The following is a 121,896-nucleotide window of genomic DNA, read 5'->3' as shown; positions in this document are numbered from 1 at the left end:
TACTTGTATCCACTTTGATTCCCCTGTAATGTTAAGTTATCTGCTGCACTAATACAAGCAATGAAGTCTTAGTGGGTTTTTTTGCAATGAAAATGTATGAAATGAAAATCTGGCTTCAAGATAAAAGGTGAGCTTTAGCTGCTTAATTAGTTTTTATGGTTGCGTGGCCTTGCTGGTGTTGTTTGCATTGATCCTGAATTCTATTTGTTGCTGCAGAGAAAAGTTGTTCATGAAACTCTGTCACTAAATTCTGCTGTCTACCAAAATATCTGTATTCACAGCTGAAAATGAGTGAGCATGGTGATTAAATTGTGACGATTTACTCGAAATGGGGTGAAGCTGATTGTATTTCTCTCCCCACGTGAACCATACTTTGTAAATCCTTTTTTGTGTGTTGTAGAAAAGTGCAACATAAGAATGTAAAAACCATCTTTCCTACTACACACTTAAAAACTTATTGTATGAATTCAGCTCTGTTTTTAACATATCTGTTTCACTCTGTCCCACTTTGTTGGAAACCAGCTGCAAAACGTTTCCCTTCTTGTCCTATCGCTTGTCTCTGTGGTAAGTAATTTTTTTGTTTGTCGTGTTTCTCTGCAGCACCGTGATGTGAAAGGTCAGTAAGATCAGCCGGTAATAAAGTGGTTACATGGCACCACCATGTGGTCATTCACACACCTAAGTTCTCTCACATGCAGACAGCAGCGACACATCGAGTTCCTGAGAGTTTCTATGTGGATCTCGCTTTGTGTGTATTCCATCTGCACTTGGAAGTTAAAGCGCTGCTTTGTATTCTGCGTGATTTGCTGAATCCTCTGAAAAAAGCGGATGGATGACCGATCGGACGATTAACTCTGCAGCATTTCTTCAGTCAACATAGCAGAGTTGCAGAGACTGTTTGGAAGACTGTTGTTTCATTTTTTCATTTTTTTTAAAAGTGTACTGAACCTATAATAGTATGTCTTCGTGTGCAGTTTATTTTCCTTAATGAGACACATGCTGAGCTACAGTCAAGGTCATAAAAATATAAAGACTTGCTTTGATACTGTAATAGGATCAGCACCCCTCGCACTCCTACACACATCATCCTTCATTACTAGCTCAGAGCAGGATTACCTGTGGGTGATGTTTGTTTGCTGTACGTGCTGATTAGTTACACTGTGTTCTCTTCTAATACACACACAGTTTTAATGTTTGATCATTTCCAATGAGTGCCTGTGAGACGATTATTTTATTTGTCAAAATATAAAGTAAAACTTAAAAAAAAAAAAAAAAACTATAACCATGAAAAACAGTTGAGTGCATATTGCCACAGTGTTTGATGTAATCAATAAAGGCAGTCGAAAATTTAACACAAAACGTGGATATTTCTAGTAAATTAAAATAAATCTTTCAGCTCTTGCCACATGTTTTGCTTTTACCCATAATTCCACTATCACTTCCCTGCATGCCCGCCTCCCTCCCATCCCTGTCATGTGAATCCTCTTAGAGGTGGATTATTGGACTAAGATGTCCACATCGGGGAGGAAAGCGAGGAAAAGGAGGTGCGAAGGCGAGAGATGGAGAGTGAGAGAAGCAGCATGAAGCACGTAGAGTGAGAGGAAGAGGCAAAAAGGAAAAAAAGAAGGAGGAGAAGAAAATGGAAAGGACCCCCTGGCCCAATGCAAGCCAGGAATGGGGTAGAAGACGGTGTGTAGCTGGAGTAAGTACACCTACTTTTCCACAGGTGCTACAGTTTGTTTGTTTTTTCAGATCTTTCCTCTTTTCATAGTATATGTCTATAAAACAGCAGATAACTTTATGAGTATGATAATTCAGGCCCTTAATACGGTTGTAAAGTGATAAACTAAGACCTCTGGCTCATGCTTGTGTTTGTGTGTCAGAGAAAACATGTCTTTGCGAGCTTAAAGTGTCTTGATGGCTTCATGAATTATATTATTTTCTCACAGAATGATGATGTGCTTGTTTCCTTTATTTCCCTCCTCGCAGACAGAGCCTGCAGACCCTCACACGGTGAAACACACACTCCGGAAGACCCATGCCCGCTCTTGCTGACAAGGCAGGGACAGACTAACCCGTGGCAGCAATGTCACTCCTGTCCTTAACTGCCCTTCCCGGCTGGAACATGTGCTCTGCTCTTTATATCCTCATTGTGTTGCTCCCAGAGGCCAAAGCAGACGGCCTGAATGCTACCATTATCCGCAATGGTGGGGGCTCCCAGTGTGGCGAGTACACAAACCAGGTGATTACTGTAACCATCTTGAACACATGCCAAAGTGATGCCTTATTGCCGCTAACAGCTTGCTGCTTTTACGCCAGAGATCCATCAGCTCAGTGATGGAGCTTTCCATCTGAGCAGAATAATGTTTCCCATCCAAGTACACATGCAGTGCATAAAAAAGCTGTTTCATAAAGGTAGAGCACACTGTCATAAGGAGTGGACTGAGGCGTACAATGCACTAAGATGAGTAGACACCTATTTGAAAACTGTATGTGTTCAGTCAATTCAGTCTCAAATTTAGAGGGGAAATCAGAGAATTTTAAAACTTCCACAAGTGAGGAAAAGTGAAAACTTGATACAAATCTGAGATTATGTGGAAAAGCATCCCCCCCCCCCCTCAGAAAAAAAAATCCAACAAACTGAAATGCAGCGATAAAAAAGACAACATTTTTCTTTGACATAACCAGACATGATGTTTCAGCTGTCTAAACCTGTCCTCGACAGTTGATGGAGAATGGGATGTGTCGCCTGGTGGCCACACTGCCTCAGCTGGACGAGCGGAGATGCCCCGATATGTTTCGCTGCACGGACGAGGTTTCGTATTGGCTGCACGAGAATGAGGAGAGGAAGCAGCAGATCGAGGCACTGAAAGAGACCATCTCTGAGCTGCAGGAGGAGCTGAGGAACCATCGGCACCGCATCAAAGTGCTCGAGCTGCAGGTGCAATTTCCATGTTTGTACTTAAGCAGGTGGGAGGAGCGGGGATGCTAGACTTAGCAGACCTGAGTCAGCCATCAGCAGCAATCCTTTCACCTCTGATTACTTTCTTTAGTCTAAGCAGAGAATGTTGTGACAGGGAGCTCTTTTATACAGACTTTACCTGTAGCAGCTCACTTTTTTTGGGGGGGGGGGATTTATCGGTTCTGTGTGTAGTATTAAATATAATCACATTTGTTCAAATAAACCTTGATTGTAGTTTGATTTGAAATAAACATATGCTTCATATACTGTGTCCACCTAGAAACGTGCAGCAGTTCTTTACTCTTATTTGGTGCTTGGTCATCAAGCTGGCTTCTCTCCCAGCATGTCCTTGACCTTAGGCACTAACAGGATTAGCGTCCTACTCTGCCCTGCGTTGCCTCACTGTAAGCTTAAACAGAGACATTCAGCTAGTTTGGTCGGTGGCCACAGTTGAAATGGCTTGTGTGTTGCACAGAAGCACGGGACAGGGGAGAGGGCTCCAGGGGTTGTGGTAATGGGAGTTATTGGTGATGTGTCCGAGCTCCGAATAGATTAAGCTGGTTTTAAGTCTGGACTTGCACCACTTGTTTCCTGTGTGATGTGTAATATGATAATGAAAATTCAGGAATGATGGACAAAAAAAGTGAACAAATCAAAGAATCACATGATGATTCTTTTTTGACTTCTCTCAGTTGCCGCATGCGCTTTCATTCACGTGTGAGTCTGTGTGTCTACTTCTATGTCAGGCTGAAGAGAGGCTCCACTTGAACGCCTCTTTGGAACAGCGTTTTCATGAGTTGGAGCTCCACTATGCCGAAGCCACGACCCTGCTGCACTTACAGGGGACTCTGATCCTAGACCTTCAGGTTATTACTGTTTAGAGGCATTTTCCTAGAGTTTCTGTGTGTGTGTGTGTGTGTGTGTGTGTGTGTGTGTGTGTGTGTGTGTGTGTGTGTGTGTGTGTGTGTGTGTGTGTGTGTGTGTGTGCGCGCTAAATGGTAATATAAGAAGTTTTTGATTGTTGTTTTCTGTTTGTCTTGATGTTTAGAACCAACTCCATAATCTAACACTTCTGGTGGATAAAGTAAAAAGAAGCCCGGGTTGTTCGATTAACATTGTCCGACCCAATCCTCTCATAAATGCTAAAGATGCCCTGCATCCAGGTATGTGTTCATGCGATTATGTCCCAGCAGAGGGTGCCAAATACCACTTGTGTTGATTTTCTCCTGCACTCTTCCCTCAGAGATTCAGCATGTGAGGAACTGTCCTATAGATTGCACCTCTGTCTATTATAACGGCGTGAGGAGATCTGGTCTTTACACTGTGGTGCCATCACTGGCAGGGATGCCTGTAGAAGTCTATTGTGACATGGACACAGATGGTGAGTCATGTACAAGCAGGCCTAATTAAAGAGAACCGACTGTGCTAATTTTCAACGCCATATTATTATTCCAGGACTCTATTATAGTAGCACTGCATTAGTCACAGTCTTATACGTGTCCTTGCTGAAGCCCTCAGTTCATTGTCTGTCTAAAACTGCCTGTTTTACCCCCACTTCGCCCTCTCTTTAAGCCAGCTTTCTTCTGATTTGCTGCCCCTTGAAACATGAGATTTGAACAGTAGTTCTGTGGTTACAGTCAGAGCTGTGAGCCTGAAATGACCATATCAGCATATCCCCTCTTACTGACATCATACAAAGCAAAGAGTAGGAAAAAAAAGGACTAAAACAGAGTATTCAGGGGCATCTAAAGCCTGAGTTTTTGGCTCACAGACATTACTTGCACACACACACTCATTACTTGAAACTTTGTTGACACTGTTGCAGGAAGACTTCTTCTTCACACTCGATGTAGTGTTGACATGACACCATGACATATTCACAAAAAGACGGGTTAGCAGTTCCTGTATTTCAGCGGAAGGGCCAGAGTTAAAATATGCAGCACCATTTATAATAGCTACTCAGCTTCAGTGTCAGACTACTGAGTACTGTATACCTGACCTATAGTCATCAGCTGAGCAGACAACAACCTATCAAACATGGAACAGACGTCCCAGTTTTGCTTTTGTCTCAGGTGGTGGCTGGACTGTGATTCAGCGGAGATTTGATGGCTCATTGAGCTTTGACCGCAACTGGAGGGACTACAGAGATGGATTTGGCGACCTGCACTCAGAGTTCTGGCTAGGCAATGACCACATACATGATCTGAGTACCCAGGGACACTACAGCCTCCGCATTGACCTGGAGGACTGGAGCAACAAGCACAAACATGCCCTCTACCAGAGCTTCAGGTTAGTGTCATGGACACAAGCAGATGACAAAATCTTCTGACATGCACTGGGCAGACTATTGCAAAACATGCACAACCAACTGTAAATCCAACATAACTTCTTGCAGTGTGGAAGATGAGGAGCATCAGTACCGTCTCCATGTGTCAGGCTTCAGTGGCACGGTGCAGGACTCTTTCGGTTGGTACCATGACAAGCAGGGCTTCAGCACGCCAGACAGTGGCAACATCTGCGCTGAGATCTCACACGGCGGTTGGTGGTACAACCAGTGCTTCTACGCCAACCTTAATGGAGTCTATTACAGGGTAAGGATACATGGATTACCCCGTACTTTACATTTTTAAAGACACGAGTATTCACCTCTTCTTTATCATGCAGGGAGGCCATTACACCCCCAAAGGACGAGGGCCTCTAGGTCCTGATGGAATCGTTTGGCACTCCTGGAAAGACTCTGATTATTATTCCCTACGCAAAGTCAGCATGATGATACGACCCCGCAACTTCCAAAGCCGTTCATCACCCTGATCCATTTTCACCATAACAGTGGTGAGGATACAGGAACTGGGCTTCCTCGCAGCAATAGTAGGGATGTGGCATTTTCTTATATGCAAAGGAAACATTTTTTGTATGGAGCAGACCTACTGAGTAACCTCTGGAAAAGGAATGTCCTGTTTTCAAATCTTAAGCGACTGCAACAGATATTCATATTATATTGTGTGAATATAACCTTCATCCTGCTCACTGTTTTTTTTTTTTCATGGTAAGTGAATTCATTGTTTTATACTTGTTTTTGTACCTTAGTTTGATACTGTTGACATTTGAAATACCAGCCAAAAACGTATTTGTATGAGAGAAATGGCCCATAGTTTTTTTTAGCCACCGAGTGGAGGCAGTTTGCAGCTGGCAAGAATCATGTGACACAGTTTGCTGAATGCTCTGCGCTTATTGCATATTTATAATCACTCTGTTGCCAGTTTTATTCTTTTGATGCTCCTCTAGTATTTTAATCAAATGTGCAAATGTATTTGAAATAAAAAGGGTTTAATATTACTACACAAAATCAGGCCATAAGCTCACTTAATTATATTAGAACTAATGACCCATACTTGATATTTGATACGTGATACTGTCTCAGAGTATTGGGTCAGACAAAGATGATGTGCTATCTGAGAACTGCATGTACATAAACATAAATGTATGACTTGTGCAATAAACACTATATGTACACATAAAATATGGCATAAAGAACATGTTTCACGTACAGAAAGCTAGAAGTATCGGATCCTCTCTCCTCAAGATCTTGTCTGTAATGTGTTATAAGCAAATCACAGCATGTATAACACATTTATAAGGCTTTGCAAAACCATCCTAAGTGTTTATAATCATGCATGACAACTTTTACCAAGGTTTTAATCATGGCCCAACTATGGGTCGTAATATATTAGAAGTTTAGAATGTGCTATACCTTCATGCCAAACGTTTTGCACAGCATGTCACTGCCATAGTGTTAAATAAACACAGAACTGCTCTAACATATTCTGAAATCTGTTTCTAAAATTGTAATTTTAAAATTACACTATATGCACTTAACAGTTATCAATAACACAATTATGAATATTTACATTTTTTTTTAGAGCCAGCAAATACAGCTACACACATGCCAAAAAAAAAAAAAAAAAGGCAATGTCATTGTGTTGGTTTTCAAATACACGTCACAGAAATGTGGCACAATAAAATCGATCTATGGTCATGGTGCCAGAGAGACGTAGCACTGGGCAGCAAGTATGAGTGTGCAGTAGATGGAGCAGGAAGGAAGCTCATGTGAGCAGGAAATTACATTAGAAATCACTCTTACTTCAAACAGTTGGCACTTTAAAGAATTACGCACTAGTTGTACACCACTTTACACACCTTAAAAGTTATGCATAATTATAAACATCTTTTTTATAAAGCCCTTTGAATGTCCCAAAAATGCATTATAACCATGGTATTATGGTATTCACACATCAGCCATTCTCTGACGTCCACAAAATGTTAGTTTCTAACACTGTATTGATTTAAAACTGGGCTATGCCAATACAGCTGATATTTTGTTAAGGTGCAACACAAACCTGCCCCAAAAAGCCTCAGGATTGCAATATATTCAGTCCAAACTCCTGCAAAAACTGGAAAATAAAAATTCTGTAAGGCTTCTATATGGTCTTGTGAAGCAATAAACAAACTAAAGCTCATGCACTTAAAAATATGTGACAAAACTGAGAGTGCTGGGTTATTCCATTTGATAAGATCTCCACATATAGCCACTGTGGCCTACATGTACAACTGCACCTGATGGCAGTGAGAGTGGAGGGTAAAAAAGCCTCTTTCACTTCCTCCACTACAAGAACGCACAAAATGCACTCTTCACACAAGCTGCCAGCTCATTCCCATTCCTGTCCGTGTCTACACACGAAACTGCTGAAGGGAATAAAGGCTTTACTGTGAGGAAATCTGGGTGTGTAGTGTGCTGTACACTCCGAGTTATACAGACAACAAACTGAGGTCTCTTTCAAAATACACGGACGCGCACATGCGCACACACAAAAATAAATAAATGAAATCCCAATGAGTACAAATCATTGTTTAATAAATCAAATTGTATTTTCCTCTTTAAATGACAACGTATTGTAAATACTTCTATACATAATATATCAATTACAAGAAACCCCTGATAGGTTCAATAGAATATATATTTTCTAACAAAGAGTGAACAAGATTAGCGACTGATTGAAAACTGGGCGGTGATAAGAAAAAAAAAAAAAAGAACACACATGATATAATCCATGGCTTTTCCAAACTCCTCTTATAGTACAAATTCTTGCAGCTGACTTTGCTGTTGCACCTTTATATCAAACACAATAACTGAGTTGGACAAATATATTCTTCAGAAGGGGGACAGGAAACCAGTCTGGCAGGGAGAGAAACTAAAAATCACTGGATTGTAACGTGCTTTTAATAAAAGAATCCCCCAAAAAACATGACTTATTCCAGATTCTACAAACTGCCGTGTGAACCTATGTAAACTTGGGTGTGTTAACCAAGATTACCATTTCTATTTTTCCCTCAAAGGGCAAGACAGGAAGAAGGTGGAGCTTCCTGTTCGCCTTTGAGGAAGAGCAAATGAAGGGGAGTTGGGAGCTGCGAGTGGTGGACGCACACAAGGAGGACACAGTGCTTCTGTTAACTCTTCCAAGATTTAGATCCTTAAAGTAATGCTTCTTTCAATAGTGGTAATTATTTTTAACATGAATACTACATATGGTGAAAAAAAAAAAAAAAAAAAAAAAAAAAAGATTCAAATGAACCTACAGTAAAGCTTGAATATATTATCAAAGATATATTTAGAACTTTCCTGGCTGTCCTTATTGGCAGAGCGGAGTATAGCTTTGGTATTTCGCATCTACTGTATGCCCACATTTATAAACCTTTTCATCATTACCTTGGAACAAGAATTAAAAGCTGCAGAGCATTACTTTGAAACAGGTGGTTATAATGTTTGAAGCTGTATAAAAAAAAAAAAAGCCTATCACGTTAGAGAATTGCTGGGATTTGACTTCATGCCCATTTTTTTTTTTCCTTTCTGTTACCAGCTGTGGACTTTGAACAGAAGATAAGGTTTATATAAATGATTTGTCATATTCAGCTGTTATTCTCAAAGCATTTTCAGATGTTGCTCATGCTCTTTAACCTCTGAAAGTAGTGGAAACCACAAGCAGGGACTCTTGGCAAGAGCTGTAAAAGAGGAGATGAGGTAAGAGAAATACAGAAGTGAAATTTAAATTAAAGGGGAGGGGGGGGGAAAAACTGCAAAATAAGCAAAATTATTTGGGATCTTGAGCTGGTTTAAATCTTCTTGTCTTTTACGGCAAGACAGCCAGCGGCCGCTTTCACATCGTAGTGAACTGACTGTGCGCTTGTCTCAGCTTCGCAGCGATCTGGGGGAACAGAGGAAGACAAACGGGCATGAATACAGAAGCTGAGAGTGGTCACGCGATGATTTCATCTCATTGCTATCTAAGCACCATGCAACCGCTTCCCAGGTAATACGGTGGTGAAAAGGACAAACCGTTTCAGACTCAAATTTACTGAGAGAAATGGTGTATAAAAATGTTGTTACCGTCTCGTAAAACTTGACTTGCTCCTCCAGGTACAACTGCATGACCCTGTTGTAGTCATAGATACGGTTGCTATGGAAGTGGTTCATCTCAGCTGCAGCACAAACCAAGAGAAACCATGGCCATCAGACATCATGCAGTGATAAAGCACATTACTTCGAGATCTCTGACAGAGGGGTACCTTGTAATGCATAGGACATGGTGCTGGCACGTTTAGCCATGGTGCCTTTTTCCTGATGGGTAATTTTACTGGCTGCCACCAGCTTGTCGCCCTCCTTCACTTTGTCTATGGCTGCCTGTGGGGATCAAAAATAAATATGTAACACTTTAGTTAGACTAAGGAGGCCAATACATAAATAAATACTTGTAAATGCTCATTTTATCTAGTAAAGGGACGGTTCACGTTAAAAAAAACAAATATATATGTTTTTCCTCTGCTCTGCTATTTATCCTATCATAGATTGTTTCAGTGTTTCCCAGTTTTGGGGATATCCAAAATAACTGAGAAAATGCTTGCATTATAGCACGGAGTGCTGACATGGTCATAGGTGCTGACCTGTAACTGTATACATTTTTATGAGGTATCCCTAGGTAGGTAGGAAGGTTGAAAGTGTATGTGTTAGTCAGAAGATACTGGTATGAGAAAATAAGATCATCATATACTGTGGCACGCCCAGCACCTCTATTCCCATCGGCTGCCTCATCCCAGGCAAATGACCCCATTCCAGGTTAGTTAACATTTCTGCTGATAGGAAATTTTCTCATTTCCTGTAGCATGGGTGCTCGTGTACCTTATGGACTCCAATGGTATCTGGAAAACATCCAAGTAGTCCTTTATATTCATTGTTGGTCTCCATGAGAAAGTGGAGGTCCTTCTTGGGCTGATAGAATAAAAACAGACACAAACATTAAGAGGTAAATGTAAAGTAAAAAGGTGAGTCTCTTCGGTACCTAAAAATAGAAGAAGAAAAAAAAAAAAAAAACAGCAGGAAGGAATGCAAGAGCCTGATAAGATAAAATACAATAAAGCCATAATTCACTGTACAGCAGTACTACGTATAAAAACACCATGAATTCAGAAGAACATCCAGTAGGTAGACACACTGGGAAGACATGGCACAGAAATAAAACACCAACATAATAGAAGATAGCACAAAATATTTTAGGGTCGAATTATCATTTACATTTTTTGCTTATCATTGACCTTACAGGAAAACGCTGTTTGCAGCATTTGTGGAAAACATCAGATAAATTTGAGGCTTTAATGCCCTGAGATGAATCCATCTAGGCACGGTCTAAACTGTAACACAGGGTTCACTCAACTAGAACCAGAATTCTACCAAATCTCTAATGAAGACTGCCTGGAGTAGAACAAGCTTACCAGACAAATCCTTCATCTGGAAGCTGCTGGGACATCAAAAAGGCCAAGAATGGACTTTATTACATTGCACACTCATCAGGCAATACAGTCACTAAAAAGCCACAATGATATACGAGGTCAAAACAACACTGAGGAAGCACTAGAAGTAAGTTTGTCATAAGTGTCTTCCTGCACAGATAGAAACTCACGAGCAGGACACTGGGTTAAAGAGGTCATTAACAAGGACGTAAACACTCAGGAAATGGTCAGACATTGACACATGCGGTGAACAGAGACAGTGACCACAGAAAGCTGCTGTTGATAAAAGTGTTTTTAAAAAAAAAGGCATTTGAAGTCACCAGCGATAGCACACGCACTGCCCCACCCCCGCCTCTTTATGGTCTGTGTGTGTCCAGACACGATCATAGTAAGACATCTCTTACTTTAAATATTATATATTTAATATTATGTTATTTCACAACACTGGTCAAAGAACTTACCTGCTCTGCAACCAGCTGAGCTATCTCTTCGTATGTCTTCCCCGCTGCTGTCATGGCGTCCGTCAGGGTTGCCTCACCTGTAACAGAAACGCTGTTAAAACACATCATGTTTCTCAGCAGCATCTTTCTACCACTTTGTTTCTAAACCAATTCCCACACAACAAATGACTGCATGGCTCTGATTATTACAGGCGCTGAATACAGCAGATATCTCCACTTGTGTGAACACACAGAACTGTTTGCACCTGGGAAAATGCCTCAGGCACTCCAAATAACATGTGACGCCAAATCGATATTTGTACTCCGTACCTTGGTATCCGCTGCTGGTGAAGACAGAGGAAAGGTTTTGGAAGGCTTTGCCGATTCTCTGGTACTCTTTGGGCAAAGCTGTGGAAAAACAAAAGAACAGAGTAACAAGGAATTTTTTTTCCTCAATCTTTCTAAGTTGACAAAATAATCAGAATAATGAACCTTTAATGTAAACAGTAATTAGAGCACAGAGCAAAGGCGTGGCCTGTGTGTGCTAAACACTTATTTAGCCTGAGTGCAGTGTGAACATACGGCCTGTGCATCTCTTCCAGTGTTCATGACCCACTGTGAGGACTTCCTTCACTCCGTCATCCATGGCTTTGGTAAACCTGCTGAACTGCTCACATTTCTGTTCTCTGTGAATGAGAAACACCACTGGCATGAATTACGTAACACAATACTACAAACAAGTAATTTCAATACTTTTTGGTGCTACGGTTTTCTCTTTGGAAATCTTCATGTAACTCACACTTCCAGCAGGTCCAGGTCTGGAGCTTCAGGCTCCATCGTGGAGAAAATCATCACTCCCACTGTTTCATCCTTCTCTGCTTTTCTCTTCCCCATCTTCCAATCCTGTACCAATCAATCATTTTAATTAAACAATAAACAACTAATGCCACTAAATAAGCCCCAACCCTAAATTATCAGTAATAAATGATCTTAGTTCTGGTCTGTGCAGCAGGTGCCAGAGAGAAGCTAGAATTAATATCCTGTGGTTGTTTGCTGCTTTGCAGCTTATAGTCGTGTCTGTACAGCTTCACCAAACATTAGAGTTGTAAATTTAGTGTCGAGGCAAACATGAAATATGGCATCAATTTCCTCTTCCACTCTTTAGTTAGTGCCCAATAACAGACTGACACCCTGACAACATGCAATGGCCTGTCACATCATAAAATCATTAATGTAAGACTGACTTCAGCGGTAAAAGCTGGGAGTTTTAACTCTTCAGCCGTGCAGAACACACTCTAAGGCTTGAATTATACTTCTGTGTCAAGTCTTTGCGGGGCCTATGTACAGTATCAGTCAAAAGTTTAGACACACTGGTACTGTACATAACTGGAAATCCCCTCAGAAGCCTACACATAAACACAATCCCTTCAGGCTGCGTCGACCGCAGGTGGGTTCAGAGGGGATTTCCAGTTACGTACATCGGTCCAGGAAAGCCCTGACACAAAAACACAATTTAAGCCTAAGACCTTAAAAGACATGAAAGTGGAGGAATCACAGTTTACCTTCTCATCCTTGTAGGTGACAAAAAGCTGAAATACTTCACTGCTGGAAACGACAGGGTGCCTGCACATCCTGATCATCCAACCCTGTAACCGCTCCATACGCATCTTAATAAACTCTTCCTCAAAACGGCCTTTTAAAAGAAGATTGATACATTTGTAACATACCGTCCCCTCCATTCATTGGGTGGTGTGAGAGTCAGGAACTTACCTGTAACCTGCTTGTCTGGTAAAGAAGGGATGGGGATGGCTGACCCAAATTTTTCCAGAAGTCTTTCATACAACCAATCAAAGTGCTTATATCTGTGATTGACCGGTCGGTTTGTGTTCTGCAAGCCAAAAATAAACGGGGGGAGAAAAAAAAAAAAAAACACAGACATTGTAAGCCATGTAAACTGGAAGCAAACACTTCACATTACTTGGGAAAAAAAAATTACAGCTTCCATTAAAGGAAATAAAGATATTCATTTCAAATGTCTTTCTTCCATTTATTTGGTTTTGGCCTGTGTCCAAACACTAGCTTAGCACATTTAGTTAATTTGTCAGTCTGAAAAAGCTCCTGGATACTTACACTGGGTGTGATTTGGTACTCAATGTAGCTCTTGAGGCCATACATCTTTGAGCCTTTTTTAGGATCAGCTACAACACAGTCAAGCTGGGTTTCTGGGTAAGACCACACTGGACCAACTTCTCCCATCTGAGCATGAAGCAAAGGTTTAGAACCCTACTGCTCTTCATTTTAAGCCACACAAAAATGTGTCAAGCTGCAAAAGGATGCTATAATACCACTACATATAAAGGGAAATATTCTGAGGCTTTTAAACATGACTGATGATTACTGTGCAATAACTTAATTAGATGCACTATAATGTCGTGACAGCACTGATAAAACACATGAAAAACATCAACATATTTTTAAATTTTTTTTACAAACTTCTAAAGACAACCTACATAAATTGGTAGCCTCTCTTTGCTCTTTACAAGCTGCTTGCAAAGGAGGTAGAGCTCTGGACCTGACTTGGAGAACCCAGGGAACCTGATCAAAGACACAGGACAAAGTTTCCTGATTAATCTTCTTTGGAGAAATTATTTCACAAAATGCTGCCATCATTAGAACAAGGCAACTGTTAGTAACTCTGTGTTGCCATAATTTAACTTTATTTACAGTCAAAGCCTGAACACACTTTAGCTAAAGTACATTCTACTGTTCAAACTCTGTAACAATGCTGTACTTTTGCAGTTTTTTTTCATTGTACTTTTCAGATACACTGAACAGCTTAAAACGTAATCTGTGTTTGCCAAATATTTAACCTGCGACTGCATTATTTTACATTAAAATCTGATTTGTAGCCTCATGCATTACTACTACTTATTAACGCTTACTTGTTGAGGGAGATTTTCATTGAAGTTGCATGTGATCCACCTCTTTGTGTTACTCCACTGTCTCCGCCTTCTTCACCAGTGGATTTCATGTCATCCCATTCATCGTCCCACTCATCATCCTCTGCCCCTGAGGTCACATTCATGCACACAGAGTTCTTAATTTTTAATCACATGTACAAAAAATAAAATAGTTCACTGCAGGTGTACAGAGTGCATTATATATTTTACTAGATTTAAAGCCATTTCCTACTAAAAGAGTTGTGTGAACATTCACAGCTTAATGCTCTACTAAACTTTACTCTGTAGCTGTAAATATAAGATAAGAGATTTTTCTTGAGATAATGGATTCAGTTGCTTGAGCTTGAGAGCAAGCAGCACACATCTATTCAGAAGCAATGCAAATACCTCGCTCTCACGCTCAAAGATTTTAAGCATCACTGCTCTCACATGAAATCAAATGCCAAGCAAAAATTTGTCAAGTACATTTCCTTTGTTAAAATACTGCATGCATACTGAAACAGACATTTTTTTTTTCAAAAACTGCACACTTTACTTCAAAGCAGGCTTCAAAGCGCACTGATATAGTTCAAAGCAAAGAGGCTGGGTGATTTGTCAGGATTTATTACAGCCAGACCCTTAAAGTCCAAATCGGGCCTCAAACAATAAGAGAAAACATTTCCACATATACGTATAGTTGGACGGGTGCAACTGAGACTGGCATTGAAAATATCATTAAGCCATGAAACAAATCACTCTGGAGAAAACGGCAAAGAGAATTTGCCTAACTTCAAAATAAACTGCAACGGTTCCTATACTACTCACATTTTCCCCCTTTTGGTACATAATTTATGTGCTTTTTGTTTCAGATCAGGTAGTTGACAAGTGTGTGTATGCATGTCTGTTTATTGCTGATAATGCCATAGGTGCACCCCCCCCCACCAGCAAGCACAACAAGACAGACTCACACCCAATACTACTCCCAACTCTGCAAGGCACTAAAACTAGAAGCAAAAGTATGCAAACATATTAAATTCTATACAGTTTTATGGCAACCAGATCACCATCAAAGTCATTTTATTGTTCTCTCTAGAACAGCAAAATGAAACAACACTATGAAAGACACAAAGCACATGTGCTAAATTTAAATAGGTGTTAAGCCACAGCCAGTTTCCAAGGTAAATACCCACACTTTTCTTTGTAAACTTATGTATACTTTACCCATAAAGCATAAAGATACACAATTAAGAACAGCAAAGGGAGCCCTGATAAAAGTTTTGTTTGTGTACTGTAAGTTGAGCAGCATTTTAAATTTCATCTCAGTATAACAACACGTAAATGCACTCACCACATAAAGCCTATACAACTAACAGAAAACAATCTCTCTAGTTACTGATTTCTATCTATGCAGGCCAAGCAAATATTAATTTACAAAGTTAATATTGTGTTAATCTCAAACTGTACACACATGCTTTAAAAAAAAAATATGTAAGTCAAGTTTCATTCTTCATATGTACTTATTGGTAGTCCACACAAAAATGAGAAACAGGCTTCCAATAGACATTAAATGGGATACCTGTGTAATCAATAAGGTAAGGATATGGGTAGATGCCTTTAGCAAGAGAGAAACAAAAGAGTCTGTTAATTTTCCCTGGACAATTTTCCCTGTGTACTTTTTTCCTTTTTTTTTTAAACAAGAGAAAGCAAAGAATTTAAAAAACAGATCGAGTAATTTGTCTTTCTGAGTCATGAGTGAGACACAATTTTCCACAGTCGAGCAAAAACAGAACCATGATCCGACTGTTCTGTCTCTGCACCGGAGCAAAACACATCTAGGAGTTACAGTCACTCCAAATCTGTGAAGATCTGAATGATGCAGTATTTTCAAATAATACAGTATGTAGAGTTCAAGATTACAGGGTTTACTGTACATATCATGCATTTCTGTTAATACTGGAGTTAACATGAAGGACAGGAGACAGTACTCCGTCCTGTATATATATAAAAAAAAAAAAATCCTTTTTATATTGTTCTATGATGTAAACACCCTCCTGATGTTGCTTGATGATGGCAAAATTCTAATCACAATTTGAGATTTTAAGTGATTTTGCTTCCATAACATCACCTCATGAATGAAAAAAGCAAAACACTGGATATCAAGCACAAATCAAAAACTGACAAACTCTCAGTTCATCTCTGGTCTTATCATAGAGTCAAAGCTGTTCTTTACTTGTCATTCAAACACTTTTCACCAAATGTCTGCAGAGCTCAAACTTTCATACAGGTTCACTAAAAAACACCAAATGCTGTTTGATGTAGCAACCTTCATCATGTCAAACAATTATGACTGCAACAAGACAACCTGCCTGACTAACACGAGTTTGGCTGTTTGATGGATTGAGCTGACACCTGCAGGGAGACTCTGAAGTCACTCGTGTTTGTAGAACTACTCGCTCCCCTACAGCCATGCATACAGTACATCTTATATATAAGACCAGTTTAAAGAAGCAAAGAGTAAGCTAAATTCTTTCATGGGAAACTGTGATGACACCAAGAGCCGAACAACATTGCGTGTTCTTCCTTCTCCTGCAGCCACATTGAGACACTAACAAATACTGTGAAAATGAAGCTGAAGCACTTTAGAATGACAGAAACACACCAGTGTGTAAGAACAAAAGAGAAAAAGAAAAACCTTAAATTTAAAACTGTCACAAGATATTGTTTTTTATTCTTATAGTACTGGTATATATTATGTTTCTAACATTAGGACAACCAATGCTGCTATTTTATTATTTTTTTACCTGGGCCTTGATAAGCCTGAGGGTGACCCTGTGACACAGAGGCCCAGGGGTCAGCAGCGCTCTTCCCAGTCTGGGTGCCCTCTGGATTAGATGCCCAGTTGTTAGTGGAACCCCCCGATGGGTCTGCGTTCCACACTGACCAGGGATCATTACCATTAGTAGCCTGCAAGAGAGAAAGAGAGCCTGAGAGGAATGGAAGACAGGCCACAATAACAGATCAAAAGTGAGAGCGAGTGGAAGAGAAGGTACAGAGTGGAGTCCAGTCCTGTTTGGAGTCTGTTTAATGAGAAGTTGACAGTAGTTTTAAAACAACATCCTTTTCCAAACATGTGATGCGGACCGGGCCTCTTTGAGGAAACCTGCCGATAACTCAACCTGGCAGTGACTGTGCAGTGCCTAAATGCTGCTGTACACAGGGGTTAACTGGAAAGATCAAAATATACCAAAGAATCTGGAATAAAAGGCACATGCTTACATACAAAAAATGGCCATTTGTTTATACATACTATTATTGCTTTTCTAGCATTTTTAAAAAATGCTTAAAATGCAGCATACCATGCTTGCAAGGCAGGCATACACACAACTTTAACAACTTGAAGGCATGCAAAACAGTGTGCGTGTGTGTGTGTGTCTTCTGTAGGTTAAAATTTGCTTAATGCTAATCAAACCTCTACACCCCCGAGCTACACAAACATGAAATTAGTAAAATCACCAAATAAAGTGAACAGGTAGTGTCAAAGCAAACTGCTCAAATGACATTAACAAACAAGTGCACTGAGGAATAACTCTTTTAATTTAGCAGCTCTTATACTGTACATTACAGAGCAGCACTTAAAGTGATTACTTATATTTACAAGACTTTGATCATGATTTAAGTAAAAGCATGTGCTCTGGCCTAATGATTTGTCAGTGTGATTAGTAAAATATAAGTGAGGATCATGAACTCTTTTACCACTGATTCATACTGTTCCAAAAAAATAAATAAATAAAAAAAAAAGAAAGAAAAAGGCTTGTGTGGGAGCTGATTGGTGTAATGTGTAAGCATCTTATTGTCTTGTGTTGAAGTGCGAGGTGAATGGAGAAGATGAGATCATGCTTTCTGCAGGCAGTGGGGGGGGGGGGGGGGGTAGCAGGGGAATTTGCCAAAGCAGACCAATCAGGGAGAAGGATTGCTTTGGGCAGAGAATGAGGACATGAGGGCTTGGGTTCATGCCTTTAGGCCACGCCCACCACCCCACGTAACGATTACCTCATCGGGGGACGAAAGGTAGGGGGAAACTGGGGTGTCGGGGGTTTCCGGCTGGGGACTCAAGCCCCCAGCATCCACCTTGAGGGAGGGGGGAGAAAAAGGTGACATCACCACAAAGTGCCAGAAGTGACAATATACACTGAACAGGGACGGTGTTAAAGTGATGTAGATGTGTCAGAGGAAGGATAGCTGACACATTTCCTGCTTCAACTTACTCGCTGAGCCACAACTTTTTTTTTTACTTATCCAGCACTATGCTCACTATTGTGGAACTTCCTGCCTGCTAACTGAAAATTCTGCTGGACTAAAAACCATGTCATTTAAAAATGACATGACAAAGTTGAATATCTCCGCCACCAGTTGGTCTCACTTCTGCATCTATGGGTTTAACAGGGTCCATAAACGTCAGTATATTTTGGCCATCACTTACTTCTGCTTTTTGTCTAGGTTTTTTTGTAGCATAACCCCATCACAGACATTTATGAGTGGGACAACAACAGCACACCAGGTGCGCTGATCTATATTTTTCACACATACTTTCACAGCGTTGCACTGGGCTTGTGAAACTGAGAAGACAAGCTGTATCTTGACTAGTTGCGTGCGTTACCTGGTTTTGTGCAGGTGTTGTTGCAGGGGCATATGCATCAAAGAAGGACAGGTCTGGAGATGCAACATTTCCTAAACTTGGAGTAGGTGCTGCAGTTGATGGGAATGCAGAAAATTGCTGACCCAACTACAAATGAAAAGAAAAGACAAATAAAGAAACAGAAAAATTCCCATTAGGTGAACAATTCCAGACATTCCAGTGAGCTAATGGCTTTTAAAGGTACATTCTTATGTGCTAATATGACACTCTCATTTTTCATTCTCTGGCTTTAATTTTCTCAATTTATCCAAAAATGTGACAGCAGTAGCTGGTGGTTTCAGTACACATGCTTTACCACTTTGACCACCAGACCTGATCCAGTTTTTTTATTTCAGCACCCTGTTGTTTTTGCAGAGTGCTGCGAAATTACATGAGAAACAAACTGAGTTCTGGTGTTTTTCATGAGGCATTGCATAAGCTACAAGTGCAATTGTCATCTGTGGATTTTTATGATTTGGACGCAGAATCAAAACAGTCTGGAGGTAACTCAAGGTCAGACAAACATGCGCACGTCCAAAGTTTGCAAAGTTAAGCAGATGTTTAATATCAATCTCTCTCTCTCTCTCTCACTAACTCTCTCTCTCTCACTAACTCGCTCTCTTCTTCTCATACTCGCTCTATCTAACTAACTCGCGCTCGCGCGCGGCGCGAACGCGCGCGCGCGCCGCTTCGCGCCAGCGATAAACGCGCCGCTCGCGGGCGCGCTCGAGCACACTAACGCCGGCGCGCGCAACGCGCGCGGCCAAGAACGCGCGGCGCGCGCGCGCGCGGCACGAAACTCTCTCTCTCTCACTAACTCTGTCTCTCTCTCTCAACTAACTCTCTCTCTCTCTCTTCTCTCTCTCTCTCTCTCACAATAACTCTCTCTATCTCTCTCTCTATATCACTCTCTCTCTCTATCTTCTCTCTCTCTCACACTAACTCTCTCTCTTCTCTTCTCTCACTCTCTCTCTCTCTCTCTCTCACTAACTCACTCTCTCTCTCACTAACTCACTCTCTCTCTCTCACTAACTCACTCTTCTCTCTCACTAACTCACTGTCTCTCACTAACTCTGTCTCTCACTAACTCTCTCTCTCTTCCACTAACTCACTCTCTCTCTCTCTCTCGCTCTCTCTAACTCTCTCTCTCACTAACTCTCTCTCTCTCTCACTAACTCCATCTCTATCTCAACTCTACACTCACTCACTAACTCTCTCTCTCTCTCTCACTCACACTCACTCACTAAACTCTCTCTCTCTCTCACTCACTCTCTCTCTCTCTCTCTCTCTCTCTCTCTCTCTCACTCTCTCTCTCTCTCTCTCTCACTCTCTCTCACTCACTCGCTCGCTCTCTCTCACTCACTCACTCGCTCGCTCGCTCTCTCTCACTCACTCGCTCGCTCTCTCTCTCTCTCTCTCTCTCTCGCTCTCTCTCTCTCTCTCACTCTCTCTCTCTCTCTCTCTCTCTCACTAACTCGCTCTCTCTCTCTCTCTCACTCTCTCTCTCTCTCCTCTCTCTCACTACTCGCTCTCTCTCTCTCACTAACTCGCTCTCTCTCTCTCACTAACTCGCTCTCTCTCTCTCACTAACTCGCTCTCTCTCTCTCACTAACTCGCTCTCTCTCTCTCACTAACTCGCTCTCTCTCTCTCACTAACTCGCTCTCTCTCTCTCACTAACTCGCTCTCTCTCTCTCACTAACTCGCTCTATCTCTCGTTCTCGTACGAGAGAGAGAGAGAGAGAGTTGTTATTTGGTAAGTGTTTAGAGTGATGTTATGCTGTTAACATCACAGACTTTAGCTTTAAACAGCTCTTTCTGTGTCTGAATTTCTTCAGAGTGAATCATATCCTCCTCATGAAGTCAGTAACTGGATCAAGTCGTACACGTGAATATACACTCGCATATACACACACACACAGGCATACACAAAAACCCTCAAATCAGCAAAACCCTGAATGAGGCACATCCTGTTGTGACTTTAGTTTCATGTAAGAGACAGCACCACAATATGCAGATACATCTTTGTCTGTAATGAGTTGTCTACAAAATGTCTAGCTGATTAATGCACTAAAAATTCGACAAGTTCCATTATACCCACGGTACATAATGATCTCAATACAGAATGGGTTTTTTTGTTGTTGTTTGTTTTTAATTTTCTGTGGTAAATTCACTTTGAATATTCTGTGTGGCGTGAAACTTCTGCAAATATTGCCTGTATACTCTTCACGTCAGCAGACACAATATAACTCACTTCAACGTAGTCTTCAGGCACCAGTCCAACCTCCCCTCTGGAGTTCTGTGCTTCAACCCAGCCACCGCCAATATTCTGAAACAGACAACCAGCTGCATATTAGTTACAGGAAAAAAATACAAGGCCTGTCCTCAAGTATTTGACTCTCCAGAATGATAGAGAGCAGTGGAACTGAACTATGTGATGCCCAGCCATCTGCAAGGGCAGCTGCATCTACTGAACCGAGGAAGATTGTGGCGAGACTCAAGGTAGCCACCCAACCAAGAGCACGACTCCTCCCTGGCAGAGTCCCATCAGAGGACATGCTTCCAGATGTAAACACTGACCAACACATTATCCCCACTACCAGGATCACTGAATCCAGTGAGCTCATATAGGGCTGCTCAATTATGGAAGAAAAAAAATCATAATCATGATTATTTTGGTTAATATGTCAATATTAAAATCATGATTATTTAACACGATCACTCATTGACTTTGTAAATGCATTTACTGTACTTAAAGAACAGAGAATACCTTAAAATCTAATGCACTTATATACCTCACCGGGATCTACAGGGAGGATATTGGGATGTTATTCAGACTGGGTAAGTGTGGTTGATAAGTCACAAAGAGAGACAAGGTCATCTAGATTGAAGGGTGGAGCTACCAGAAGGCAGAACAGCAGATATACAGGACATCCACAAAATTACTACATCCCATAGGCCAAAGGGAACCATGACAAAGATGCCTGAAGGGAACCATGAGAAAGATGTACGAAGTTCAGCCGCAGCCAAATACCTCCAGAAGGTACAACAGGTGCTGTAGGAATAAGATCCAAGCTATCAATACATACTCCCTATTGGTCACCAGATCCCCAGCTGGCCACAGAAGGAGACAGATGTCGCTGTTGTCAAGACATGAAAACTCTTCACAACATACAGAGGTCTCCACCTGAAGCTCCACCCGAGGCTCTACAAGCAACGGAAAGTGGGAGAACAAGGATTAGTGATAATCCGAGATGAAACACGGAGTATCCGTGTATACATCAGGAAGATGCCCCCCCCCCCCCCCCCCCCCCCCCAAAAAAAAAGAGTTGTTCCAAGAATGCCTCAGGCAGCTGAAGACGGGGAGGGACTGTCACGGACAACCAAACCCCTGCCCCTTGGTTATACCATCGATAGACTGAGGATTGGCTGGCATCACAAAATCCTGCCAGTGGCTAGAATACGCCAGTTTCTAGGTCAGAACTCAAGCTCTGATCATTGCAGTACAAGAACAGACCCTAAGCACCAGATCTGTAGAGGCAGGAGTCTACCACAGCCCACAGGACCCAAGTTGAAGACTGTGCAAAGGTGCCTCAGAGACCATCTAACACAGGGATCCTCAAATCCAGACCTCGAGGCCTGGATTTGAGGATGCCTGATCTATCACATAATAGCAGGATGTAAGACGCAAGCTGGGACAGTGTACACTGAGAGGCACAACCAAGTGGCTGAGATAGTATAGAGGAACATCTGTGCTGCATATGGACTAGAAGGCTAAGTTATAGACAGACAAGCAGCTTCTTGCCAACCAACCAGACAATGGTGATTGACAATGAATAGAAGACTGCAGTTGTGATAGATGTGGCAATCCCAATGGACAGCAACATCAGGTAGAAGGAGCACAAGAAAACAAGTACCGGGGCTGAAAGAACAAGTGGAGCAGATGTGGAAGGTAAAGTCCAAAAGTGGCCCCAGTGGTAAAAGAAGCATTAGGAGCTGTAACCCAGAAACTGGAAGAGTGGCTCCAGCAGATTCCAGACACAACATCAGAGGTTTCTATCCAGAAGAGTGCACTCCTAGGAACAGAAGATACTGCGCAGAACCCTCAAACTCCCAGATCTCTGGTACCCAAGGACCCGAGCTTCAGATCACACAAATACCACCCCACTCCCACCCCTGCAAGGGGTGAGAGGGACATATTTATCCATTCTGGGGAGTCTTGAATAATTAATAAATCATGAGTGACTGTTAAGTTCAAATAAATGTTCCATCAGGGATAGTGTTAAAGGTAACATTACACAGAACAAAAAATCTGACATTGTAATTTTGTGCACTGCACAAACTTTACCCTAAGACATGCTCAGTAATGATGACTAAACCCTGCCAAGCCTATAGACAAGCCTACATGTCATCTGTGGAAACCCAATAGATTGTTTTACTATTTGTCACACTTGGATTTGATTTATTGTGTCAAATGTCAGACTTATCATTTACATATTATTTAAGAATTTAGTGCCAGGCGAAAAGAAATAACCAGGCAACCTGGGTATGTATGTACACCAAACCCTGCAGGACATATTCCTCCACAGTTATATTATTTAGGAAAGAAAAAAATATATTCTGTTTTTTCCTGATACAGTAAATCCTGATACACTTAACATCGACATTGATTAGAAAACTATGTAGGTCAGCACTTAGCCAGTGACCTTTGAAATGTTTGTGACTGGCAGCAATGACATCATGTTTGCTCTGTGTTTTTTCACCTCTTGTCCTTCCTTCATCCATATTTGTGACACACTGTGTTCAAGACGACATGAAGTCATGTGATTTAAATAAGTTTTACAGCCCTACTGGAAGATGTGATTATATTGTGTACATTAGTTCACATTATTTCTTAAATATGACATATTGCAATCCAAAATTTCCATTAGATTACAGGCAGACACAAATGGAAAGTAAACATGCCAAATTAAAAACTCAAAGCACAGGAGTCACATTTATACAGCTTCTTCACAGCTGAGAGCCTGGGATCTTGCCCCTGGTGTACACTGCTGCTAAACCGATGGAAAGTAGCGCAGTGTTTGTATTATTTACCTGATTGGTGATAGTGATGGTCTCGCCTTCTGTCACCGACAACTCATTGTTTCCAGGCTCAGCAGTGAAGTTGTATAAAACCTGTGCCTGCAGAAATATAAAGAAAAAATAAATAAACTTAAGGCTTACTGGACAACTGATTGACAAACTTACTCACATATACAGTATGTACCTTCACACATGCACAGTACACACTGTAAAGGGAATAAGGTCACAGTGAAACAGGCCAAACTTGTTCTTCTTGGCATGGCATGCTTAGTCTTAACTGAATGCTTGCATTATTGTAGGGTCTTTACCCACAATACAAAGCACCTTGAGGCAACAGTTTGTTGTGATTTGGCGCTATATAAATAAAATTGAATTGAATTGAATTATATAAATAAATTGAATCAACAAAAACAAGGCCAGACCTACTACGTTCCCCAGTTCAACTTAATACGGGAGCCGACAAGGTCTCTCACTGTGACCCACATTTACTAATCTGTTGTTCCTCCATGGGCCCAGGGGATATACACACTATAATATATATATATATATATATATATATATATATATATATATATATATATATATATATATATATATATATATATATATATATATATTACAGTGTGTTGTGGGTTAAACAAACAGTATCAAAGTCAGTGTGTGTGGAATTTGTTCATTAACCAGTGAGATGGAATGCAAGGCTATTTATCAGCCATTAAAACCAGAGCTATTCTAGTGTCAGCCAACCACCAGCCTGCAGTCAAGGATGCTGGATGAGGCTTTTGAACACAGGCATCATAACAGAAAGAGTGTTTTCATTTTTTCTTCATTTTCTTTCATTTCCACAGACAACAAAAAATTCAAACTGAAGTATTAGCCTCTCCCTCCAACACTGTAGGTCGTTTTTGTCATTGATCCTTCACTGGTATGACCTTTACAGTGCTGACTGCTGTAAAGTCTATTAGTTTGAATTATTTTAGCTACTTTATTTATGAAAAAAATCATTATGCCCTGTAGTGAAAGTTTAAAATGAGCCATTTTCACACATTAAGCCATTATATCTTTAATCTTTTATTTTAAGAATGCTTAATGTGGTAAGTAGACTTGTGTTATTATTCTCAGTATATCTTAAAGTAAACCATACCTAGATTAGATGAGGTAAACTCCCCAACTTTACCTATAGTTTAACTTTATATACACTCTGTGACCCAGACTCCGGTACTCCTAAAGGAATACTCATTAACCGCATTATACTATTAGCAATATTATCGTGTTAATAATGCCACAGGTAAATTTTTTATGTTCAAGCTGTACATGCGCCAAAGACTACATTTCCCAGAATTCCGCGGAGGCAGCTATGACCCACACTGGAAAGGTAGTAAAATGTCACAAGACACTTTCTTAATGAGACACATTTTCCATGTATAGCAAAAGCAATTGTTTGTCGCTGAACGCATACAGATATTTGATGCGCGGCCATGAGCCTCACGAAAGGCTTTCACTTTTCATATGTAGCTCACCGAGTTAAGTCTTGACTGTAAAAACTAATGCGAGAAACTGCAACTCTGTCCAAGTACACAGCCCTCAGTATTCGTAAAAAAACAAGCTTCTAGCGAAACCCAAGCGGCCAGTGAAGTCGGGCTGGAGGTTTAAAAGAAGCCAGGGAAAGTTGTCAGACCCACCTTTTGCGCCATTATCGAAGTATTGATCAGTCATTACAAAAACAGGCCCTGTGGTTTTCAGGATTTCCAATCCTCAGCTGGACATTTCCTCCGCGCTTCACTTCAGCTGAAGGCGAAGAAAACACGGTAATTCCTCCCGCCCCAACAAAGACATTAACACATGACTAAAAACAGTAGCTCGTTTAAAAACTCAAAATCCTCGAAAATGGAAGGTGTGTACGAGACTAGCTGAGTACCACTGCCAAATTTGAAGCGCGTAAAGAGCTGCTGACAGTACGGAGGAGGGAGTGACCTGCAGCACGCAGAGAAACCGGAAAGTAGTCCAACTCCTGCACAGAGCCTACATGACTATTTAAAACTGCGGGTATAAAGTCTAATTTAAAGAAAAATATGAAGAAGAAATAAAACACCTCAAAATTAGGCAATGACAAAAAAGAAAGACGGCATATTACAATTTGTCAATAATAATAAAAAAAAAAAATAATAATATTAATAATAATAGTACTTTTTGCGTCTTTTTTGATGGTTTTAAGGTTCAAGTGCGTTTGAATAATTTAGGGCAGTTATGATGTATTTACTTACTCTGGGGTTGACAGCTCAAATGGCGTGACCCTGAACTCCCAAAACCTGAACTAGTATCTTATGCTTACGTCTCCCTCTGCTGGCCTCACTGTGCAAGTGCATTTTAAACCAAGGTCTGTATTTGGTATGGTTGGTCTGGATCTATACGAAAACACAGCTACTATTTAATTCAGTACAACTAGACTTTTTTACTTTTTACTCTTTACATTTTTCAATGACAGATCGTTACCAACCAGATGAGATACTTATTCCCGCTCACCCACTGTCACCTTCTAATATAGCCTATCAAATTTTTATTTGAGCCAATTTCAGGTGTGTCTTAGGATGGTGGGAGGGAGTTGGGCAGTTCCACTCACACTCATCTTAGTTTGAAGACTTCCAACCTTGCAGAGATTTTCCTCATGTGCTCTCTGCTTGCTTACTGAACTGCACAAAACAGTCACGGGCAACGGATGCTACAGTGCTCTTCATGGAATACCTGGACCAGGATCAACTGCTGTGCCTGAAGTGGGGCTTTGACATTCCAGCTGGCAGTCAACTCCACAGGCTGGGTGGGCTTTGGTTTGACAGCAACCCTTCCACTGAGACCGTTTCTGATGAGGCTGAACAGTAGATGGATCAACTGCAGAGCCAGATGCACCTCTCAGGTCCTGTGTCAGGTCTTTGCTGGATGTTTTCCTGTTTCTTAAGAACATGACTTTCAGATACCATTCTTGTGCTGTAGATAGATTTTTAAGCCTGACACTTCTTCTTAGTTTCCTAAGATTTTTGAAAGTACACACTGTGCATCATGAGTGAAAAAGTAGCCAATGTCCAAAGGAAAACTTTGAAAGACCTTCAGAAAGACCACTTTAAAACAGAAACAAGAAAACCTGGCTCCTTGGAAGCAAAATATAAAGAATTAAGGGGTGGCTGTGCGCTTTTGCACAGTACTATAGTCCTCAGAGGGTTACAAGTACCACTTACTTCATGCTGGAAGAAGTGGAGATACTGCTTGATGAACTAAATCAGTTCAAACATCTTGTGTGTGAAAATACAAACTGTCATCTTTGGTTTTGTGTTGTCCAGGAGGTTTCACACCTGCCAAGATTACTAAATGTTGCCCTGACCAAACAGACCAGCAGGTAAACCTGAACATGAAACGTCTCTGACTGTTTGTTTGCAATGATCAGTACTGTGGTATATTAGTAAAGATAATGATTTAAAAAATGAGCTCCATTCATGTGCTCAAGTTAGGAAAATATTTTATATGTTGTAAATAAAAAATAGATATGATACTAAACTTGCCCTGTGAGCAGGTTGAGTTGTAGGTTAAATGAGCAGTGTAGTGCAGTGCAGTGTGTAACAGCACTTGCAGAATCAGTTGGTGTGTAAGCAGCAATGCTACTTGAAGTGTTAGCCGGACTGCTTTGTTTTGTTTGTGCACTTTAAATAAAAATAACATCGGAATGCAAAAATGTGATGCTGAACATCCACGACAACAAAAAGACCTTTGTAGGTTAGGATCTGAATGCAACACTCAGAGAATTAACATTCCTGCGCCACGAAATTGTTTTGGCTCGACTCAAGTGTTTGATGTATGAGACGGTGACAGCGGGTGAGAAGAAATAAGCATTATTCCTCTCATTTCACCTCAGCGCCCCTTCATATATCAAACACCTGAGTCCAGTCTGCCAGCTGTTAAATAACAACAACAACAACAGAAACCCCACAAGTAATACTGATGAGTGATGAGTATTTTTTAGGTGAAGTCTTCAGCCTCACCTGGCTACATTTTCATTAAGAAACCCCAGGTTTTATTGTTCTGTAAGGGCAAATGCTGAATGACTGAGCACTTTTTTGCCTCTATCACTTGAACTCATCTCGCAGTGCAGGTGTGTCTTAGGATGGTGGGAGGGAGTTTGGCAGCTCCACTCGCATTCAGCTCAGTTTGAAGATTTCCAACCTCGCGGAGACAACATGTGCTCTCTGCTTCCTTCCTTCTCCCTGTTACTGATCTGCACAGCGGGGTCATGGGCAATGAATGTTACAATGCCCTTTATGGAGTACCTGGACCAGGATCGCCTGGTGTGCCTGAAGTGGGGTTTTGACAATCCAGCAGGTGACATTACATTCCAGCTGGCCGTCAACACCACAGGCTGGGTGGGCTTTGGTTTGAGTCCAAATGGAGACATGATGGGAGCAGACATCGTCCTAGGGGGACTTGGACCCAAAGGAAGCTACTTCACGGTTTGCTATGAAATTATAACTAAATGAGTAGCTGTTGTATTTTTACTCATGAAGTCCAACTTTCAGAAGTTCAAAATAGATATTATGATACAAACAGAGCAGTTTTTGGAGGAAGTTGATTCATTTCAATTCTAAACACTGACAAAGAATAAAACTCAGGGCATTTCCTCTTTATTTGAATTTAGTTTTCCAAGTTTCTAGGTTTGTTCATGACAAATAACACAAAAGCAGCTTTGATTCCATAAGTGATCTTTGCTTCTTCGCTTCTCACAAGGCCAAAGGCTAATTTCTGCTTTCTGAAAGTTTTGTCCTTTTTTTTTTTTGTCCATCAGGATCGTTATTCCACGGGGAACTCCATGCCTAAAGTGGATATGCAGCAGAGCTACACCCTCCTCTCTATGAGTGAAAATCAAAATCAAACCATCATGACCTTTCAGAGGTCTATTAAAGCATGTGATGACAAAGACTTCCAAATCACTGTAACTATTTTGTTTGTTGTTAGTTGTGTTTTGTTCCCCCTTGTTAGATTCTGCATGTATGGGACTGTAGCCATAATTATAAGTGTTTGTAGTGTTTTTATTATATAAAAATGTAAAAAAAAAAATGATGAAATCAACCATGGAAGAGATGTAACATTTCCATCTTCAGGCTAAACCTACAGGTCTTTCATGACACCACAACTAGACTTTGTTATCTTAGACAATGGGGCTGAAACACAAGTTTAGTTTCTTTGTCGTAGGTCTTTCTTTCTTCCCCCCCCCTGTTTTTTCTGATCTAATTCTCTGTGTAATGCTCAGGTTTCAGCATCTAAAATCTGTTATTTCAGTTCTTTATGTTTGGCTCCCAGGATTTTTTTTTTTTTTTTGCAAACATTGCCGTGGGTTTTCAGATGAAGACAATGGCAACGACATAAAGAGGCAACACATGATTGTGTTTTGCACCAAATACCTGAAATGCTATACGGCTCTGGGAATAAAACCAAAAATGCACAGTGCACCTTTGCAGTGGCACAAAAATCTGCCAAGTCAGAGCACAAAATTTTATCTGTTTATGCGATATTTTAAAAATAACTCATTTTACAAGGTAAAAAAAAAAAAAAAAAAGACTGGATTTTACAAACAGAAACCTGCCACGATATCGCCTTCCCCACCAAACAATATCATATTATGTTGTTTCTTTGTAGTGTGCTCTGTACTGTATATTATAAGAGGTTTCTTGACTTAAATTACCATCTCTTTCTCAGGCTCAGCCCATCAAACTCATCTATGCCTATGGGAACACAGATGACATCTCTTACCACGGGGGCAGAAGAGGCACCAAAGAAGTAAACCTCCTGAACTACATGCCAAGGACCATCCCAACCAACTCCAGCTATCTTAATGTCACCATGAACAATGTAAGAATTACCGACAATGACGCTCAGTTTACAGCAGAGGTCAGAAATGTTGCATTATTTGATTTGTTTATTTGCCTTTTATATTTGCTGCTTGCAGATCACTGTCCCATCCAACACTACCTACTATCACTGCAAGGTCATGAAGCTTCCTAAGTTAGGTGAAAAACATCATATTTATCAGGTAAGCATTGTTACCTCAACCAAAGAGGTTATTTTTTTTTGGTAGCATTTGCGTGGCTGTGTGCCATTCTGTCTGCAAACACGAAAGCTCCAAATGTTTTGAATGAATTCTGATTAAACTCTGTAGGGGTGGAGTGTGGGGTCGTGTTAACAATCCATTCAAATTTGCCTGACATTCACCGAAGTCTTCAAGGCCAACTTAATGATTTATTGGTCCAAAATTGACAAAATTTTTCTTACTTAACTTAGAAACTATGATTCTTACAAGTACTATAGAAAATACTGTATACAAATTTTAAATATGACACATATCACATTTGACCTCTGACCTTTTCTTCAAGGTCAATAGATTGCGCTGAAGGCCAAAGTGATAATAATGCTGTATAGAGGTATTTAAAATGACAAGTACATATTAGCATGAGATAATATTCGAGTATAGTTGATTAATTTTAGTATGTCTTTGTTATGTACATTACAGTAATAGGTTATAATAGTTCAAATGCATGACAATTTGAAACATAGAAACACTATACAGAAGCAAATAATCCAAAAGAACAGGACTGTCAGAGAAACACAGAACAAGGAAACACACTACCCGAGGGGATGACTCGACAAAGGACAAGGGGGGACTGAGACACTTGATACAAACACAGGATGATGAGAGGATGGGAACACAGCTGAGGATGGTGATCCCTCTGGAGCAAGTTAAACTAACCACAAAAGAAAGAGAACGACAATCACCAAAATAAAACAGGAAGCGGCACATAACTGAATGGGGAGGCAAGATTAACTTGAATATATAAACTATACAATACTATTCCCTTAAAAGTAAATTCTGCCCAGAGGGTGAGCTGCCTCTGAGTGTTTCTCATTTCCTTATATTTCTGTTACCGCAGCTCTTTCATCTTTAACACAAATTAGTCCTTTGTATCTGATTTGGAAGTTCAGTTGCACACAAAAGCACACCCACATTGATGCATGTGCAAGCATCCGTTAATGCAAATGAAAAATACAGAAATGTTAAAAACTGACAGTCTTATGTAAATCTGAAATACTTGAACCTTGTTTTCCTGCTTTACCTCAGATTGAGCCCGTGATTGAGCACCGTGACATCGTTCATCACATGCTGCTGTACCGCTGCCCCCTCTATGTGACGAATCCATATGACAAGCCGTGCTACATCGGTGACATAGGAGACGCCTGCTTTGAAGTAGTGGCTTCTTGGGGAGTGGGAGGAGGGGTGAGAGAGAGAGAGACACACTAATTTTAACTCCTGCTTAAATTCACAAATTCATTTTCTTGTCTGGCTTTGCTGTATCAGTTTACCACAGTTTATCTCTAAACCTTCAGGTGTATGAGCTTCCAGAAAATGCTGCTATTCCTGTCGGAGGAGAGGACAGTGAAAGACTCTATAGGTTCGAAATCCATTACAATAACCCAGAGAGGAAAGAAGGTAAACACTGAGTTTATTAAAAGAGGGCAAGATAAAGAAAAAACATGAAGCCTGACCTCTACAGTGAGGTTGTGCTGTAGGGGCGTTTTCCTGGCATGCTTTGGATTCATTAATTACACTTACAGGGTTACTGCAAATTAACCCAAAGTTGTTCTAATTGTTCACCTTTACAACATTTCTATCCTGATAGAAACCTTCATTTTTTTTTTTTCCCTTCTCTTTTCTTTTGTCAATGCTGGGAGAAAACTTGAGCACATGGATAGAATGGGGGCACTGAGAGAACCGTGTTAACCACTGAGGCACAGATGTTTGGACAGATGTTTTAAACAGTGCTTAAACAGTTAGAATGGTGATCCAGTGCCGAGGCACGCTGAAGCTGCTTTAGTTGCGTGTCGTCAGCAACTAAACTAATATGCTTAATATTGATTTTCATTTCAATGTGCCACATATTTGTCAAACATTAGATATGTGTCCTATGTTCTTTAAAGTATTTCCTTAACTTTATTAATATTGTTATTTTTTTTGACTGTTCGCTTTTGCTGTACAGGCATTAAAGACAGCTCAGGACTAAGATTACACTATACTGCAAAACTACGGCAGCATGATGTGGGCATTATGACTACGGGTCTCCTGCCAGGAAATGTGAAGTACGATATCCCTCCAAAAGCCAACCAGTTCCACACCTACGCCATTTGCAATACTGCTCACTTTTCTAAGGTATGCAGCACTGCAATGTGGAGTCCAAGTGGCATGTTTTAAATTCATGTTAAAGTTTTACATTTTTCTTATTTGTGAATGTTTTTTTCTTCCCATAGCTTTTGGACCCTGTGCCTGACCTTCAAGTGTTTGCTGTGCTCTTGCACACTCACTTGGCTGGGAGGAAAGTCAGAGTTGGCCACTTCAGGTAAGAAAAAAAGGCAGATTGTATGAAATTCAACGGCAGTCAATAATGTCAGCGTATCATTAGCCAGTGAATATCAAAGTTAGATAATTAGACATCATAATGACAATCAGCATCATCATCATCATCAGCTTATATAAACTGCACGATGAATTTTGATCTCGGTAGAAATGGGAAGCAGATAGATTTCCTGGCCTTAAATGAAAACTACAACTTTGAGCTCCAACAGACTGTCAGTTTGGGAAGCATCAAGAAAATCAAGCAGGTCAGTGTTCATTACTTTCATGCCCATTTATGAACGTGATAGAAAAAAAGATTTCTCAGGACGCCATGCTACCTTTCTCAACTACAGGGTGATGAAATCTCAGTGGAGTGTACTTACAGTACTGCCAATCGTACTTCAGTAACGCAGGTGGGTCAGTGTATTACCTCATGTCATGTAGTTTTACTAGTTTATGCATCCATATCTTGGAAAATAAGTAAATAAATACATTTATGCATAAATACACATTAACTGGACACACATGAACACGGGGTTCTGTCTTATTCATAATAATAATATAACAAAAAAACGACATTGTGATCTGTAATGAGAGTACGGAGCAGGGGGAAGAGAGCATGGAGAGGTGGAAGTATACACTGGGAGACTGTGTTGAATAATTAAAAAATAAAGGAAATGAATGTCATAATTCATCTCATATTTCTAATGCGTGCCCCTTTCAGATGGGGTTAGCAACCACTGATGAGATGTGTCTGGCCTTCCTGTTTTACTATCCTGCAATCAACATCACCTCGTGCGTTAGCATTCCGGATACCAAAGGAGTGCAGATGGATGCAGATATGTAAGCTCTGATACAATGCTGCATATACTGTTTTCATTTTTTACACACGCCATATATTTTTGTCATGCAGATGTATCTTGACAAACTAGCCCTATACTGATTTCTGACAGAATGCCTCAAGATAAGATTGCTGAGTATGAGAGGTTGTTAAAGAAAGCCCCACAAACTCAAGTGATCCTAGACTCCAATGTAAGTACCGGTCTTGGTTATTTGATGCTGACTTTTCTTTTCTGTCTGATCTAATTAAAAAGAAATTTGGAATATTAAAAGACAGCCAGGGGCAGTGACAGCTCCTTATATTTTATTATTTATAGGTTACAAAATGTTCAATTAATCAATTAGCTTGTTTCTTTTAAGCTTCATGGATCAGTGGATCAGTTATTAAAGTTAAACAAATAATATGAATCTGTCAGTGTTTACATTTGTTCTGTATTGTTGTATGTAAAGCACTTTTGGAGACTTAATTTTTACGATATTTGTGGTAAGCCAGCCTTCTACTGCTGTCACACACCTTTACATCTATGCTGCTCTGTGCACGTGCATATTGTATGGATCTCATGTTTTATTTTAAATTTGAACACAAAGTCAGAGCTTTAATTTGTCTGTCTCTACGGTATGTGGCCATTTAAGTTGAATTCACTAAAAAAAAAAACTTAAATTTTCAGTGTTTTTTCATCTGCAGAAAGAAGGTATTATAAGTTATCTTTTTTTTTTCTTTGCAGCACAATGTAACCATTTACCAAAACGGCATAGTGAGGGATCTGATGGAGACACCCAGTGGTTGCCAGAGTAGAAACACTTCAAACAGACACTGCACTTCCTGGATTGTGAATCTTGCAGAAATCCTACTTTTGCTACTCTCGACTAGAGTAATGTAACACATGCATGAGCAACAGACCCAACTGCAACCTTGATAAAGGAAGACAAAGTTGATCAAATCTTTAATGTATTGGCATTACACCCCATTTTCTGTGTTTTTGTTCTCTTTTTATTCATGTCTTTTATCTTTCTTGTTAATTGTTAAGCACAGTCATTTTCTTTAGCAACTGAGTGATAATCATACCAAGCACTGCAGCTCAAAATCTTTGATCATATCTACCTGTATACAGATAACAAATGTTAATTTTTTTAATGTTGTTCAATTTCTTCCTTCTCCATTTTTAAAATTCATAAATGAACAGGAATGTTTACATTACACATATTAATGGTTTGCCAGTATAATATCACTGTAGCACAACTTAAATTTGTACGCGGTAGTAGCAGTATGTTGATTGTTTCTGAATAGGCAGTAATAAATGTTTGCATGATTTTCAATATGATTGCAGTTTTCTTTTGCCTTCTATTTGATCTGTTAGTTGTATTATTATTTTGTATTTTTAATAGATCTCAACTTACTTTATTATTAAAACCAAAGGTTGTTAAGAATAACAAATTAGTGTCATGTATACTTATTGAATACAGATCAATCAATAAACATACATGACACTGCACGCTTCACCAAAATTGACTTCTTGACACACATTTTTTCTTTTTATACACCCTGAGCATAATTATTGATTTTTTTGTGCTTAAGGATTAAAAAAAGATCATAACTCTGATCATTCAATAAGAAAAAATGCATCCCGCAAAAAAAATGGTAGTAAATGAAATTTACTAAGACTAAGATTGCAGTTTCCAACACTTCCCTAAAGGGGCGCTCTGATTTATTTGCCTACATGTCACTGACTGTGCAAACAGAGAATGAATGTGTACGGCTAGCCGGCTGGTAGCTTCGGCGATGTTGTCACTATCAGAATGATATCGCAGCGGGACAGAGGAGAACTTGCTCGGTTTTATACTGTCACAGATCCCAAGAAGCACCGGAAAGGCTATACTGTGTACAAAGTCACTGCAAGGGTAAGTAAATAGATGATGGGCAGTGAGAAGGCTAAGCTAATGCTAGGTAGCTGTGCTAGCCAAGCTATAATGATTATAAAGAGAACCAAACAAAAACGGCAGTTTAACCTGGTGACGGTGAACTAAAAGTAGACATATGTGTAGCTAGCGAGCATATTCAGACGCTGTTTTGTTTTTAAACATAGGTTGTCTATTTGCTAACTTACACTATCGATATGAGACTAACTGAATGTGACCCAGAGTTAACCCGGGTGTTAACGTTGTTGACGTTATAGACAGACATTCGTGAGGTGGCAGCTGGTTCTGTTTATAGTACTTTTTCAGTCATGTTTCTCAGCAAAAAAAAAAAAAAAAAAGCCCTAAAATAAGTATTTAACCCTTCTGCGATAGGCTGTGTTGTATTATTCATGTTAGAAGCTTTAGCTCTCACAGGATACCCCTGAGAGTGAGGTGACTGTTTCAAGATGCGAAAAAGAATGTTTTAAAATAAATCGCCTGCAGTTTTGGACAGGGACGCTTTAAATTGTAAATAGGAGCTTGTATCCACGATAGGAACACACAGCAACTCACAGATGAAATACTTTGTGATCCGCATGTTGAGGGGAAGCAAGAGAGTCACAGAGGAAGAGTGAGACAGGTGGAACAGTGAAGGTTAGATGTGTTTAAATACCTGGGTTCCACCACCCTAGCAATGGACAGTGAAGAAGAGAGTGCAGGCAGGGTGGAGTTGGAGATGAGTGTGAGGGGTGATTGTGACAAAAATGATAGCAGCAGGAGTGAAAGGGAAGGTTTCCAAGATGGTAGTGAGGACTGCTGTGATGTATGGTTCAGAGACAGTGGTGCTAACCAAAAGACAGGAGGTGCAGCTGAAGGTGGCAGAGCTTTTCATTGGGAGTGACCACAATGGGCAAGGTTAGAAATGAGTACATCAGGGAGACAGCTCAGGTTGAGTGGTCTGCAGACAAAGTTAGAGAGGCAAGGCTGAGATGGTTTGGACATGTGCAGAGGACACAGTACAGGGACAGTGGATATATTGGTTGAATGTTGAGCTGCCAGGCAGCAGGAAAAGTGGAAGACCACAGAGACGATTCATGGATGTAGTGGAGGAGGACATATAGAGGATGGTGTAACAGAGGAGGATACTACGGATAGGGTGAGATGGAGGCAGATGATCTCCTATGGTGACCCCTAAAGGGAGCAGGTGAAAGAAGAAGAGGATAACTCACAGAACTCACTGGCATCAGGCAATGTGTCTGCTGATAATTGAATTTATCTCATTAATCCAATTTTATTTCAGTTTTATTTATATAGCACCAAATTACAGCAACAGTTGGCTCAATCAGCGTTTACAGCAGAACTCCAGTAACCACATGGGCACATTCCCAGTTTAATAACTGGATTTGGACAGGCTTAGTTTCTTTGTTTCCGCCTGGCTTCCGTCCTTTCTTGTTATGACTCTTGGTGATGTCTCGTTCTAACACTCGAGACTTCCATCACTTGCTTCATAATGCAGTCATTGTGATGCTCAGTGCCCTGACCCTGCTCATACTAGTGACAGCCCCGCAGGAAAGTTGCAACAGTAAAGATAGGGGTCAATCACATGGATTTTCTCTTCTCCCTCTTTCACACAGATAATCTCCAGGAAGAACCCAGAGGATGTCCAAGAGGTAAGACATGCAACAGTTATTATTATTATTATTATTATTATTATTATTATTATTATTATTATTATTAATGCATTTATTTATTTTAATCTAACTTTTTGAGTAGTCAATGCTTCTTTACCCTGGGATGTACTCTCAGGCTTGAGAGTACATCCAAAAATTATGGCAAGAAGCCATAATTCCACAATTCAGTGTTACTCTTCTTAGTTCAAGAAGTTCAGAAAAGCTGAAAGTGTTATTTATCTGGCTGTACATCCCTGATGCCCAACTTTTATACCTTATAAACCAAAGCTGAGTTCTTTTATCCAGAAATATTGTAAAATGTAATTTACATAAAAAGAAATATGTAAATAATTAGGCCTGCACCTACATGGACAGAAATACACAGAACTTACTCATCACTTATTTTGCTCAAAACAACACTTTTGTCATTTTAAACAATTTAACAAAAACTCCACTTGTCTGTGCTGAGTATGCGTGCTGTCTTACATTTCAAACATGATGAGGAATGAAGTTTAGCCCACAACCACCGCTAATGCAACAGGCATGATGTCAATTACTGTATGTGTTTCTAAGAGACAGAGGGAATGTTTTGCCAGAAACACACATGCCTCCATTACTGAGTAATGTTCCTGTTTGGGAGCAGTGATTGGCCTAGTTTTCCTCATACCATCCATCTCTTCAGAATTTCCACACACCACTCTTGCATCTCAACATTTGGCCATTATGTTTTTCTTTATTCCACTAAGTAAGTAACTACTTGATTCAAGTTTGTGTGAGTTTGTTGTCGCTTGTATTTTAACTTTTGATACATTGTCGGGTTTTTTTGCGGCTCTCTCCCCCTGTTGCTCTTACCAGGCGGAGGGGAGACCAATGGAAGCAAATGCACCTTGAGAAAAGCTCCACACTTCACAGAAACTCACTGGAGATGAGCAGGTTTCGTTTCCAGGATTTATTGAAGCACAAAGTTAAACAAAGTTCGAGATAGCAAAAAGTTAAACAAAATACAAGATAGCAAAAGTTAAACAAAATGCAAGAAAGCAAAAAGCCTCCCGAGAGTGAGCGCCTTGGTGCTGTTATAAGGTGGTAGAAAAGCAAAGAAATAAACGTCCAGAGTTTAACAGAATATAAAAACAGAAGCCCTCTCGGGAGTGAGAGCCTGCAGCCGCTGCAAACACGGGTGAGAGGAAGAGCAAAGAAGAGCGCTCCCTCCCAAGTTTGCCATGCCCTTATATAGCCCAATCTCACACCTCCTGCAGCTGTTATCAGGGGAGGGGACATATTAAGATGCTCCTTTAAGCAACAGTTCTATGAATTGATCTCGGGGGGGCTAACAAGACACCCAACTTTCCCACGGAAGGAGTCCAGGTGCGCCTTCACCCCTCCCCTCGGGAGAAGCTGGGTCAAAAGTGCACTGGGTAAAAGGTGAAGCTCCTCACAAAGGTGGGGGCTAGCATTACTTAATGGAAAAATCCCAGGTTGCCTGCAGAGCAGGCCTTTTCCACCTACCTATGCAGTGCTCCAGTGTGTGAGTGACAATATAGGTGACAAATAATACATAATGTGACCATTAATTAGAGTGTGTGATTAATATATATATAACAATACATGATATAAAAATATTGATATAAAATACTGATGTCATCAAGATAAAAATACACGACATTTCCCCCTTTGATGCCTACTGGTATCAACACAACGTATTTTTATCAATTCAAGAGTAAATATTTGTTTAAACAAGGTGAACATTGCAAAAACACTGCGTGAGCTGTTTTTATCGATATAAACATTTGCAAGCTTCAAACTAAATCTTCTCACTCACATGGTGTGCTCGTCAACTCTGGATGCTAGAATAAATCTCAATCCAGAACAAACAAACTGATCTCACCAACACAACATCCTCAATTGCAGTGCACACCACACAGGTCAGAGGCACCTATACTTATGGGCACAAAAGATAAGGCACTCGAGATATAGTATCTATGTGAAAACACAACAATAGCGGCAATAGCAAAGACAATTTCAGTGTTAGACAGACTTCATAACATTGTCAGCATCTTTTAGACGATCATTCAGTCCTCATGATGTTGTAGCATCTTCTTCAGGCTTCTGTGAGGACCACTTCCTCCATTCCACCTGTTCCCCCTTCGTTGCTCTAAGCAAATCGTTGATGATCTTCAATTTCAATTCTCACCAGTGAGCTTCTGAATCTCACTGGCTTGCTCTCCATCGACGACCCTGGCCGTAGCCCACTTACTGGTGACAAAATCAGTGTCACTGTCGAGCTCTGCCGCTTCATCCGTTAGCTGACTTGTTTCACAGACTTGGTTGCTTGAAGATGCGTTAAGCACTTCTGAACTGGAGGATCTCTCAGATTCCCCCTAGTTAGCGTTGTTCCCGGTGAGCCTCGTGCCACGGGTGTTAGGTGGCACTGGCTATCTGCTGTCATCAGAACTCCCACTGGCTGGGGAAGCAGCTCCCAGGAGTCACGTAGGTGATGTCATCATGTCGTGAAGGCCCCTCAAACGACTCGGTTCCAATCCAGGTGGAGGCCTCAGCCCACAACGCGTTCTTGTCGAGATGGTTCCTTCTGCTTCCAGAAGATCTAAGAAGATCTGGGTCCATGCTGGATACCTGCTCTGCTGAGTCTCCTCTCTCCTTTAGCCGTTCCACAACAGGGCGAGCCTTCGCTGGTCACGGATCTCAGCAAGATTTTCTCCAATACGAGGCCAGGCTCGGCAGCCTCTTGGCTGGGGGAGGCTGAATGGGACTGTCAGAACCTTATCTTCCATTCAGGTTTTGTTGTTACTGCTTATAGCATAAAACATAAGATTAATAATATCCATAACATGCAATGTTAGATCTTCTTGAAGTAAAGCACTCCCTTTTCTCCCTTTTTTCTTATTAAGTTGTTTTTATATTTACACTTCTCTTCATTTTTATGCTTTTATAATGGGTAACAGAAAGGATGGCATCTACAGTTGTTATCTTACCTGGGGAGTCCTTGCCATCACACGGTAGTGTATTTCATAAGGCAGAAGTCTATTTTGCATTATCATGTACAATATTTCATGCAGGTACCCTTTGTAGTTAATCATTTTGGTTGTCATATAATCTTTTATCTTTCAAATTTAACAAAGGTTAGAATAATACTTTGACCCAAAGCAAGCCTTGTTTGCTTTACAGATGGACTTCTAAAGCAGATAAGCATCCATTATATTTGTCTGGTAGGAGTTTCTTCTGTTCATTTAGGACAGTATCTGTCATCTGTATCCCCAAACAATTATGGGGTTCCCCAGGGTTCTCTATTGGGGTCACACTCTCTTTTCTTTATATTTGCTTCCTCTGGGTTCCACTTTTGAAAGGCACATCATTGCCTCTCATTGTTTGGCAGATGAACTACAAATATACTTATCTTTATAATCTGACTGCTTCTGCTTCTATGCAGACACTAGTAAACTGTCTTAGGGATATGTACTCATGGCCTGGAGACAAACCCTCTTAAGTCAAATAAAAACAAAACAGAAATAATTTTATTTGGACCACCCCACCTTGGTTGGGTATGAGAGCGCTATTGATCGTTTAGCCTCCTATTATCACTCTGTTATGTGGAACCTTGGTGATTTTTGATGGTGTTCTAAAACTCAACAAACACACCAGCCCTGTTGTTAGGAAGAGCTTTTCCAATTAGTTAAAAATGAAGACCTTTTTCCCACAACATGACTTAGAGAGAGTAATTTATACTTTTGTTACTTCTTGTTTCAACCTAGTTATAATTCTTTATATGTTGGATGTGATCAGGTGTTACTTAGTTATTTAACTGAACTTTTGAAACCCTATATTCCTTTCAAAGCCCTGCGGTCTACAAACCAAGTGCTCCTCAGTTTGCTTCAAGGCTGAAAAGCAGAGGCAACAGAGCCTTTACAGTGGTGACATCTGATCTCTGGAGTGATTTACCCTTTCCCATGAGAGCAGCCCAAATTCTCAATCATTTAAAAAATTTAAAAATGTTATATTTGCTTACATACAGATTTATTTGAGTTTAGTACCCTTGGTTTTACTGTGCTAACACAGCTTTTTCTTTTTTTCTGATTGATTCTTAGTATATATTTATTTATTGTTGGTTTAGTGACTGATCAACTGAGCATGTTTTATATAAACTATACTGCACTTAGCTCACTTGAGATTGTTTTAATATTCTATAACATAAATTTTAAATTAACTTGATGCACCCAAGCATATTATCATATTTAGACAAGAAAGACCTCACTTTCTGCACTATGTTACCTATGCGGAGCGGTATTAATACTATTATTATTGCTAATGACATAGCAAATCATCAGCCTCACTTTCTAATGTCCTCCAACAATTATTCCCCCTTGAGGCTGATGAGTGCTTGACCATAACTTCCTACCTCGGCTCCACTGTCTGTTCTCCAGCCTCATACTGACCCCCTCTGTATTCAGATTACTTATGTCCAGTGAAGTGTCACCCTTTAGTTCTCCTCCTCCTGGAAAGACAAAGTTAGCTCTGACCAGGCTATGCCCTCGATCACACCTTTGAGATCTCCTGGCCATTTGATTTTAAAGTAATGGCCACTGCACTGGGAAGCTGTAAAGCATCAATTAACTGCAACACAGCCTCTCCATATACTAGAGGATTGCCTTCAGCTCTGTGAAATCCTCTCTATTTCTAAATATTAGCATTAGCATGACAAACCTCATTAACCTAGGCTGAAGCAATGTACAAATTAAGTCTTACCTGTAGCCAGTGTACAAGCTGCTGTTAAAGCTTTTTGATCTGAGATCAGCGATGAACTCAGCAGATCAACCTTCTGAGCTTCCAGAGCAGAAAAACTTACACCTGCAGAATTAAGTTAAACAACTGTGCAGCCCACATTACAGCCACACTCATCCCTAAAACAAGAACCATCCTAAGGCAGTGTTAAATCAGCTGTAATAAATTCATTATGCACATTAATTTTCTCAGCTCCTGAATTTGTCAGTCTGTGGCACAATCATGAGGAGTTCATTTTGGAAACAGGGTTAACATTATTACATCTTTAATAGTTCAGGGGCAGATAACCTTACCTCCTACCCCGTAGTTTTATTTGAGTGATGACAAACCTCGGGCAAAAAACAAAACACACAATTGATGTGGCATACAAAGAGTTACAGGATGACCTGGAGTTAAAATCCTAGTTTCTGAAAAACAAAGTCTGCTGCCATCAAACCTTGATAGCAAGGTGAGAAGCCAGCTTTCATGTTATCCAATTTTATATTGTAATAAGGCAGGAACCGCTTAACCTACTGGGATCCTGCGTAAGGGCAGCTCTTACCTAGCCCCTGCTATTAGCCACATATAAATGGAAAGGTTTCAAGTAATCTGATTACCCAATGCCAGGTCAGATTGCGTGTCCTGCTTCAGTGCATCAGATGTTGCTTCAGCTCCGACCGACCACTGCAGCTAGGGATCAGAGTTAGTTTGTCCTGCTGCTTTATTGAAGCAGCAGAGATGCAGTTTTAAACACATAGTCACAAATCCACCGTCTGCTGAATCCTGTCATTCCCAAACATGTCAACATTCACCAACCGTTTGCGGTTGTCAGGTTTTAATCACAGTTTCTAATTGAGAGAGAACAATTAGCGTCCTCTGTCCACCAAACTGTCTTCCTAGATATTCAGTGGTTTGTTAGCAGAATTGCAAGAATTCTTCTCATTTTGTTATTTTTGAGGACGACAGATCGGCTGCATGCTGTGAGACAGTACTGAGAATATTCAGATACTTCAAGTCTTACACTAAAATTTGGTTGAAGATGTTAGGGCTGTTAATCACAGTTATCACAGCTGTCATAGAATGTACTAAGTACTAAACATAAATACCACTTAATATCTGGTGCACTGTTAGAAAGCAAAGATATGGATTAGGAACCACAGGTGTATCAGAATCTGCAATTGTATCAGTATGTAACTGTCTGAATTTGGTTTTAGTGTATGAGCTTTAAAAGCACTCCAGCCTTCAATAGCTCATCAATATTAAGCCTGATAGCTTCAATGGCATGTGACTTAAATGAACTTTGCCTAATTTATTAAGGTAATTTGACCTCAGGTTTCAGCTCAACTGTATCAGGCTGGACAAATTTGAGCCCTCCCTCATTTCAAGGATTCAAGGATTTTAATTTGCCATCTGTGCATGGACCGAGGTCCAGACACCTTGGAATTTTTTTGTGCAGGGCTCTCTCGTAGTCAGCCAAGTATACTGCGTTGTTTCACTCAGTTGAGATGGAACCTGTTTCAACAACTACTTATGTTCAATGGTAATTGAATTTGATCTACACATGTTTATCTAATAAACTATCCATTCACACTTCAATCATACTTGGTGGTGGTAAGTGTTTTGTCCTTAGAAATGTGCATGCATTTATTGTGTAGTTAGATTCCCTCTAAAATAAGCTTTGTCTTGTTAAACATCAGTGCAGTACATGAGAGTATGTCCACGAGCAATCAGCAAAGAGATGTGGCCCAGCATCTGACACTTGTTACCAGTTTTTCAGTCCATCAGGTGCAGCAGCCACACCCTGTGGAGCAAAGTAGATGTAGTCACCAGTAAAAATGAACTGATCAACAAAAGAACATTTTTCTTCTTACGTTCCCCTATTGATCAGCTCATCAAAGCACAGTCCATAGTCTTTGGACTCCAGTTTCTCATCAAACAGTAAATGTAGAGCAATCCGGGCTCCTCAGCTCCTCAGTCTCCTCCTTTGCATTCGTACCCAGAGCTCCCACATTTCATCCATCGTTCATTTAACATGGAGTCTTCAGTCACTGGCTGCAACCAAAACACCTCAGGTTGAACCCAGACACAGTCTCTGTGTCTGTTGGCACATCATCACTCTGTGTGCTTCCTCAGTTGACAGTTTGCATACAGTTCATCACTGTTGCACATGATTTTGCTTCTAAAGAACACAGAATGTCTTTTCTCATAAGACTTATTGAAATGTCAGCTTACTTGACAAATTAAAGGATACGTCAGGTTGCTCCTTTTCCTCTTCAGGCCTTTCTGGACCTCCTTATGGCCAACAGGCTGATGGTCTAGCCCAAGAGGTCATGTGGCAATCTCTCTGGAGGTGACCTGTGAAGTTACCTCTAAGCAGGTGTTTCTCTGTTGAGTAGGCTGAGTGAGTCCAAGCAGCGGTCCTGGCTGTGACAGTTTTCTCCTTCCTCCACGCCAGGTCACTCTGCTTCTCATCTGCTTCTAGTTTCTCCCTCTCAGGTGTACAAGTCCAGATTGTCACCTTGATTAACATGCATGTGTACAACAGGCACAGCAGATTCAGTTAGAGTGTTAAGAACAGTTGGTGCAGGGAATCCACTCGTTACCTGTGTAGTGCTGACAGCAGGAGGAGCTGGCTGGGTGAGCAAGAAGAAGCTGCAAGACTCTGAGCAGTGTTAGCAGTCAGCACTGCAGCCTGAGCCTCAGTGTGCAGTTATCAGAGGTGTTTAGCCTTCTTCTTCCTCTGATTGGTCAGCTCTCAGTCTCTCCTCCGTTGGAATGTACGCGGCCCTTTTGTTGGACTCTCCTCCTCTCTCAGGATTTCTCCTATCTTAGAAGAGCTCTGCCATCAGGATATTGCAGCCTGAAAAACTCCACTATACAGTGTGTTTCATCTCCAGTTTCACATCATCAGGCAGGTTAGTCTGGAATACTCTGCTCAGCTCACTGGGATGTCTCCCAAAGAGCTTAAATGTCTCAAAGTGCAGAGCAGCTCCTGCAGCATTTTCTCCAAAGGAAATGATGACTTACTTGGTTTTTGTGATGTTGAAAACAGTCCATCAGCCAGTCTCACCATGTCCATAAGCATCCATGGCTCATGGGTAGACACACTTCACCCCCTTCACGGTGGAGCACATAGACACATTGCGCTCCCCCTTCCTCCCATTCAGGAAGTAAGAGTTCTTGTGTGTCTGGACGTCACTTTGCTGGCTGTCCGTCTGGTGTATTATCTTCCAGCCTCTGCTCCTGCCTCCTTTGCAGGAAGGCCATCCTCTTCCTTGTCCAGCTGTTGTTATTGTTGTTGTTTAGGAAGGTTGCTGTGGAGACCTGCAGCGTCATCTGTAAATCATCTCTGGACACAATGTTAGTAGAAGAGAACAGATTGCATTCTGCTCATGTACTCTGCTCTTTATCTTCATGGTTTTTTGTTTAAAGGTCCACTTCTTGTGTGACGTCACTCACCGCAGTTTGCTCAGAGGACATGCTTCTCAAAAATGATCTTCCAGCACTTAAAGAATAAAGTGGAGGCATTTTCTGCCACAATGGGGCAGAGAAAGACACTTCAGGAATTTTCCTTTTTTTTTTTTGTTTCACCTCCACTTTATTACATCATTTCTGTTTACCATAAATTTTGCTTTAATCTATTTCCCCTCTATCATAACCCCAAAACCACTTTCTATCAGTAAACGCATTCTCATCTATATGTCACTCAGCAACATGCCATGTTAAAAGATACCAGGTGAAAGTCAGAGATGGAAGTCCATCATTGTCATTGTGCATACACCACACTCCTGGTTGGAGGTGGATATTACCGTTTTATTACCGTGTGCATGGGGCTGTGGATCACCCCCCTGTTTTAGAGGATCTCCATGGGTTCCTGCTCCACACTCGCTCTCTGAGAATAACACAGTGTCCACTGTGAAACAATAGCTGTCTCTCTGGCTATAATTTTTACTCAGAGTAATCTCTCAGCACCATCAAATCTATTTAATTCATTTGTTATTTATTTTAACTGTGTTTATTTAATAATTTGGTAAACTTACAGATTTACTTCTATAACTATGTTTGGAACCAGGCAGATATACAGCAGAGAGGTCATTGCAACTCAATTTGCCCCCTTCTTCTAAACCCTCCGGTATTCAAAGAATGTGCTGAGGTGAAGACATCATCTGCACTGAGAACACACACACAAATATCCAAACAATATTTCCCGAGGACCAACTTACAGATTTTTCTTTTTCTAGGAACTCCTTTTGACTTCATCATACAAAGAGTTATGTTTTAAATTAGGGTTCTTGTGAGGTGTCAAAGCTTCAGGTTGATCAGCTGAGTGTCCTGCAGTCTCTCAGACCTGTTACACAGATGTGTTTCTAATAATCAGATTATCTGTTTCTGAAATTCCTTTATCTCCTCAGAGGCTCAGCTGTTATTTCATCCTCTCTAATCTATTCTCACCACTCCTTTACCTCACTCACACCTACTACATTTATATTTTCACTTAAATCTATTTATTTTAGGCTCAGTTTGTGTCCAAGCTATATTATTATCATTACTATTTTGTTATTATTTATTATTCATACTATTGTTGTTATTATAGCTATTTTATTTAATTCTCTCTTAATTTTCTCTTCTTTCAATTTCTCCCAAATATTTTAACGTTTATTTCCCCTTATTCTTCCAAGTTTATGATTCATCCTTACCCATTCTCTTAGGCTTTTTAATTTTATTTGACTCTTTTTCTAGTTAATGTTACTTCTATTATTAGCTTTAATCAATCCAATTATTCTATCAGAGGTTTTTCACTTTTAAATGGGTTATTCTTTTATTCAAATGTATTTAAACTGTTCCTGTTTTCCCCTTTTGGTCTCTAATTTAACACTTCTAGCCCCTCCAGATTATCTACTTTTAAACTTTTTACACTCTTCAATATTAACTTTAAACCTCAATGATTAATTTTCCTAGTTTGCACTTATTTCTCACAATTTTATGCAAACTTTAATTCACCAATTGTATAGAAAAGCAGACAAGCTCTGCTTTTAATATACACCCCAACAGATGTATGCTGCTGCAGGCTGAGGCCTTGCAGCCCGCAGCAGGTCCATCTTCACAGATCACTCCTCCACTACACTGACCACCAGTTCATGAACACATCTATTAATTTATTTGATCTACACTCCGATTATTTCCCAGTTATTTTATTGTTACCATTACATAATGTTATCTGTTATTCTACTACAGCTGTTAGAGATTTTATTTATTTCTTCACTATCTTCTAGTTTTCCCCAAGTATTTCCTCCCTTATTTTTACCAATTTCTCCCAATTGTGTCACTTGTTCTCACTGACCTATTTTAAACTTCTAATTCTAATCTACTTCTTTTCAACTTTTCTTTTGACCAATATCAAATTTAACATTGTTTGAATGACTTCTGGCTCCGGCAGGAGCTTTGTTTTGTTCACAGGGCTATTTTTATTTGAGCTCCTCCCGATTATCCTTAACCTATTACTGGTTACAAAGTTACTATTAATCCCAATTCATAAATTCCTTATTCACATATACACAACTTCTTTTCTCTTAGAGCAGAGAGAGAACTGCCCAGCGACAGCTCTCTCTCTCTCTCTCTCTCTCTCTCTCTCTCTCCCAAACTCCCTGCCTGCTCGCACACACACACATCCCAGGCTCTCCCACACACACACACAGGTCTGCAGCCAAGGCCTTTGCAGCTTGCAGCAGCCTCTCTCCTCCTTCTCCCACAGCAGGTTATATTCTTGAAGCACAATTTACAGCAATAACAAGGATAAATGAATTATACTTTTCAAAAGCAGAATATACAGCAGGGAATAACTACAAGCCCAGGCAATATGTACAAAACATTACTTAAACACAACTTAACCAAATGGCACCACTCATCCAGTGCCTGACGTCATAATCTCCCAGTCGGACCTCGATGCCTTATTATCAAAGGTTTCCCCCTTCAGAGAGCTACCCCGAAGAGCTTATCTCGATCCGCCCCTGGTTGTCGACCCCGACCGTGGACCCCCGCTCGTCAGAGCCCGAACCTTTAGCGGATTCTGATGAAACGTGCGGTAACCGCCGTGCGACTTTCTGCTAGCTTCCTTTTTTTCATACAGTGAATCCTCCAGGCCGAATCTTCAGTGCATTGTTACCGCAAAGGTCTCAAAATACTAATCATGGGACCCCCAATAGCTTACTTCCGATACACGACCTGGGCAGTATCGCCCGCGGCAGATAGCAGCCTGAGCTCGTCCGGCCCAAGATAAAGGTTTGGACCGGATAATTCTCAGCGGTAAATCTCCGCGAGGACCTATCACTTTATTCTCTTCAGCGCTTTCTCAATAAATACCACAGAACAGATACGACAAGACGAACAGACAAGACAAACACCATTCACAGCTGCGATCTCACTCACAACACGCATTCATTCCACTCCAGAGTTCAGCAAAGCAAGAAAAACCCCAAACACAACACCTGCTCAATCCAGGAGTCTCCTTTTATCCAGATTAGACCATTTTAGCTCAAAATAGCCGACCACAAAACCCTTAAATTTTACAAATTCTTTATCCAGAGCAAGACAGCTGTTTTATTTTGAAAGTGTAACCAGGAACTTGGGCGGAAGTCTCAGTCACCCGGACAACACCATTGTTGCAGAAAACTGCTTTACTTACTTTTGCGCGCTTTTGGTGTTCTCCGTAGCAACGTGAGGCTCCGTCCAAACCCTAGGTACCTCTCCAGCTGTTCTTATCTCGGAGTCCTGCCGCGGTCGCCAAGATGTCGGGTTTTTTTGCGGCTCTCTCCCCCTGTTGCTCTTACCAGGCGGAGGGGAGACCAATGGAAGCAAATGCACCTTGAGAAAAGCTCCACACTTCACAGAAACTCACTGGAGATGAGCAGGTTTCGTTTCCAGGATTTATTGAAGCACAAAGTTAAACAAAGTTCGAGATAGCAAAAAGTTAAACAAAATACAAGATAGCAAAAGTTAAACAAAATGCAAGAAAGCAAAAAGCCTCCCGAGAGTGAGCGCCTTGGTGCTGTTATAAGGTGGTAGAAAAGCAAAGAAATAAACGTCCAGAGTTTAACAGAATATAAAAACAGAAGCCCTCTCGGGAGTGAGAGCCTGCAGCCGCTGCAAACACGGGTGAGAGGAAGAGCAAAGAAGAGCGCTCCCTCCCAAGTTTGCCATGCCCTTATATAGCCCAATCTCACACCTCCTGCAGCTGTTATCAGGGGAGGGGACATATTAAGATGCTCCTTTAAGCAACAGTTCTATGAATTGATCTCGGGGGGGCTAACAAGACACCCAACTTTCCCACGGAAGGAGTCCAGGTGCGCCTTCACCCCTCCCCTCGGGAGAAGCTGGGTCAAAAGTGCACTGGGTAAAAGGTGAAGCTCCTCACAAAGGTGGGGGCTAGCATTACTTAATGGAAAAATCCCAGGTTGCCTGCAGAGCAGGCCTTTTCCACCTACCTATGCAGTGCTCCAGTGTGTGAGTGACAATATAGGTGACAAATAATACATAATGTGACCATTAATTAGAGTGTGTGATTAATATATATATAACAATACATGATATAAAAATATTGATATAAAATACTGATGTCATCAAGATAAAAATACACGACAACATAAGATGGCAGAGAAATGGGGACTAGATCGATTTATGTGCTGGCCTAGTAGCAGTTACTTAAGGAAAAATCATTATAGTTTAATACTGTGGCATGCTCTTGTCATTATGTTAGGTACGGTATTTTAACGTGATAAGCGTGATTTAACAGGATTATCAGTGACAATGAGATTACATTTACAGACAAGTAGAAAATCAACTTTCTTCTCCTGTTTATGTGACAAAATTGATAATCCATACAATTAAAGGTACCTTTGAGCCCAAAACGTCTGATTTCATCCAAGTCTTCTGTGGCTCTCTTTCTGTAGATAACAGTATGGAAGAGATACAGTGATTTCCGGAAACTCCATCAGAATCTCTGGCAGCTGCACAGGAATGTATGTGGGCAATCAGAGCTGTTTCCTCCCTTTGCTAAGGCCAAGGTTTTTGGTAAGAAAATAACCCTCTCTACTCCCCTGTGTCACACATTTTCCCTGAGCAAAAGCTTGTCTGTGTTCTGATTGTATTAAAACTATTCCTCCACAGTCCTGTTCTTCTTTTAGATTTCTTTTGGTTCTGTAGTACCTCATCTTTGGGTTGTTAAGGTTTTGAACAAAGACAAATGTGACAGTAAGACTTTGTAGTGATTGCTTTGCCCCCTTCACGTAGCTTAGTGTTATCATACTGTATTATTATACTAGTGAAACTAAATACAGTATAGTCACTTGCTTAATGGCAACATCACTTATCTGTGTTTTTTTTGCATCCATCCATGTCTGTATAGGTCGTTTTGATGACTCAGTGATTGAGGAAAGAAGGCAGTGTTCTGAGGATCTCCTGCAGTTTTCTGCTAATATCCCTGCTCTTTACAGTAGCCAGCACATCCAAGATTTCTTCAAGGTACCCTAGCACACACTGGCAGAAACACAAGAATAATCACATAAAGACTATGGACTGAAGTATTTCTTATTTTCCAGGGTGGTGAGGTCCACGACGGCTCAGAGCTCATTGGACCAGCAGAGCCCTTTTCTGAGTTCCTGGCTGACAGTTTATCAGACTGTAGCTCTGATGGTAGGGTTACACAGAATATGCCTTTCCTATTAATTCAATTATGAATCTTTCTTTGAGCTTACAATAAAACAGCTTATTCAAACTTGCTTAGAGATGTGTGGATCTGTTTTTCAGTTCAAAGAGACATCAGTGGGGCAGAAGATTTGACTATCACATCTGAGTATGGAGGTATGTATGAACATGCGTGCGGGCACACATACACAAATTATTATTTTTGGATATATGTGGATTTATTACATGGACAGTCTACAAGAGAGGTGAAAAAGAGAGTGCAATAAGGGTGGAGCAGGTGGGCACTGGTAATTTGTGACTGAAGGATAGCAGCAAGAGGGACAGGATTAGAATAGTATATCAGACAGCTCAGATTGAGCAGTTTAGAGACTAAGATTGAGAGGCAAGGGTGAGATGGTTTGCACATGTGCAGTGGAGGGAGAGTGGATATATTGAACAATGAATGTTAAATATTGAGCTGTCGGGCAGGAGAAAATGAGGAAGACCAGAGAGAAGATTTCATGGATGTAGTGAAGTGTAGTGTAGTGAACCATCTGCTCTGGGAGCGGCTAAAAACATGAGAAGAAAAAGATGTGGATTTATTAAATATGTCTGTTATGACCCTGGGATTTCTGTTCTTCCCAGGCCCATCCAGTGACAGTGACCTGACCTCCCTGGCAGTGGATACAGACTCTTTGGCTGAGTTGGATGATGGCATGGCCTCAGGTCACACCTCCCCAAACCAACCACAAGGGGGAGCCACCAACATTAGCAGTAGCTGCAGCCCTCGCTTGCCCTCCCTGCATGTACGTCGCACTCCATCACCTTCCCCAGTCCCTGCGTCCTCAGCCCCTAACCCAGAGGTCAGCTGGCCAGGTCGAACGCCACTGTTCTCCAGCAGCCTGAAAAAAGCCGCTGGCAGCAACCTTAAGGACGTTAATTTGGACTACTTGGACAAAGCCAGCGAGCTCATTTGTTTTGCTGTACAAAAGGAGAAGGAAGAGGACTACCAGGCAGCTTTTTCATATTATCGCAGTGGAGTCGACTTGCTGCTGCAAGGTGTCCAAGGTTAGTTTGACTGAGAGTTCAATAACTTCTCTAATAAGTCAGTGGTTTTAAGTTGAGTGACACTTGAGGTCAGGGACACACCTAGAAGGCTGACTTTCAGTCAGAGATTAGCAGTTATTGAAGTGCAGAAGCAGTATTGTTTTGTTTAATTCCATTTTTAAATTTTGCTCGAGATTTACCTTTTCATGCATCTATCAAAGCATAAATACTCTGCTGCTTAATAGGCTGATACAGTATTACCATTCTGTCTTATATGTAAATACTGTGCTAGTACAGAAACTTTAAACTCCACTCTATACAAACTACTTTAAGAAAGATTATGATTACTCCTTTTTTAGGTGAGCCAAGTGCCACGCGGCGAGAGGCCGTGAAGAAGAAGACTGCTGAATATCTGATGCGTGCAGAGCAAATATCTAGTCAGTATCTGAGAAGCAACATGGGTCAAGGGTCAACACAAACAGTGGTGAGTGGGAGGGGAAATACTGGCTTTTATGTTGTCTGGCTTATGTTCTTTTATATGTATGTATCCACTGGGTTCCTCATGCACAGAAAATGTTGTGACATCGCTAACCTTGTAATGATTAAAGCGAAGCAGTTTATCCTTTTGACCGAATGATTCAATTATATATGTATAAAACACTGAAAAGTTTTTCTTTTCAAGGCCTTTGGGGTACAGTGCTGCTCTTCTTTGAGCAGAGGAGGGCAGCAGAGTCCATCTGAGGAGCTGAGTGCATACAGGGTGTTAGGGGTCATCGATAAGGTAAGTTTTCAGTTCACAAGTGTTGCATCTTGCAAGCAAACTTTATGAATTAATTTCATTCATGCACTCAATCACCAGTTTGCCTTTTTTCTACCAAGCAAGTCTGCAATGGGAACACATTTAAATTCATGTCATTTACTGGGAGGATTCTTACCAAATAATTACACTCAGGTCAAGCAGACATTCGTTAATTTAATGAATACCTCGACCCAGAATATGGATGGTATCCAACTCCAGATTTCTCTTCCTCGTGTGTCCTTTACTTCTTTGACCATCTCTTTTATTAGGGGCAATAAAACGCAGTAGATTTACTGGATGTATGGTAAGGGCTGAGTGTGTGTATGTTTAGCATCAGTTATGACTACCACAAGGTCAGTTTGGGTTGCTGGTCCTCTCAACCAGCTGCCGGCGAAGCAACTTCTCCACTCAGCCATGAAATGACTTGGCAAGCAGCTCAGAGAGCGACACACACAACACTGAATCAATGATGCTCATCCTACACACTCACACACACACACACACGTGCATGCACACACAACAACAAACCCTAAGGAAAATGTTGTCACAATACCAACATGTGTTACTCCACTGAGGTGCACCCAAAATACACAATATGTCAGAAGTCTTTGAGGCATAAAAAAAAGCCATCAACCAAAGATGAAGTTATCCAGCAGTGGCTTTTTCTTTCCTCTTATCTCCTCCTCCTCCTCCTTCCTCCTTTTACGTTAAATGGGGACAGAGGGGACAGATGGAGAGAGCTCTTCACCCTACTGCCCCCACCACCGCCCCCTCACCCAGCCCTACTAACCCCCCCCCCCCCCCCTTCCCTGATGTTTGTTTCTTAATTATATTAGCACCCTGGCTAGCACCGCCACTCTGTTTACTCACTGCTCCATTCATATCCATTTAGCCTGCACCTGTTTGGTCCCAGTCAGGGTCACACGGAGAGAACGCAGAGAACGCACTCACAAAACATACGCACGCACTACACACAAACACACACACACACTGGTTCGTACACATATGCTCAAGCTCTCCCCTGAGACAGGGAGGGAGTAAACGAGCGATGGAGATGTCAGAGAGGAAGGGAGGAACGAGGGAAGAGGGAGAAAATGAAGATCTCAGGAAGAAGGAGAGGAGGAGTGAGAAAGACCAGGAAAATAAAATGAGAAAAAGGATGTGCTCTCCCGTTCTGTTGAAATCTGTCAATTTAGAGGTGGCACTGCTAATAATTACTGCCTCTGTTATGACAAACTGCATAGGTCTGTGGTTTTAGAGACGTGTTTTCTAAAGTTGATGCTCAGTCTTATCTATAAACAGTTATAAATGCCTCTCACTTTGTTCTGAATGTCTTTTAAGGATTGCAAGGAATGACCAGATTTGCTGATAATTTGTCAGCAAATCTATAAAATATCCAAAAATATTAAAAAGTCATATATTATCTCACCAATTGTAAATGATCTCTGGAAGCTCTCTTGATTCCTATTTTTCTGTATAATATCACTGAGACTGTAGTTTGATCAGCACAACACGATTCAACATAGTCTTGCAAATTTAGTATAATTTAGGGACTCACATTAATCTCACAGTATACCTTATGTGTGCCCTGACCTAATCATTGAAAGAAAAAAAAAGCTGCTTTGAAGGACATAACCACTATATCATCTTAGACTGTGTGTATATCTGTTCATGTTCAGCAATTAATGGCGCTCTTCCATGGCAGGTTCTTTTGGTCATGGACAAGAGAACACAAGAGACTTTCATCCTGAAAGTAAGTCTAGTGTGTGTATATGTGTGTGTGTGTGTGTGCACGTGCGTGTGTGTGTGTTTTGCTCTGCATCCTCGTCGTCCTGACTGTAAGTGTGAAGTGTGCCAGAAGCCCCTGTGTGTGACTGGTGTAATTGATTCTAATGGGCCTGTCCCTGTCAGCTCCTCTGCTCTCAGGTGTGAGACGTGTGCCAGATGCCAACACACCGCGCAGGCATAAATGACTACACACACGCGCGCGTGTGCATGCATGCCTACACACTCTCACACCCAATGTGAACTTTACATGTCGAGCTGATAGATTTGTGTGCGGCTCTTGTGCTGTATGTAGCTTGATGAATCCAGTGACTTTGGGTTGCCACAGGGCATAACTAGCACCTTGTTAATGGGAAGTTTCTCCTTTGCCACATGTTCTTTCTTTCTTCCTTTTTCTTTTCTTTTTTTTTTTTTTTTTTTTTTTTTTTTTTTAACACGCCTCATTCCTCACACAACCTAAATGCAAACCTTCCTCGTCCTGTTCATGTCCTCCTTTTTCCATTTTTCTACTTAAATGCATGTTATTTAAATTAGTGCATATTTTCCCTTTAATTACTCACCTCTTCAAACTTTTTTATTGCAGGGTCTGAGGAAAAGCAGTGACTGTGGGCGGACTAAAAGGACCATCATGCCTCACTCTGTGCCGCACATGGTGCAGCTGAGAAAGTTTGTCATCTCTGAAGACACGGTTTTTCTTCTGCTGCAGTATGCTGAAGGTAAAAGACACATTTCCATCTTTCATCTTCCCTCATTTGTCTTCTTTACTTCCACCTCTCTTTCCTTCTCCTGATTCTCTGGTCTCCTGCCCCCCCCTCTGTGCCCTTGCTCCAGACAGATGTTTGATAGAGATGGGTGTGTGTCACAGGTCATTATTCTGAATACCAGGTGGCACCACGCTTCATTAGCTATGCCAACACCTGGGCATCCTTACATCGCACTCACTCTAGGATGTGTGTGTAGACTGTGTGTGTGGGTGAGTGCATACAATGAAATGGCAGCCATATTTTTTAATGCCCTGTAACCTATTCAATCTGGTGTACTCCATAACCATCCTGTGCTAATATTAGTGGACAGTATTGAATTTCATATGGGGATGTTCAGCAGGATTTGATAAAGGCAATCAGAAACATTTTTTTTCTACTGTTATGACCCACTTCTGTGATATGGAAAATCCAGGAATACTCCTACTTCTATAGTATTCTGTTCTTTTAACATGGAGGCAGTTGATGGGCTGAATGAGGGTGAACGGGCAGAAGGAACGAGGCAGCGACCTGAGTGACATTGGACAAAACAACATGTGGATGGTTTTACTTTCTAAGCCATCGAGCTGCCCCGCTATCATTATCATCACTGTGAACTTCGTATTCATTCTCATCACACACAACAGATGTTGGTTCCGATTACTTACACTACAGCTGTGTGTGCTGTGCATATGTGTATGTGTGTGCGTAACTGCTTTGTTTGTTTGTTTTTCTGATGCAGTGTTTTCATGTGCAGAAAGGCGAGACATCTGAAAAATGGTGTCAAGTGTTTCCAACTGAGCAAAATGAACTAGGTACCCATTACCTAGTTCAGTTAAAAATGAACTAGGTACCCATTACCTAGTTCAGTTAAAAATGAACTAGGTAATGGGTAGCCATAAATTTAAAGTAAAGCCTGGAGGAAGAGTATAGAGACACAGGGTGGAAGGTGTTTGAAGTTCAGTGTGAAATTTCTGCAGTCTGATGATTTAGCCAGCCAACTTACCTGACCTGAACCCCATAGAGAATCTATAGAACTGTTATCATGAACACAAGTCAAGTTGCTAAGTTCATAAAGCAGAAAAAGAATGTGATTATCTAGCTAATTTCCTTTTATGTCTGCACCCTTAGTTCCTCTTCTGATACCCCTGTTTCTTTCATCTGTAGGTGGGAAACTGTGGTCTCATATTGGAAAATACATGCATAATTTCAGCCCAGAGGACAGCTTTGACATCCCTTTCATTCAGAAGAGCCACACAACTGCTGTGCACTCTCCACAGCATACCATGCCACAGCTGGATGTAGGTTCAGCCAGTTGTGATTCGGGGCCTGTTGCTGATTCAGAGTCAGTCTCTGGGCTGCAGAAAGAACCAGGGAACCTTTTTACTTCTCCCCCTAAAAGCGTCCTCCCTCCCAGGCTTGTTGAACAAACAGACTCTGGAGCCACCTCTGAAGAAGAATGCACCAACAGTTATTTGACACTTTGCAATGAGTATGAACAAGATAAGTTAGAACCAGATGCACTGCAGGAGGAGGAAGAGAAGAGTGAGCAGGAAATGCTGTCATTAGAGGTGCCCAATGCAACGACCACCACATCCTCACGTAGCCGCTCGCTTCTAAGCAATGAAAGCCTCTCTTCACCAATCAGTTCTCAGGAACTTGGCTTCTTCAGTGAGTTGTCTGACAAAAGTGGCCACGCCCAAGACAGTGATCAAAACCGGAGTGAGGAACAGGATCACAATGAAGTCTTTAGTCCTTTAAGTTCCCCTGCTGTGCCTATGTCTTTGGATGAGTCTAAGAACACGCCAATGGAGTTTTTTCGAATTGACAGCAAAGACAGTGCAAGCGAGGTGACATGCCTTGACTTAGGAGAGCAGCGCCCTTCTCATAAGCAAGTCCCTGTCTTTTCTACATCCAACCTGGATTCAGGTGTCTCTGAGGATCTTCCAGAGCTGGCTCAGGAGGTCAAAGGTCCTGGGTTGGATCTTTGGGGGTTGGACTGTAGTGATAAAGCCTCCAACGAGTCAGTGCCGGTCATCTCATTTAAAGAAGCAGTAGATGAGGATGAGGGGCATCCACCAGACCTTTTGGTCAACCTTCCCGTAATGAGTGGGACTGTAGATGCTTTACAGGAAGAATTAGAGACTTCAGGAGTGTGTCTCGGCCTTGAGGTCACGGCCTCTCCTCAAAAGTTTATCCAACCTGATGTTTTACAGCTTCCTAGCCAGCCTGAGGAAGAGGATGAACAGCCACTGGAGCAGGACCTTTCATCTTTATGTACAGCCTCTGCAACTTGTGACACCAGTGTTGCGTCTCCATCTCCGTTCAACTCACTGTTAGATGACTACAGTCTGGCATTGGGACAAGAGACTTCTGACAAAGTGTTTGTCCGCCCTGAATGCCAAAATAATGACCTCCCTCTTGACACAGGCATTCCAGACACTGACTCTCATAGTGAAAAACTAGAGCCCAGTGCAAGAGTAAACACAGACTTGGTTCCAAGCAGCACAGGCTCTGACTTGGTCACAAATGGGACTGAGGCCTGTGGAGTGGTTGAGAATTTATTAGAACTTGATGGCGAATCATCAAGAGTTATTAGTAATACAGGTGGTAGCGAATTTGATAAAGAAGTATCGCGGCTGTTTGCCGAGCTGGACAAGCTGTCGCTGGCTGCTTCCCAAGCTCGTATCCCAGAGGAGTTTGTACGATGCTGGGCAGTAGAGATGGTGACAGCCTTGGATTCTCTGCACCAAGAAGGCATCGTCTGCCGGGACCTAAATCCCAATAACATCCTGCTTGACCACCAAGGTTAGGCCTTCTTGTTTTATTTTTAATATATATAAAACCCATACCCTTTATACGTAATTAAGTTTTCGTTAGTAAGACTCCTCTATTTAATTGTGCTATGGGTTTTGTTTAGATCTGTTCTGTATTTATTCTGTCCTGAAAAATCTGACAAATAAGAAAGAAAATGCACATTTACACAGTGTTCTTAGAATATTTCCCTCAAAGCTGCTAAGGAGTAATAGAGTAATGTTTAATAAGGAAAGAAAGCAAGCTCTCGTTATAAGTTACAATGTACAGTTTAGTTACAGAATGTTAATAATTAATTTAGTGCACCAAGTGGATCCAAACCTCCGGTAACAGCTACGCCAAGGCATTATTCCTGTCACTTCATGGTGGAGGTATAAATCAATCCAGAGGCTAGACCACACCAGGTTTAAAAAAAAAAAAAAAAAAAAAGTAAATCACTGTCAAGCTGCTACTGTATATAATGGACATCATGTTTAATTTGCAATTTTCCCCCCTCCTAAACTAGATAACTTGTATTGTAAAGATACAGTCCACAGCTTTTGCCAGTCAACCGTGATCTAATCTGTTTAGCAGAATGAAGTCTCTGAAGAAGGGAAAGCGTTGTTTTACCATGAGGTCACAGATTCCCCCTCAACTTCTTCTTTTGTCGTCCTACAATCATCTCTCTCCACCTCGTTATCAACAAGCATCTAATTAGCTGAGTGGCTGTTTTCGTCTCCCTGGTGGTAATTATTGTTCTAAAGGGCCCATCAACGGCCTAGTGTGGTGCATCAGTCTGGCTAGCCCAGGCTAATGGCCACGGCTACCTAATGACACCATTAGTTCTAATGATAGCGTTAACGGGTACCCGCTAAACAGGAGTAATCGCTGGGGCTGTGTGCTTGAAAAGTTCACAGAGGGATGTAGAGCGGCAGAAAAGAATGGAAGAAGGAAGTGCTCTAAAGGTGGGGTAAACAGTTTGAAAAGTTGAGTGTCTGGGTGACACTTGACTGTGTGGGTTTGATGAGAGGCAGAACATTACATGGATGTTTAACAGACTCCGAGTTGGTCACTGTTTCCTCTCTTCTTAGGTCACGTTCAGCTTACCTACTTCTGTAGCTGGAGTGATGTGGAGGAATCCTGCGACAAAGAGGCCATTGCCAATATGTACTGCGCACCAGGTGAGATATAGAAACATTTCAATACACTTTTCTATTTATTCTCTCTACCTTTGAGCTTCTCATTCTGTGTTTATTAATAGAAGCCTAATTTTTTTATGAATTTTTATCAGTTAATGGGTATATTTGCAGTTAATTATATATGCACACATTTGTTAATTCCCAGCACCATAAGACTTTTATATCCACAGTAAAATATGGAAAAATTAACTGTAATAAAATAAATGTAGATAAATGTTTTATGAGGTTAAAGGTCCCAGACTATACTTCCTGACAGTGGTGTCTTACATTGTATTCATGTCTCACATTAGTCAGTATATTAAGGATAAATTAAATCTCTCTTTTTTTTTTTTTTTAAACTCTTTGCCCTCGTGCGAGATGATGGCTCTCGTTGTAGTAGTTCTGATGTCCTGTAGAGTGCGCTGTTGTGCAACAGTCAACCAGTAGTGTGGCATCCCTGTGTGTTGCAGCCCCAGTCGGCTTGTGGCAGCTCTGGCATGCTGTTTAAAAGCTGCCTAAAACAAACTGGTGCTAGACAACAGCACCAAGTCCCTACTTAGCACTTCAGAGTGTGTGTGTGTGTGTGTGTGTGTGTTTGCCATCTAATATATGGGTTCTTTAAGTATATGGCTTCACACTAAGGCTGTTGGACAGAGTATGGTTGATGTGTTTAATCTTCTCAAAATGTTTTAGCGGCTAGTTGAAAACACTGGATGCATTCTGAGACACGCACAATGACCCTCACACCCATTCACTCTCCCACACACTTATATTTAGCTATTCTTTCATATTCATCCTCTCTCTCAAGTCAGGAAGGTCACTTCAGATTTAAATCCTGCTTTTGTCTAGAACGTACAGTGTCTCACTTTTGTAATAAATCTGAAAGCAACAAATGCTCTCTTTAATATCCAAAGTGTTCATTTTTATTCCCTTGGCAACAGCTTGTTTAACAGCTTACTAATAGAAGTGCATACATTTTGAGACGTATGTGTAGTGAATGATGTCTAACGTAGTTTAAACTCCAAGTGCTGAGCAGAGACACGCCACTTGTTTATTTTCATTTTTCTCCAGTTATTTTAAGCAATATGAATTTTTACACTAGTCTCAAATGTGGGTTTGCTGGGTAAACAGTAATATGTGGAAGATGCTTATCCAATAAAAATGGCCTCATTAAAAGAAGTTTTTCATGTGCCATATTTGATCTAAACAGCTGTCAAAAACAGAAATTTTTTTCATTCAAAATGACATAAAACTGTAAATAAACTAAAAACTGTAAATATTTGTTTAAATAATAATCCCAAGCATAACCCATCCTAGACACAGTGTCTGTGGATGTTAAGAGGAGCAGGAGATGACAAAATAATGACAACTTGACTTTATGTAACTGTTACACATCACCTATAATTCCTCCTGAAACAATTAAACCCAGCAGGATTTTGCAGTCTGGATCACATTAGTGTAATTCATGCCATATATCCAAAATATTTTACAGCAAAAAAAAAAAAAAAGTGTTGAATGCTGTTGATGAAGGCAGCTGCCCAGTGAACTGAGCTGAAATGAAACCCACCTCGGTCCAGGTGTGAAAGGTCTCCTTAGTCAAACAAGTGGATCCCATGTGAATCGAAGGACGTAATGCCCATTAGCTGCCAACAGGGGGTGTAATATGCTGCTGTTAAGTGAAAAGCCCACTTCGACATGTATTGACTGTCCTACTCAAACACTAGCAACTTTCTCTCTTTTTCTAGGGTCTCATCATCTGTCCCATCTTTATTTAAAATTCATCCATAAACACACATTAACAAGTAAAGGCTGTCGCACACTTTGTCTCCTTTATTTATTTCATAGCTGCAGACTCCATGCATCATGGAAATGCATATGTCTTTAGATGTATCTGAACACACACTTACGCGGAGGTTGGTGTGTGTGTGTGTGTGTGTGTGTGTGTGTGTCTCTCCTGCCCTTGTTATGTATTGCTGTTTATCCAGACAGGGTCAACTCATGCGATGGCTTCATTCCTGATGACAGATTTATGACTGTTTGCCAGAAAGCTAGCAGGGGGCCTGGTGTGTGTGTGCGTGCGTGCGTGCGTGCATGCGTGTGTGTGTGTGTCAGTCAGAAGGAGAGAAACATGTTTTTAAATAACACACATTCACACCCAAAAAACACAGGAGCGTTCTTGGAAAATGCATCGGCAGCAGGGCAATTAATCCGTTTGTCCAGCACTTCTGCTTATTTATTTTCTCACCATTTTTTTTTATTACTGATAAACATCAGATGGCTAATGTTTTGTTCCTGATAAGAAAAAAAAAAAAAAAAAGCCTTTGTGAGAACACGACCTAACTTGACCAGAAATGGGAATTGTTTATTGTTCTGTTGAGAAGGAAGCACGGCCAAAACTGATTGTCTTCAATGTCTAAGAAAAGGGAAATTAAATATTCTTCCTCTCTGAGATGACAAGGCAGTTCCTGAGGACATGATCATCATAACCACTGTTGGTTTGTTTTTTCTTTAAATCCTTTTACCTGCTCAGCCACGCGTGAACTGATTGAAGTTAAAGTTTAGTTCTCCTTTTGTCATCAAGCCAGCATCTCATTATTTTGAAAGGTTATACAAAGAAGAACATGCACCCTGAAGCCTTACAGTACTTCTGCTTTAGTATTTGAATCGATTTACTCTGCTTGTAAATATGCCAGAAATCTTGATATGGACATGAACTCTGGGCTGCATTTAGACAGTTGCAGATTTGTCCAGCAGTCACTTCTAGATTATGTCTTCTGGATTGTCTCACCAGGACAAAGTCTTAGTATGTTGCTCTGAGAAGTCAGATCAGAGGACTTATTCAGAATGACAAGGCCATTAGTCCAGTTCTCACATTTTCATGTGTGTAAAATAATTCAGCTCTTTATGTTTCCCCAGGCTGAGACCTAAACAGGGAGATTGAGTTTTTATGCCCATTATATACACGCAGGTGAAAAAGAGTGCTTAGAAGGAAGGAAGCTTCACTGCAAAGCTGTTTGGAGTGATGATCTTCATCCTTTGACGCTGTGGTCGTCACAGCTACCAGATCTCAGCAAAGCTAAAATCAACTGGATCCACATGTTTTACAGCGCTCTGGACCAGTGTCATCAAAACACTAAATGAGAGATTATATGAGAGTAAAGTTTATGCGACTTGTAGAATCAGCCGCACGGTGCATTAAAGCTTTGCAGGTGGTGGCCCAACGCCATCCTAAGATACTTTGTTGGGTTTTTTTTTTACATCCACCAAAGAAGTCGTGTGGTATGCTTGGGTTGTTTGCTTGTCATGGGGATTAGTCAAAGAGCTATGATTTTATTTTTTTTGGACAAACTCAGAAGTGATTAGGAGTTTTCAAAAGAGTATTTATCATCGTGGTGCAGGGCAAAACTGGACACTTTTAGTCACATATTTGCAAACATACATGGAAGAAAAATTGGGAGATTTTTTTTTCTCTTCATTCTCAAGAAAATGTAAAAGCGAATGTGGATTTAAATTCTCTCCTGGATCCAGGGACTCGATTCATGCATGCTGTGGAAAATACCTGTGTTTCTTTGTGGTTTCATCTTATCTTTTGATATTGTAATCTTTTCATATATATATATTCATGCGTTGTATGTCTTGTCTACATCTCTATGTTTTATGTTGTTGAGAGATCCTTTACACATTGTGCTCGCCTTGCCTTGGAACATCAAACATCAATCCTTCCTTACTTCCTACCTGCATATACTTGACTTCCTCTTTTGGTAATACTGTCGGTTAGGTTTTTAGGGAAGTCAGACCGAGAGGAGAAGAGAGAAAGTTCCTTATGGCCCCCAGGAGGGTGGAGATGGAGTGTGATTAAGATACACAGTAGGAGGGAACTTCATTGTTGAAGGGAAAGGGAAGAAGAAGAGGCCATGAGGTGAACAAAGTGTATTGTTGTCGCGTTGGAGCCTTTAGTCTTAGAATTCTGTTATTTTTTTCTTTTCTTTTTTTTTTTTTTATGAGCTATTGAAGAAATACAATGCAAAGTTAGTTTAGGTATGTTCCATTTGGAAAATTTACACATCATGTAGCAGACTGTAACAGTGGGCTTTTCATGACCCATGGCCTGTGGATGCAGTTAATTCTCCCATGCTCCTCTCTTTCTGCATTTCCCTTTCTCCTGCCTCGCTCTGACAGAGCGGTAAGTGTAGCCAGCTTCACTGTACTCTCCCTGCAGCTCCTTAGACATTAATCCATTGTGATGACATCGACCTTGCTCTGAGACGTGTGCGTGTGTGTGCGTGTCCAGTATTTTCCCTCCAGCTCATAACTACACAGGTATCACTGGTCCGTTCAATGACAATCTTCTCTCCTTGGCTGTCAAAACAGTAGTCCTGGGGAGCCCTGAAGACTGGTTGCTCAGTTGACTGTGTGCGCGCATGTGTTTGTGAGTTTATGTGTGTGTGTGTGAGTTTATGTGTGTGTGTGTGTGTGTGTATACGAAACATGCAAGTCGTATCATAGCCCTCTCTAACCTTGGCTGCAAGAGAGCTGCACAGGCCCCTGGAGTTCCCGGCAGCCTCCAGGAGATGAGGGGTCTTTGTCTAATATGCTCCTCCAGCTGAGGAGCCTGGTCCCTGGGCACACACGGCCGTGACCCTAGGTCCCGGCCCTGTGGGTGGCCAGACCCCCTCCCTCTGGACTGCAGAGGAGAGGGACACTAAGTGGCACAAGAGGCCATCTGGTACCCAATGGAACTGCTGTACACGCTTGACTTTTGCAAACAAGTGTCACTCTTGTTCTGTGTCTTAGACTCATACTGTGGAGCCCTAAATCAAGGTGGCTCTCAGATTGGTTGTAGATCACACTTATGCCCATGATTGTTTGGATGGAGAGCCGGATAGAGAAGCAAATAAACTTCCCACGAGATGTTTAACTTGGGAGGTGTTTGTAGTCCCTACATGTTTGTAGATGTGTTTGTGTGTGTGAAACTGTATAGAGTCTAAGACTTAACCATAAGGCACAAACTTAGCCAGTCATCATCTGTGATAAGGCTTTAACTACATGGCCCTTTAATACTTGTTTCTGTCATATTTTGAGCAAAAGAAATTATGTCTGGACTTTTATAATAGAAAAAACACAAAATGACATTGGGTTTAAGTAAAATAGGAAACAGTTTCCTACTGGTTTCTGACATTTTACAGAACAAATTAAATAATTGAAGATTTTTTTTTTCTGCAAATGAGCTGACGTCATTAGTTTTAGCCTTGAGCTGAACTAAAAAATGTGGGAGTAAAGAAGAATGAACACGTTTTACTGTTTTGTTTTCTCTCTTTCTCAAGTGTCCCTGCTTTATATTTCTTGATGTGTGTGTGTGTGTGTGTGTATGTGTATGTGTATGTGTATGTGTGTGTTGCATGAATGTACGTGTGTGTTTGTGTTTGAGGTCAGGTCATGCAGATGGCGTGAAGTTGCAGCACAGACGGTTTCCTCAATTTAACTGCTTTTTATTATGCAAATCACCCTTTTATGAGACACACTTTGTGTGTGTGTGTGTGGCCACATTTTGTGCTCATTTTGAATTGATTGCAACAATTGAGGGAAATATTAATCCAAGTTGTTACTCAGAAACAGTGGCTTAAAACCAAGATCCTTAAAGTTGTAGGCTTGAGGTCAGTGACTTCACTTCTACATGTTTGATTATTTTCTGATTTCACATTCGTCACTAGTTTATTCTTCTTACCTGAGTTCTTCTCCCACACACAGATGATATCTCTGCTTTTTAATTTATTGATTATCTCTGTCTCTCTCCTCTTGCTCTTGTTTCAGAGGTGGGAGGTATTGGTGAGGAGACGGCATCATGTGATTGGTGGAGTTTGGGCGCCATCCTATTTGAACTCCTGACAGGCATGGTGAGTCAAAAAGTACAAAAACTGTTTTTTTGTTTTTTTTGTTTTTTTTATCTTTGTTGCGAAGGTGTTGTGGGATGTCTGTAGGTGTCTTGGCTTTCAACTCTCTCACACTCTTTATGGTCGTGCCAGGTTGTGTGTGATTCTGCGCGCGTGTCTGTATGTGTTTGAGTAGGTGGAGGTTGTTGTTTTGGTGTGTGCGTGTTTGTGTGAGGTGCGTCTTGGCTGCAGTCTCTTACTCTGGTTCTCGGGGAGTGCCAGGGGTGTCGGTGTGACTTTCTCCCCCAGCCTGAGCTCCATCTGCTGGGCCATGGGGTCAGCTCTCCCCGGGCCTCTTTGCTGGCTCCTAGAGCAGAGCTGGGCTTGGAGCACACCGACCTTAGATCGCCGCGGAAGGTGAAGACCAGGGCAACTCTCAAGGTGCTGCAGCTCGGCTGGTCCAGGATCAGAGGGGACCTTCTTTTAAGACAGGCTTGGGAGGAAGGGGAGACTCTCAGACCCTTTTGTTTTGAAGACAACAGATAACATTTTCAGTTGTTATACATGTACACAAACATGCTAATTATAACTTGCTGCTCTCTTGAAGGACAGATTCGCACACGGTTGCAAGCACAAACACCCAGTGCAGGTGCAGAGCGTCCCTTCAATTTTTCATTGTCTATTAAATTTGAATAAATTCTAACTGATTGCCAGTGGGCATATTTTCATATCAGCTGTCAGCGTTTTTTTTTTTGTTTGTTTTTTTTTTTTTTTCCAGTGGCCCAAACATGAGTCAGGGTGTTAGGTTAGTGCCATTATGTGGAACAATACACAGCTACTTACCTGGGTAAAAAAACAAAACAAATAAATAAACAAAGAAAAACTCAGTGACACAGATGTCTCCTTTGATGATTATGTCTTGGTACAGTCCTGGCAAGGATACACACACACAGGCACACATAGTGTCTCATGATCCTTGCAGGATAAGATCTTGCCTGGAGCAGTCTTGACTGCGGCTAGGAACGCAGCCAGAACTCCTGCAGCACGTATCAGGAGAGAGAGAGAGCGAGAGCCAACCAACGTAACTGTTGGAAAAATAACACACAGCCCCCCCCCCCCCCCCCCCCCCCCAACACACACAGTTTAAGGCTTTTGCTTGTTGCACACACTTTGTTCTAACGTTTCCTGTCTGTCAGTGAAGATGTGCTGAGAGAAGTGCTATTACAACATGTAGCGATTACAGTCATTATTGTCAATTATTTCAGCAATAGGGCTATATTCTGTGGTTAGGAAAGCATTTGGAGATCTTCTGCTTACTTTGTCTCACTTGTGGGATTAGTTTTGCTTTATTTTCCTGTGAGTGAACTGACAGTTTGACCTAGTCAGATTTACCTCACAAAACAAATAAAGATGTTTCGTATTTACCGGTGATCAGCTGCTGTCCCGTCCACTAAGCTTGCTCTGTGTAAACGAAGAACAAACTAACCAAAAACAATAATGTTTTTGCCGTTTTCTTTTTTTTTCTTCTGTGATTTTCACTCTCTGTGACACACACAGGGACAGATCCAAGGAAGAGCAACAGTGGTGAAATCATTAGCTTGTTGCAGTTGGTGGGATCAGTGTTGTTTCAGGTGCTCAGGCTCTCTGATCTCCTCCCTATTTGTCCAGTCTCGGTGCTTTGACATTGACTTGTGCTCTGCGGGTGTCCGTATATTCTGTGTGTTTACATGATGCTTATCTGTCTCCCTTCTTTCCACTACTCCTTCCCTCTGCACAGTCTCTGCTGCGCTGCCATCCAGCAGGAATTGGTCGTCACACAGCACTCAACATCCCCGAGTCCGTTTCGGACGAGGCCAGATCTCTGCTGGAGCAGGTGAGAGTCTGCTGTGCTGCTAGTAACTTATATGTTAGAGACAGAATTAGATTTCCCTCTCCTAAAGGGGTGTTTGGAAGGGTTTTCCCAGGGGAAACGAAGAATAGTAAATAATTTTCTATAGTAGCGGTAGTGATTAGTATGCAGCAAAAACAGAGGAGAAAAATGGGCTAAAACCCACTGATAATTTCCACCAGAAGTGTACAATCATTGTTAGTAATCTCTGAAAAGTGCTGCAAAGATTCAACAATGAGGTCTCTGAATTTGAAAATAAAAGCCAAATCTCACTGTAACTTCATTAAATGATTAGAATATACATTATGTATTTGTCAGACAGATTATGGCAGATAAACATACACTACTTATGATGGACATGTCCTTAATAACACCACTGGCACCATGCTAATATCTTAAAGCTAATTGTAAATCCTCAGAACTGGTAATCTTTAGATGTATATTAATGTGGTTAGCCTGGATTTCTCTCTGCTTAATGTAGCATAAATCTAGTGGTAATCCAGTGTGGCTGTGCTTAGAAGGTGACAGCATATACAGACTGTATACTGTCCTCTTTTTAAACTGTGAAACTGATGTTTATCGGACCTGCCTTATATCTGGGTTTCAGTGCTTACAATGCATCATATGCAATTCAGTGCTATACTTTTATATGCTATATTAGTGTGAAACTGCCAGATGGACTGTTTTTAACTCACTGTTTGAGAAAGGCTTTCATAATATGATTTGTGTCATTTCAGTTATTAATGTGATTAATTAATATGTTTTGCTTTTTCTATCCTGTCCTCCTGTGCAGCTGCTCCAGTACAACCCAACAGAGAGACTGGGGGCAGGTGTGGGAGGCGTGGATGATATCAAATCCCACCCCTTCTTTGCCACAGTGGAGTGGCCCAAATAGACTGGCAGCACTGTGGAAACCTGAGTTACACGCTGAGGAAAAAGCAGCTGTTCCCAGTTGACTTCCTTCTGACCGAACACACAAATAGAAATATAGTAAATTGAACTTTGATCTCCGGCCACGCAGTCCCCATGTCTGATTTTTGCCAAGCAGATGTTTGTACAGTGCTCACTTCTTTATCTCATTTACTGTGTAACTTTTGGTGCAGGGAACACTTTAACATGTGCGGTGCAATAATTTATGCAGTAAGTGTTTGTATGGAGTGATGATCGCTGCAACACTGTTGCATTTACACTCTGCATACAGTAGCTGTAAGCCAAAATGATATAACTGAGAGTGAGAGGTGACATTTCTGTTCCCTCATTAAGTACTGTAAGTTAACCACTCAAACTGACTGACTTAAGGTACCTTTCATAAAAACCCCATGTGCAATACGCTCAGTTTGTTTCCATCTACGACACTTAGATCATTCCTCACGGAGCCCACAGAGTTTAGCTGATGTGAGGCTGTGTTGCTGTGATCTGGAAGCCTACTTCTTTTGTGAAATCATTTTTCTGCTGACCAGCCCAAGAAAAGTAAATGTAAAACAGACAGACACTATGCAAGGTGAATGAGCAAAATACTTAAGTGATATGAGTTGAGTGGTGCTGTTGATATGAAGAATTTACTTATCACGAGATGAAATTATTTGATAGAGTATAACTCTGAAAGGGCCAGTTGTGAGCTTAAGCCTTCTTCCTGTGTGCTCATTTCTTTTCTGTAAAGAATAAAGAAGGCATGAACTGCACATTTAAAACCAGCCCTTTTACAGATTATTAAGGTTGTTTTTATGAATATCAGAGAAATTTCTCTCTGCTGTACAACACTGCATTTTGTGCATGTAGGATTAGGATATTTAATACTATTAAAAAAATCTATATAAATAATTGTATCATGTAAATATACCTTTTTAATGACGCTGTGCTAAGGAAAAGGTACACCCAGGTGTCAAAAGTTGTCATCATCTCCAACTGTGTCACTCATTGTGGCTCAGTTAAATCTTTTTTTTGTGTGTGTGTGTGTGTATGTGTGTGTGTTTTGTGGTTGAGCAACACATCTACTAACTTGCCACAAATATCTTAAAGCTGATCTTGAAATGCCTCCAGTGACAGGTTTACATTTTTATGGTGACACTCCATATATCAGATATGATCATACAAGGCTTTTGAGAGATGTTGGCCCATATTCAGTACATTTAATACATTTGTCTAATCAGTACTCAGATAATCACTCAGCTGTAGATGCTGCGCCCTGTTTTTGCAGTACCATACATATTAACTGTAAATGACCAGCTTCAGACTCCACCTGTTAATGAGACATAAACATTACTGTGACATGAGATTGTTTTTTCTTATTCTTATGCTCACTCTTGTCTGTGGTCAGTGTCGTATCAGTGCACTCTGCAAAACAATAAACATAACTGGATGAGCACATGTATAGTAGTGATGCTTTGTGTGTGTGTGTGTGTATGTGCGCGCGTACTCACAGTGATTAAGTGCAAGCAGCTGGGAGTGTGTCTTTTGTTCTGAGGCTACAACCTGTCTTATCCACTGGACGGATGATACTCCTAGAAAGCTGATGTCACTCCTGCTGGGTGTCACGTTGACCGTAATATGAGACGGCACACAGACATGCAAACACACACACACACACACACACACTATGGTAAATACCCAGCAGACACAAATACGCAAGGGACCTTTTTGGGTGCAGTTACTATTTTTCCTCCCCTCCGATAGTGATTTAACACGGTCACTACAATATTCGTAAGCAGGAGGGCGTGTACAGGTACGCTCAGGACTGCAATTAGCAGTTTTCACAGTCGTACAGTAAAAGGCAAACTTTACTGAGGTTACATCTGTGTGACAATCAGGCTCCAGGGGTTAAAAAAAAAACAGTCAAAAGCTGCAGTTCCTTGAATGGCCACTTGACTCTGGCTCCAAAAGCATGACAGCCCCCCACAGACGCTCCATAGCTGATTTTAAACTGCTAACATTACAACAGAATAAAGGTTATTTTCCTCTCCCTCAGTATCAAGGCTCAAAGATGTGGATATTGGCTAATTCGAGTTACTGAACTGGACCTCATTTTTGTGGCATTAAAGCATTTACTTGTTCACACAGTTACATTTAATTATTTGACAAATAATATGGCTTTAATGAGCTTTAATTGTGCTGACCGCTACCTAACTAATCTGTGCGCTATGGACAGGGCCATGCACTGTATTTTAAAAAAGGAAGGAAAAGCTGATTAATAGAAAAAGTTTTTCAGAAAGTCAAAATATATTTTGAAAACATCATGTGGTCTCCTTCAACAACCAATAGATTCTAAGATACTAAATTAATCCCAAAATGTCCACCCTGTCACCAAACCCTGCATGAGAGGGTGGACTTTGTATTGTATAGTTGGGATTTTCTTTTAATTTTTTACATATTTTGATGAGATGGTGATAATTTAAGAGTTCTTTGAACTTTTTGTTTTCTCAAATAAGGCTCATACTGCTAAAAAGGGTCAATCATTGGTGAGTTTTGTATTGTCTTTTAGAGCAATGAGTCCAGGTGGAGCAGAGACAGCAAGGCAATATTAGGAACACCATGATGCTGCCCCAGACAGAGGAAGAGATCGCATAAAGACAGAAAGAGTGGAAAGAAGAAGGGTATCCCTGAGCTTAGTGAGACAGAGAAGGGGGCAAAAATGGAAAGGAAAAAAAAAATAGAGAGACGAGTATCCTGCTGCCTTAACTTGCTGTGGGAGAAATGCATCAGTACAACTGAGATTTTTTTTTTCTTAAAGTAACATCCTTGTTTCTACAAGATTCCATCCATCCTCTTCCGCTTGAGGGGGGTACACCCTGTATAGGTCGCCAGCCTGTCGCAGAGCCAAAACAGAGAGACAGACAACCATTCATACTCACATTCACACCTATGGGCAGTTTAGAGTGACCAGTTAACCTAACCCCAGTAAGTGCATGTCTTTGGACTGTGGGAGGAAACCCACACAGACACGGGGAGAACATGCAAACTTCATACAGAGAGGTCCGGGCCAAGGTGGAATCAAACCCAGACCTTCTCGATGTCATTCTAACTGTGAGGCAGTAGTGCTAACCACCACACCACCATGCTGCCCTCTGCAAGATTATGTTAGTCATACACTTCCTTTTGCCACCTCAGACCCTATTATATATCTTAATTGTGATGCAAAAAGCTTATGAATGTTCATAATTATATTTTGCTATGTTCACCTTTGTTGAGTAAACTCTTAATAAATCTACTCATGTCAGCAGTTAACACATTTTTGTCCACCCTGTCATCGCACTGTCCACCCTGTAATTTTTCAGTTTTTTGAAAATAGTCAAGTTATCGTCACAAGTTAGTAAAAGCTTTTCATGTTTTCTTAATAAACTAATCACCGCCAAATAATAGTGTTTGAAAAGCTGATCAAATCGCGGTTTGTAGAGATTTTATTTAAAAAGGAATGCACAACTATCACAGATTCTTTGAAGACACAAGCAATTTGCAATCATTTCACTATTTTTAAATAAATATTATTATTATTATTGAGCAAGGGACAAACTATCTGAAAATGTGCATTGTATAATCACGTTGTTATGAAAATGTATTTATTTTCATTTGACTTTGTCCTTGACGGGTGGACATATTTTACAGTGTGCTCATTCTTTATCTGCTTGCAGTAAATTCATAAAAAGTGTGGGAGCTTGTAAACTTCATACAATGGATATGAAATTAATTGGGAAATTGTAACTTTTTTTGGGGGGGAGGGATTATGATGTCCCAAAGGCACTTTTTGGTGATATTGACCCGTAAACATCAGTAGAATTTATGTTGTTTTAAAGCGATATTTTTGATTAAACATCTGAAAATCAATCAGAATTCTCTTGGAGAGCTGCAAGATCAATATTCTGACATTTCTCCGTGTGGAGGAAAAACCACAGTCTAAGTGCACCGGCCTGAATGTGAATCATTTCCTGCCGTGTCTCCATTACCTGAAGTGACGCGCGCTCATCTACACACGGGTCGCAGGAGTTGTTAGCAGTGTCGCGGTGCATTCCCTTGTGTCAGCTAAACCGCCACAGGGTCAAGAGTCTGGGCTTATTAGTGCTTGTCATGAGACCTGTCTCGCATTACACACACACTCAGGGCAAGAGGTTCACTTCAGTTTAGAGAAGAAGCCTGTCAATCTTATTCAGCGCAGATGTGAGCTGTGCCTTCAGCAGGTTCGCAATAGCTGCAGGATCTCTGCAAGCACACTTTTATGATTTCTCTAGTTCCTGCTTACATTTTAATGGCACTGACGGACATTAACAACTGCTACAGCTCAACAAGCTGTGTGAATCTGAGCACCTACAATGTGTCTGTGTACATCTGCATCCATGCTGCTGCTGCGGCGGTGAACTCATCAGTAAACGCTGGCGTGCCAGTTTCATTAGCAGCGATGCGTGTCCGAGCTTTAACATAAGCACCACCATGTTTGACAGATAAAGGGATGATTCTGGTCGCAAGCTTTTCTTTTTTTTTTTTTGGTCACCACATTTTCTGCTTTCCATCCTTTTGATATAAAAGGAGGGTTTTTATTTCATTGTGGAACTTTTTTTTTTCAAAAGCTCAAGTTTATTTATTTTTTTCTGTGTTTTTGCAAGCTGCGACCTGGCCTTTCTGTTTTTAAGGCTCACCCGGGGTTTGCATCTCGTGGTGAATTCTCTCAGGTTCTGGTCATGAAGTCTTTTCTGGGTTGTTGACAAGGAAACATGTACGCCTACATCTTGGAGAGCATCCTTAAAGCTGTCTTTAAGGGCTCTCTGGGTCATTTGTCATTTCCTCTACCTTTTCACTTGCTTTTCTAAAAATTTACCCAGCGGTTCTAGCAAATCAACTGCAGTACTGTGCAAATGTCTTGAGCGACCCCCTCATAACTTTATATTTTGCTAGGAAAATGGTAAATACAGTAGGTGCACCATGTGCAAAGATAAATGAAAATACAGTCTATAAGGCAAAAACAGGGTTTGTATGATTTTAAAGCCAGTATTTGGGATGACCACCTTTATTCTTTAGCACAGCCTGAGCTTTGTTAGGCTGATGATGGCTCTAGACACTCACCACTCAGTCCAGTTCTAGTGTAATTTGGCATATCTCAGCCTTTTTCTTCCCGTTTCTCTTCTTTACGAATGATTTCTTGACAGCCAGCCGTCCACCGAGACCATTTCTGATGAGGCCTGAGTGCATCGACCGAAGGGTCAGATGCATCTCTCAGATCCTGTATCAGCTCTTTGCTGGATTTTTTCCCATTTCTTAAAGACATGACTTTCATATACTGTTCATCTGCTGTAGACAGATATTTTTTTTTTAGGCCTGACACTTTTTTGACCTCCACTTGTCCAATTTTCTCAATTCTGTTAAGGACCCACTGCACACCATGCTGAGATAAACCAGGCTTTCTGCTAATAACTCTTTGGGAAGCAGCTTGTTAGTGCAGAAATACTATATTATACTTATCAAACTGTGTAATCTGTGGTATTTTCCATAGATTCAACTAAAGAAATAGAATAAATTATATGTTTTTTTGCCTCAAGATATAATTTAAAATTGGTTCTTTGCTAATTTGTCTGTTATGTGTAGACACAACACTGATTAATCCCTTGAGTTAGTTGCATTTTTTATGCTTGAATGATTCATAGGTCAGTTTTAAGTGGCTTAACAAACAATAAATTCCTCTGAAAATGGTCCGATACAAGGACTGGACTGAAAATGAGTGAAAAAGCAGCCAATGTCCAAAGAAAAACTTTGAAAATCTTTCAGGAAGCCTAAAGAACTATCGCTCAATAACACTTTAAAAAAATTACAGGAAAGACTGGCTCCTTGGAAGCAAAAGTTAAAGAAATGAGGGGTGGCTCAAGACTTTTGCACAGCACTGTACCCACTGGCATCTTTCAGATTTTTGCTTTGAATTTCATTACCACTCACCTCATTAATCATCAGTCAGTCCTTCAGATTTATCTGTGACCCAGTTAAGGAGGAACTCATCACCTCACTGAAGTGAACTCTATAAAAAGTTGTTAAAAGCAGATCTAATTTAGCTTCTTACTTATTACACCTTGAGTATATAGAGTATTTTGAAATGGTTGTACTGATCCTTTTACTTTGTTTAAATGACCTGAGCGCTTCTTCCACCACTCTGTGTGTGGCTCCTAACATACAAAGAACCAAGGTACATGTGCTTTATATGTGTATCTGTGCCTTTGTGTGTGCGCGCGTGTGTGTGTGTGCACAAAGCCACAGGGAGAGATCCGTCTGGTCAGAGGCAAGATTAAGAGGACACACCAAGGACTCCCATGATGCAACAGAGGCCTCTTTTTCTGAGCCCTGAAAGCGTCACCCAGGCCTGCAGGCTGAATTGACCCCTGAACCCGGTCTGCAACTTCCTGCACCTCCCTGCACCTCCCTCTCTCCCTTTTCTCCCGCCTCTCTCTCTCTCCTTAAAAGTACGTCCCTTCAGCTCTCGCACCCATGGCTTCCACACAGAGGCACCAGTGTGCGGGCAGCAGCCAAATGGCCTGCCCTCTGCTTCATATTGCTGGTGGTCAGGTTTTGTTTTTGTCTTTGACGGTTTGACTTTCGTTCACAAAGCCCAGGAGGACTCAGATAGCCCAGGGACGGACACACATGCGCACACACACACTCTCACACATACACTTGCACCGAGCTGAAGAGTTCCGCTCCGAGACCTGGGGCATCTTCTCCAGCTTCTGTCAGAGCCATGATGTCATTATGAGGAGACACAATGCCTCTTCATTACCCCCCCCCCCCCCCCCCCCCCTCGCACACACACACACACACACACACACACACACACACACACACACACACACACACATCCTTAACATTGCACAGACACACATGCACCACATGGTCAGGAGCTATAGAAGCAGCACATGCCAAGGCACAGGTGAACAGCACTGCAAAACAGGTGAAAACAGGTACGGACGGGAAAAATTAATGATTTATTCAATTTGAAGTATTCCTAATATTGTTAGGAGCTGTCTTCTGAAGAACTTCCTAGTATTAAAATGAATTATTTATAGAGCAGATAACAAGTGTGTTCACTGATGTACAGCCTCACTTTCTTTCTCCAGTTACCTTTTACAACTCAGGTTAAACTTTTATTATATTCAGATACAAATAAAAGAAATGTTTCATTTTGTCCTAACATAGCATCCCCATTGCTTTTGATTTATGGAGAAGTGAAGGTAGCTTTGAGGTGTCCTGTAATGAGGAGTAAACTATGACGGTATCTAGTGTCATCCTTGGGGAGGCTGCCACCAATAAAAGCAGAAGGCCAAATAAACAGAGGCGTGCATCATTATCATTCAATTACCAGCAGAAACAACTTTTTTTTTCCTCCCCAAATTCTATAAAAATGTAGACTTGTATTCACAAGAAAGGTTCTAATATTTAAGATATGGATATGTCAACTTTGTACCTTCAGTTGTACTTACAGTAGCTCAGTGGCTTTTAATGAGGCTATTTCAGATAACAGAGAGGGTGAACTCTAATTTCACGGAGTTCAAAAAAGGCAAAAGCGGTCCAGTGAAGATAAAAATAAAAAGGTCTAACTTAATCTCCTCCTGGTCTGACTTTAATTAACTGCTGTAATACTACTTGTTAAAGCGGGGTCACTGCCCTTGTGCCTTAGGCTGTCTCACACTTTAATCTGATCAGATAGCACAAAGCAGCGCTGTCTCTTACCTCAGCTCCTCCGCTAGACTGAGAAAATGAAGCTCTGCAGTAGCAATGAGGTAACTGTACAAAACATTTCCTGTGCCTGCACAGAACCATTATTTCAGTTCAGTGTAGACACAGCCACGAGATTAACCACCAACTGGCCTTAAGGGTTTTAGAAATAGATCATTGACCCACCCTCCCTCCACCTGCAGTGGTCCTTCATTAGCTATATTGCTCCAGATCTGAATGATCTGGTTTTGCCTTAAGATAATGCACAGGGTCAGTGAGAGGCCACTGGAAACACTGTAGGTCTGCGAGATCATACAACACCACCTTGGAAATATCGTACTACACCAGATCCTGCATCCTCCTATGGGAACATTATTATTTTGGATATTCTTCTTAATGAAGTGTGACTTTAGTGTTATGCTGTAAAATAAACTCATTGACTGCACATGGCGACATTCTTAAAAAATCTTTTCAGAGATGAAATCAAGTAGCTGGGAGAAATTAAAAATGTACCCCAAACAAGAGCTTGGGTCTCAGGAAGTTAAGTAAGGGTTATGCATTTTTTGATCCTTTTAAAAAAAAAGAGAGAGAGAGCAAAAACCTTCACAATTGTTCTGTACTTCACGGTCAGAATATGACAGTCCAATCAGGATAGAAGACACGAACCACGGATGTTAAACAGAGGTCCCACAGACTGTGGACTTTGCAAAATGAATTTGCAAAGTGTGAAAACTGCAGAGAAGCCATTAAATATTCTGCTTTTATAAATGAGAGATGCATCTGGCTCTCCAGTTGAGTTCTTTTGTTGTGTGGCATATTTTTGTAGCTGGTTGTTACCCACCGAAATGAAATAGAAAGAAACAATCAACACTTTGGTAACATGTCTGCAGTTCTTTTCTTTAATGAGATTTCATTTCCAGTATCTCCGCCTTACAGCTTGAAGAGTGACAGGAAAAGTTTGTCCCACTTGCACCACCACTTTATTTAACGGTTTGAACAATATGGCATGAAAGCAACATCGGACTTGTACTTTTAGTCTTAAATCAGGACAGGAAACGCTCTGCGGGTAAGAGAGAACAAGTACAGCCCTGGGGTGATGTCTGATCTCGCTTTAAGTCAAATTACTCAGAGTGTCTTGCTGCATAAAGCCTTCTCTGTATACCTCGACTTGAAGTGCCAGTTAGTTTTACTGCTCTGAGCACTGTTCTACCTCACCTTCGCCGCCACATTAAATTTACGAGTCTCTTTATATAATCCGCATGCCTGCATGTGAGTCATGATATGGGAGGCTCAGATGGTAAAGGGGTCCCAACCGGTGCCCAAAAGATGTGTCACTAGTAATACTTCCCCCCGAGACCCGAGGTGTCTCTTTTCGTTGCGCTTTGGGCCTCTGTGATCTGTGTGGAAGGGCGCCGTGCCAGGGCCCAGGCATGCCGTTAGCAGCTCACTAACATAGCATTAGCTCTACGGTCATCTCAGTGGGCCTGTGCTGTCTCAAATGTTTCCTCACGCTCGACTACACACACCTTCTGTGGCTCCACACCGCTTGTTAGCCACAGACCCCCTCTGTCATAAGACCACCCTCCTCTCTCCCCTTCCCCCTAACTATGTCTCCTCCTAGGCCTTTATACTCTTTTTTTTCCCCCTCTTTCTTCCTCCCTTTTCACTCTCTCATTCTTTTTCTGTCTCTCTCTCAGGGGCTAAAGAGGCCTCAGCAGGGGCTCCTGTTAGTGCCGTATAAACATAGGCAAACACATGTGAAAGAATCTTAGGGATGCACCGTAGGAGGGGATTCATTTGACTATCCAGCAAAGAAAAGAGAGATAAGGAAAAATAAGAGGGAGAGTGCCATCAGATCACTTTCTATGCTACTTGTATTGGGGGTACAGAGGATTGCCACAGGCCACCTGGAGGGGAATTTGATGCTTGTTAAGGAGGAGACGTTCCTGGGAATGTAGCTTGAATGGCACGCTGGGAGCGAGACTCTTCTCGCTAATCTGTCTATTCCTCCAAGGCGCAAGTCTTCCTGGCGATGAGACACATTTTGCTACCACACACAGACACACACACGCACACACCCAGTCAAAGTTACAGTCCTAGCCAGATGATATCTCGCTCCCCCTCAGGGGAGAGCGCAAAGGAGGAGGTTTACAGGGAGAGGGGGCAGGCTGGGGGAAAAGGGGCAGCAGATTAAGGGAGGTAGATGACATCTCACACACTCTTGATTGGGGAGGCAGAAACAAGGGGAAGGGATCTGAGGGAGATGGAGAGGAGAAGGGAGGGGGCAGAAACGATTAAAGAAGGAAGAAAAAGAAGAAACCAGGTGGGAGGGTTACTTTGATGTGCCAGAGGCTGTGAGGAAGATATAAGACCGTAGTGATGGGTAACATCTAAGAGAGGCGAGGAGAGCTAATTTTATGAAGCACTGAGCAAAGGATTTAGAGTTAACTGGACATCATGATACGAAGGTAGGGGAAGAGAGCAACATCTGAGGGTGAAGTGTAAAGGGGGTGAAAAAGGGTGAGGTTAGCAGGACATAGAGCAGTGTTCTTGAGGGAGCACGGAGGATCCTTGGAGTCCTGGCACCTTATGGCATGGCCTCCAGTCAAACAGATGCTGCAGGCCTTGCCAGCCTTGAGCAGGGCACAAATGAGACCATTAGTAGCAAAGGAAGAACGTGCCTTGTCTTACCGAGCAGTGCAGGAGCATGTGTGTGAGTGTGGACCTGTCTAAAAAAGGAAAAAAAAAAAAAAAGCGTGAGCTGTTTGCTGATGTTATGCTAATTCACCCAGTTTTCTTCAGTTGTGCATTTAGTGGCTTTATTCCATGATGTCCTGGCAGTCAGCTGCTAACAGGAACTAGATTTCATAGAAGGTTCCACTTCAGTAGGTACGCTTTTGTACTGTTAAAAACTGGCACATTTATCTTATGCATGTCTTCTGTTTTGGGGTGGATAAGGCAGCAGAAAAGAGTGGGATAAAATGATCCTGTTGTATTGACTTCTTTTAAAGACTAAAATGGGCAAGTTGCCAACATTACACATCAGTACCAGTTTGCAGGTCATTAGGAGTGCAAACTAAAGGCTGAACCTTTGTCAAGTCTGAGAAAAACACACATTGTTACCATTGGCTATCTGCTAGCTTAAGCACCCTGCATGGTTGTGCGCTGGTATTCGCAGGTGCTACATAGAGCTTTGCAGACCCATGCCTATATATTGTAATTGTGTGCTGTCGCCAGGGGGCACAAACAGTAATCTGGGTTACTTTGGACTGTAAAGTGTTTTTATGCTGTTGTTGATCCTTTAGTTTAGCCACAATAAAGACAGAAATCATAAGAGGTAAGTAACGTCTTTGTAGTTTAGTGTAATGAAAAGTGTCAAAAACAAGTAAAACTGTCCCCTAATGCCATCGTCTTTGCTTCTTATGTGTGTATTTAAAAAATTTTTGATGTTATTTTGTCCTCTTGTGGTGAACTCTGTTGCCATTCCCTCTCCTCTTCAAGCCAATTTTTCCACCAATTAGCATTGTTCCGACTCATAGTGTCATTGCTGTCGGGCTACATGCTGTTGTTTTTTCAGAAGACTACATACAATTGTGTCTCCATAGCCAAGTGTAAGTTAAATTCCCACAATCCCTCTCTTCACAGCCAAAGACCCATGCAAAATGTGAACATGCTGCGCTGGCCTTTAGAGACTTTAGAGTCGTAGGGGTGCTAAGCAAGCAAGCAGGACACCAGCTGACTTCAGGCTTTGTGGTGGTAGGCGAGGGCTTGAGTATCTGTGAAGGTCTTACCTGTCCAACCAGTATTGTCAAACCATTGTTTCTGCCTTCCTCTGTGCCTCTTTCCATCCTTGAAGGATGGTTTTGGCAAGCCCTTCAGTTCTTATAACGTGGCTGTACCTTTTGAGATTCTTTCTCCTCACTGTTAGTAGATCGTCAGATGGACCTGAGTGTTCCTCAATAATCCTGTGAATCCTAAACTGATAATGTTCCTGAGTTTTTCCAGGCCAAAACTTTTTTGGTTACTTCTTCTTCAGCTGGTCCCTCCATCTCACCCTACCCCTAGGATCCTCTTCTGGGACACCAACCCTCCGCATGTCCTCCTTCACTACATCCATGAATCTTCTCTGTGGTCTTCCTCCTTTCCTTCTGCCTGGCAGTTCCTGTCCTTCTATCTCGCAGCCTCCAAACACACCTTCCCCCTCTCCTCTCCCTTTGTCTTCAGCCAACAGTAACACAGTTTCCACCAGCACCCTGTTGGCCAAAAGCACCGCAGGCGGTCGTTGTTAACCCAGACCTCAACCGAAGCAGTATGAAAATCTTGTTGATGATCCGCATGTTTGATTTGGCAACAATTTTATGCCTGCTGACACAAAACTCCCCATTAATCCGGACTTGGGACCGGTACTAAAATTGTACTTTCTTGAGGCATCCCCTGTGGCTGGGTTTAGTCATCATTTACAAATGTAGATAATATTTTAATAAATATATATTAAAGAGCTACATTTTTGTAGTCAAGTCATTCATAGATACATTCCTGCCTTTGCTCTCCACAGGAAGTGCTGCTTAAACATGATTGGTCAATAGAAACCAAAAAGATTCTGCTACCAAAAAGTGTGTCGCTTGTGTTAGCATATTTATATGCTGATTTCTATCTCTCGGGATTACTCAATTAATTCATATCAGTTTTCAGTTTTGTCCCTTCTTTGTCAAATCCATCTCTTTGAGCCTACTTTTGAGATACCCTCTTTTAGCAAAACAAAAGAAACTGTCAGAGGATTTGTCACATATATTAGTTCTAACCATTCTTGACTCCCTTCACAAATCACACCTGCATGTTTAAGGAAGGTAGATGAGTTTGAGAAAAAAAAAAATCTTAACTACAGGCTCTGTGCCTCTGTTTTGGAAAACTACTGACTCTAGTGGGTGGAAGCACAAAGTAAGTGGAAGAAGAGCAGCGCCAACTCTCTCCTCGCTGTCTATTTTCTCTCCTCCAGCTCTAGTTTTTTCAAGTGTAAGTGATAATATCCTCCCTTTTTCTACCTCTCAACGGCTTGAGTGATTTGCTAAGGCGGTGTGTTCACGCGTGTGTACGCGTACATGTGTGTGTGCATCTCACATTAGCCTTTTTCCATTAAAGCAATTTCGACGCCCATTGTATTCCTGAAGAGGACCTGGGAAGTCACTAATGGTGCCTTGCGTCCACACTTGCACGCTAGCACACACACCCACCGCACATGCACACAGCAGAACATCTCTGAGCGTGTGCTATCATCACCTGTCGCCTGATTGCTGTAAAACACACACATTAGCATAGAATGAGACACATTATCACTCCTGATTATGGGACGCTAAGAGGTTTCACAGAAAAAAAAGACCTCACACCTTTTCTCCACAATGCCTGCTGCTAGTGAGATAAATGCATGTTGTCCAACATCTCTGACGCTACTGAAACAGCCTGAAGACTCTGCTGATGGATTTAATGGCCTCTTGTTGTTCATGTTCATAACTGCTCAGATTTGTCATGTCAATACTAATTTTTTAAATTCAGATAGCGCTGTGATCCAGCTGCCACCATCAAAACATGTACAGTACTTTATGTGTTTATGGCTGTTTTGAAAGTGGAGTGAAAAGCGCCCAGCTGGTGGTGATTTCAATAGGTTATTACTTATTTTAGTGAGATCAAATCTAAGTAGGTACAGAGCAGACAGACACACAAACACACGGCGCATCTTCCGTGAAAGGTGACAGCGGGTGGCCTCCTCTTCCCTGTCTTAATGAGTACAGGAAGTGTTAGCCTTGTACAGCAGAGGCAGTGGACACTTGTTTGAGTCAAAGGGCATCTCTCTTTGCTTTTTTGCACTGGTTTTTAAAGTCTCGGGTATCGGAAGAGGTCCCGCCACATTTGACACTCTTCGCTTATTTCAGATGTATAGGAGGAATAGGAGGAAGGAGGACAGATGTTATCATTGTGTTCTGACTATTTTCTTTAGTCTTTCCGGTATTTTTTCACCACCAGACTGGAAATGAGGGATGCATCCTAATATAGCCTGAAAAGGTCCCAGGGTGATAGGTGGAGAGTGCTAAGATGGGGGATTCCCTTGTAGTCAGATTTAGTTAATGGTATATTGTAAAATTAAAAAGGGGACTTTCCAGGTTCGCAAAAAGATTTATGTTCTCTGCTGACTAAATACAGTGAGCTTTGCTCTCTGTCTTAAGGTCTAATAACTAATTAGCATGTTATATCTTTTTAAAATTTAATAAGAACATTAAAAAAAAGTTCACAAATTGTGTTACTTGCGATAAAACTGTTACTTCGTGTTTCTGCTGAACAAATCGCCTATAGCTTGAATACAGACATGAAAACAACATAAGTCTCATCTAAAGCTACATCCACATATAAAATTAATCTAGGGCAGCTACAAAGCAGTGGGTAGTAGTTGCCATTGCAGTTATTAGTTGACATTTCAGGCACCCTTCAATAGGCTAGCGCTTATGAACTCGACTCATGCAGTATATTTTCAGTTGACTTATTTTTCATTCAGCTGTTGTGGGATTAAGTTTTAACGGGATCACTTTGCAGGTCTTTTTAAATTTCTCTGCACACTCCCGTCTGTGCTGTCTTTGCTACTGCAAAGCTGGAACTTTCCAGCCCCACCCAGGCTCGGCACTCCGGCATTAATCGACAAGATGACGAACAGGGTGTTGGCGGGTTACTCACCTTTCTCCTGTCTTTCTGGATCACAGCACAATCTATAATAGCATGTATAATAGTTTTCTGACAAAGCTGACATTGATCCTTTTCTATAATCGCCACATGCACTAACATGATGACGTCAGACACACACATACACACACTTCAGCCCCTGCCCTGGTAAGACCTGTCCCGTATTTAACTGCTTTGAACATTCAGGTTTACAGTGCACAGTCTCTGGTTTGCTACATCTGCTGATCTCTTCCTCTATGTGCATCTCCTAAATATCAGAAAGAGGAAATGTTCGACTCTTACTTTAAGCTTAGCGGGAGCCCTCACCACAGGAACTCCACTTACTGAATGAATGAAATCAGTAAGAAAAAAAGTGTTGGAGGTAAAACCAAACAAACTGAGAACATGCTATTAAGAGATTTTAACAGGCAACAGAGAAAGTGAAAGAGAGTGAGTTCAGATTTCCTTGGCACTTAGCTTCATTTGCCCACCTGTCACCCAGCACACACACACACACACACACACACACACACACACACACACACACACACACACACACACACACACACTCAAAGGTCTGTGATAATGACATAATTGTCCCAGAGCACACAGCCATGCAAATAGGGAAGATGGCTTGTGTTGCCATCCGTAGGTCTCTGCCATCTATTTCCATTATTCTAATGCACTGCTACTGATGACCTGCTCTCACACAATTAACAGTCAGCGAGTGAGAGGCAGAAGCACAGAGAGAGAGAGAGAGAATGTGTGGTATTTGGGAAAAAGCATTTTTCTGTCCTCGTCTTTCTAGCCTGATCTTCTGGCCTTTAAAAAAAAAATGGCATTACAGATGGAACATATGGTAACTTTTCTGCTCTCATTTTTGTTTGACTTTTGTCATCTCTTCATTCATCCCCAAAAGGCAAAGCTGGAGTTTGTGGAACTTAGAAAAAAAAAAGGAAATAGCTGGAACTATTCCTCACTTTTCGGTCCATGCTCTCTATGCCATTCTTCACTCCATTTTCTTCCAGGCGTCTCTTCTTGCCCCCATACTTTCTGTGTGTGTTTGTGTGTGTGTGTGTGTGATCTTGAGAGAATGGGCTGTTGATTCTGGTCTGTTCCTTGGCTCCCCATCTCATGGTCTTGGCCCAGGTCTGATCCCTGTGATTGGATCGGGGGGCTTTTGTGGTGGCTGATGGGACAGAATTAAGCCAAGTGGCACACACTAAGCACGCTCCATGGCGGGCAGATGGACGAAAAGTGAAAGAGCTGTGATTTCTCATTGTGTCCCACCGTCTTTTGGGGTGTGTGTTATACCCCCAGAGCACATCCTCCATCCAAGAGTTCTATTCTCAAATCAGTGGCCACCGCTTCCTGGATCCAAAGACACGCCTCTCCAAGATTTCATCTCTGTATCAGACCACAACTGGGTTGTAAGCAGCTTAGAGAAGAATAATGCAGGGCAAGATATAGCTGCTCAGTCTTTGTTTAAAGCTCTGTCAGAACTGCAATAGAGTCTTATTTCACATTATTTCAATCTAGATATAACTGATGTCTCACCACAACAGTTTGAACTTAATCATAAATGCATCTGCGCTTATTGTCGCACATACGTTCTTGATCATTTTAGAATACAGTCTTTATGGGAAGCCCAATAAATCAGTGCACTTGCAGCTGTCCAGCTGTTGACAATGCACTCAACATATTCCAAAACCCATTATAAATACATAAAGGGGTTAAATGGCTGAGGCGGTAAAAATTCCAGCAGTTCATATTTAACCTTTTACCTTTGGAGCCACCCCCCCATGCCCAAGCCGTGCAGCTTAGCCTCAATGGGATTTATACCACAAGTTTGTGTAATGGTTATTTGACCCACAGCTTTTCTGTGCATACACATGTGAGTGTGTTTGGGTGAATTTGCCGATTACAGCAGATTACTTACACCCGTGTAAAAACAGGAATTAGTTCCCAATAAGGACTGCTTAAAGGGCCTAAAAACATTAAAGATAACCATTAGGCCAAGGGGAGCATCACTCATCGCATCACGCAATCACACACCCTCACTGTTACACGTTAAAAAGGAGTAAATACCCCTACAGCACCTTTTTTTCTAACCCCCCCTCAGAAACCAGCAATCTGAGCGGTCAGTGGTGGTGCTTAAATGCTCCTCTGATCTGGACATTAGCGCAGGGGCTTTGGAGTTTTATTCTGAGTGGGAGAAATCACATGAAAGGTGCTCGGAAGGTGGGGGGTGGACAAAATGCTGTCCATCGAGCCTATCCCCTGTCTAGGACTTATTCAGGCAGAACCTTTTGTATCCCTTTCTGAGAGCTGACAGGAAAAGGAAGAAAGACTATAGGAGACAACAGTGGTAACATGGCATCCCCAATAAGGGTTGAGTGATCTACTTAGAAGGGCCATGGCAGGCCTGGCCAGCAGAAGCCAGATAGATGCCTGAGCAGACTGGCAGAGGACCAGACAACCCTTTAAATCTGCTACTATGGCTAATCTCTAATCTGGAGATTTAGTCTATCTGTTCCCCTCTCCCTCTGTTTCTCTACCTCTCTCTGTCCCTACTCCTCTACATCTATAAATGGAGCAATCTGTGAGTATTTCAAAAATACATTTATCCGCAAAATGTGTTATTAAAGACCGTCTAATTCCCTGCACATCTCTCAGCTACTTCAGCCCCACCCCCTAACCAAGGCCCAACAAAACACATACACACACACTCGCAGTTCTTTGCAGATGGTCACATAATGCCATAATCAGCCAAACAAGACGGCTGATTTTAGGGTGGAATGTTGGACTCCCTCTCCTTTGGAGGGCATCCTTGGTGGACATTGCTAGCTAGAAGCCATTAGATGTTAGCCGTATGTAGTGAGCCAGCAGCAGTCACAACCAATCCTGAATCTTCTAGTAACTGGAACAAGTTCCAGGCCAAAAACTGGAGCAAGGAAGAGCTCGCCTGCTTGAGTCTGGACCGCAGAAATACATGCTGAGTGCCATGCATACAGCAGATGATTCCTTGCATGGGTCATGTTAATTAGTCTTTGGTGTTTTAACGGAGATTCTGGTTGTTTGGTTGGCTTTCTTCCTCGGTGTCTAAAACTGCAAACAAATGCACCTTTCTCCCCTGAAGCAATGAACACGTGGTGGTCTTGAAACTTGCATGATGAAGACATGTTGTTTCATAATAATTAGAAGGTGGACAAAGGACCTGCTGCTTAACATGGAAATTTATGCAGTCCCCTGCGCTTTCTGTGAAGCTAAATTTGAGCATTTATTTATTTATTGTCTTCCAGCTCGAGTTAATTTTCACTCTATGTCCCGTGAAGATTTGCGGTGTTCAGTGACACTACTGTGGTGCAGGTCAAGAGAGGAAGGGTTCTACTTAATGCACATCTTCTTCTATGCTCTCTTCATTGCTACTGGTGAAAGAAAAAAAAAAAAAAACGCAAAAAAACAATGCATCCCTCGTCCCTCATTCCCGCTCCTCCATACTTAGGCCCTCGCAGCAATTATGCCCAATCACAGGGCCTCAATAGGAAGCAACCAGGGCTTGTTTGTGCCTCTGCGGTCATTAAGAGGGGGGCGAAGAAAGGAATTAATGACTTAATTGAGGAGGAGAGAAAAAGGGGGAAATCACACAGACTCTGGGAGTGGAGGGGAGAGTATGAATGGGGCGCCTGGAACGGTCCTGGAGCAGGGGATTGTGGGATTGCTGAAGTGTGTCAAGATTTTGGTCGTCCTCCAGAGCAGATGGTGGCTTGTCGTTCGCATACCATCTATTCTCCTCTTTGTCAACCCAGAACGGCTTCTTTTGTTCCTCCCCATTGCTTTGCTGCAAAAGTTCATGGGCAGAAAGAAGGAGGGGAAAAAAAAAAAAGAACAACACAACAAAACTGAAACATTGGTCCAGTTTGCTTCAGCTTAACAGTCTCAACATCTCTCTCTCTCTCTCTCTCTCTCTCTCTCTCTCTCTCTCTCTCTCTCTCTCCCGCCCTCCTAAAGTTTTGACCAAATCAAAAAGGATGCTGTGTCTACAGTGTCTTGTGTGCCAGGCTTGGCACATTGCTATTCATTCCTGTCTAATGTGGCAGTGTCCCCCTACTGCCAAGCCTCCGCTCCTGCTCCACAGACTCCTGATTACTGTGGATAAACACGCAGGAGGAGATCCCCCCACCTCTCCTCTCCTCTCCTCTCCTCCATCCACACCAACTGAGACTTGAGAGATACGCTACCTCCAGGAAATTCTGGCTCGACCTGTTCTCGCAATTACTCTTCCCATCCAAGATTTCAAACCGATAAAGTAATCAGGAGGAAAGTGAAAAACAGCTTGCTGTAAAAAAAATAAAAAATAAATAAAAAAAACAAGGCTGGATGAAGCACTGTTAAGCCCCAGGGTCGACAGACCTGATGATAGCAAGCTGAGGCGCTTTTAACATTTTCCCTTTTCTTTTTTCTTTTATGTGTCCTGATTCCTGGAAGCATTCCTTCTGTAAACAGCAACTGAAAAAACAAAAAAAACAAAAACAACTGAGGCTTATTTGGAAAATGGTTAGCACCTTTGCAGGGTTGAATAATTAATGTATGCTAATGCTAACAATGTATTAGTTATTCAAATGTAATCCTTTTAGACAACAGAACTGTTTACCCCCTATTACACCCTCTGATCGTCCACTCCAAAAGGGGAGCGCATAAAGAGAAGAAAGGAAAGGAAGAGAGGAGCGATGAGTGTATGTGACACTAGCAGACACCAGCCAACACAACAAAGAAACGCAGTGAGATTAGCATGACAGAGAATACCAGAGCTTCACACATTAATACACAACATGAACTATAGCCATAACCCTCAGGGGCCTGATCCAATACGAATCTCCTCTATCTCCTCCTTCATTCTTTCTCTCTTCACAGCTCCTTTTCTTTTTTAAAGAACATTTTCACCCCTCTCTCCAGTCTCCTCTGTTCTTTGCTCAGCTCCTGTCCTTCTCTTTCCCACCCCTCTGCTCTTTCTCAGTAGACGTCTGAAGGGCTCTTCAGTCCAGAGGAGATGGGGACCGGTCTTACTAGGGCAGGGGCCAAACTGTGTGTGTGTGTGTGTGTGTGTAGGGGTAGCAGAGGAGGAGAGGAGAAAGCTTTCTGTCTGGAGGAGGGAAGGATGGTTCAGTGTCTGAATGTTGGGAGAGGAGGGCCTCCCATTGATAGATTAAGCACCAGGTTGGCTGTACTTGAGAACTATGGTGCTCTATCGCAGGAGGTGAGACTCGAGAGCCAGGTCACGCATTAGCATGTGTTTTGTTTTCGGCTCGACTGTCCCAGAGTCCGTTACTCAGTTGTATCGCTGACAGCCAGGGGGACGTAGAGCCGTCTTGTTTGTTGAGCAGTATTTACACAGCGTGTTAGGCTTATGGAAATCTTTAGAATACACATTTATAGCACACAGACTGGTTTAATGTTGCTTTGTATAAATATAGTATGTGCTGTCAAACTTTGTCTCTTTGTAGCATGTTTGTAGCTGTAAATTCAAAACCACCATCATATTCACCATAATTCTGATAAAACTGTAAAAGAAAGTTTGTCATATTCTAAACACAAAAATCATGACCTGGAAATCTGATGCATATATATGTAACTATCTGAGATGAAGCTGCCTTGGTTTATAGGCTGCACCATTTCTTTCACATCCCTTGTGGACAGGGCTTACACTAACAATACAGAATATTATAGACATGATAGTACAGTGAATTGCTAATGCATAAAAATGTTGATCATAAATGTTTTCAAATGGGGATTAGTTTCATTAAAATCTTAAGGATTATAAATTATTCAATAAGATATATTGTACCAAAACATAAAGTTCTTTATTAATGAACATTCATAACATTTCTTCTGGATCTCTTATATAAAACTGCTGAAGTTCAGCAATGCTGTAAAAAAAACACTTTATGTTATATTGTTATATATTACATTCTTGTCTGCATGAATGGCAAAAGTTGGTATGCATATAATTTATATGTATGCATCTAACTGTATGAACAGAAACAGGTATACACAAGACCGCGTGCATGCGTACATGATGATGGCACCAGATAACCAGATAAATTTGTGAATTTTTCCCACAAAGTGATGATTGCATATTTTGTTACCCAAATCAGGGTTCTATTATAATGGCCTGTTTGAACAGAAGAAATAAGCCAAAATCTTTTAATGCACAAATGTGCACTTTACCATTAATTAAAGTAGAAATGAAACCTCACAAACCTTTCCCTTAATATTTACCCCTGCTTGCCCGTTACTTGGAACTGGTCAGCCCAGCTAACAATGTCTTTCAAAATGAACCTCAACGCTTTGTTCTCCGCATGCAAATTCCTGAATAGATTTGATGCTGATGAATGAGAATCGCCTCTGTGGCTGGAGTTGTGCTGAGTGGTCACAATATCTTTTAAAGGTTCTTTAAAACATATTTTCAGGGCAGCTCTCATTCATGTGCCACGTTTTTTTTTTTTTTTTTTATATACTAAGACCACCAGAAGCAAGATCCTCAAGGTGAATCAGTCTGGGAATGTCTTTGAAGCTCCCCGAAGCCACTCCTGCCTGCACAAAAGATCAATGTGTCTGCAAAACTGCCAGCCCGGTCGAGTTTATCCCTCCCCCTTCTTCTCATCAAAGATAAGCTTGAATTAGGTGCAATTAAGGTATTTCCACAGCCACCATAAAACAAAAACCGCATGACAGCGGAGCTGCGGCTTCACTATTAACAATAATCGCCCACTAACTTCACACATTGTCTCTCAGCAGCAACAAGGTCAAAGATGTGAAGCTGACCTGTTTTTCAAAAAACGTACACGCCAATCACTATAACAGTAAAATCCTACCAAGGGGCTCTGAAACAAAGTCATTTAAACGCTGAAAGCTACAGACCCCCTCCTCCATTTCCCCTTTTGATAATGATATCAGTAATAGAGTCTTTTGTTTGATAATGAGAGCTGCTATTTCTGATAGGAAATAATAATACATAGCTATTATAGTTTCATCTGTTGGGATTGAACAGATAACAATGCTTGGTGCAATATTAAGCATCACACTAAAGCACACATATTCTGTATGTCTGTAATTGAAGGGTTGATATTAAAGTGGCCGGCCACCTCAGTCAGGCAGCACAGGGAGGAAAGCAAAGGTCCTTGAAGTTATTGTTGCCGGTGTGACAATGTAGTCGATTTGGAGTTTTTATCATGTGCTTTCGTCCAGGAATAAAGTCCTGGCTGTCTTCACCCTTTGATGAGATTGTTTTGATGCTAATTGTACAGCGGGCTAATAATTAAGTTAATAACACGGAGCTCTTTACCTGTGAATTAAGGGAGTGTGTTTGTGGTGCTGAGAATGCTTGGCATGCATAATAAGTGACTCCGTCCTGGCTGTTTACAATAGTTGGAGAAGTCGAGATCATAATTCCCTGTGATAATTACAGTGCACATTGTGAAGAAGTGTCAATATAGCTGGATCGAAGTAATGCATGTGTAAAATTCTCATGCAAAACCCCCAAAACAGAATCATAGGTTTACACCCAGAATCCATCTACAGTTGAAGCGTGACCAGTTTTTTTTTTTAATTTCTTTTGTTTTATTTTATTTTTTGCTGCAACCTACGAGAGCGAAAAACTGAAAGATGAAAACTCTGCAACAAACTGACAACTTTCCGCTGCTCTTGCTTCCTGCCAACTTCAATGACTCCAGCTGCAACTGCCAAAACACTGATTCACAATCTGACAAAACTGGATGATGACAAAAAGCACATTCTTAACTCAAAACACGGCGCCGATGCTTGAGATAGAATTTCTCTCCTTTGTGGGATGGATGATAATAGGTGAAAACAAAGAAGCGGGGTGTAAAATGCTTCAGCTGAGCGTGATTACAGCTGTGGCCGTCATTAGGCAGCCTCTTTAATGTAATTGATGGAGTGGATTCTCATAGCAGACCTCAATAGACTGGGCAGGGTCTCCTCGTTTATTTGGACTCATCTGCATTTGGTGTGTGTGTGTGTTTATGTGTTTATGTGTGTATGTGTGCATGCAGGCATGAGGTAAAGCCAGAGTGTGCTATAATTACAACTTCACACTCTTCAGACACTTAGAGAAAAGAGCAAAACAAAGCACAGTAATCAGTGTGTGTATATGTGTGCGCATGTGTGCACAGTTTGCTACATTCTGAGTGCAAATGTGGCCCGTGTGTTCACGCACACATGCTTGTATGTGTGTGCAAGTCCTGTGTGTGTGTGTGTGTGTGTGTGTGTGTGTGAGAGAGAGAGAGAGAGAGAGAGAGGGAGAGACTGTTTGCATTTGCTCAAGGATCCTGACCCTTCAGAAATGACACGTTTTCTCTATCTACCCCATCCTTTCCCCACACATTAGGTGCTTACAAAAGACAGAGCACTAATGCATCATCTAATTGGCCTAGGCTCCTGCCTCTGCCTCTCCCTCCATCACTCTATTAGCTCAGTAATTACCCATATGCCTCGGCGAGGCGGGCGTCCAGATAATGGCCGCCTCAAGGGCCCTTGAGCGCGGCAGAGAGGGGCCGCAGTCTGTCGCCGCGGGAACAGAGCAACCTCTCCAAACTATCCCAGCACTGCACTGGGAAAAACACAATGGGGAAGAAGTTTGGCAACACCCTCTCCCCACCTTCCACCAGCACTACCCCCCCCCCCCCCCCCCCAAAATAAAAAGTTATGGGTTGAGTGTGTGGTGGAGATTCAGATTGGTGGCTTTTCAAGTTGGATGCTGTCTGTTTAGCTAATATTTCTGCTCTCATGTGAATGAGCCTGAGACACGTTTTTTGCATTTCTTCAAATGAGCAGTACAGAGGGCAGTATGTGAACATCTGTACAAAACCTTCCATACGCGCTATGATGACAAAGTTTACGTCAGTTGGATCTTCATGAACACTAGTTCACTAGTGGTGCTTCGGGCTAATATTGATAAGGACTTGTGTTGCTGGTGGTAGTATATTGTTTGACATATTAAATATGGATTTAAGTCCAGCTCAATTCCCAGCTGACTTTGAGAACTCATGCAACACCAAATACCTGCACAAAGGTTTGTAATACTCAGATACTGGATTTTACAAGGCCCCTATCTTTTTGTGCAGTAGACGTGTAGTGCACTTGTTACAAAGTAATCGGGAAAATGCAGTTACATATATTTGATGTGTCAACACAGGATCTCACTAGCAGCAAAAACACAACCCTGAGGTATTTGCCAGAGTCCTCTGCACTGGCAGTTGCCCAACGCCATATGAGAAAGAATACTTATCAGTGAGTGCCGGTGTGTCTGTACACATATACATGTGTAATGTTTGGAGTTGAGCCCACTGCTGCTTTGTATAAATCATAGTATGAAACAAACATTTACTCCTGGAGAGGATGAGAAATTCTTATCTTTTTCCATTTGGGTTCCCCACTTGAAACCATGCTGCAGTTGATACTACTGTGCAAAGCATGAATATGTGAAAACAAGAGAATGGTTAAAAAAATTTAAAAAATCTAATAAACATAGTTGTGCATTTTGCAGACTTGTCCAATATCAGTGTCTAGCAATTGATTTGAGTACTCGCATAGTGTACAAATAGGGCATTAAGAGAGTGACAATCCACTATAATTATTTTTCCTCGCTCTGGCCCTTTGTGAATGACAAGTGACAGGAACCACGTGTACGCAATGATCGAAAACGTAACCGATACAGTAATGAATGTTTGTCATTACAGCTATGATTGAAAACACTGAATTTGCATGAAAACAGACACTCTTTCAAAGACCTTTTTTTGTCTGAGGTGTAGGGAATTTGTCCCCTGTTTCTGAACAGGGCAAATAACTCTACTGATCAATTACATTTAGATAAATAAGACACTCAAACTATTGTCTGTGTTCCGTTCTCTTTCTCCTCTCCTCTTACCTTCTAAATCACTCTCAATCTGATATCTTTTGAAAATACAAATTATAATTCTCCAATCTTCATTCTTCATCCTCTTAATTGAAATCACATAATCTGTCACAGAATAGGACTGGCCATCCTCATCCTTTCCCCAAACAACACTTTGAAAAAGAGTACAACAAAGAGCTTCTTAAATCATTCCCCTGCTCTCCACAGCATATAATATGGATTACAGAACCCTCTGCCTCTTTTCTCTCTCTCCACCTCCCACTCTTGCTCTTGCTCTCTCAATCTGCGATATGGTCTCATCCCTCCATCCTACCCAAGGCAGATTTTCTGACACTCAAGCTGACCAGGCAGCATTATCTGTTTTTAAAATCACATAAATATATAAATAAAGCATCCAGCAGTAATGCTAATATATGCCCTAAGAGGGTCTAAGGCTTCAGATCTGTGGACTTAATCTGGGTTTTGGGGAGGCATCTTCCCTTGGCCGTTCAGAGATTTGTGAGATCACTGTCAGTCCTGGGCTGGCTGAATTATCTTTGCGTATTGTGTTAATCTGTTGGCATGCAGATTGTGGTGGACTAAGGTTCAAGTGGGAAGGATTAGGGGAGATCTGAGCAAAGCTGATGCAGGCAGCCTTCTCAAAAACGGCCCATGCGTTCAGGCTCCTCTGTGGGTTTTTTTTTTTTTTTTTGCACGCTGACCAGAGGGACCACTGAAGCATGTTCTCTCCCTCTCTCGTACATACACACTCACACACAAATCGCCTTCATTCCACCCTTCCCATTCTCGATAATTCCCCTCTTAAAATCTCCCCCTCAGACCAACCACTGCAAGTGCAGGACCCAAAATGCAAAAAACCAGCAGCCATGCCCACTCCACAAATCCCAAAACCTTTTAGAGCTACTTGACAGAGAGAAATCCATCTGGAGAGGATATCCACCATCCATTACTTAGAGACTAATGTCTAGTTTAACTCAGCAGTATTTATTTACATCATAGCATCTAAATAAAGCACATTTTACGCCACAAAGTCAACCCGGTAATGCCTTATTAAAATACTTGTAACACACAGCTAGTACACGGACAAGGTTTGTAACTTTGTTAATTGTTCATTGTCAGTTCAATAACCCAGCACTTTGTGTCAGACTCTCCATGATTATCTCTGGAGAGTGATAAAATCACTTCAGGTAAATGAGTGATTGGACTGGAGGACCGCTGAAGTACAACTTAGCAGTCCTTTAGCAGCTTCTGTTTGCTAAATGGAGCCATGGAGTTGGGAGGATGAGGAGGCTGGAGGGGTCAGAGGGGTCCATATGGACCAGCAATTGGACAACTCTCGGAGGGACGAGCAACCAATCACGTTCTTTAAAAATCCTCGACCCTGGGACCTGGAGATCCAGCAGGAGAGCTGGGATTTCATTTCCACCAATCACTTGGCTTCAATGAAAGCTAATTGAACAATTCTGATCTCTCAAATCATTTTATTTGGTTTAAGTTCTCGGTGACAGAAATAACAGTGTTGGAGGTGCACTTGTCTTTATGGAAATGTGAGGGGAAAAAAAATCTCTTTGTGTGGAGATGACTGTTGAGTTGTCCAGAACAAATGGACTGTTTTGATTCTTAGGAAAACCAAAGGAACCAAAATTCAGCCAGCTCTGATTCTGACACAGTTTCCTAAGTTAAACTGGAAAAGAAGTGACCTATTAATTTAAATCTGGCTGCATTCATAAATACCTTTAGAAAACTTCCATCCATCCATTTTTCCATCAGGCGCTGGAGCCTATCCCAGCTATAGGGCAAGAGGGAGGGTACACCATGGACAGGCTGCCTATCTGTCACAGGGCTAGACCTTTAGAAATTTACATTTACATATGCATTTTACATACATAGAGATTAATGAGTGCCTGAACCAAGACGCAGAAAAAGGGAACCGATGATTGCACTTCGTCTAACAAACCGTATGTCTTCCATTGCTCATTTCGCTTTATTAGAGGCACAATCTTCTGAGTCCTTCTGTCTGCATTTGTAAGGTTAATAGGTCTCTAATATGGCAATTGTCTGGTCAGGGAGGAAGGAGACCAAAAAATTTTAATTAAGGAGAGAGTGTTTTGTTTTGTTTTTTTCGCTGTAAAATTATCTTCCAGACATTGAGACTTCTGGAACATCTGTTTTGTCATTTCTCCAATTAAAGCAAAAGTACCATTGGAGGAAGTCACTGCCTAATTTCTTTGTGTTTGTGATCCATGAGTGAATAATAAGGACGCTAATAAGATCTGATTAGCGGTGGCAACAGGACTCCTTGATTGATTCTTGTCCGATATTGTTTTCCACAGACATAATTAGATTCATGCGGCTCTGCATTCCATCACCACGGCATTAGTTTTCTCTCTTAATAGTCTTTACTAAATATTCTGTAATTAACGTCTCTTATTAATTCCTTCCGCTTTCTGAAGAAATGTTGAACAAATCTTTAAATGGCACAAAAAATATCTTGCAGAGCAGACAGCAAATGTGAAGCAAATACATGTAAGTCGGGCGGAGAAGTTACAAAGAGAGACAAAAGCTTGATTAGCATTAATGTCAAACAATTAAAGCAGGAGTATTCATAATGGGAAGGATCTTATTAGCTGGAGAAAAACAGAATGAGACAGACTGTTTCTCGGCTGCTTAAGCCTCAGGATTACTCAACCTTTGGTGGCGGAGACGAACAATGTGGCTTTTAAAAACCCATTCTAGAGAGAAGCGTATGGTTGACAATTATATGCCTCTAAGCTGTTTAATAGGTGTTTGGGAGAGGTCTTTAAGATCCTCATTCAGGACTAGCGATCTGGCCCACAGTGTTTTAGACATCTCAGTGTGTGTGTGGGTGTGGGTGTGTGTGTGTGTGTTTGTGTATGTGTATGGTGTGTACGGGGGTATGAGAAGGGTTTTACGGAGAGCCTGACATAAGGAATAGAGAAGCGACGGAGAAAGAGAGACAGTTTTAAGCCTGCTAAGCAGATCAGTGTCTTTGTGTGCGGTCAACAGAGGCACTTGAAACTTTTCGTGAGCCCCAGCTGTCTGGAGCTTATTCTTCCTTTTTATTGCTTTTGTACAGAGATGATGGGGGGGGGGGGGGGGGGGGGGGGACAGAAGAAGGACATTTCTGAAAAACTTGGAAAACTACTTTTTTGTGCCTCTGCACTTGTTGAAATATTTTGCTGCAAAATGTTACACATCGAGGGATGACTGTCCACGAAGCCGAGGGATCAACTAAAACTAAGACTTTAAACACAACTGAAAACCATTAGTATTCAAAAGACCTCCAATTTGAGGTGAAATATAAATTAACAGATAAAATGTAAACAGTTTATGACTCCTACTGGCTCCTTAAAGCAGCCTGTTTGTGTTTACACATTGATTTTTTTTTTTTAAAGAAACAGTCAATAATCTGTTTTCCCAAATGATTTTTAATCACCCTTTCAAATATTTGTGCCGTCACTTGTGTGGAGTCGTGTCCTTTAGGATTTGAGATGGCCACAAACAACAGGAGGGAAAAAAATAAAAGAACAGCACAGCCAGAAAAAAAAAAAAAAAAAAAAAGATCAACAAACAGGCGAAGCGTAGAGACAGAACAGTTTGAGGATGAACGCTGCTAATCCTGACCTCAGCTAATGCTAATGCAAATGCATGTTTATCAAATATGTAATCGACATTAGTTAGAAAAACAAGGATCTGCCAGCACTCTGCTCTTTGTTCCGTGATTGTGGAAGAGGGAGATTAAGATGAGCTTTAGTCATGCTCAGATGAATGGAAGGAAAGAGGGATGGAGGGATGGATGCACTTGTGCGCCCTGTCAAGAAAAGAAGTGAACCTTTGCAGCTGAAACTGCTCCATGTCTGAGCTGAGTGGAGCTGCATGTTAATTTTGACACATGATTTAATGGTTGCCTTTTGACAAAAACAAAACAAAACAAACAAACAAACAAAAAAATATATATATATATATACACACACACACACATACACACAAACACCAAATACAACTTTTTTAAATTTTTAACTTCTCTTTTTATGCATCTTTGTTGATATCTGTATTGTGAAACGATTGCAGAAAGAGGATTAGAAGCGCTAAATTTAAACTTTCCAGTTAAAATGCTGGTTAACACTGGAGAAGCTGAAAATCCACAGCTGTCTATATCGCCAGTAACTTGTATTTAAGTTATCTTACCTTTTAGTAGGTGCGCAGGTGCCGAGTATATAGACTCACAGGTCAAAAGGCACAGGTTGGTCTAGTTTCTGTCACGAAAAACCGCCTGCAGAGGATCCCCCTCCACAGCCTTCAATGACATGATAGTTCTTGGTTTGTTCCAGCTGTTTTGATGCTGCTTCTTGTCTAATTTTCAGAGGAATTACAAATGAACTTCGTTCATATTCTGCTTATGCTACTTTTTCCAGCTAAATGTTTACAGGATGACACAGGGGCACAACTCCTGCCAGTAAGTGCCTCCCTTGGGCACCCGGAGAAACAGAGGTAACCTATTTTCTTTGGCAAGGTTGAGCAGCCACACGGAGAATGTGTTTGTGTTGTTTGATTGCATTGCTCCTTTAGGCTCCTTTCTCCTTTTTAATCTACCTTGTTTTGTTTTTTTTTTTCCCTTTTTGTCTCTTAGCCAAGGTTTTACCTCCTGTACTGCTTTTCCTTGATTTTTCTCAGTGTTTCCTTATTCCCTCCTCTTCATTTTCCCCTCTCCATCCCTCTTTCTCACTGTATCCGCTGCCACAAAGCGATAAAGGAGAGAGGTATTGCTGTGTTGTGTGTTTGCCTGCTTGCAGGGTTTGTTGTCAGTAAATGAGGTCATTAGAAGACACTCTGACCTAACCAAAGGCATTTGTTCAGCATGCTGTATTTTTTAATGCCTTTCTTCTTATAAATATACACCTCTGATGGAATGGCCAGATGCTGGGATCATTAACATGTCATTATATCGCCCAACAAATTAGGGTGAAAAATTTCTTGCCACTTTCCCTTCACCTCTCTAAACATTATATACAGTACAGTGAGGTGTGTGCCACAGATAACTTTCAATCTGTATATGGGGATTGACTATCTATTCTCTTTTTCTCTTTCAGATGTACCTACTCCTTTTTTCCATCCCCCTCCTGACTTCTTTCCTTGATGTACTGCTACATCTTGCAGTAGGATGACACCTTTATGTGTGCCTTGGGGCTTTGGATCTTCTCTCTCTGTGGCACGAAGCCAGATCCCTGATGACACCTGTGAGCCTTGGCAGAGCTCCTGGTTTACAGTAGTTGTTAGCAGGCTATTATGTCAAGCAAAACACCAATACAATGTGTTCTCTCTCACTATACCTCAACAATTCCCCACCCCAAATGACTCCAGCCCACTTTCTCCTGCACTCAACGTGACCAAAGCTCTTTCTGCAATCATATGCTACTGTAAACACTGCCAGTGAATCAGCCTTTTTCTCAGCATGTCAGCGAGTTTTAATTATTGGTGAATGTCAAGGATGTCTACTGGGTCCATCTCATTTCTCTCAGAGCCAAACCCATTTCTTGTGTTGTGTAACACTGTCCCCCATTGTCTGAGCGCACTCATAAACATACTTCATATGCAGCATCTCTGAAGTGTATTCCATTGTTCCTCAAGTGGGGAGACGAGTGTTGCTGCTCTCCAAATGGACATTGGCACATCTCCTGAAACAATACGGCTCCCCCACACCACATCACTCACATGCGTTTAAAAACGCCAGACCTTGACCACTTACGCCTGGAAAGAAAATTACCTGAGCACAAAGCGGGAGCTCTTATCTCCACCCTAAAACACACCATAGCACTCTTATGATTGCAAGTGGAGGGTCTATTATAAACAATTATTTTAGCCCTTCACGGACAGTTTGGTCTTTTTGATGCATTGTGTTTTTGAGTGAAGAAGTATAGGCAGTGATCAATGGAGGAGCCGTATGGTCAAGGTAAGGCTGCTGGGTGATCTAAACACATGCATACATGGGAGGGAGAGGGAGGGGGAGGGTGTGTTGACTCAGATACAGATGTTTTGATAAGTTGTACTCAGAAAGGTTGATTATGACACAGAATACTTGGTTCTGATTGGCACCAATACATTTAGGACTGGCAACAGTTTATGTACAGTCTCAGCTGTAGTGACTCTAGCTTTATGCTTAATCACTAATTCTCTTGGGTTGGGACCATTACTTGCATTGGAGTGGCGTAGAAACTTTGCATATGGAGCAATAGACCAAAAATGTTTACAATATAAGGGGCTATTTTTGTTTTGTTTTTTGCAGTGCTTTGATTTTAGTTTTTAGTATTAGCTGGGGTTAAAGTGGGATCTGGGAGAACTCTGTCTGGTGTGGCCATGTACGATGGGGAAAAGAATCCCTTAGAAATAAGATGTGTAAAAATTTGTATTGTGAAGTCCAGTGGATTTGTTTTCTTTACATACACTCTGTGATCAGCTGACCTGTGCTGCTTCTTCTCTGAGGTTTACTGCTCTGTGTGGATTTAATTGAATTCAACAAGATATAAGCAGGCAGATCATCTTAAATTTATGTCTGCTACCCTTTATGTAACCTAACACTGACCTGAACCAATCCAGCATAGTGTATTTCTGTAAACTTCGCACAATTCTGCAAACTAACATGTTTGGCATACACATGTCAGGGTCCCTGGGGCTTGGATCCAGGATTTTGCATTTTTGGAGATTGTAATTTGCTTGCTTGGTTTTGAGAGGTGATTTATATTCATGGTTTTGCATTTCCTGGTGCTTGTGAGTTTTACTATTTTCTGCCTGGTATTGGTTCCTTATTAGTTTTTTTATTTGTGCCTGTAGTCCTTTGTTTGTAGACTACTTTTAGTTTATTAGCTCCCTGTGTATTCCTGCCTCTCTTGTGTTTCTCTGTGGTTTTGTCTCAGTCTTCCTATGTTCTTTGTCGCGTCCTCCCCTCATGCTGTGTGCCCCATGTGTTCCAGGTTTTCCTCCTTGACTTCTAGATTGTGTTCTCCTGGCTCCCGCTCTGCATGATTCTGTATTTATTTCCTGTGAGTTCCAGCAATAAAGCTGAGCTTAAGTTCAGTCCTTGTCTTCTGAGTCCTGCATCTGGGTCCTAATCCTGCCTGATTATTTAGAACTTTATAAGCTTTAAATTTCCAGTTTATCAAATGTCATTGAGCAGTCCTTATCTTTAAAAATAATTTTTATCGCCATGTCTGCGAGTGAACTTTACACTTTAATGTTTTTTTTTCTTCCTGGGAAATACATCCTCAGTATCTTTAGCTCACAGACACACTGTATTCCAAACTACAGTCTGTGTGTTTGGTAATGTTTGTTGAGCTGAAACATTTAAAATTACCTGCCAGTTATAGGTTACTCCATTTATACTCCACCCTCTTCTGTAGTGCTAGCCAGAGCCCTCGGCTAGTTGCTGAGCCTCCACAACCACAGCTTTATTGACATCTGCAGAATGGACGGATCACAGTGATGAGAATGAAAAAAGGATGTACTGAGGCTGTACGTGGGGACAGGATGAGATTATTTTCTTAGTACTGAGCATGCCATTAACTGGAAGCAACACCAGGCTGCAGTACAAAAAACCAATTCTCTCTCTTGACAGTACTGTGTACTAACCTGTTTATCAGATTTAGCTGCTCTTTAACTGAATAATAGAGGAACGCTGTTTCAGATTTTTCTGGTCCACTTTAAACCCAGAGTATTAATGACACCACAGCACAACAAGCTACTTTACAGCATTCTCCACTTTGTACACATCAAACCTTTCTGTTCTCATTCAGTGTGCTGCCAACATCTGTTACAGCCATCGTTTGGATACTGGTGGCAGCAAGGCAGTACTGCTCAATCAGCATGCCTTAGCAGAATGCTAATGCAGTGGACAGTATGGACTTCCCTTTAAGAAAAGCCGAATGACATTCATATTGTGTAATTTCAGTTCATGCATATAATCAAAACTATAGTTCCAAATGCTACAAAAAAGTTGGGCTTTTTTGTCTTGAAGCAGGTGTAAATATTTCTTTTAGTTCTTAAGCTTCTTTGACTCATAATCTTTGAAGAAAGCATGGCTGTACCGAGCAGGGTTTTCCCCTCATAGCCGAGAGGCTCTCGGGCAACACAATGCATTGTTTATTTGCAGTTTATGTTCAATAAACTGCTTTTCTCAGACATAGTTTTGAGACATGTTTACAGACATTGAAGTTAAGATAACAAACGCTGAAAATATTAGAAAGTCTGGTTGTTCTTGATCACACCATTATTTTTGTGGCTGTTCTTGTGTCTAGTTGGTATTCTTGGTCTGCTTCCCTAGTGCTGCGTCACACGTCTAAGAAATGCCTTCTAGGTGAGCTGGAGTTTCCTTTTGTAGAAGTGAAATGGCTCCTCTAGATCAGCTCTATTACAAGGTGCTATAAAAATAATAACTACTAGATATAACTCCAATTCTATGAGTATTTAAAGTCTCCCAACACTTTAGCAATTCTATGTGGTGGCTGTGGGTACCCTCTGTCTTTGCCCCAGTTTGTGCAGACCTTGTACAAGTGGATTCCCATTAGAGCATTTATAGCTGCTGCTTGGAGTGTATATCATAACAGAAGATTGATTTACATTAATTCAGCAGTAATTAAGGCCATAAGAGTGTCTGTGTGAGACTGGCAGCATCACAGAAGAAAGGTTAATCATAAACCTAAAACAACGAGATAATCAAATGAGGGTCAAAAATTATGATTAACTTTGAAATGTTATTCAAACATAAAATGAAGAGTAAGTGACCACTTGTAATACTGTTGACAAATGTTATATTAGTCCTGTAATGTGTGTAAACCATTCTGCGTATAAGCACACATACACACACATACGCTTGTGCAATGCTTATATGCAGAATTTGTTTTTTTGTTGCACAAATAAGATTATAAACAAAAGTCAAGAAAGAGAGATTCAGTTTCAGTCTTGCCACTTTTATTGACATAAATATTTTATACTACAGTGAAAATCTGCAGTGTGAGGAGAGAACAAATCATCAGGTTAATCTTGCCCAGTTCCTTGAGTCCAGGTATGAAATTCACTGAGTGTAAGTGAAATATGAAAAGAGAAAGAAGGGCAGAAATAAGAGACAAAAAGCGAGAAAGAGAGGTGTTAGACGTGTGGGTGGACATTGGGCATGGTGGCAATAGGCAAAAGGGGCTTAATGAGAGGTGAGCCAGAGGAGAAACGGAGCAAGGACAGACGGAGAGAAGGTAGCAGAGAGAGAGAGGGAGAGGTGAGAAGGAGGGAGTGAGTGATAGATGGTGCAGCGGGAGAGGGGGAGCAGAGGAAGAGGGAGGGAGGACAGGACTTTGGAAAAACAGAAGCAGTAAACAAAAAGCCAAGAATAGAGTCCAGGTGTGAAATGTGAAGAAACAGGTTGGAGGCAGGGATAGAAAGGACGGTTTAGAGGAGAACACTGAAGAAGGAGTGAGGCAGGGTCATCTGGAGATGTCCTCCAAGTTAAAAATGTGTATCAGAGCAGAAGGAATGCAAAAAGAAGGAGAAAACTGTATTTTCTACTTTGTTTCTTTACAGATATCATTAGATTACAAGCTGTAAGAAATATGAGAAGAGAAGAACAAAGCTCCAGATTTCAGTGAAAATCAGTAGGTGGCACAAATTCATCCACTTGGCTTCATGAAACTAAGCTGAATAACACAGCAGTGAATAGTTCCCATAATAATTTAGATGGCCAGATATCCCCTATGGATTCAGACAGCTGGGACAGTGATGGCTGCAATTCATAGTCCGTGCCACCTGGTTTCACAGCCCTGCATCACCTTTTGAGAGACTTACTGATGCAATGTGAGTGACAGACAGGCAAGAACCAACTGCAATCATCGATAGAGCGATGCGGTGACCAGGATCACGTGCAGCATAGATACAGGACCAAAATTCTAGTAAGACATGAATTTATGCACGTGCCAATGTAAATTTGTACGCGGAAAGCAAATTATGCAACAGGAGATAAACAACTACATGTACACAAAGCAACTGAATCCTATAGTTTCTGTGTAAGATCTGGCTCAATCCTGTCATTCTCATTTTGATATTCTCCTGTTGAAATATACTTTTTCATCACTGAACTGTTATTTCACTTGAATTTTTTTTTTTAATTTCTTTAAAGTGTCATCAAAAACTCATCTGATTCATGACTAAATAAAAGGTCATCAGCACCCTTTTAAGAAAGGAGTGTGCTTCAGTTATAACAGCTCCCATGAAAAGCGTTTTTTTTTTTATTAGCTATTTTAAAATATATCTATATTTACAAACAGAACAAGAAATCTTGGCCTGGATATCCACTGGCAACATCGTTATTGCCAGTAACGGCTGTCAGCAGATTTGAGTTTGCAGACTGGACTAATATAACCTCATAAGACGTCAGTATCAAGAAGGCTTGTGTCAATAGAAAAAAAAAAAGTGATTTTGCTCCAACTTCCAAATCTTCTGATTATAATTATCTCACTGGAGTTAAATTATTTTTGTCTCAAAACTTCACTAGTACAGCTGGGATTCCAACATACCGCCACACTATTTGTAGCCAGCTGGAAGTTAACTGTAACCTAAAATGTTCAATCAAATGAAAACCCTTTAAGAATGCTGACAATATAGTTTGGAATTTGGAAGAGATGAAAAGAGAAAATAAACAGAAAATTTTAAGTTGTCTCTGAAGAAAGAAAATCACCACTCTCACACAAAAGAACTGGGAAAGAGACAAACAGAAACCTGGCTCTGTCCCAAGTTGTGAAGGAGTTTGGGACATCACTGCATGTCCCCCCTCCATCTCCATCCCCCCTCCATAATCCCCCTAAAAGGTGATGTATGGCCAGGGAATGGATGTGCCCTTGTCAAAGCCCTGTGTCTAAAAATGCTGATGGATGGGGAGAAGGCGAAGGAGGAGAAGGAATGCAGGTGATGGGGAGATGACAATGATGAAACATGGATACGCCACACCACCACATCTCAGACAGCTGTTTAGCAACAGGGGCTAACGCTTCATGTGTGTGTGTGTGTGCCTATCTGTGCATGTTGAAGGAGTAAGGGACAGGGGACACATTTATTTTGTAGCAAAATCTGTTGGCTTAAAGTGAGAGGCAGCTTCTCTTCTTTCTGTATCTCACGTCCTTAAAGGCCTGGCTGCAGCCTCCAGGCAAGCCTCGGGCTCCTAGGCCTCTCTTTGTGTGGCAGGATACCAGATCGGACTCAGACACACACAGCTGTGGCCCAGGGGCCCTCACTCCTCCCGGAGTGACATTCAAACTCCCAAGAGCTATATTTAAGTGCAACTGCAAGTGATTATGTGTGTATTATCTGTGTATTTTGTGTGGTCGTGACTTTTAGCCTGCAGACAGCAGGTATCCAAGGGCTCTTTCAAATTAGAAATGGGGGGGATTAGCCGATTCCCCCAGGAGACCAGTGGCTTTCTGAGCAAGGACTTTGGGAATATCACACATATCTGTCACAGCAGAACACGGTAAAATATCACAGCAGCAGTCATAAATCACTCAGCTGCTCCTGATCATCATCCACTGACCACAGGTTACTTTGTCTGTGAATAGAATAGAATAGAATAGAATAGAATAGAAGCAGTTAGGATTTTTAGGTTTAAGTCACAAATATCTATTCTTTAAAAGCAAGACTCTGAATTTCTCTCAGTTCCAGACATGCTCTAATGTAACAGACTGGCATCCATCTGTAGGACATTTAAAAAAGACACTTAAAGGAAATGCCCAGTGTTTCCAGCTGGCTTTTCCCAAATAATAGATCTCCTGTAGGCAAATGATAACTAATTGCGCTTTTTTTGACCACTTGTTTGCAGCACAAGTTGTAAGGATAATAATAGCACATCAGCCTTTAATCTAATGTGGTATGAAACAGTTGCATCATACTGACACAACAGTTACTAATCAAGATTATATGATTTGTTTGCAGTCATATTCCTGGCAACTGGTGTATATAAAAATATTCACTCATTTTTAGGTCTGCTGTTGCGCTGCTAACCATGAGGGACTCTGGCTGTTTAGCAGCTAGCTGCTGAACAAAATACTTAATTTGTTCACTTTCTGACAATATGTAAAAGATGGGCATAGTTTATATATTGTGGACTACTGTTTTGAAACCACTGTTTTTACATTTTGGATGTTATTTTAAATTGGTTGTAACATTTAGATGAGATGGTAGAGCTGGGAAGTTCTCAGCAATTAGCAATGTGCAGCTCTAATTCGCTGTGATATTAAATGGGATGCTTGCTTGCCAAAAAAAAAAAAAAAAAAGAAGCTTAAAAGCAAATGTATTTACTGTGGAAATTAAATAGCTGACTCCTCGAAGTGTACTGAAATGGAACTGAATGCAAAACCTGCCTGTCACTATCATCTGTCAAATGCATTACTGTAACTCTTAATAGGATTTAAATGGGCAAGTTTTTGTAGCCGTGTGCAATGAAGTTGCAGTGTCGTTGCTTTTGAAAAGGTCTGCGACCACTCGCAATCAGTTGTCATCTTCACAGTATCTTTGAGCATCAAGACGGAGTCAGTTTGCAATTGAATGGGGTCTGTTTGTGATAATGCAGCAATTAACTGTGACAGATCTATCTATGTACACTGAAAAACACAGTGTACAAAAATCTACATTCACTGCTTAAATTCAGAGTCCAGCCAGAGCCTCGTAGATTTGAAACAGAGATTCAGAAATTGCTCTAGACACAGGTGTTCAGCAACCTCACATTTATTTATGAACATAAACTGAATGTAGCCAGCTGGCAGCCAGTTGAGTTGATTCCCCTTTTGCAAAGAGACATGTTGCAAATGAATTGCATTCATTGACACAGACAGTCTCAGATTGATTGCAACAAGTTGGCAATCTGTCTGCATTTATAAATTGGACAGCAGTTATTTGCAAACGTTTGCCAATCTGTCTGAGAGCGATTGGAGTCAGTCCAACAGACAGGTTGCCTCCCACCAACTGACCTGTGCAATCGCCTTGTAATAAAAAGTGGTTGCCCAGAGGTTGAAGCTGTTGCACTCTTAGCCCCTGGGTGACCACTTGGTTGCTGCAACTACTTGCAATCAGTCTCTGAATGTGAAAAAAAATAATAAATTTTTAAAAAAAACAAAAAAACAGTGCAATCACCGGGCAACCACAAATTTTTCCTAGTTGAAAGGACGTTGCTGTTTTTCTTTACTCTAGTTTAACTGAGCCATAACACAAAATTTAACTGATCAGTGCTGAAACACTGTTCTAACACTCCCACAGAAAGGCATATCGAGGAAGAAAGAAAAAGAAAACAAAGATGAACTGAGGCAAAAAGCGTGAGGTGAGTTTAAAAAAAATAATGGAAACTAGCGACCAGACGGGGTGATGCTGATAAAAGACGGGATGTGCAAAAAGGGGAAAATGGGGCAAGTTTAATTGAGGACTGGAAGAGCACCAGAAGGGATGTGCTGAGAAGGGAGAGGTCTGGCTTGGGAACAGGAACTGGAAGTGTTTGTGTGTCTGCATGTGTGTCTGTGTGTACAAAATGCACTTGTGACACAGAGCAGTATTGACAAGTGGGGCTGATGCCCCTGAGAAAACCTTCAGAATTCAATCTCATTGATTCCCACAGAAGAGTGGAGGACGCTGCCTCTGGTCCATGCCCTGAGTCATTACACACACATACACATGTGCACAAAACAGTACAGTACTGGGGCAAATTACCTAAATCTGTGCACTTCAAGCATTTTCTCATAATAGTCCAATTTTAAAAAATGACTTTTCAGTGATAAAGAGAAAAGCGAGAAAAAGATCTCCAGCATGATGCTGACAGAACTATCCCAGAACCTCCCTGAGCCATCACTACTTTCATGATCAGCGCCAATTCAGAGGATTTCTATAGCTCTCACACTTAAGACTTTATTACATTATTAATGCCTTTCCCTTTGAGAATGTTTATGCCTAATAAACAAAATGCATGAGTGAATATCTCCAAACAAGTTTGCATGTCCATGTGCTCATGTCGTGTGTGTGTGTGTGTGTGAGAGGGAATTGAAGTGGAGGAAGAGATTATAGTGGGTATAGAAAGGGGTGGTGGTAGTGGTGATGGTGCTGGGGAGGGGTGGATGGGTGGCACAGAGTCCATGTGTTCTATGACCTTGGTCACCACTGAGGGGACCTAGTTTCTTGCCAAGCCAATCAATAAGCTAAACAGGCGGAGGATGGCTATTTGGAGCATGGGAAGCCAAACTCAAATACTGATAGTTTATCTGCCTGTCCCAGCACCACTTCTGTGCAAATATTGGACCAGCACATTTTTCACGGTGACTTGCATTTGGAAAAAAAAGAAAGAGAGTCGGGGGGGGTGGGGGGGGGGGGTTGAGAACATTTATGGTTGACTGCATACGTTTGAGGGCAAAACCTCCCTCCTTCCCCTCCATTTCAGTCAGACCTCTCTTACAAGCCCCAACCCTTCAACCAACAAGTGAATCTCAATCAGAACAGACACCAAGTCTCCCAGTTTCATTGTTAAAATGTATAATGTAAAAATGTGCAGCAAGATGATGCAGCGAGGCTGTATGAACATTTTAAAATGTTTATTAAAGTACAGTAATATTTAAAAATTCTAACTCAAAGACATTATTGTAACTGTTTTTCTATAATGTGAATCTGTATCTTTCTAAAAACCAGAGTATATCACAACATTTTATGTTATGTGGTAAATATATAAATGTTGATATCACTATAGTCAGACTATCATCAAATCCTAAACTATTACAACACAGTAAATAACTATCAGTATTTATAGCATTCATAAACAATCACTGTTTGGGTTGTTACTTAAAAGCAATTATATAACCTATTTTGAACCCAGTTAAATAATTTTTAAATAATAAAAAAATAAATCCAAATCTCCACCCCTTGAAAGCCATGGATGTTCTGTTTGTTTGAATAGACAATTTTAATTATAACATCAAGACATTGAAAGAAATTTGATTTTTTTTTTTTTTAAATTTATCTATTTTCTGCAACAAATGATAGCTGAGCTGAGTTGAACTTCATGAACTTAAGAGGGCTATTTTCACTCGCTGCCTACAAATCAAAGTGTTTTTTGTTTTTTTTGTTTGTTTGTTTGTTTATTTGTTTTTACTTTCAGGACAGACTGCAGCTGCCATTACAAAGTACACACCGCTGCATAACTTTGTCATAAAATTGATCCTCTTAACTTGATTGAACTTGGATCCTCTTGCAGAAAGTGTAGCCGGGGCAAAGGATTGTGTGTCACAATGCCCTGAAAAGTATTCTGGCTTGCATACTTGCTGGCTTGCATAAAGAAATAATGGTATTTTTGGCATTTGACAAAATATGTATTGGTACATATTAAATCTGTTTCTACAATACAAACTAGTATAGTAGTATTGCTATTAGAAGGTACCAATATTCATCATAACACAATGTATAACTCTCCCAACCATTTTTGCCATTTAGCATTTTGCACACAAATTACTACCCAATAAGACAGCTTTTGATTGGACCAATTTCTATTTTTTAAGTGGCAGAACACTGTTCTGGTGACCCTGTTTGTATGATTATCAAAACTGAGATCACTGTCCAAAATAATGCCAAGGTTCCTTACTCGCTCGTGATGTTTCAGAAAAAGGGATGATAAATCTGAACAAATGTTCTGTTTCTCACTTTTTGGACCAACAACAAATATCTCTGTCTTGTTCAGTTCTAAAAAGTTTTGAGACATCCAGCAGTGAATGTCATCAGTGTAGCTCATTAGTTTCAGGGGTTAGAGCATCAGAGGAAAATGGCAGCTATAGCAGTGTATCATCTGCATAAAAAATGATAGGCTATATTATGATTCTTTATGATAGTGTGAGCATGTTAAGGTTAAAGAGTAATGGACCAAGAATGGACCCTTTAGGAACCCCCGATTGAATTTTTATTTCTGCAGATCTAAAATTAAAACATAGAAGCTTCTATCCTTTGATGAAAACCTGACCTGTTAAACCAACTGAATTGTGAAGCCTTTGAATTAAAATGTCATAATCAACAACGTCGAAGGCAACAGTGAGATCAAGTAGAACTAAGACTGAAACTCTCGGTGAATCACTGTTGATCTTCAGGTCAATGATAACTTTACTAAGAGCTGTTTCTGTGCTGTGATTGGTTCTGAAACTTGATTGGCACTTATCATAAATACTGTGACTTGAAAGGTATTAATTTGAGTGTTTATAAACAATTTTTGGAGAAATATTGTTGGGACATATTAACCCTGTACCAAGTTGGCACTTGTGAGCTAGTTTAAAAAAAAATAAGAGTGAATGGAGCTAACGTGCTAAAATAATACACACCTGGTTTTAAACAAAAAATATTATATTTTACTTCTCACAAATACTGTATTGGTTTTTTGTCAGAAAGGATATGGATATGAATATCTGTTAAGCATTTACAGACAGGACTTGGGGTTGAAACCCCATGAATATGAAGGTGTTGTTCCACTTGTTTTAAACACACATGCGATGCCCGTGTTATAGGTGCATTCACATGATTAGCAACTGAACATCCACATGGCAAGATGACAACATTTTATCAGAGGGAGGAATTATAACAGTGTCATGTTGATGATATGATACCTATAGGTTCCTGCTAAAAGCGTTACAGTAATTGAGACGTAAAGTACACCAAAGAAGATTGGGTATGTGTGCTGACAGTGCCAAAATATCCACAACAAAAACCCACATCCAAACAGCTGTGTGTGAGAAGGAAAGAAAGCTGGTGGTGTATCTCTAAGTGATCTGTAGTAGATGACGGCATCTGGATCTGATCAATAATAGATGAATGACACATGCCAACCACTGTATCTCTACCACTCTGGAGAGACACCAGTCACTCCAATGTGTGTGTATGTAAGTACAAATGTGTGCAACAGTGGGATCCCTCTGAGACAATTCAAAGCTCGGAGAAAAAGAGAAAAGTAATAGAGAGATAGATAATTAGACAGACAGAAGGAGGGAGGGTGAGGTGAGGTGAGGTGACGGGGAGAGTGCTGTGTTTTTCCCATCAGGTGGAGAAGTCAAAGCCAGCTCGTGTTGGTGCAGCGGAGACTGGAACAATGACTTCAAGAGCAGCGCGCAGCAAAACCACATTAATTATTAGAGAGGAGCGATCAAAGCACAACTGTGACATGAAATAAATGAATTAAAGCTGGAAAAAAATATCGCCATCTGGACGAAGGGTTTCACATCCCAAAAACAACTCACTGCTTAGATGCCTGCCTTTGTTTTTTGCCCTTTTCTTTTTTTCATTTTCACTTGTCAGTTGAATTCTTGTACAGTATGTAGGCTGAACAAACAATTTCTTGTTTTCATTCCACTCATTGGTTGAAAATGTTTCAGTTCAATTTAGTTTCATGGATAAAAAAAAAAAAAAAATACATTCCAAGTGCTTAAAGAATTGTTATTTAAGAAGATCGGCCTTTTGGTGTTCACTTTTAGCTCACGGCTGGAGTCAGGGCAACTGTTGGCCTACTTTAGATTTGAAAGCAACCACTCCAAAACTGCAAAGTTATTTACACAGTGCATCTTAAGCTAGCTGAGGAACAGTGGACCTCTTACCCTTATGGAACTGCTGCAAGGGTCATGGGAGTCTGACTATCCAGTCTAGACATGTTATGTGGAACTGGAGCAGGCTTACACTCACATGCCCTTGGGGACCCTGCTGGGGGTACTATGGGATTTCAGGGCAAGTGTTGGATGCCATCCGGTCCTTGTATGAGCTGTGTACATTTTCAGTTGCTGGGCTTGGACAAGTTGCCCCTCTCTGATACTGTTTGCAATTTCATGGAGAGGCCAAGCCCAGGCTGGGAGGGAGTCTGGTGGGGGAGAGTTTCTGCCTCAAGTGAAAAAAGTGTAAGTATCTCTGGATCTTGTTCACAAGTGCTGGTGGGTGAAGCATGAGATGAACAGGATGCATCAGTAATGCAGGCAATGCAAGATCTTTGATACAAGCAGCAAAAATGAGTTTCCTGTGCAAGGTGTTTAGATGCAGTCTTAGACATCCAGAGGGAGATAAAAGTACAACCACTGCACCTTCATATTAAAAGGAGCCTCCTGTGTACCGCCGATGGAGGTTTTCAAGATACACCCAGCTGGGAGGAATCCACAGTTAGATGTAAAACTTGTTGAAGTTCTACACAGTCTATGATCCCTCAGTAATCAGAATGCATTCATTTGGGGAAAAAATAAGCATTGAACAATTTATTAGTATGTTGGAATTTGAGTTATTATGATGTGATGGGGGGAGCAGTTTGAGTAACATGGCACTTTATAGGAACTGTATATGTTACAGTAACCTGCTGATTCCTGTCATGTGTATTTTGAAAGGGTGCATGCATAACTATCTGACTACGATTTAGCATACAGTGCAGTGTTTTGGTTCACTCTGTAGATGTAGCTGATTCTCTGGAAACAACACCACTCAGTATGGCTGGGAAGTGAAACTGGTATTGCCTGCTTTATTTCCCTTTTCTGAACAGGTCAGGTTTCTGTGCACAACATGTAGCCTATTGGTATCAGCGCTGGTCTTGAACTTTCATGTAACATCATACCTGTTTCCTTAAAGTTAAGCTATTCCTTTAAAGCATTTACTGTTGCCACGAAGACCTTGAAGACTGCAGTTTAGCAGAGGCATGTGGTTACAGATTGTGTGTTTGGTAACAGAGATGGCCCCTTTGTTCTGTCTGCAGCTCTGGCTGGCTGGTGTGATGTTGTCTTCCTGTTTCGGCTCCTCCACTTGGTTCTGGCTCATGTCCCTTGCCTCCCTTTTTCCAACTATCTCGCTCTCTCGCTTTCTCTCTTTTCTCTCTCACCGACATGGGCACAGCTCCCTTCCCTGACCATCTGGGCCTCTCCTCCACGAAAAGTGTGTGTGTTTGTGTGTGTGTGTGTGTGTGTGTGTGTGTGCATGTTTATTGTGCACAAACCAACAGGATCGTGTGAGGTAGCGTTAGAGCGCTGTTTCTCCTCAAGAGGGCATATATGTGTATGTCTCTGTTAGTGTGTTTGTACTGCGGTGTGTGCGTGTGTGTGTGAGTGAGCTGTTTGCGAGTCTGTGTCAGTAGAAGGGTCTTCCTTCGCCAGGTGGACAGCTGCTACTTAGTAGCCTTATAGCCCAGCCAGCAAAGTCAGGAATAGAGAGATGGCAGCCTTAACCCTTAATGTGCCAGACCATTGCTTAAAGTAGACAATATAATGATGTGTGTGTGTGTGTGTGTGTGTGTGTGTGTGTGTGTGTGTGTGTGTGTGTGTGTGTGTGTGTGTGTGTGTGTGTGTGTGTGTGGAATATTATTACTAAGTGTGCTGGTGTTTCTTGTCAGTATTACTTTACTCACTAAAACTTGTTCAGTAAACACAGTCATTGTAGTTTTGCATATATTGTAGCTATGTGTGTGATACACAATGTACAATCCCTGACTCCCTGAGTATGATTATATACATTGTGTATGATCTACATCTGTGTTTCTGAGCCTGGCAGTCGGATTTAATACTCTTATCCATCCCTGCGGTCCCATCTTTGTCTAGTCCTTAAATGGAGGTTAAGTCGCCCTCAGTTCAGGCCTGGCTGGATGAGCTTAATCAAACCATTAGGGTCCTGAGCCCCAAGGAGCATCTCATCACCTCCTACTGAGATCTGCTTTAAGACACGGTGGCAGTGGGGAAACACTCAAACCTCCAGATTAGATAGGCTCTCAGCGACTTAGCGGTCTCCCTCTTGCTTTCACTCCTCTCTCTGCTCTCTTTCACACTTTATCTGTCAGACTAAAAGCACTTCCTTTTTTTTTTCTTTATTTTCCTTTTTCTTTTCGAGAGTTCTGGAGTAAATGCAACCAAGCAAGTGCAAAGCACAAATACACATGTATAAGACTGGACAGTTCACTGATAAATCAAAATCACTGAAGTCAAGGACAGGCACTAACCATTAACCACTTAAGATGCCAACAGTCAGAACCACTGTCAGAACCACTTTGAGTCAGAACTGAACACTGTGTACAAAATAAAATTGTTATTTCCATCCGTAACCATTTATGTGGTAGCAGCCCCTTGCTGCTGACCACAGGCCAGAGGAGGGAAGAACAGCAGCAGCAACAAGACCCAGCACAGAACAGAGCAGGCACTGATTTATGTCAGGTACAGCATGAAAAGAGGAGATGGGATGGAGGTGGGTTGCAAAGTGGCTTGTAGATGCAACTATGGGTGGGCTGGTGCAACTTAAATAGCATGTTCTATAAGATATTTGCCAACTGGTTGTGTAGAAGGGTATCAGCTGAGCCATTAGCTGAGATGGCCTGGCACTGAGATCAGCTGATCTGCTGAGATTGAGGCTGAGCTTAACTTTGTGGCCTGACTGCCTGCCTTAACACTATGCTTGATTTGCGCCTCTCCAATAAACTAGACTTTAATTCTGATAGACTCTGAAGAGAGACTTGTTGTATGGAATGACCTCCATGCATCCCAGAAACTATCCTCCTGTCCTTGAATATCGAATGTTCCCTCTTTCCAAAAATTTGGAACACTAAACTTACCCAGAGTGATGCTCTGCTCCAGTTTTCCATGGGCTCTAACCTTAATTGATTTCACATATGACATACAACAGTGGATTGTCTTCTTGAGCGTTCCTCTATGGCCAGTGTGTAAATGAGGAGCAGTTACAATGCCTGTTTTGTCCCTGGCCCCTTCACTTGGCTGCTTGTGTATCAGTGTTCTTGCTTTGATAAACAGTATCGGAACACATTCTTCCATTTTCCCAGAGGATGATGGGTATTAGTGTTTTCTGAAGAGTCTGGAGTCCACTTCCTCTGCAGCCTTCATCCAAGGGGGAGAAGCGTGTCAAAATTCTTCCCCTCAGTCCGACTGATGCTCCATGTTAAAAGATTAGAAACAGCAGCTTAATTTGAAGGGAGAGCTTTGGAAATATCAAGAAGAGGCCATCCTCCCCTGTGTTTAGCTTGTAGGAAGTGGATAGAGATATCCTCCATTGTAAATCTTTCACTGTGACATTTGTTTGAAAAAAAAGGGGGAGAGGGAGAAAGAAGGAAATAGGACATATTCTAAAGCCTTTCTGTTTTGTAGGAATTAAACAAACGCAAAAAAAGGGATAAAATCGGCTTAGACTGTTGAGACAAGTACATCTAAGAGAATGCACAAAAGGAGGGGTGTAAACGGCGGATTCTTCCTAGCTAAAAACTTATCAAGCACAGGCTTTGTGCTCAATCCATTTAAGTGAGTCCCTAACACGCCCCTATTGTATGCCTTTAATGGTCGAAAAGTGACTTGTGCAGGGCTATCGCCTCTTCATGGGGATTACAGCTAAGTGCTTAAGTTGTAGTGAAACCCGGATTTACTGATGGCAAAGAGAAAAGAGCAAGAGAGGGAGGGCAGGAAAAGGACCCTTACCAAGGATTTGTGTCAGTATCGTGCTGTTCCCCTCATCTGTCTGTGGCAGGACACTGCTCCATGCGAACCAGCACACAGCCACACACACACACACACACGTAGCAATGCTTTTGCACAACATCCTGTTATTGTGCATGGTTTTATTTTCCTTGTCATCCCTTTCCATTTGTCCCTCTCACTTTCTCTCTCTTGCCCCCTCTCTCTTTCTCCCATGCCCTCTCTCACTGTCATCCCTTTTTAATTAATTTCTAGCTGTGCTGCCGTATGAGACTTGGCCCTAGAAGTGTGTGTTCCTGCAATTTCAGCCCTTCATCTCCTATGGCTGCCAGAAAATGACTCAATGCTACTTGCTTTTCAAGAAGGAGAGGTAAATAGGGGCAGTTAAAAAAAAAAAAAAAAGAAAAGGCACAGGGACTAACAATGTGCACAGTAATTACATTTAATGATTCATAAGAGCCATTTTTTGCTTCCTAGATTCATCTTGTACCACAGAAAGACAGCGAATGACATTTTTTAGGCAAAGGCATTTAAGGTGTTGCTTTTTACATTCAAAATCTGAAAGCAGTAGTAGATTAAATAATCAAAACAAGGGTGAGAAATTGACTTAAGGAGCCGGTGTGCTCCATCGTAAGTATGATTCTGATGGTCAGATAGTTGGTTTTAGGGGTGTGTCTGACCATTTCTGTGCTGTTACAAAATCAACCTTAAAGCCAACTTCACAGAGCAACTGGCCAAATGTGCAGAAGTATGAGAGCTGGCAGGGTTTGAACTTTACTCTCTGGCATTTGTTTTTTTTCCACTGCTTAATATTTCTGCTACTTGCAGAGTTAACAAACAAGTACAGAAATATGATTATGTTCCAGGAGAGAAAATGTTTGTCCCCAATTTTTACTACTTATCGTGATGAGCAGCTCCCAATAACTGATTCTTTTCAAGAATAATGACCTCTCTCAATTTTACTACTTTATACCTCCTGTTTACCAAAAGCCTGAGATACTCTGACTTTTGCTGCAATGTGGTTGAAGGTCCGAAATCCTCTTTATTATTTACACATTTGCACACACTGAACGAATTTACACACGCAATGAAATGTGTGGATTTTCAAATTTGTATCCTCCATGCACTCCAGACTTATTTTTCTTAAAAAGTTCTCCCCAGAACCACTGAGGACATTTTTGGAGCTTTTTTTGTTTTTTTGTTTTTTTTTTGATATGTAAACCAATGAGTGCCCCTTTAAATACGTTAAATAACATGATTTAATTGGAGGTTACGTTGTGTTTTGTATGTACTGACACAGAAAATGGATTCCTGTCATCAATGGCGAAGCTCAGAAAGCACTTTCACATATAAGCAATATGATACACATTCATTTCAAAAGGAAGAAGCCACGATGACACAGATGACAGACGAACGTCCGAGAGAAAACGTGTCTCCTTGAGCATTGTGTGCTTGTGTGTCCTTTCCCTGAGCTAACAAACTGCATGAAGGTAAACTCAGGAGCACCTGCCCCTATTGTCGTGCTCTCACCCACCCACACTCGCACACCTTTCCCTTGAGCATACAACACCCAATACTGAGTAAAGATGAAGAAAGGGCCAAGCCCTGCATGAGGCAAAGGCTACCTATTCAAATAAAGACAGTGAACGCTCTGTCTTTTCTCTCACTAAGCCTTGATATGTTCCTCAAAGCCACTGGGGCCCATTGTGTGCCTCAACCTTTGTTGTCTTGTGTTTAACGGGGTGATTATAAAGATGATGATGATGGTAATGATGACGGCAATGGCAGAGGCTTAAGGAGAAGCAGCTGCTGAGGGGATGAGAGAAGCACAGACAATCAGCCTGTTTACTCAAGAAAAGGTACACTTTGGACGTTCAAAGTGGTGCCTGCTGAATGGTGACTGACGTGTGTGTGTGTTTGTGTGTGTGTGTGTGTTCATCTCACACACTCTGCAATTACTGCTTCAGGTGGATTTCTCTTCACCTTTCTGTTTGTCATTTATCTGGGGGCTTGTATACAATAAATGATCAAACTAAAGGACTATGACACAGTAACTAAAGTAGAGTAATCGAATTAAATATGTTAATACATATCTGGAGAGACAGTTTCTACTGCAATATTACCTATTTTACACATTCACATGCGCATCAAATAAATGTTGACAAATGAGAAAATAATTTTCACTCAGTTGCTGCTTTGGGTGATTCTTAATGAAGAATCATTTGGTTTTTGACTAATTATTAAGCAGGGGCTTGGACTAATTGTCAGTGTAACTAACAGACATACAAAGCACAGAAATCATTTCCTGCTTCTGCATTGTGCAGTTATTATATTTTCAGAGCTTTTTTAGTTTGTAAATTTCTACAATACATATTAATATCACTCCTATCTGGAAGCCCATCAGCTTGTCTGCCATAAGCTTGTGAGGGCAATGGCCAGCATTTTGGGGTTTCTGACTTAACCAGTGGGTGTCTGGACTAAGATTCCTTGTTCCATCCAGTAGTCATTGTTTAAGAATACAGAGATTAAAAAAAAAAACGAATAAAATTTGAGAATAAAGGATGGACAATGTATATCCAGTGTATCCACTTTTCTGGGCCTTCTTCCTTTTTTCTTCCACTATCCAAAGGAATTATCCAGGGATCAACATTAAGGCCACTGCTCTTCTCTCTCCATGAATAACCTTTGTGATAATTTATCAAATGCAGTGTTCCATTTTATCCAGATGATGTTATCTATTGTTCCTCTCCTTCAGTAATAAAAACCCTTGAATTTTTGCAAGCTGCCTTTGATGCTGTTCGGTCCCATTTAACAGAATGTGAGTTGGTGTTAAATGCAGGCAAATCTAAGATTTTAGTTCATTTCAAATGGCAGTTGTCTAAACTTCCTAAGATCATAACTGCTCACGGGGCTGACACTGAAATGATCCCAACTTATAAGTATTCGGGGTGTCATTATAGATCCCAATTTCTTATTTTATATTCACATTAAGTTTCTTGTTTTAGGAATAAATCTTGTTTCTCTCTCCAGGTGAGGAAACACTTGATTTCTGCATCTTTATTTATTTATTTTTTTACCATTATTGGATTTCAGTTGTCTCCTCTGTATGAAGCCACCTGGCCAGAACCTGAACAAGTTGGATGCCATCTACCATTGTGCTTTATGTTTTATTACTGGTTATGGAAATCATGTACATCACTGTTCTTCTGTATGCTGCTGCTAAGTGGCCATGAGTGTGAGTCTGCAGACTTTCCCATTGGTTGGTTTTTATACATAAATCCCTGCTTGAACTGTTCTGTCATATATTGCTGTGCGGCAGGCAGGTTTGTGGACCCAAACGCAGGACTCGTGAGGCAAAAATGTGAACTAAAAAAAAAAAATGCCGTTTTAATGCTGAAGACTTGCCAAAATACAGAACACTAAACAAAGCAGCACTGGAGCCAGGGACTCACAAGCACACAGTATGAGTGAGAACGTGACAAAGAACTGACAAAAACTGAGGGCTTAAATACACACACACGAGGTAATTAGGGAGAGCGGACACAGCTGGGGAAAACAAGACACAGGAGAACAGAATTTAACTAAAGAGACAAGGGGAAGCAAAGCTGAACACAATGCACCCGAAACACAAGAGTAGCAAAATAAAACAGGAAGTAATTAAACACGGGAACAGGAACATGGAGTTGACACAGAGCACAGGAGGGCAGGAAAACACCCTCAAGGACTCAACTAACAAATTACAAAAGGAAACAGAACCAAGACTGAGAATAAAATCATGAAGAGAAATAAGCTACAATGGCCCGAACTAAGAACAAACCAAGCAGAGAGGTGACAAAGTGAAAATCTAAACCATAAGCAAACTAAGAAACTCTCTTAGTTAGGTCTCTCTCGAAAAAGAGATTTTCAATCTCAGCGAGACTTTTAGCTGAATTAATAAAGGCTACAACAGATCGTGTTTTTGATCATGTACTGTTTTTCTGCCTGCAACCGCATTCTGCATATTTGTATGCAGAATCCATTTATACAAATTAATACAACTCTGGCAAAGCTATAACAGAGAAAAATGCCAGAGCTGTGGATCCCATGAAGCTGGTGTTTCTCTATAATGAAGCAGTGTAAAACAAATAATTATGCAAGCCTGTTTACATTTTAAAAGAGGTTTTCTTTCTGGTCTTTGTTGTTTGATTTTAGTAAAGGCTTATATCACTACGCTAAGACATTAATCAACCTGCCTTGTCTTCTCCATTTGTGGTGGCATGACCTGCTCTCCCATCTTACAGCCTGTTTCCAGGATTTGCTGTCCCCTCGCCGTAGCAACAGTGATATTTTCGCCCTACTTAAGCTCCAGATGCTGAGAGGCTCCTTGTACTGGCACTGCTGCAAAAAGGCCAAAGAGGTTAATGCACCCAGGGAGGGAGAAGCAACCAGCTGTTGGCCTTCTACTGTTTAAAACCATCTCCCCTCCATCTATCCATCCCTGCTCCCTTCCCTTCTCTTCCCTTCCCTTCCCTCCTATCCTATTCTTTCTCCCTCCCGCCACCCCTCAAAGGAAGAAAGTGCAGGCAATAAATAGCGCTCAAATGTTGTAACATCTGCTGGGAGCATTTCAGTATGGCCAAGAGCGTCTTAACTCCTCCTGAGCAACAATATGAAGCCATTTTCTGAGCAGGGGCGACAGGGACTTAGAAAGAGATAAGAGGAGATAATGGCTGGATGGAGGACTTGGGGGGCTGCAAATGTACAATCAGGAGGTCCGCATGGAGATGGGGGGGAGGGTCTTGGGGGGCTGCAAATGTACAATCAGGAGGTCCGCATGGAGATGGGGGGGAGGGTCTTGGGGGCCAGAGGAAAGTGGTTTGGTAAACAATGGCTTTGCATTAGCATGATAATCTGAAACATGCCTTTATTTAGATAAAGATGTAGGTTACACCGGGGGAGGAGGTTGCGCTGTGCAGGAGTGTGTGCAGCTGGATACGTCTCTGTAAACACGTGTATGCATGTTGCATACAGTGATGTACAAAAGGGCTCCTGTGTGTGGATGTATGGACATGCAGCTAATGCTAACTACTGCAGAGTTACTACAGCAGTTTACCATTCAGTGAAACAGACAGTTATCAGTGTTAAAAAAAAAAAAAAAAATTAGATTAGAGTGAGAAGATTCAGTTTTTGGAAATTAAAAAATAATATCAAGTAAAACGTTGGTAGTTGTTATTACAAAACTTGTTTTTGTTTGTTTGTTTGTTTGTCTGTCTTAAATCTCACAGTGAAACATGTCTATCTGTGGCTGACTGGGAACCCTGCCTCCAAATCAACAAAAATTATCAATTGCCTAGAGAATTTTTTTACTGAATAAGACTGGAATTCAGGAAGTTTATAAAGATAAATACAAAAAATTATTCTGAAAGATAGTTTAAGTTATATGTAAAAGTCATCTGGTGTCTCGAGTTAAATCAGAAAAGAAATAGTACAGAAATAATTTTGAGCAAATGTAGAACTGTGATATTAAAAAAAAGTTGTGCTGTTGGTAACGGCCCCTTTGATGGGTGTGTTCAGTGTGAACCTGTATGTTACTCTTTGTTAAAGAGCCATAAATTGAAACTCATTTTATGAAACAACTAGCAATAATTCCATTTATTTTCAATAACTTCAATATTTGTTTGTAAATGGTAACTAATTATATATATATATAGAGAGAGAGAGCCTTATTACTTTTGAATATAAGGCTTTAGGACGGCACACACACGCAGTGCTGTTGTATGTCCTCATCACATGCCCCTGTCATGTACACTGAGAGTGAGAAGTAGCAACAGCTGGGTTTACTGTGTCTGGACAGACAAGGCAGACCTGTAATTGTGAGGTTGTGTGTGTTTCGTCGCGTCTGCTCTTTTAATGACAGCGGTATCCTTTCCGTTCACTTTGACGCCTATGTGGCGCATGTGTGAGTGTGTATATGTGCTAATGGAGTCTAATTGGATAAATTTGTGTTATACTTTAATGTGTGAGTGGTGTGAAAAATGCATGTGCGTGTGCCAGTCAAGGCGCCACTCACCCTGATAAAAGCCCTTTGACACTCAGCTGTTTAACAGCTCAAACTGTCTTTGCTCAGTGGATTAATCACACATACACACTGACAGACATACATACAGCTTCAGTGACCTCCACAACACCTCCAACACACCCCTCCCCAATTTAACAAGGAATAACTCGTGAGTATGTGCGCGCGTGTGTTTACACACAGATCCAGTGGCCTGCTGAGGGCGTCCTTCTCCATACGGCCCCTCTCCTCTGCATTTTAACACTGTGGTGACAGGTGCTGGTCCAAGAGACAATGGAGCTCCTCCAGAGCTGGCAGCCAGCACACCAGAGACAGAAACAGAAGAGGCATTCGTAATTGTGTGTGCAAGGGAAGCATAATAGACACTTTCCAAATCTATTCTTTCTCTGCAGTTTTGCCTAAATTCAAAGGTGAGAATAAGAGGTTTGAAAAAGGTGAGAAAGGAGTTTAAGATACCGTAGCATTGAGAAAGGGAATAAGTGAACTTGAATGCTACAAAGAAAAGGAGAGGTAAAAAAAAAAAAGGAAAAGAAAAAAGGAGCATGAAAGATGTGGAGCTACACCCTGCTCGCAGTTCTTTCAAGTAAAAGGAGACAAAAAAAAAAAACTGTTGAAAGTTTTCAGCAAGTCTTTGATTCCACCAGTTTGCAATGTGACTCCTTCTGAGCACAAAAACGATGTCAAAGCACTTTTTTTTTTTTTTTAATGCCTTAACCACACAATACAAACGGCTGCTGCCAAACTGGATTTGATTCAACATGCTCGGTGGTTTCTGGAGTGTATTTTTAGTAATAGTGTAATGTATGTTTCCTGGGTGAGCGCATACACAAATATAAATTTCCCTTTGGCCTGTGGTCTGCCCCTGAATAAAGTTCAGAGATGTAACCCATCACCCATTAAAATTCTTGGAAAGCATTGCTCATGCACAGAGGCACTCAGCATTTGTTTTCATTTGTGAGCCAAATTTTTATTTCCACGAGTTTTCCACGAGTGCGAGTTTTAGCTCCTTTACAGACTGAGCTAAGTTCTGACTCATTTATCACCAAATATTTCTGTCCAAAGCCAAATGTTAAAATCACTTTTACTTCACTGAAAACAGATATTTGTTTGCTTTTTTTGCTTTAATAAATAAAGGTAAGATATTTATTACATGGAATTCTACATACAACTCATTGCAGTATGGCTGTCCAAAGGGGGAGCTGGTAACCCTATTTATACAACTCCTCCTATCTTATACCCCTCTGAAATAACATTTTATTCTGCCTAATGTGGACCAATGATATACTAAGAGACCTGGACACTTTACAAGATGATGTATCCTTCATTTGTGTTTAAAAAAAAAAAAAAAAAGCTCAGCTGCACATAATCCAGAAATTTTTTTCCAAACTTTTGCCATGAAATACTTTCACAGACTTTCACACATTTCAGCCCATTTTCAGCAGCATCTCTAATCGCTGAAGTCATAGTGTATATAAGACCAAGATTCCAGCCAGCCAAGTCAACTGATTCCAGTCTTAAATAAAATATCAGGAACTATAGAGGTCTTCTAGAGTTTTAAAATGTTATTGGGTTAAATAGATTGAATTCTGGTGACCTGTCCAGGGTGTACCCTGCATCTTGTCCTGTGGCAGCTGGGTCATTTAATGTAATGTTTAAATGTGTCAATTAATACTTGTACACTTCACAGTTTTTCTATAAGGACTACATAATTCAAGATGTTTTTCTTGAATAAATGTTTCATGAAAATAATTATGTATTATTATGTATGTGAAATCCTACACCTCTGTCTATTTTCCCTGATAACCTGATGGCTTTTCTCTTTCCAGAAAACTTTCTGGAAATCAATAGGAAATTATTCTGAAATTACAGAGTGGTAAAAAGAAAAAATAAAGTGTCACGGAACAATTTTAAGCATTTAATGATATACAGTAGTTAAAACTGCTAATGCTGTCTTAAGAATCTTGTATTTAAGAAAGCTGTTGCCATTTACTTCCTTAAAATCTAATAGTTTCATTGCATGTAGCTGTTGTAGCTGTTGCATAGTTTCTATTTTCATCCATCTTATGATATTAGATGTAGCTTGTATGTGTGTGCGGCTGAGGAGGATACCAAAGTGTGTGTACTTGGCATGTCAGTGGGCGCCAGGTGCAAGGCTGGGTTGTAATCACGAGTATGAGTTCTGTTCATGACAAACAGGGTCTCTTTCTCATCTCTCCAGGGGCCACTGTTTCCTGGTACTCTTTGTAATGGGAGGAACACGACATCACAACAACAAAGAGGATCAAACAGTGGTCATTCGCTGAGTCAGGATTAAGAAAAACCACCAGTCAACACAAAACATGCGTGACTGAAGGAGGTCATTCAGCAGCACGAGTTCTGGCTGAAGGTAGCAATGGAAAGCAGGTGTCATGATTATCATGTGAGGTCATTTTCTATGTGGAACACCTGCTTTATAGCTTGGCAATGTAACACTTTATGATTTCTTGCTCAAATCTGGTGTGCAAAAATTTCCAGTGACTTTTTCATTCCTGCACAGATTGACTTGTTTTGCTGTTGCTTTGCTTCCTTGTTTTCCGACCGTAGCGCTGGAAAACTTCTAGATATGATCTGATTCAATGCGTCTGACCCATAGTTTCAATCATATATCAAACACCAAAGCCTGCAATTTTTTTTTTTTCTTTTCAGAATTCCCCCTCCAGCCTGTGATAACCCACCGTCAACCCCCCCCA

The 121,896-nt window shown here is 41.1% G+C and overlaps 4 protein-coding genes across 5 annotated transcripts; 3 read left to right on the top strand and 1 right to left on the bottom strand.

The window, feature by feature from the left end:
• The first annotated feature begins 1,521 nt into the window (after positions 1 to 1,521).
• On the top strand, positions 1,522 to 6,493 carry LOC115774807 (techylectin-5B). Its single transcript, XM_030722225.1, has 9 exons — positions 1,522 to 1,702; positions 1,990 to 2,242; positions 2,726 to 2,941; positions 3,709 to 3,828; positions 4,011 to 4,125; positions 4,206 to 4,343; positions 5,035 to 5,251; positions 5,358 to 5,553; positions 5,627 to 6,493. Exons 2-9 carry the CDS (start codon positions 2,087 to 2,089, stop codon positions 5,771 to 5,773), a joined length of 1,305 nt encoding a protein of 434 aa, XP_030578085.1. The 5' UTR covers positions 1,522 to 1,702; positions 1,990 to 2,086; the 3' UTR covers positions 5,774 to 6,493.
• Positions 6,494 to 8,773: 2,280 nt separating this feature from the next.
• Positions 8,774 to 25,900, bottom strand: snx9b (sorting nexin 9b). Of its 2 annotated transcripts, XM_030722158.1 has the most exons (19): positions 25,618 to 25,900; positions 23,948 to 24,034; positions 21,108 to 21,182; positions 18,838 to 18,963; positions 18,231 to 18,308; positions 16,982 to 17,144; positions 14,184 to 14,310; positions 13,752 to 13,836; positions 13,372 to 13,497; positions 13,012 to 13,129; positions 12,804 to 12,934; positions 12,041 to 12,144; positions 11,824 to 11,927; positions 11,572 to 11,649; positions 11,263 to 11,339; positions 10,194 to 10,283; positions 9,584 to 9,698; positions 9,405 to 9,496; positions 8,774 to 9,222 (listed from the first exon to the last, which is right to left on the bottom strand). In XM_030722158.1, exons 1-19 carry the CDS (start codon positions 25,627 to 25,629, stop codon positions 9,175 to 9,177), a joined length of 1,836 nt encoding a protein of 611 aa, XP_030578018.1. In that variant the 5' UTR covers positions 25,630 to 25,900; the 3' UTR covers positions 8,774 to 9,174. The 2 variants fall into 2 exon arrangements, with proteins under 2 accessions (XP_030578018.1, XP_030578020.1); XM_030722160.1 differs by lacking the exon at positions 18,231 to 18,308.
• An 836-nt stretch (positions 25,901 to 26,736) lies between these two features.
• moxd1l (monooxygenase, DBH-like 1, like) lies at positions 26,737 to 34,409 on the top strand. The gene is made up of 15 exons (XM_030722093.1): positions 26,737 to 26,846; positions 27,268 to 27,323; positions 28,069 to 28,428; positions 28,761 to 28,907; positions 29,672 to 29,824; positions 29,922 to 30,005; positions 31,089 to 31,244; positions 31,355 to 31,457; positions 32,005 to 32,174; positions 32,273 to 32,361; positions 32,527 to 32,623; positions 32,711 to 32,770; positions 33,082 to 33,200; positions 33,311 to 33,389; positions 33,923 to 34,409. The coding sequence occupies exons 1-15, from the start codon at positions 26,813 to 26,815 to the stop codon at positions 34,076 to 34,078; spliced, it is 1,863 nt and encodes a 620-aa protein (XP_030577953.1). The 5' UTR covers positions 26,737 to 26,812; the 3' UTR covers positions 34,079 to 34,409.
• A 513-nt stretch (positions 34,410 to 34,922) lies between these two features.
• Positions 34,923 to 68,682, top strand: rps6kc1 (ribosomal protein S6 kinase polypeptide 1). Its single transcript, XM_030721091.1, has 16 exons — positions 34,923 to 35,096; positions 36,728 to 36,763; positions 49,483 to 49,603; positions 49,938 to 50,053; positions 50,131 to 50,224; positions 50,339 to 50,392; positions 50,861 to 51,283; positions 51,622 to 51,746; positions 51,945 to 52,043; positions 53,767 to 53,814; positions 54,430 to 54,562; positions 55,754 to 57,394; positions 58,471 to 58,560; positions 64,369 to 64,451; positions 66,205 to 66,300; positions 67,109 to 68,682. The coding sequence occupies exons 1-16, from the start codon at positions 34,995 to 34,997 to the stop codon at positions 67,208 to 67,210; spliced, it is 3,363 nt and encodes a 1,120-aa protein (XP_030576951.1). The 5' UTR covers positions 34,923 to 34,994; the 3' UTR covers positions 67,211 to 68,682.
• The last annotated feature ends 53,214 nt before the right edge of the window (positions 68,683 to 121,896 follow it).

The sequence above is a fragment of the Archocentrus centrarchus genome, chromosome 24 (assembly GCF_007364275.1).
Source record: "Archocentrus centrarchus isolate MPI-CPG fArcCen1 chromosome 24, fArcCen1, whole genome shotgun sequence".
Taxonomy (NCBI): Eukaryota; Metazoa; Chordata; class Actinopteri; order Cichliformes; family Cichlidae; genus Archocentrus; species Archocentrus centrarchus.
This window is presented reverse-complemented; position numbering and strand designations above follow the sequence as displayed.

Coding starts and splice junctions, on each gene's coding strand:
- LOC115774807 (XM_030722225.1), top strand. CDS start 2,087: ATGTCACTCCTGTCCTTAACTGCCCTTCCCGGCTGGAACATGTGCTCT. Junction 4,344..5,034: donor TTGTGACATGGACACAGATG/GTGAGTCATGTA, acceptor CTTTTGTCTCAG/GTGGTGGCTGGACTGTGATT. Junction 5,554..5,626: donor TTAATGGAGTCTATTACAGG/GTAAGGATACAT, acceptor TTTATCATGCAG/GGAGGCCATTACACCCCCAA.
- snx9b (XM_030722158.1), bottom strand. Junction 21,183..23,947: donor CCATCACTATCACCAATCAG/GTAAATAATACA, acceptor TGTCTGTTTCAG/AATATTGGCGGTGGCTGGGT. Junction 12,935..13,011: donor ACCAGACAAGCAGGTTACAG/GTAAGTTCCTGA, acceptor TTCTTTTAAAAG/GCCGTTTTGAGGAAGAGTTT.
- moxd1l (XM_030722093.1), top strand. CDS start 26,813: ATGGATCAACTGCAGAGCCAGATGCACCTCTCAG. Junction 26,847..27,267: donor GAGCCAGATGCACCTCTCAG/GTCCTGTGTCAG, acceptor TGTGTTGTCCAG/GAGGTTTCACACCTGCCAAG. Junction 32,771..33,081: donor ATCGTACTTCAGTAACGCAG/GTGGGTCAGTGT, acceptor TGCCCCTTTCAG/ATGGGGTTAGCAACCACTGA.
- rps6kc1 (XM_030721091.1), top strand. CDS start 34,995: ATGATATCGCAGCGGGACAGAGGAGAACTTGCTCGGTTTTATACTGTC. Junction 35,097..36,727: donor TGTACAAAGTCACTGCAAGG/GTAAGTAAATAG, acceptor TCTTTCACACAG/ATAATCTCCAGGAAGAACCC. Junction 50,393..50,860: donor TATCACATCTGAGTATGGAG/GTATGTATGAAC, acceptor TGTTCTTCCCAG/GCCCATCCAGTGACAGTGAC.